The following is a 144,179-nucleotide window of genomic DNA, read 5'->3' as shown; positions in this document are numbered from 1 at the left end:
GCGCAGTCTGGAACTCCCTGAAGGCTCAGGGATCGTGGACTCAGGAGGAGAAACTCCTCCCAATAAATATTCTGGAGTTAAGAGCAATATTCAATGCTCTTCTAGCTTGGCCTCAGTTAGCAACACTGAGGTTCATCAGATTTCAGTCGGACAACATCACAACTGTGGCTTACATCAACCATCAAGGGGGAACCAGGAGTTCCCTAGCGATGTTAGAAGTCTCAAAGATAATTCGCTGGGCAGAGTCTCACTCTTGCCACCTGTCAGCGATCCACATCCCAGGCGTAGAGACCTTGGAGGCTGATTTTCTAAGTCATCAGACTTTTCATCCGGGGGAGTGGCAACTCCATCGGGAGGTGTTTGCTCAACTGGTCCATCGTTGGGGCGAACCAGGACTGGATCTCATGGCGTCTCGCCAGAACGCCAAGCTTCCTTGTTACGGATCCAGGTCCAGGGACCCGGGAGCAACGCTGATAGATGCTCTAGCAGCTCCTTGGTTCTTCAACCTGGCCTATGTGTTTCCACAGTTTCCTCTGCTCCCTTGACTGATTGCCAAAATCAAACAGGAGAGAGCATCGGTGATTCTGATAGCGCCTGCGTGGCCACGCAGGACCTGGTATGCAGACCTAGTGGACATGTCATCTCTTCCACCATGGACTCTGAAGCAGGACCTTCTAATACAAGGTCCTTTCAATCATCCAAATCTAATTTCTCTGAGACTTACTGCATGGAGATTGAACGCTTGATTCTATCAAGGCGTGGCTTCTCCGAGTCAGTCATTGATACCTTAATACAGGCTCGGAAGCCTGTCACCAGGAAAATCTACCATAAGATATGGCGTAAATATCTTTATTGGTGTGAATCCAAGAGTTACTCATGGAGTAAGGTTAGGATTCCTAGGATATTGTCCTTTCTCCAAGAGGGTTTGGACAAAGGCTTATCAGCTAGTTCTTTAAAAGGACAGATCTCTGCTCTGTCTATTCTTTTGCACAAACGTCTGGCAGAAGTTCCAGACGTCCAGGCATTTTGTCAGGCTTTGGTTAGGATTAAGCCTGTGTTTAAAACTGTTGCTCCCCCGTGGAGCTTAAACTTGGTTCTTAAAGTTCTTCAGGGAATTCCGTTTGAACCCCTTCATTCCATTGATATTGAACTTTTATCTTGGAAAGTTCTGTTTCTGATGGCTATTTCCTCGGCTCGAAGAGGCTATTTCCTCGGCTCAAAGAGTTCCTCGGCACGTAGTCCGTGCCTTGAAGTTTTACTTACAGGCTACTAAAGATTTTCGTCAAACATCTGCCCTGTTTGTCGTTTACTCTGGACAGAGGAGAGGTCAAAAAGCTTCGACAACCTCTCTCTCCTTTTTGGCTTCGGAGCATAATACGCTTAGCCTATGAGACTGCTGGACAGCAGCCCCCTGAAAGGATTACAGCTCATTCTACTAGAGCTGTGGCTTCCACCTGGGCCTTTAAAAATGAGGCCTCTGTTGAACAGATTTGCAAGGCTGCGACTTGGTCTTCGCTTCACACCTTTTCAAAATTTTACAAATTTGACACTTTTGCTTCTTCGGAGGCTGTTTTTGGGAGAAAGGTTCTACAGGCAGTGGTTCCTTCTGTTTAAGTTCCTGCCTTGTCCCTCCCATCATCCGTGTACTTTAGCTTTGGTATTGGTATCCCACAAGTAATGGATGATCCGTGGACTGGATACACTTAACAAGAGAAAACATAATTTATGCTTACCTGATAAATTTATTTCTCTTGTAGTGTATCCAGTCCACGGCCCGCCCTGTCCTTTTAAGGCAGGTCTAAATTTTAATTAAACTACAGTCACCACTGCACCCTATGGTTTCTCCTTTCTCGTCTTGTTTCGGTCGAATGACTGGATATGGCAGTGAGGGGAGGAGCTATATAGCAGCTCTGCTGTGGGTGATCCTCTTGCAACTTCCTGTTGGGAAGGAGAATATCCCACAAGTAATGGATGATCCGTGGACTGGATACACTACAAGAGAAATACATTTATCAGGTAAGCATAAATTATGTTTTTTCAAGAAAGTTTTTTTTTTTTTTAAATTGTTTGTTTTTGTCAGCTGTAGGACCGCTCCTTTTAGGGAGGTTCTGATTTTTATTTATTTTTTGGCGCTTTTTTTTCACTTCTTGTAAAAGTGAGGTGCCCATATTTCAGAGGGCTCTGCTGTTTAGAAGGCTTCTTGCTGTTTTTGCTTCTCTGGAAATCCGGTTTGTGAACGGGATCGTTTTTTCCTCACTGCGGGTTCCAGGACCAGGTAGGGCACTTCAGTAATTCTGCCAAGGTGTAGATTGTTGCCTGGGGTATGTTTTCTTGATGATGTCCTTTTGTTAAAAGATAAAAAAAGTTTTTAGTTTTTTTTTAAATTTGCTTCTTTTTGTATTATGGATCAGGAGGCTGTGCAGTATGTTAACTGTAGCTTATGTTTTGATGCCCAGGTGGAACCCCCAGTACCTTTTAGTTCATGTATTGAAAGAACTTTAGCTTATAGAAAAATACTTTTCTTTTACAAGATATGACGAGTCCACGGATTTCATCCTTACTTATGGGATATCGCCTCCTGGTCAGCAGGAGGAGGCAAAGAGCACCACAGCAGAGCTGTATATATAGCTCCTCCCTTCCCTCCCACCCCAGTCATTCTCTTTGCCTGTGTTAGTGATAGGAAGAGGTAAAGTGAGGTGTTAGTTTAGATTGTTCAATCAAGAGTTTTTTATTTTTAAATGGTGCCAAAGTGTACTATTTTACTACAGAGCAGCCTCTGGATTTCTGACCATGGGAACTGGGGGGGGGAGGTTAACCCCTCTGTGCCTCTCATATTCATGCTGCTATTCTGTGTTTGTCTTAGAAAAGCTTTAACTAAGGCCTTTCTATCTTCACAGGACCTCAGGAGGAAGAGTGGACCTCTGTGAAATTTCTCATGCTGTTCCTCAGCATGAAGGTAAGTGCAGTCTTTTTTTTTTTCTGGGGCTTGACACCAAAAAAGAATACAGAAAAAGGTGTGACATAGCTCAGAATGACTGTGCTTTTACTTGCTGTCAGGGGATATTAAGGCTTCCTGTCACTATATGCCGGTCCTTATTAGTATAAGAAAAGAATGGGAACCGTCATAGATCTTATTTTACCCAGACACTCTAGAATGCCTGTTGTAACCTAGAAGTGCTGGGATGTTATACTATTAGGTGTATACTCGGGCTATTCCTTTTTATTATGCAGATGGAAAGAGTTCTCTAAGGGAAAGGCTGACGCTGGGAGAGTTCCGGAGATGACATTACTAGACTCCAGGGTTTTGGCCTGTATGGGCGTATTGATGGGTTTTTTTCCCGGGCTCTGACGCTCACGATGGGCGGGGCTTGGTATTGGCACGATTCGCCGCAATTGTGTTGAAACATCCGGAGCGATCGTGTTCCGGCTGCCATTCGGCTCCTAAGTACGCTTGTTCTGCTGTTACACAAGCGGTCTTAGGCTCGTTGGTTAAGGGAAGTCAATCTCAGTCGGTGGAGGAAGGTAGGCACCGCAGCAGAGCTGCGGCGAGGTGTCTAAAAGCTTACTGTTTGTTTTTTCTGAGGTGAATGTGACAGGAGAACATCACTCGCTAAGGACTTTGCTTGCTTATATTTTATGTTTGTGCAATACAAGTACACAGCTATATTAAAGAAATTGTGCACATATTTTTCTTGTAAGATGTATCAAGTCCACGGATTCATCCTTACTTGTGGGATATTCTCCTCCCCTACAGGAAGTGGCAGAAAGAGCACCCACAGCAGAGCTGTCTATATAGCTCCCCCCTTAGCTCCACCCCCAGTCATTCTCTCTGCCTGCTTAACTGCTAGGAAGGGCAAGAGGAGTGTGGTGACAAAAATGTTAGTTTTTTATTTTCTCAAGCAAAAGTTTATTTTAAATGGTACCGGTGTGTACTATTTACTCTCTGGCAGAAAAGGGATGAAGATTTATGCAAAGAGGATGATGATCTTAGCACTTTGTAACTAAGATCCACTGCTGTTCTCACAAGGGCTGAAGAGTACAGGAAAACTTCAGTTGGGGGAACGGTTTGCATGCTAAGCTGCATATGAGGTATGTTCAGTTTATATTTTTCTAGACAGACTGTGTTGATTCTAGAAAAGGCTGGCATTATTCCCATGAGGGAAGGGTAAGCTTGCTTGAAGGACTCATTAGTTACTGGTGACACTGTTTAAACAAAAACGTTTTTTTTTTTTTTGTTTTTTTTAGTGAATGATGCAATTAGCTCCACCCCCAGTCATTCTCTCTGCCTGCTTAACTGCTAGGAAGGGCAAGAGGAGTGTGGTGACAAAAATGTTAGTTTTTTATTTTCTCAAGCAAAAGTTTATTTTAAATGGTACCGGTGTGTACTATTTACTCTCTGGCAGAAAAGGGATGAAGATTTATGCAAAGAGGATGATGATCTTAGCACTTTGTAACTAAGATCCACTGCTGTTCTCACAAGGGCTGAAGAGTACAGGAAAACTTCAGTTGGGGGAACGGTTTGCATGCTAAGCTGCATATGAGGTATGTTCAGTTTATATTTTTCTAGACAGACTGTGTTGATTCTAGAAAAGGCTGGCATTATTCCCATGAGGGAAGGGTAAGCTTGCTTGAAGGACTCATTAGTTACTGGTGACACTGTTTAAACAAAAACGTTTTTTTTTTTTTTGTTTTTTTTAGTGAATGATGCAATTATAACGTTTTTTGAAGGGACTAAAGGGGTCATTGTGGCTTGTTTTTTAACCCACATGGTTAATTAAGAGACACTCTGGTGTTTGTTTGATAGGCCTCAAAACATTGAGTGAGGTGGGAGGAGCCTATTTTCGCGCCTCAGTTGCGCAGTTTCTTTTCCTCAGAGACATCTAACTGCTTCTCCTGAGGTTCCTGCTGTGTTTGAGGGCTATAAAAGAAGTTTTTTTTCCCCCCACAAATCGTTCTGAAGGGCAGGTAGGAGCCACACCTGTGGCAGGGTGCTGAAAGTTTTGTTTTTTTACCGGTTTTGACGTTTTTTCAATCCCGTTTTGCCATTAAAGGGCCATTATGCACTCAAAAAAATATGGGCTAATTAAATAAAGCATTAAAAGAAAATAAAGTTTTAAATTAACATGTATTATCAATTTTGCTGCTTAAGGTCCTAAAAATTATGTTAAAGTTTAAAGCCCTCTGACTTCATGAGAATACGTTCGTAGTACCCAGTAGCTACAGAACAAGGCTTTTTTCCACACTCCCTAACTTGTGTTTAGAAAGCCCTCCTGCTGGAGTGGTCTCTGTAATGTTCTTTGTAGTGCAGTAATATGTTGAAAGGCAGAAACGATGTAGATATACACAGAAGCTGAAGAATTCCACTTCCCTTTCCCTCTCCGGTTACCACAGATCTCCTCCAGTCTCTGCACACTCTAATTAAATGCCGTGGTAACCGGGAGGGGGGAGGGAAGTGGATTTCCTGCAGCGTTAGAACGGACTGTGTGAAATCAGCAGATGCAGATATACACAGAAGCTACTAAACTCAGCAGCATATTTTCCCTTCTGTCCGTTCTAACGCTGCAGGAATTCCACTTCCCTCCCCCCTCTCGGTTACCACGGCATTTATAAGGGTGTGCAGAGACTAGAGGAGATCTGTGGTAACCGGAGGGGGAAAGGGAAGTGGAATTCTTCAGCTTCTTTGTATATCTACATAGTTTCTGCCTTTCAACATATTACTGCACTACAAAGAACATTACAGAGACCACTCCAGCAGGAGGGCTTTCTAAACACAAGTTAGGGAGTGTGGAAAAAAGCCTTGTTCTGCAGCTACTGGGTACTACAAACGTATTCTCATGAAGTCAGAGGACTTTAAACTTTAACATCATTTTTAGGACCTTAAGCAGTAAAATTGATAATACATGTTAATTTAAAACTTTATTTTCTTTTAATGCTTTATTTAATTAGCCAATATTTTTTTGAGTGCATAATGGTCCTTTAAGGGGTTAATTGTTTATTTGCATAGCTGTGCAAAGTCACTAAGTCTTTATGATGCTACTGTAAACATTTTGTTAAGTTTACTGCTTTTTTTACACTGTTTTGCAGAATTTATGCAACTTTTTTTCTCTTAAAGGCACAGTACCGTTTTAATTTTAAGTGTTATTTACTTTGATTACAGTGTTTTCCAAGCTTGTTTGTTACATTACTATCCTGTTTAACATGTCGGACACCAAGTAAAATCCTTGTTCAATATGTTTGGAAGCCATTGTGGAACCCCCTCTTAGTATGTGTCCCAATTGTACTGATATGTCTATAAATTATAAAGAACATATATTAGCACTTAAAAATAGAGCAATAGATGATTCTCAGTCAGAAGTAAATGAGGGTTCGCCATCTAGCTCTCCCCAAGTGTCACAACCAGTAACGCCCGCTCAAGTGACGCCAAGTACCTCTAGTGCGTCAAATTCTTTTACTTTACAGGATATGGCCACAGTTATGAATACAACTCTCACAGAGGTTTTATCTAAACTGCCTGGTTTACAAGGAAAGCGGGACAGCTCTGGGTTTAGGAAAAATGCTGAGCCGTCTGATGCTTTAGTAGCCGTATCTGATATGCCCTCACAATGCTCTGAAGTAGGGGTGAGGGATTTGTTATCTGAGGGAGAAATTTCTGATTCAGGAAAGACGCTTCCTCAGACAGATTCTGATATGACGGCCTTTAATTTTAAGCTTGAACACCTCAGGGAGGTATTAGCGGCTCTAGATGATTGTGACCCTATAGTGGTCCCAGAGAAATTGTGTAAAATGGATAAATACTTAGTGGTTCCTGTTTACACTGATGTTTTTCCAGTCCCTAAGAGGATTGTGAATATTATTACTAAGGAGTGGGATAGACCAGGTATTCCGTTCTCTCCCCCTCTGGTTTTTAAGAAAATGTTTCCCATATCTGACACCATGCGGGACTCATGGCAGACAGTTCCTAAGGTGGAGGGAGCTATTTCTACTCTAAGCGTACAACTATACCTACTGAAGATGGTTGTGCTTTCAAAGATCCTATTGATAAAAGATTAGAGTGTCTCCTGAAGAAAATTTTTGTTGTTCAGGGTTTTTCTCTCCAACCTATTGCGTGCATTGTTCCTGTAACTACTGCAGCTGCTTTCTGGTTTGAGGCTCTAGAAGAGGCTCTTCAGATGGAGACTCCATTAGAGGAGATTATGGACAGAATTAAGGCCCTTAAGTTGGCTAATTCTTTTATTACTGATGCCGCATTTCAACTGGCTAAATTGGCGGCAAAGAATTCAGGTTTTGCCATTTTAGCACGCAGGGCGTTATGGCTTAAGTCCTAGTTTGCTGATGTGTCATCTAAATCTAGACTTTTGAACATCCCTTTCAAAGGAAAGACCCTATTCGGGCCTGAACTGAAAGAGATTATTTCAGACATCACTGGAGGGAAAGGTCATACCCTTCCTCAGGATAGATCAAATAAGATGAGGACCAAACAAAATAATTTTCTTTCCTTTTGGAACTTTAAGAGTGGTCTTGCTTCAGCTTCCTCTGCTTCAAAGCAAGAGGGTAATTTTGCCCAATCCAAGTCAGTCTGGAGACCTAACCAGGCTTGGAACAAGGGTAAACAGGCCAAGAAGCCTGCAGCTGCCTCTAAGACAGCATGAAGGGGTGGCCCCCGATCCGGGACCGGATCTAGTAGGGGGCAGACTCTCTCTTCGCTCAGGCTTGGGCAAGAGATGTTCACGATCCCTGGGCTTTAGAAATTGTGTCCTAGGGATATCTTCTGGAATTCAAAGACTCCCTTCCAAGGGGGAGATTTCACATTTCTCGACTGTCTGTAAACCAGACAGAGAGAGAGACGTTCTTACGCCGTGTAGAAGACTTACATACCATGGGGGCCCAGTCCCAAAAGAGGAACAGGGGCTAGGGTTCTACTCAAACCTGTTTGTGGTTCCCAAAAAAGATGGAACTTTCAGATCAATCTTGGATCTCAAAATTCTAAACAAGTTCCTCAAAAATCCATCATTCAAGATGGAGACTATTCAGACTATTCTACCTCTGATCCAGGAGGGTCAATATATGACTACCGTGGACTTAAAGGATGCGTATCTACACATCCCTATTCACAGAAATCATCATCAATTTCTCAGATTCGCCTTTCTAATCAGGCATTACCAGTTTGTGGCCCTTCCCTTCGGGTTGGCCACGGCTCCAATAATTTTCACAAGGGTGCTAGGGTCCCTTCAGGTGGTTCTACGACCACGGGGCATAGCAGTGGCGCCTTATCTAGACGACATCTTAATTCAGGCGTTGTTTTTCCAGCTAGCCAAGTCTCACATGGACATCGTGTTGGCTTTTCTGAGGTCTCACGGGTGGAAGGTGAACATGAAAAAGAGTTCTCTCTTCCCTCTTACAAGAGTTTCCTTTCTAGGAACTCTGATAGATTCGGTAGAAATGAAAATATTTCTGACGGAGGTCAGAAAATCAAAACTTTTAACCTCTTGCCGAGCTCTTCATTCCATTCCTCGGCCATCAGTGGCTCAGTGTATGGGGGTAATCTGACTCATGGTAGCGGCAATGGACATAGTTCCTTTTGCCCGCCTACACCTCAGACCACTGCAACTATGCATGCTCAAACAATGGAATGGGGATTATGCAGATTTATCTCCTCAACTGCATCTGGACCAGGAGACCAGAGATTCTTTTCTCTGGTGGTTGTCTCAGGACCACCTGTCTCAGGGAATGTACTTCCGCAGGCCAGAGTGGCTCATTGTAACGACAGATGCCAGCCTGCTAGGCTGGGGTGCAGTCTGGAACTCCCTGAAAGCACAGGGCTTATGGTCTCGGGAGGAATCTCTTCTTCCGATAAACATTCTAGAACTGAGAGCGATATTCAATGCGCTTCAGGCATGGCCTCAGCTTGCTGCGGCCAAATTCATCAGGTTTCAGTCGGACAACATCACGACTGTAGCTTATATCAATCATCAAGGAGGAACAAGGAGTTATCTAGCGATGATGGAGGTAACCAAAATAATCCGATGGGCAGAGGATCACTCTTGCCATCTCTCAGCAATCTACATCCCAGGAGTAGAGAACTGGGAGGCGGATTTCCTAAGTCAGACTTTTCATCCGGGGGAGTGGGAACTCCATCCAGAGGTTTTTGCTCAGCTGATTCAGCTATGGGGCACACCAGAATTGGATCTGTTGGCGTCCCGTCAGAATGCCAAACTTCCTTGTTACGGGTCCAGGTCCCGGGATCCCAAGGTGGTGCTGATAGATGCTATAGCAGTGCCTTGGTCCTTCAATCTGGCCTATGTATTTCCACAGTTTCCTCTCCTCCCACGTCTGGTTGCCAGAATCAAGCAGGAGAGAGCTTTGGTGATTCTGATAGCACCTGCATGGCCACGCAGGACTTAGTATGCAGACCTAGTGGACATGTCTTCGGTTCCACCGTGGACTCTGCCAATGAGGCGGGACCTTCTAATCCAAGGTCCTTTCACGCATCCAAATCTAGTTTCTCTGCGTCTTGACTGCTTGGAGATTGAACGCCTGATTCTATCAAAGCGTGGTTTCTCTGAGTCGGTTATTGATACCCTGATTCAGGCTAGAAAGCCTGTCACCAGGAAGATCTATCATAAGATTTGGCGCAAATATCTTTATTGGTGTAAATCCAAAGGTTACTCGTGGAGTAAGATTAGGATTCCTAGAATATTGTCTTTTCTCCAAGAAGGTTTGGAGAAGGGATTATCAGCTAGTTCCCTAAAAGGGCAAATATCTGCTTTGTCTATTCTACTACACAAACGTCTGGCAGATGTCCCAGACGTTCAAGCATTTAGTCAGGCTTTGGTCAGAATTAAGCCTGTGTTTAAACCTGTTGCTCCGCCATGGAGTTTGAATGTAGTTCTTAAAGTTCTTCAAGGGGTTCCGTTTGAACCTATGCATTCCATAGATATTAAGCTTCTATCTTGGAAAGTTTTGTTTTTAGTAGCTATCTCTTCGTCTCGAAGAGTTTCTGAGCTATCTGCTTTACAGTGTGATTCCCCTTATCTTATTTTCCATGCAGATAAGGTGGTTTTGCGTACCAAACCTGGTTTTCTTCCTAAGGTTGATTCTAATAAGAATATCAATCAAGAGATTGTTGTTCCTTCATTGTGTCCTAATCCTTCTTCAAAGAAGAAACGTCTATTGCACAATCTTGATGTGGTTCGTGCTTTAAAGTTTTACTTACAAGCAACTAAAGATTTCCGTCAAACATCTTCATTGTTGGTTGTTTATTCTGGTAAGCGGAGAGGTCAAAGGGCTACGGCTACCTCTCTTTCCTTTTGGCTGATAAGCATCATCCGTTTGGCCTATGAGACTGCTGGACAGCAGCCTCCTGAAAGAATTACTGCTCATTCTTCTAGAGCTGTGGCTTCCACATGGGCTTTTAAAAATTAGGCTTCTGTTGAACAGATTTGTAATGCGGCGACTTGGTCTTCGCTTCTTACTTTTTCCAAATTTTACAAATTCGATACTTTTGCTTCTTCGGAGGCTATTTTTGGGAGAGAGGTTCTACAAGCAGTGGTGCCTTCCGTTTAAGGTCCCTGTCTTGTCCCTCCCTTCATCCGTGTCCTAAAGCTTTGGTATTGGTATCCCACAAGTAAGGATGAATCCGTGGACTCGATACATCTTACAAGAGAAAACATAATTTATGCTTACCTGATAAATTTATTTCTCTTGTGATGTATCGAGTCCACGGCCCGCCCTGTTTATTAAGACAGGCATATATATTTTTATTTTTAAACTTTCAGTCACCACTGCACCCTATAGTTTCTCCTTTTTCTTCCTAGCCTTCGGTCGAATGACTGGGGGGTGGAGCTAAGGGGGGAGCTATATAGACAGCTCTGCTGTGGGTGCTCTCTCTGCCACTTCCTGTAGGGGAGGAGAATATCCCACAAGTAAAGATGAATCCGTGGACTCAATACATCACAAGAGAAATAAATTTATCAGGTAAGCATAAATTTATGTTTTTTTTTTCTTTAAACATATCGATATATATTGTGTGACTCTTGACCAATCTAGCAGTTTTCTCTTGTGCTTCTGTTATCATGGAGGATCTAGAACAAGGTACTTGCCTTATGTGTTTAGATGCCATTGTGGAACCTCCTGTTACGCTTTGTCCCTCATGTACAGAGAGGGCCTTACAGTGTGAAGAGAATTTTTTTTTTTTTTACTAAAAATATGGCTAAGGAGGGCGTTCAACCTGATGAGCTTCAGGGTAGGTAGCAACTTTCTCCCCAAGCGTCACAGCATTTAACGCCTGCTCAGGCGACACCATGTTCTTCGACGGCGTCTACCTCATTTACTCTGCAGGATATGGCTGCAGTTATGTCAGCAACTCTTACAGAGGTTTTATCTAAGTTGCCAGTACTGCAGGGCAAACGTAGAAGAAGAGAGGACCAGGTGGTCCAGGCGATTTCTGACTCTTTGATGGCGATCTCAGACGTAAACTCCCAGGACTCGGAGGTGGGAGGTAGGGAAACTCTATCTGAAGGGAATTGTCTGATTCAGGAAGTGTATTGCACCAATCGGATTCGGACGTAATGTCCTTCAGATTTAAGCTTGAACATCTCCGTCTGTTGTTGCGGGAGGTTTTGCTGACTCTGGATGACTGTGACTATTGTGGTTCCACCAGAGAAATTGTGTAAGATGGACAAATACTTAGAGGTTCCTTCTTATTCTGATGTTTTTCCGGTTCCTAAGAGAATTTCGGAAATTATTTCAAGGGAATGGGAAAGACCGGGTATCCCGTTTTCACCTTCCCCTACTTTTAAGAAAATGTACCCTATAGCTGACACCGTTCGGGATGCTTGGCAAACGGTCCCTAAGGTGGAGGGAGCTATATCTACCTTGGCTAAGTGTACGACTATACCTATTAAGGACAGTTGTGCTTTCAAAGACCCTATGGATAAAAAGTTGGAGGGCCTTCTAAAAAAGCTATTTGTTCATCAAGGGTTTCTCTTACAACCGACGGCCTGCATTGTACCAGTCACAACTGTGGCTGCCTTTTGGTTTGACGCCTTAGAAGAGTCTCTGAAGACTGAAACTTCTTTAGACAAAATAATGGATAGAATTAAGGCCCTTAAGCTGGCTAATTCTTTTGTTACAGATGCCGCCTTTCAGATCGCCAATTTTGGCAGCTAAGAATGCATGGTTAAAATCTTGGTCTGCGGATGTGTCCTCTAAATCTAAGATTTTGGCTATTCCTTTCAAGGGAAAGACTCTATTCGGGCCTGACTTGAAGGAGATCATTTCTGACATTACGGGAGGTACGGGTTATCTCCTACCTCAGGATAAATCATCTAAGCAGAGGGGTAGACAGAGTAATTTTCGTTCCTTTTGAAATGTCAAGGGAGTCCCCTCTTCCGCTAAACAAGAAGGGAATTTTTCACAAGCCAAGTCCGTCTGGAGACCCAACCAGGCTTGGAACAAGAATAAACAACCCAAAAAGCCAGGGGCTGCTCCCAAGACACCATGAAGGGGCGGCCCCCGATCTGGGACCGGATCTAGTAGGGGGCAGACTTTCTCTCTTTGTCCAGGCATGGATAAGAGACGTCCAGGAACCCTGGACACTAGAAATCGTGTCCCATGGATATCAGCTGGAGTTCAAAAATTCCCTCCTAAGGGGAAGGTTTCTTCTCTCACGATTGTCTGTAGACCAGATAAAAAGAGAGGCGTTCTTACGTTGTGTAAAAGACCTCTCCACTATGGGAGTAATTTGTCCAGTTCCAATACAGGAACAGGGGCAGGGATTTTACTCAAATCTTTTCGTGGTTCCCAAAAAAGAGGGAACATTCCGACCCACTTTGGATCTCAAGAGTCTAAACAAGTTTCTCAGTCCCATCCTTCAAAATGGAGACTATTCGGACAATTCTTCCATTGATCCAGGAGGGTCAATATATGACTACCGTGGACTTAAAGGATGCATATCTGCACATTCCTATCCACAAAGATCATCACCAGTTCCTAAGGTTTGCCTTTCTGGACAAACATTTTCAGTTTGTGGCTCTACCCTTCGGGCTGGCCACGGCACCCAGGATTTTCACAAAGGTTCTAGGGTCTCTGCTGGCGGTTCTCAGACCGACATGGTTCTGTCCTTTCTAAGGACTCATGGGTGGAAGGTGAATCTGGAAAAAAGTTCACTAATTCCACAGACAAGGGTTCTATATCCATGAAAATCTTCTTGACGGAAGTCAGAAAGTTAAAGATTCTGAATACATGCCGAGCCCTTCAGTCCAATCCTCGGCCATCAGTGGCTCAGTGCATGGAGGTAATTGGATTGATGGTGGCAGCAATGGACATCATTCCGTTTGCTCGTTTTCATCTTAGACCTCTAAAACTGTGCATGTTCGTTTTTTTTTTTTTTTTTTTTTAATATAATCTTTATTTAAGCTTTGCCATTCAGAACATAAAGAAAATTACCAAATTCACAACATGGTCACTGTCACACAGGACAGTCAAGATAACAAAACATAAAACTGTCTCAAATGAAATGAAGATAATATAATCAAAACACTGAATGAAACTAAATTTTTCAGACTGTAATTTGTCCGTATCCAATGATCCACATCAGCTAACATCATAATGGCTAATATTTTATAAGAATATAAACAATACATAAGACACCATAAAACCAAAATAACCATATAACAACACAAACATGACAAAACAAAACAAAAAAGAGGAGAAAAAAAAAAAAAAGGGAGCAGAGCCCCCCCCCCTCACTGAGTCAAATATACTAGAATATGATGGTTACCTTATGAAGTTTCTATTATCCCCTCTTAATCTATATCACAAGCATTTCTAAGCCAAGTCTCGGGAAATACCTGCAGTATGACCAGCTCAGCAAAACTCACCGAGGTTAGAAAAGGCAATAGGATCTGCTTCTGAAGGCTAGAGGTATAGGATTTAATCACCGGAGCCCAGCCTATCAAAAATTCTCTAATTCTTTTTTCAGATACCTGTTGTATATGAAAGGATTCGAAGATGATATGAGCTTGAATATCCCTTAACACTAAGGAGAGAGAGGGGAGTCTTTGATACCCATTTTTTAAAGATATTATATCTCACCGTCAATATAATAGTATTTAAGACCCGCCTAGTAACGCTGGTTCCCTCATCAAAAAAAGTAACACTACATCTTTAAAAGAAAGGGAAATAGTACTTTCAAATACTCTGTTATACCAATATTGGACCTTCTGCCATAATTGAAAAATTTTAGGACAGGTCCATAACATATGGCAGATATCCGCCCGGACATAGGAACAGTGTTCACATATAAATAGTTTACCAGGGTAATATTTAGCTAATGTAGCCGGAGCATAATAAAAATTGTTTAATAATTTTAAATGAGATTCTTTCCAGCTCTCTGCAACCGGGTACCTAGCCACTGCCGCCAGACTTTTAGATATTAACTCAAAATCTAAAGCTGGGATATAGCATAACCAGGGTTGAATCAATTTATCCTTCTCCCCTATGCCTTGTTTGGAAAGCATAATATCATATAATAGAGAGATTGATGCGTCACCTCCAATAAATTTTCTGATACAGATCTTGATCTCGGGCCACTCCCATCTTCTGGTCGCATACCAATTTTGAGCGCAAAGAAAGTGGCGGATTTGAAAATAAGCAAATCGGTTTGTACTTTGTAAAGAGAACTTCTCCCTAATGGTCTCCCACGGGAGTATCTGAAGCTCATTATCAAGTAGTTTATACAGATGTTCGAGCCCTCCAGCCAGCCAAACCTGAAAGCATTTTTGATCTATTCCCGGTCGAAAAAGAGGGTTCCCTCTAATAGGTAAATAGTCGGAAAAAGAAGGATCTATTTTAGCCATTTTACAAAACTTATGCCATATCACCACTATATTCCTAACTGAGCTAAGGGAGGATACCCTCGTCGGTAAAAGCTTTGGCGGGCAATGTAAAAGCGCAATTAAGGACCAAGGTTTAATCATGTACGATTCCAACTCATATGTGGACACCAAGTTAGACTGTGCAATCCAATCCAACGCTATTTTAATCAAGGCTGTCCAATTGTATAATTTAATACTGGGCAGAGCTAGGCCTGCCTCCGTGTATTTCTGAGATAGCCTATTGATCGATATTCTGGGTTTCTTAGATTTCCACAAAAACTTTGAAAACCAAGAGGATAAATTCTTCAAGTCCCTATTAAGTATCATAAGCGGTAGATTCTGAAGATAATAAAGAATTTTAGGAAAAATTATAGTTTTAATTAAATTAACCGAAGCTGTGAGTGATAAAGGAAAAGCCGCCCAAAGCTTAAGATCCTCCTGAATTTTCTGAAAAAGTGTCCCAAAATTGGCCTGATACCACTGTTTCGGATTTCTGTTAATTTCTAACCCTAGATATTTAATTGCATTGACATTGTGAAATAATGTAATGGGGCGATCTCTATGCTGACGCCCGAGCCACATCAACTCACTTTTTCCCATATTGATCTTATAGCCCGCAAATGTACTAAATAGCTTTATCATGTCAACAACTCTCGGAATGCTAACTGATGTTTCATTCAAAAATAATAAAACATCATCAGCATAGAGGAGAATTTTCAATTTCTGCCCACCCAGCGGAATCCCAGGCAGGACCTCACGCAATCTAATCGCCAGTGGTTCTAAGACAATATTAAACAAGAGAGGCGAGAGAGGACATCCCTGCCTTGTACCTCTTTGCAAGGAGATACCGGGAGAAGTCCTACCATTCACTAGCAAGTAAGACACCGGGTTCTGATATATTTTGGAAACAAAATTAAAAAAATTACCCCCAAAACCAAATTTAGTTAAAGTTGCAAAAAGGTGCCTCCACGAGATGCAGTCAAACGCTTTGACCGCATCTAATGTAAGGACCGCTGTGTCCTTAAAATTCGACTTCTCTTCCAGTTGCTCTATATTCCAGGTATAATCCACTAAAGTTGTTAATTTTCTTATATTTTTAGAGGAACTACGGGCTGCCATAAAACCCACCTGATCCATATGGATCAACCTATCCAAACATAACACTAGTCTCTGGGCTATAATGGAGACTAAGATTTTATAGTCCGCATTGAGGACTGAAATAGGCCTATAAGAGGATGGATCCTCCGGATTTTTCCCTTTTTTTAGAATCAGGGAGATATTGGCTGCGGCGAATAGAGGGGAAATTGTGTTATCTGACATATAATAATTATTAAACAGTCTCTCCAAGATGGGTATAACCTGATCAGATAAACTTTTGTAAAATTCAGATGGAAATCCATCTGGACCTGCCGCTTTGTTGAGTTTAGCGCGTGAAATAGCTTTACTTATTTCTTCTACCGTGACCGGCGCATTTAGCATATCTAATTCTTCTATTTGAATTTTGGGGACAGAAATAGAAGACCAAAATTCCAACTGATTATCTTGATTAAATTCCCCTTCCGAATATAAATGCTGATAAAATCGGAAAAAGGTTCCGGAGATTTCATCAACATCAGAGGTACGTCCATCTTCTGCCTGTATTACTGAGATAAAATTCTTCTTGTTCCTAACTTTAACCTATCTAGCCAGGTGTTTAGCAGAGCTACCATGGATACCCCTAAACCGCAAATTAATTTTTGTCTCCTCTCGCTGATGTTTTTGAAGCAGAAAGGCATCTCTTTCCCTTCTGCTATCTATATACGCGTTCCAATTATCCTTGGAACAGTCCCTGCAGTATTTCTTAAAGCCGTTTCTAACTTGATTGGACAGTTGAATGTCCCTACACCGAGACTTCCTATTCCTTGTGACCATATACCGCTTAATATCTCCCCTTAAAACTGCCTTGGCCGTCTCCCAAAAAACCTCGATTTTGTGCAGGTGCTCAGAATTGAACCCACAGTACTCCTTCCACTTAACTAATAACCAAGACAGAAATCTTGGATCATTATAGAGATACCTCGGGAAGACAAATCTAGGAGATAAAATATCCCTCCTATCCTGGAAAAAAATATCTAATGAAATGATAGCGTGGTCCGAGACCAAGATCTCACCAATCTCTGCTTCCATTTTAACCGCTGGTAAAGATTCTGCAACCTAAAATAGATCTATACGTGAAAACGTTCTATGGGCTTTGGATTCACATGTGAAGTTCTGGGTGTCCGGGTTCAACCTGCGCCATATATCATGAACCTGTAACTTCTGGCAGAAACGCAAAAAGAATTTTGCGATTCTCCTATTCTCTGAAAAATTTCTACCTGTAAGACGATCCAATTCCGGGTGTAAGGTCATATTAAAATCACCTCCAATAACCAAATTTTCTTTCACCAATGGAAACAATTTACACTTCATCTTCTCCCAGAATTTCCTATCAAATTTATTAGGGCCATAAATATTACAGAGAACAAATTTTGTGTTATTTATAGAAATGTGCAAAATAATAAATCTGGCTTCTGGGTCCACTTCTGTGTGAGTAATCCTATAGTCTAAATTCTTATTTATAAGAATCGCTACCCCACATTTCCTACCTCCAGTATTAGAAGTTACCACCTCACCAACCCATTTAAACTTAAGTTTTTTTGCCTCCCGTTCATCTAGGTGGGTTTCCTGCAGGAAAGAAATATCGAGTTTATGTCTAGCTAAGAGTTTTAAAATTAACTTGCGTTTAGGGGGGGAAGAAATCCCGCCCACATTCCAAGATGTTAACTTAAATTCCATATACTACAATATAATAAAAACACTGGAAGACCCGTGGGGGGATGGAAAAAAAAAAAAAAAAGGGAAAGGGGAGGGGAGAGGAGGAATGCATATATAATAGAACCTGAAACAAAAGAAATACCTATTTTAGAATACCAATCCTGACTTATATATCCTGGGGTGAGGGAGAATGAATTAAGTCTCATTTATCTTTGAGAAAATCTTTCACCTTCCCCGCCTCCGTAAGGACCAGGCGAGCACCTTTGTACTCAACTATTATTTTGGCCAGATAAACCATCCGCGCATTAATTCCTTTATCAATAATTTGGGTACAAAGGGGGGCCATTATCCTTCTCTTCGTCGAAGTTTCAACAGAAAAATCTTGAAACAGTAAGACTTTACTATTCCCGAACATTAAAGGTTCATGCAGTTTCTTAAACAGTTTCATGATTTCAATTTTATCCTGAAAATTCAGCACCTTACATATGCACATCCTACTCCTACTATGTCCTGTACCTGTATTTTTTTTAGCCCCAATTCTATGAGCTCTCTCAATTACGATCGGTAACATTGATTGTGGGACACCCAGTTTCTGCGGAAGCGTGACTGAAGTAAACTTCAGAAGATCTTCAAATTCTGCTTCTTCCGGGAGACCCACAATTTGAATGTTGTTCCGTCTCGCCCTATCCTCAAGGTCGTCGAGGCGGCCCTGAAGATTGGTAATTTTAATATCCTGTTGGGATATTATATTTCCCTGAGTGCTGACTTGATCTTCCAGGTCAGAGATCCTGTTTTCAGCCTCTTGCATTCTATGTGCGAACTGTCGTACCTCAGCAGATAGAGTAGTAATCTCAGTTGAGATAGATCCTAACTCCTTTCTAACTAGGTCAAATTGCGGTGAAAATAACTCAGACAACTGTGAGAATAATGTGTGGGAGTCCACCAAGTTGGTCACAGGTTCTATTGAAGTATCTAGGCAGAGCTCAGAGGCTTTAGTTTTTTTATCCTTAGCTTTGACCGGCATTTTAGGAGAGGACTTCCCTTGCAGGAACTTATCCATATAAGTTTATGTGATAAAAGTGTTGTATCAAAAAAAAAAAAAATAATAATAATAATTAAAAAATACACGTGAGTGAAAGCGAGAAGCGACAACAAAAAAAAAAAAAAAAAGGGAAAAAAAAGGAAAAAAGGGAAAGGGGAGGGGAGAGGAGGAATGCATATATAATAGAACCTGAAACAAAAGAAATACCTATTTTAGAATACCAATCCTGACTTATATATCCTGGGGTGAGGGAGAATGAACCAAGTCTCATTTATCTTTGAGAAAATCTTTCACCTCCCCCGCCTCCGTAAGGACCAGGCGAGCACCTTTGTACTCAACTATTATTTTGGCCGGATAAACCATCCGCGCATTAATTCCTTTATCAATAATTTGGGTACAAAGGGGGGCCATTATCCTTCTCTTCGTCGAAGTTTCAACAGAAAAATCTTGAAACAGTAAGACTTTACTATTCCCGAACATTAAAGGTTCATGCAGTTTCTTAAACAGTTTCATGATTTCAATTTTATCCTGAAAATTCAGCACCTTACATATGCACATCCTACTCCTACTATGTCCTGTACCTGTATTTTTGTTAGCCCCAATTCTATGAGCTCTCTCAATTACGATCGGTAACATTGATTGTGGGACACCCAGTTTCTGCGGAAGCGTGACTGAAGTAAACTTCAGAAGATCTTCAAATTCTGCTTCTTCCGGGAGACCCACAATTCGAATGTTGTTCCGTCTCGCCCTATCCTCAAGGTCGTCGAGGCGGCCCTGAAGATTGGTAATTTTAATATCCTGTTGGGATATTATATTTCCCTGAGTGCTGACTTGATCTTCCAGGTCAGAGATCCTGTTTTCAGCCTCTTGCATTCTATGTGCGAACTGTCGTACCTCAGCAGATAGGATCTATCTCAACTGAGATTACTACTCTAACTCCTTTCTAACTAGGTCGAATTGCGGTGAAAATAACTCAGACAACTGTGAGAATAATGTGTGGGAGTCCACCAAGTTGGTCACAGGTTCTATTGAAGTATCTAGGCAGAGCTCAGAGGCTTTAGTTTTTTTATCCTTAGCTTTGACCGGCATTTTAGGAGAGGACTTCCCTTGCAGGAACTTATCCATATAAGTTTATGTGATAAAAGTGTTGTATCAAAAAAAATAAAAATAATAATAATAATTAAAAAAATACACGTGAGTGAAAGCGAGAAGCGACAACAAAAAAAAAAAAAAAAAGGGAAAAAAAAGGAAAACAGTGAAAGTGAAAAGTAAAGACGTGAATATAGGGGGAAGGAAAAAAACCCCAACCCTCCTGTGTTGGATACCAGCACTTAATAATTGATAAAAAAAAAAAAAAAAAAAAAAACACAAGGTGCAAAAACTGAGGGGGAGCCCGTGCCCCTCCTATTTAGGTGAAAATAGGGCCCATGCTTTTTAGGAGTATGCGTCAATGTATACACAGTGTATAGAAAGGGGACCACAACAAAGACCCCATAAGAGAAAAACGTTATATGAATGAGTTAATACAACTGCCGCAAAAATTTAACTCTGACCTGCTCGGCAGAGCCCTCAAAAAATTTTAAGTTAAAAAACAACCTTTAATACTTAACAAGAAACCACAACTGTGATAAGGGGATGACCTTACTCCTATCCCTTACACAAATAAAGCCTGGCTCAATCTGATAGAATTTTATGCCCTAAAATAGTTATCCATGTGTCTCATATCATAATTAAACAAAACGCATCCTTTGCCAAGAGAAAAGCAGTGATTGTTAAAGATTACCCTCCTATAAGAAGAATGTACCTGTGAATAAGGAACTAATCATTCTTCACTCTCCAAACAAGGGTTAGAGATAGAAAACACTTTTTTTAAGAAAGTAACAGTACCACAGACATTCATTACCCAAGTGTCAAACTGTCACCTGATCAAAAAATAACCTTCTAAGATATAAAATATAATCGACTGTTTTACAATGAAATTTACTAATAGAAATAACTTAGAGGAAGAACAAGAACTAAACACAAATACTGATAAATGCAAGAGTGACAGTAATGTTATGAGTCCATATATAGCCAGATCAGTTTTTCTCTAGTTATCCGGGCAATATAGATTAAATAAGGCGGTCTCCCACACAGAAAGTTATAGCTCTTTTGCCAAAATGTTTCCTTCCAGAGTTTCCTGCAATTTTATCAGGCAGCGGACCATGTATATTCATAAATTACCCAAGCACACTAGTCCAGCACCATATATCCGAAAAAAATGCAACTTATTTTTGCACGGTACTAGAACCCTGGCTAGGATAGAATGCCAGTGCTGCCAGCCAAGCTCACAGACTACCACTGCCTTTCAGAGCTAGATAGAAAGTATAAGCACAAAGGGACTTTTAAAGAGAGTCAAATGCCTGAGCAAAACCAACCAGGGCAGAAAGAACACAAAAAAAAAATAACCTGTTTTCCAGCGGTAATTTTCTTGACAGTCTGAGATCCAGCTGACCCACCTTCTTGAAGGGACTCGACCGCTGCAGATCTCTGTGTTACGGCCACGGCAATATCATAGACACAGCAGGCACGCCGGGGATTGAAAGAAACTGAACGGAGACTGTACTGCTCCACTACTCCTTCCCACGATGCTATGCTCCCCACCAGGGGGGGTGTCTGGTACACCGGAACCAAGCCGGACAGTGAAGCCGCTCACCGTGTAATCAGCCGCTTAAGCTGCGTTTGTATGTACTTCCACTACTCCTTCCCACGATGTTGTGCTCCCCACCAGGGGGGGTGTCTGGTACACCGGAACCAAGCCGGACAGTGAAGCCGCTCACCGTGTAATCAGCCGCTTAAGCTGCGCTTGTATGTACTTCCACACACTGCTCTTTTAAGGGACATAAAACTCCCAGCTTAGCTCTTTTTAAGGGACCAGCCACGGACGTGACCAACTTTCAGCCAAATGCTATGCCCGGGCTCTCCTTCTGGGCACCCCAGCCCAGTGTACAGTTGCACAGAGGAGTTTGCTTCAGGCCCCTATGAGGACAGATTGCCTGGCCGCAGGACCCACTTGATCACCATCATAATCCTCCTACACCCCTTTCCAGGTGCAGCTTACAAAGAAAAACAGGAAAAATAACCAACTGGAGAACAGTTGGAGCCGCAACCGGCTGCTGTAGACTTCCCTCTCTCGCGCAGGTCAGACCCCTGCCGAGCGCCACACTCCAGACCTGAGCAAGCTTCCAGGTAAGTGGCGGAGAGCTGGGAGCTGATGGTGACGGCGTCCTCTCACCACACCAGCATGCAGGTAATCTGCACAACTCCTCCCACCGGAAGATGTTCAGACAGTGGAATGGAGATTATGCAAATTTGTCTCCCCAGATAGATCTGGATCAAGAGACTCTCTTCTTTGGTGGTTGTTGCAGGATCACCTGTCCCAAGGGACGTGCTTCCGCAGACCCTCATGGGTGATAGTGACAACGGACGCCAGTCTACTAGGTTGGGGGGGGCAGTCTGGAATTCCCTGAAGGCTCAGGGTGTGTGGACTCGGTCGGAGTCTCTACTTCCAATCAATATTCTGGAGTTGAGAGCAATATTCAATGCGCTTCAGGCTTGGCCTCAGTTGGCTTCGGCCAAATTCATCCGGTTTCAGTAGTACAACATCACGACTGTGACTTACATCAATCATCAGGGAGGAACAAAGAGTTCCTTAACGATGACAGAAGTATCCAAGATAATTTGGTGGGCAGAGGCTCACTCTTGTTATCTGTCAGCAATCTACATCCCGGGAGTGGACAACTGGGAAGCGGATTTGTTGAGCAGACTGACGTTTCATCTGGGGGAATGGGAACTCCATCCGGAGGTCTTTGCCACCCTGATTCTCAGATGGGGCAGACCGGAGCTGGATCTTATGGCATCTCATCAGAATGCTAAGCTCCCGAGATACGGATCCAGGTCCAGGGATCCTCAGGCCGAGCTGATAGATGCCTTGGGTGTTCAACCTAGCTTATGTGTTTCCACCATTTGCGCTCCTCCCCCGAGTGATTGCTCGGATCAAACAAGAGAGGGCTTCAGTGATTCTCATCGCTCCTGCATGGCCTCGCAGGACTTGGTATGCCGATCTGGTGGACATGTCATCTCTGCCACCGTGGAAGCTTCCATTGAGGCAGGACCTTCTCATTCAGGGACCCTTCCAGCATCCAAATCTAATTTCTCTACAGCTGTCTGCTTGGAGATTGAACGCTTGATTTTATCTAAGCGAGGGTTCTCTGATTCGGTCATTGATACCTTGATTCAGGCACGAAAGCCTGTTACTAGAAAGATTTACCATAAGATATGGTATAAATATCTTTATTGGGGCGAATCCAAGGGCTACTCATGGAGTAAGATTAGGATTCCGAAGATTTTGTCCTTTCTCCAAGAGGGATTGGAGAAGGGGTTATCAGCAAGTTCCTTAAAGGGACACATTTCTGCTTTATCTATTTTGTTACACAAACGTCTGGCAGATATTCCGGATGTTCAATCATCTTTTGCTCCTCCTTGGAGTTTGAATTTAGTTCTTAAGGTTCTTCAAGGGGTTCCATTTGAACCTATGCATTCCATAGATATTAAGTTGTTATCTTGGAAAGTTTTATTTTTAGTTGCTATTTCTTCTGCTCGCAGAGTTTCTGAGCTTTCGGCTCTACATTGTGATTCTCCTTACCTTATTTTTCATTCCGATAAGGTAGTGTTACGTACCAAACCTGGTTTTCTTCCTAAGGTTGTTTCCAACAGAAATATTAATCAGGAAATCATTGTGTCCCAATCCTCCTTTTAAGAAGGAGCGTCTGTTACATAACTTGGACGTGGTCCGTGCCTTAAAGTTTATTTGTAGGCGACTAAAGAATTTAGTCAATCATCTTCATTATTTGTTGCTTTTTCCGGTAAACGTAGGGGCCAGAAAGCTACGGCTACTTCTCTTTCTTTTTGGCTGAAGGATATCATCCGTTTTGCATATGAGACTGCTGGACAGCAGCCTCCTGAAAGAATTAAGGCTCATTCTACTAGGGCTGTGACTTCCTCATGGGCATTTTAAAATTATGCTTCTGTTGAACAGATTTGCAAGGCTGCAACTTGGTCGTCTCTTCACACTTTTTCCACATTTTACAAATTTGATACTTTTGCTTCATCTGAGGCTGGTTTTGGGAGAAAGGTTCTTCAAGCAGTAGTGCCTTCCATTTAGGTTCCTGTCTTGTCCCTCCCTTTCATCCGTGTCCTATAGCTTTGGTATTGTATCCCATAAGTAAGGATGAAATCCGTAGACTCGTCATATCTTGTAAAAGAAAAGGAAATTTATGCTTACCTGATAAATTTATTTCTTTTACGATATGACGAGTCCACGGCCCACCCTGTCAATTTTTAAGACAGGTCTTTATTTTTGTTAAACTTCAGTCACCTCTGCACCTTGGCTTTTCCTTTCTCTTCCTAACTTTGGTCGAATGACTTGAGTGGGAGGGAAGGGAGGAGCTATATATATATACAGCTCTGCTGTGGTGCTCTTTGCCTCCTCCTGCTGACCAGGAGGTGATATCCCATAAGTAAGGATGAAATCCGTGGACTCGTCATATCGTAAAAAAATAAATTTATCAGGTAAGTATAAATTTCATTTTTGACCCTGAGCCATCATTAGCTAAGGCGGATGCTGTTCAGGGGCCTCCTGTTTCAGATGTGCCGCAGTTTTCTCCTCAAGCTTCCCAATCCTATTCATCTGCATATGCAGTGCCCTGCGTTTCCTATCATGCTCTGTCTGGAGTTATTTTGCAAGATATTGCTGCCCAGGTATCTTCTGCAGTATCTGAGGCGATATCTGCTTTTCCCATGCTGCAGGGAAAACGCAAAAGGAAATTTAAAGAAACAGTAAGTAAGGTTTCTTATCCTGAAGTGGCTAATCAAAGTATTTCTTCTCTGAAGTCTGAGGATGAAGATTCTTTGGGTGCGTCTGAAGGTGAAATTTCAGATTCAGGCAGTATAATGCCTACTGATGTTGAAGTTGTGTGGAAGGCTTGCTCAACTAAGAATTGGTTTAAGCATTTATTTTTTCTGTACCTCTGATTTTGCAAATGCTACTAAATGTACAGATTGGTTTGAACTTCATGTCTCCAAGGATGTTGCTTTTAAGGCACTGCCACAGCTTTCTCCTTTTATGTCCCAAACCTATATGGCGTCACATTTAGTGCCCTGTGGTTCCTCTTAATCTCCTGGAAGAGTGTATTTGCTTACAGAAGTTGCAAGCTCAGGTATCTTCTGCTGTATCTGTGGCTTGGTCTGTTTTCCTTCACTTCAGGGAAAAGGTAAGCGGACATTTTAAGTCTCAGATAAGAAGGTTTCTGCTCCACATGCTGCTACGCAGGTTTATCTTCTTCCAAGTTAGTGAGGAGGATTCGCCGGTAGTTTGAGGCTGAAATCTCACATCTGGACAGTATAATTCCTTCATCTGTTACTGAAGTGGTATCCTTCAGTTGTTTGCTTCAAAGCCTCTTATATTGTCAGGAGCTCTTGGCTGACTGGATGACACCGATCCCTATCGTTGTCTTTCCTTTTGGAGTTTTGTGATCTTTATCAGTTCTATATTTTTCTTTCCTCTCTGGAAGGGTTCTAGACGTGCTGTGAGATGTTCACAGGATTGTTAGAGAATCTGGGGATATTTCTCCCTGTCTCATTCTCTCTTGAAATGTACGGTGTCTTTAGTAGAAGGGAACTTTCTACTTTTAATCAGAGAACTTAGATCTCTGCTGATATAATCCAGTATTCTTTCTGACATAGTTAAGAAGATGGAGGTTTAATTGTTCATTAAGAGCAATGTCTTGTCTTATTAGACTTGCTGTACTAGCCACCTGGCATTGTGGCTGAAATCTATGGTCAGCTGAAAAGCCTACCTGTGGTTTAGTAGTACAGCCTAGGCTTTATAGTTCTGCAGTTGCAGATTCAATTCTTTCTGTTTCCTCTAAATACACGCTTCTAGTGTCTCCTTTTTAAAGGGTGAGACTTGTTTGGGTCATGCCTTTTCAAGTCCAATCTAAGTCTTCCTCCCAGTGGCAGATTCCTCTTTCTTGAGTATCTGCAATCCAAGTAGGATGAGGCATTCCTTGAACTGGATTCAGGGTCTTCATCTCTGGGAGTGACAGTTCCAGTCCCAGTTTGGGAACGGTATATATGTATTTACCTCATATATTTTAGATTCTGTCCTTCATAGTAGTATCCTTTCTCCTTTTGGTTTTAGTAGGCCTGTTCATAATGAACTTAGACGTGAGAGATTTATTGTCTCCTTAATCTGAAAGGTCTTGGTAAATTGTAAGTGTGTTTTTCTGGGCAATATATATAGTTCAGGTATCATCCTGACTTCGAGCTAACTCTATTTTAAGAGATCTTATCCAATCTTCTTTTCCGGGATGGGAAATGAATCTGGAGAAGAGTTCCCTTTGTCGTGAGCTTGTATCAGGTGCAGTAATAAAAAGGTCCAGACCAGATATTTATCAAACAAGGGCTCACCTCAGGAGAGGTAATCTTTATTACACTGTTGCAACAGTGTCCCAGCACAAAACACAGCAACGCAAGACTACCACATTTTTATGTACATGCATTTTTATACTATTACAGTTCCCTACAAAGCAGATAGCTAATTGGCTGATAATGATTGGCCAATAAATGTCACGTGATTAGTGGTTGCTAAAAAAAAAACTGGTTCTCTATGTTAAAATTAGTAAGATATGCTTTCTTGGAATTTGGCCAGATACTAATTGGGTTGGAAAAATAATGCTAGACAAAGAGGCCTTGATTTTAAGACATTTAGAAAATGATCTATGAGAAAAAGCCAAAACAAAGTTATATGTATGTGTAACTTATTAGGTTAGAAGCAAGTTGTTAGAAAAATGCAGATACGTAGCTTATTAGGTTATAAGTGAATTGCTGGAAAATACAGAAGTAATATATCTGCAGTTTCAGAGAAGAGTTCAGTAAAAGTAAAGGAAAAGTTTGGTTAGACGTATAAAATAATTAAAATAGAATAAGCAGCTCATAACATTCCCCAAACGTCAAAGTGCTGTGATCACAGAAACTCAATGTGACTCATGGCGGTTTGACAATCACAATACTATTAGTATATGGGTGCTCCCGTCCAAGATGGTTCACAGGACTACAAGAGCATAAGTAAAAACAAGGTAGGAGTGAAGTTGTTAGATAGTAGACTATTCCCGGCCGCTAAGCGCGGTCGGGTGGAGTAGACAACTACCTAAACATTCCTATATATATATACATATATATATGCACGCGCGCGCAGTATGACATAGTGCAGAAACATCCCCTCCCAGATTCATTAACAACAATTAACAATCCCCATCATTCTTGCAGAGTTGATGGTGAATTGTGGGTTGTCAGGCAGTATCATGGCATGTTTGGGAGGTGAAGGAATTCTGCACCTGTGAAGGAAATATAGATAGTGTAAGTATAAGGTAATGCAATATGAAAGCAAAATAAAACAATACAGAAAGACAATGAAGAAATAGAAACCACCAGGGAGGGAAAAAGGAGTGGGGTATGGGTATACAGGCTACGACCGGGGTGGCCATCAAGGTAGATGATGGTCCATGGTCTGTCCGTGGCCAATTTCCCAATGTAGGAAAGTTCTAGACGATCCTAGAGATGTAGTGCATCCTGCATAGGGATAAGATAAGGAAATTTAGGGCACAGCTGGTGGTTAGGCAATAATATTGTAAGATCAAGAGGTCAGACGAGATATAGAGCAGGAGAGAAGTAGGTGAACTCAGAAGAAATCAGGGTCAAGAGAGATCTCAACATGGTGGGGAGATTCAAAATGGATAGAGGGAACAAGTATTTGGGAGAAGAATGAGACACAGAGAAAACACTCTTGCATGTAGAAATTAAACCAGGTATACATTGTAAACAGCAACACATCAGGATAAGGCATACTATAATAACAATGCCATACAGAAAAAGGGAGCTTAACCATCCCAAATTAGGTAGCCAATCAAAGAGATGGTCAAAAATACCTCCAAGGCCAAATTTGTCATCAATCACATCTTGGACATCCTGGGAAAGGGACCTTATAACTGTGAGATGGTGACTCAAATTAAGTGATTGATCAGTAACATAGGTACAAAATTCTTTGCTCACAAGACTACACCCCCCCTCCCCTCCTTGGGAAGCCAGGAAGTAATCAAGGGCCATCCTATTCTGCAATGCTAGTTGTCTAAGCTGCTTCAACTCTTGGGCCACACTCTGAACAGCTCCTGCACTCTCATTCATGAAGGTCTGTAGTATCACAGATAACATGATGATATCCTGATGATTCAGGTAGACACCAACAGCCGGGAGGATAGCTCGACCAGTTGAATCTCCAGCATACTGTTGGACAAGGGGGAGCAGAGAGCTTCCAGATTCACGTTTATTGCGAATTGGGCCCAAGGGCAGCAGCATGGGAACAACACGGACGGCTGGGGTTACCACACCCAGGAAGCAGATGGCTGTATAGTTACCAGGGAGGACCGACACCGCTGTCTGTCCACATATCCAATACAACCAAGTGGGTGGTCTGTTAAGGAAAGATTGTACAAGGGATGGGGAAACAAAAGTACAATTGGGGCCCTGGAGGAAACAAAAAAAAAATGCAGTGAGATTATGATTCACAGTCAGGATCATTCCAGAGGAATTTTACCAATCGGAAATGAGTGCCATTACTGGAAATTACATACTCACATAGGGAGGCACCCAACCACACCGTACCTTGGCCAATTTCCCTGAAGATAGTACCATATGAGGTGCCTCCCAAGGAGATAAAATTGCCTGATAGGTTGAACAATGGTGTACCTGGAGGAATAAAAGTAGACAAATCAAAGGTAAACAAATCAAAATTAATACTCATGAGTAGGAATGTGAGCACAAATATAGCAGTTGCCCTCAGTGTGATGGGCTATAGTTTGGAGTAGGGTAACATGTCAGTTTAGTCCCCTTTCACCTAAGGGACCATTCTCTGAGGACAATTGGGCATTAGGTAAATGATCATTATGGGGAATAGAATAATGGGGGTAAGAAGGGGTTGTGGCAAAGGTAGTTATATGGGAACACCAAGCAAGGAGGGGTAACTTTCGTTTCTCAGCTACCCACTCCATAATTTTCAAACCACATTCAGTAGTGGGGGCTATGCCAATAGACTGGATAACAAAACACTTAGGACTTTTATTGCAAACTTTGAGTATAATTACTTGTTGGGCAGCTAGTAGTGGGAGGGAAAACTGCCACAGATACAAGGTTACCAGAACAGGAGTATTTAGTAAAAGGGTTAGAAGAAACACACTGACCAGGAGACACATATTGGGAAATAGACAAATTGAGGAATGTTACTCAAGATATCAACAGAGGAGTGAGACAATGAAAATAAGAGTAAGGAAGACAAATCTTTCAGTTTCACTCATTCAGATAGTGGGATTTTACTATTTCTGGTTAGTCTGAGTTTCAAACCAGGAAGGGTCTGAATTAATCACTCGTCGTCAGGGGTCTTGGTTACCCCTTCTTCAGAGGCCTTGGTTGCCCCAGCTTCTTCTTTCTTTGCTTCGTTGCAGGCTGCTTCTTTTTCTGGGCTGTATCTTTTACACCTGGAGTAGTGGATCCAAGAGTCGACCTTGGCAACTTTAATAGTTTGTTGGAGTAGTCAGCAAAACCAGTAAGGACCTTTCCAGAGAGGCTGCAGTGGCTTTTTTTTTTTTTATAGGTCTGGACTAAAATGAAGTCACCTGACTGGAAGGGATGTGCAGTCACGTCCAATGGCAAAGACTGAGAGAGAGAGGCATGTCTGTGGAGAGAATGTATTTGCTTTTGCAGTTACAAAAGATAAGCAGTTAGTTATACATCACCTACTGCAAGGTCAGTCAGGTGTAAGGTGTTGGCACTATACAAAGGAGGTGGCCTACCAAACAACAGTTCATATGGTGAGAGCTTGAGGGTCCTCCTATGGTTTGTGCGAGTCCCATACAGTGCTAGGGCCAAAGCATCTACCCATTTAATGCTTGCTTGAAAACAAATTTTAGCAATAGTCTGTTTTAGGGTCTGGTTCTTTCTTTCCACTTGGCCTGAGCTTTCTGGATGCCAAGGGGTATGGAGATGCCAAGTAAAGCCTAAGGCTAATGTCAGTTGGTGAATAATATTACTTGTGAAATGTGTTCCTCTGTTAGATTTAATTACTCTGGGGAGGCCAAACCTGGGTATGAGTTCTTTTAGCATTCACTTGGCAACTTCTTAGACTTTCACAGTTCTAGTAGGAAAGGCCTCGACCCATCCAGTAAGTTGGTCCACTATCACAAGTAAATGTTTGAAACCCCTACAGGGAGGTATGTCAGAAAAGTCAATTTGTAAACGTTCAAAAGGTTGAAATGCCCATGGGCGCCCGCCTGGTGGGTCTTTAGGTTCCCCCCTTGGATTGAATTGAGCACGTCTCACAATTCAATACAACTCATTTCTTTCATGTAATTAGCAAGAGTCCATGAGCTAGTGACGTATGGGATATACATTCCTACCAGGAGGGGCAAAGTTTCCCAAACCTTAAAATGCCTATAAATACACCCCTCACCACACCCACAATTCAGTTTTACAAACTTTGCCTCCGATGGAGGTGGTGAAGTAAGTTTGTGCTAGATTCTACGTTGATATGCGCTCCGCAGCAAGTTGGAGCCCGGTTTTCCTCTCAGCGTGCAGTGAATGTCAGAGGGATGTGAGGAGAGTATTGCCTATTTGAATGCAGTGATCTCCTTCTAAGGGGTCTATTTCATAGGTTCTCTGTTATCGGTCGTAGAGATTCATCTCTTACCTCCCTTTTCAGATCGACGATATACTCTTATATATACCATTACCTCTGCTGATTCTCGTTTCAGTACTGGTTTGGCTATCTGCTATATGTAGATGAGTGTCCTGGGGTAAGTAAGTCTTATTTTCTGTGACACTCCTAGCTATGGTTGGGCACTTTGTTTATAAAGTTCTAAATATATGTATTCAAACATTTATTTGCCTTGACTCAGAATGTTCAACTTTCCTTATTTTCAGACAGTCAGTTTCATATTTGGGATAATGCATTTTAATTTAACATATTTTACCTTAAAATTTGACTTTTTCCCTGTGGGCTGTTAGGCTCGCGGGGGCTGAAAATGCTTCATTTTATTGCGTCATTTTTGGCGCGGACTTTTTTGGCGCAAAAATTCTATTTCCGTTTCCGGCGTCATACGTGTCGCCGGAAGTTGCGTCATTCTTTGACGTTATTTTGCGCCAAAAGTGTCGGCGTTCCGGATGTGGCGTCATTTTTGGCGCCAAAAGCATTTAGGCGCCAAATAATGTGGGCGTCTTTTTTGGCGATAAAAAATATGGGCGTCATTTTTGTCTCCACATTATTTAAGTCTCATTATTTATTGCTTCTGGTTGCTAGAAGCTTGTTCACTGGCATTTTTTTCCCATTCCTGAAACTGTCATTTAAGGAATTTGATCAATTTTGCTTTATATGTTGTTTTTTTCTTTTACATATTGCAAGATGTTCCACGTTGCAACTGAGTCAGAAGTTACTACAGGAAAATCACTGCACAGTGCTGGAGCTACCAAGCTAAGTCTGCTATTCACTTTTGGTATCTGTTTCTCCAGCTGTTATTTGTATTGCATGTCATGTCAAACTTATTAATGCAGATAAAATTTCCTTTAGTACTGTTACATTACCTGTTGCTGTTCCGTCAACATCTAATTTTCAGAGTGTTCCTGATAACATAAGAGATTTTATTTATTTTAAATCCATTAAGAAGGCTATGTCTGTTATTTCTCCTTCTAGTATACATAAAAGTCTTTTAAAACTTCTCTTTTTTTCAGATGAATTTTTAAATGAACATCATCATTTTGATGCTGATAAATCTTTGTATTTGTTCAAGATGGAATTTATTCGTTCTTTACTTAAAGAAGTGTTATTTGCATTAGAAATAGAGGATTCTGGTCCTCTTGATACTAAATGTAAACGTTTAAATAAGGTAGTTATTCCAGAAGTGTTTTATCTCCCTGATGCTATTTCTGAAGTAATTTCCAGGGAATGGAATAATTTGGGTAATTTATTTACTCCTTCTAGACGTTTAAGCAAATTATATCCTGTGCCATCTGACAGATTAGAGTTTTTTGGGACAAAAATCCCTAAGGTTATGGGGCTGTCTCTACTCCTGCTAATGTACTACTATTCCTATGGCAGATAGTACTTCATTTAAGGATCCTTTAGATAGGAAAATTGAATCCTTTCTAAGAAAAGCTTACTTTTGTTCAGGTAATCTTCTTAGACCTGCTATATTTTTAGCGGATGTTGCTGCAGCTTCAACTTTTTGGTTAGAAGCTTTAGCGCAACAAGTAACAGATCATAATTTTATAGCATTATTATTATTCTATAACATGCTAATAATTTTATTGGTGATACCATCTTTTGATATCATTAGAGTTGATGTCAGGTATATGTCTCTAGCTATTTTAGCTAGAAAAGCTTTATGGATTAAACTTGGAATGCTGACATGTCTTCTAAGTCAACTTTGCTTTCCCTTTCTTTCCAGGGTAAATAATCATTTCGTTCCTTTCCTCACAACAAGGAACAAAAGCCTGATCCTTCATCCTCAGGAGCGGTATCAGTTTGGAAACTATTTCCAGTTTGGAATATATCCGAGCTTTATAGAAACCTATAGCCAGCTCCTAGGTACCTATGAAGGTGCGGCCCTTATTCCAGCTCAGCTGGTATGGGGCAGATTACGTTTTCCTCAAAGAAATTTGGATCAATTCCGTTCTTAATCTCTGGTTTCAGAAACATTGTTTCAGAAAGGTACAGAATTGGCTTCAAGTTAAGGCCTCCTGCTAAGAGATTCTTTTCTTTCCCGTATCCCAGTTAACACAGCAAGGCTCAGCATTTCTGAAACGTGTTTCAGATCTAGAGTTGGCTGGAGTATTTATGCCAGTTCCAGTTCTGGAACAGGGGCTGGGGTTTTATTTTATCTCTTCATTGTACCAAAGAAGGTCAATTCCTTCAGACCAGTTCTGGATCTATCATTATTGAATCGTTATGTTAGGATACCAACATTCAAGATGGTTTCTGTAGGACTATCCTGCCTTTTGTTTAGCAAGGGCATTATATGTCTACAATAGATTTACAGGATGTGTATCTGCATATTCCGATTCATCCAGATTACTTTTAGTGTCTGAGATTCTCTTTTTAGACAAGCATTACCAGTTTTGTGGCTCTACCGTTTGGCCTAGCCTCAGTTCCAAGAATTTTTTTCAAAGGTTCTCGGTGCCCTTCTTTCTGTAATCAGAGAATAGGGTTTTGGTATTTCCTTATTTGGACGATATCTTAGTACTTGCTCAGTCTTCTCATTTTCGTAGAATCTCATACGAATCGACTTGTGTTGTTTCTTCAAGTTCATGGTTGGAGGATCAATTTACCAATCAGTTCATTGATTCCTCAGACAAGGGTAACCTTTTTAGGTTTCTAGATAAATTCAGTGTCTATGACTCTGTCATTGTCAGACAAGAGAAGTTTAACATTGATATCAGCTTGTCAAAACCTTCAGTCACAATCATTCCCTTTGGTAGCCTTATGCATGGAAATGTTGGGTCTTAGGACTGCCGCATCAGATGCGATCTCCTTTGCTCGTTTTCACATGCGACCTCTTCAGCTCTGTATGCTGAACCAATGGTGCAGGGATTACTCAAAGATATCTCAATTAATATCTTTAAACCGATTTTACGACACTCTCTGACATGGTGGACAGATCACCATCGTTTAGTTCAGGGGGCTTCTTTGTTCTTCCGACCTGGACTATAATCTCAACAGATGCTAGTTTTACAGGTTGGGGAGCTGTGTGGGGGTATCTGACGGCACAAGGGGTTTGGGAATCTCAGGAGGTGAGATTTCCGATCAATATTTTGGAACTCCGTGCAATTTTCAGAGCTCTTCAGTCTTGGCCTCTTCCGAAGAGAGAGTTGTTCATTTGTTTTCAGATAAGACAATGTCACAACTGTGGCATACATCAATCATCAAGGAGGGACTCACAGTCCTCTGGCTATGAAAGAAGTATCTCGAATTTTGGTTTGGGCGGAATCCAGCTCCTGTCTAATCTCTGCGGTTTATATCCCAGGTATGGACAATTGGAAAGCGGATTATCTCAGTCGCCAAACGTTGCATCCGGGTGAATGGTCTCTTCACCCAGAGGTATTTCTTCAGATTGTTCAAATGTGGGAACTTCCAGAAATAGATCTGATGGCTTCTCATCTAAACAAGTAACTTCCCAGGTATCTGTCCAGATCCCGGGATCCTCAGGCGGAGGCAGTGGATGCATTTTCACTTCCTGGATGTATCATCCTGCCTATATCTTTCCGCCTCTAGTTCTTCTTCCAAGAGTAATCTCCAAGATTCTGAAGGAATGCTCGTTTGTTCTGCTGGTAGCTCCGGCATGGCCTCACAGGTTTTGGTATGAGGATCTTGTCCGGATGGCCTCTTGCCAACCGTGGACTCTTCCGTTAAGACCAGACCTTTTGTCTCAAGGTCCTTTTTTCCATCAGGATCTGAAATCCTTAAATTTAAAGGTATGGAGATTGAACGCTTGATTCTTGGTCAAAGAGGTTTCTCTGACTCTGTGATTAATACTATGTTACAGGCTCGTAAATCTGTATCCAGAGAGATATATTATAGAGTCTGGAAGACTTATATTTCTTGGTGTCTTTCTCATCATTTTTCTTGGCATTCTTTTAGAATACCGAGAATATTACAATTTCTTCAGGATGGTTTAGATAAGGGTTTGTCCGCAAGTTCCTTGAAAGGTCAAATCTCTGCTCTTTCTGTTCTTTTTCACAGACAGATTGCTATTCTTCCTGATATTCATTGTTTTGTACAAGCTTTGGTTCGTATAAAGCCTGTCATTAAGTCAATTTCTCCTCCTTGGAGTTTGAATTTGGTTCTGGGGGCTCTTCAAGCTCCTCCATTTGAACCTATGCATTCATTGGATATTAAATTACTTTCTTGGAAAGTTTTGTTCCTTTTGGCCATCTCTTCTGCCAGAAGAGTTTCTGAATTATCTGCTCTTTCTTGTGAGTCTCCTTTTCTGATTTTTCATCAGGATAAGGCGGTGTTGCGAACTTCTTTTGAATTTTTACCTAAGTTGTGAATTCCAACAACATTAGTAGAGACATTGTGGTTCCTTCATTATGTCCTAATCCTAAGAATTCTAAGGAGAAATCGTTGCATTCTTTGGATGTTATTAGAGCTTTGAAATATTATGTTGAAGCTATTAAGTCTTTCCGAAAGACTTCTGGTTTATTTGTTATCTTTTCCGGTTTTAGAAAGGCCAGAAAACTTCTGCCATTTCTTTGGCATCTTGGTTGAAATCTTTATTTCATCTTGCCTATTTTGAGTCGGGTAAGACTCCGCCTCATAGGATTACAGCTCATTCTACTAGGTCAGTTTCTACTTCCTGGGCGTTTAGGAATGAAGCTTCGGTTGATCAGATTTGCAAAGTGGCAACTTGGTTCTCTTTGCATATTTTTACCAAATTCTACCATTTTTGTTGTATTTTCTTCTTCTGAAGCAGTTTTTGGTAGAAAAGTACTTCAGGCAGCGGTTTCAGTTTGAATCTTCTGCTTATGTTTTTCATTAAACTTTATTTGGGTGTGGATTATTTTCAGCAGGAATTGGCTGTCTTTATTTTATCCCTCCCTCTCTAGTGACTCTTGTGTGGAAAGATCCACATCTTGGGTAGTCATTATCCCATACGTCACTAGCTCATGGACTCTTGCTAATTACATGAAAGAAAACATAATTTATGTAAGAACTTACCTGATAAATTCATTTCTTTCATATTAGCAAGAGTCCATGAGGCCCGCCCTTTTTTGTGGTGGTTATGATTTTTTTGTATAAAGCACAATTATTCCAATTCCTTATTTTATATGCTTTCGCACTTTTTTCTTATCACCCCACTTCTTGGCTATTCGTTAAACTGAATTGTGGGTGTGGTGAGGGGTGTATTTATAGGCATTTTAAGGTTTGGGAAACTTTGCCCCTCCTGGTAGGAATGTATATCCCATACGTCACTAGCTCATGGACTCTTGCTAATATGAAAGAAATGAATTTATCAGGTAAGTTCTTACATAAATTATGTTTTTTCAGCTTGATGAGGGGGCAAACCACTGTCTGTTAAGGGTTTCAGCAAGTTGTGTGGTACCTCAGTTTGTTTGGTTATGCAGAAAGGATAGCATATGAGAGAGGTGTGGTTGAGGTAGAGCTGGGCATCCATCTGGAGTGGACCAGATACCAAAAGAGTCACAGGTAAGACCAAGAATAGTCCAGAGGTGAACAATTTGTTCAGGAAGAGAAGTGTAAAGAGAAGACAATGTAGTGTCAAGAGGGTGAGGTTTGTGAGTGGGGTGAGAGAAGGATAAATGGCAGAGAAGCTGCATGCTAAGCAATTTGATCAGCATAACTATTACAACGTGAAATTGGTTCCTGTGAGTGGGTGTGTGCTTTGCAATGCATGACAGAGATGGAAGTGGGTAAATGGATTGAGTCAAGGAGTGCAGAAACTTGTGGTGCATTGGCAATTTGGGTACCAGCAGAAGTTAGAAAACCCCTTAATTTCCATAATTGACCAGTGGCGTGTACAATCCCTAAAGCATATACTTTAACAAGGGGATAGTCTTTGTCTACTTTAGACAGCCGGGATCCCATTATTATATCCCTGTTTCTTAAAGTGAATGTAAATTTTGATGACAAAGTGCCCAGTCTACAAAAATTCAACCAAAAACAGGGGCACTTTAACTCCTCAAAAGCCACACCTCACTTTAATTCCTAATCAAGTCCCTGCAGTTTTCAGACTGACACTTCCTTAACGTCGCTGCTTAGCAGGAGAGATTAGCACTATAGTCTCAAGTCACGATATGTCTTGGATCACTATTTCTGTCTGTAAAATCCCTATCACCTGAAACTTTATTTTATAGTGGGCTGGCACCCTAATGGTGTTTAACTGCCAGACAGATGTCACTTCTAAATAAACTGATAATTCATCCTGGAGAGTGAGCATTTCCATCCGGAAGTGTTCTCTAGGTAGACCCACACATGGGGGGGTTTCAGGAGTTGGCTTTTGTGGGTGTTTCGACAGAACGCCAAGTTTCGAAGGTACGGTTTATGGTCATGTGATCCGCAGACCGTCCTGATAGATGTTCTGACTATTTTCTTGGATTTCAGTCTTGCATACCTTTTTCCACTTTGTTCTCTTTCCACGAGTCACTACTCGTATTTTCAGATGAAAGCAGCAGTGATTTTATTAGCCCCTGTGTGGCCTCGCAGGATCTGGTATGCAGACCTAGCGGAAATGTCGTCTCTCCACCTTGGAGACTACCTCTGAGGAAGGACTTCTGATTGTTGGTCTTTTCCTTCATCTAAATCTCTGAAGCTGACTGCTTGAAGATTGGACGCTTAGTTTTGTCTAAGGGGTGGGGGGTTCTGAAATGTTCATCCTTTCTCCAGGGTGGTCTGGAGAAGGGTTTGTCAGTCAGTACCCTGAAGGGTCAGTTTCTTTCATGTAATTAAAGAGTCCATGAGCTAGTGACGTATGGGATATACATTCCTACCAGGAGGGGCAAAGTTTCCCAAACCTCAAAATGCCTATAAATACAACCCCCACCACACCCACAATTCAATTTTACAAACTTTGCCTCCTATGAAGGTGGTGAAGTAAGTTTGTGCTAGATTTCTACGTTGATATGCGCTTCTCAGCATGCTGAAGCCCGGTTCCTCTCAGAGTGCAGTTAATGACAGAGGGATGTGAAGGGAGTATTACCTATTGAATGCAATGGTCATCCTAACGGGGATCTATTTCATAGGTTCTCTGTTATCGGTCGTAGAGATTCACCTCCTACCTCCCTTTTCAGATCAACGATATACTCTTATATACCATTACCTCTGCTGATTCTCATTTCAGTACTGGTTTGGCTATCTACTTTATGTAGATGAGTGTCTTTTGGTAAGTATGTTTTCCTTTATTAAGACACTCTCAGCTATGGTTTGGCACTTTATATGTAAAGTTCTAAATATAATGTTTGTACTTATATTTGCCATGATTCAGGTTTATCAGTATATTTCCTTTCTGCAGACTGTCAGTTTCATTTTGGGAAATGCATATGGGGAAAAAAAAGAAAAAAAAAATTCTTACCTGAAATTTTCAAATTGACTTTCTTTTCTAAATTATGGGCTGTTAGGCTTGCGGGTGCGTAAAATGCTATAATTTATTGCATCATTCTTGGCGCGAGACTTTTTTGGCGCGAGAATTACGTTTATTGACGTAATTTCATCATTTCCGGCATCTTAGTTGGCGCTGAGAATTTTCACGTAGTTGCGTCATCTATGACGCTCGTGTTTGTTGCAGACGTTTTGTCAGTTGTGGGCGTCATACTTGGCGTCAGACTTTTGACATTATTTAAGTCTTCATTTATTTTTGCTTCTGGTTTCCAGAGGCTTATTTTGTTTGCATTTTTTCCCATTCCTGAAACTGTCATAAAAGGAAATTGATAATTTTGCTTTATATGTTATTTCTTCTCTTACATATTGCAAGATGTCTAAATCTGATCCTGTTTCAGAATCCACTATTGGAATCCTGCTGCCTGATGTCGTTTCTACCAAAGATAAGTGCATTTGTTGTAAACTTGTGGTAACTGTACCTCCGGCTGTAATTTGTGATAGTTGTCATGACAAACTTTTACATGCAGACAATATTTCCATTAGTAGTAATCCATTACCTGTTGTTATTCCTTCAACATCTAATGCTTAGGATATTCCTGTTAATGTGAGAGAATTTGTTTCTATTTCTATTCAGAAGGCTTTGTCTGTCATACCACCTTCTAATAAACGTAAAAGGTCTTTTAAAACCTCATAAAATTGATGAATTTTTAAATGACCGACAACATTCTGATGTATCTATCTCTGATGAGGATCTATCTGGTTCAGAAGATTCTGCCTCAGATATTGACACTGACAAATCTTCATACTTATTTAAAATGGAGTATATTCGTTCCTTATTGAAAGAGGTGTTGATTGAATTAGATATGGAGGAGACTAGTCCTCTTGATATTAAAACTAGTAAACGATTAAATTCAGTTTTTAAACCTCATGTAGTTATTCCTGAGGTTTTCCAGTTCCTGATGCTATTTCAGATGTAATTTCTATGGAATGGAATAGACTGGGTACCTCTTTTACTCCTTCTTCAAGGTTTAAGAAGCTGTACCCTTTGCCGTCTGATAGATTGGAGTTTTGGTAAAAGATCCCCAAAGTTGATGGGGCCATCTCTACTCTTGCTAAACATACTACTATTCCTACGGCAGATAGTACTTCTTTTAAAGATCCTTTAATTCAACATGCTAATAATTTCATTTGTGATGCCATTTTTGATATCATTAGAATTTATGTCAGATATATGTCTTTAGCTATATTAGCTAGAAGAGCTTTATGGCTTAAATCTTGGAATGCTGATATGACTTCTAAACCAAAGTTGCTATCTCTCTCTTTCCAAGGTAATAAATTATTTGATTCTCAGTTGGATTCAATTATTTCAACTGTCACTGGGGGGAAGGGAGCTTTTTTTCCTCAGGATAAAAAATCTAAGGGTAAATTTAAGGCTGCTAACTGTTTTCGTTCCTTTCGACAAAATAAGGAACAGAAACAGAATCAGAGAGCGGGGTATTGTGGTGTTTCCTTATTTGGACGATATCTTGGTACTTGCTCAGTCTTCACATTCTGCAGAATCTCACACGAATCAACTAGTGTTGTTTCTTCAAAAACATGGTTGGAGGATCAATTTACCAAAGAGTTCTTTGACTCCTCAGACAAGGGTAACCTTTTTAGGTTTCCAAATAGATTCAGTATCCATGACTTTGTCTCTAACAGACAAGAGACGTCTGAAATTGGTTGCAGCTTGTCGGAATCTTCAGTTTCAATCATTCCCTTCAGTAGCTATGTGCATGGAGGTTTTAGGTCACATGACTGCAGCATCGGACGTGATCCCCTTTGCTCGTTTTTACATGAGACCTCTTCAGCTTTGTATGCTAAATCAATGGTGCAGGGATTATACAAGGATATCACAATTTATATCCTTAAATACCAATGTTCGACTATATCTGACTTGGTGGTTAGATCACCATCGTTTAGTTCAAGGGGCCTCTTTTATTCATCTAACCTGGACTGTGATCACAACAGATGCGAGTCTTTCAGGTTGGGGAGCTGTCTGGGGATCTCTGACAGCGCAGGGGGTTTGGAAATCTCAAGAGGCGAGATTACCAATCAATATTTTAGAACTCCGTGCGATTCTCAGAGCTCTTCAGTTTTGGCCTCTTCTGAAGAGAGAACCGTTTATTTGTTTTCAGACAGACAATGTCACAACCGTGGCGTATGTCAGTCCTCAAGCTATGAAAGAAGTATCTCGGATACTTGCTTGGGCGGAATCCAGCTCCTGTCTAATTTCTGCGGTCCATATCCCACGTATAGACAATTGGGAAGCGGATTATCTCAGTCGCCAGACTTTACATCCAGGAGAGTGGTCTCTTCACCCAGATGTGTTTTTTTCAGATTGTTCAGATATGGGGGCTTCCAGAAATAGATCTGATGGCTTCTCATCTAAACAGGAAACTTCCCAGGTATCTGTCCAGGTCCAGGGATCCTCAGGCGGAAGCAGTGGATGCGTTGACACTTCCTTGGAGTTATCAACCTGCTTATATCTTTCCGCCTCTAGTTCTTCTTCCAAGAGTGATTTCCAAAATCATAATGGAGTGTTCGTTTGTACTGCTGGTGGCTCCAGCATGGCCACACAGGTTTTGGTATGCGGATCTTGTTCGTATGTCCAGTTGCCAACCTTGGCCACTTCTGTTAAGGCCAGACCTTCTATCTCAAGGCCCATTTTTCCATCAGGATCTCAAATCATTAAATTTGAAGGTATGGAGATTGAACGCTTAGTGCTTAGTCAAAGAGGTTTTTTCTGACTCAGTGATTAATACTATGTTGCAGGCTCGTAAATCTGTGTCTAGAAAGATTTATTACCGAGTTTGGAAGACTTACATTTCATGGTGTTCTTCTCATAAATTCTCTTGGCATTCTTTTAGAATTCCTAGAATTTTACAGTTTCTTCAGGATGGTTTAGATAAGGGTTTGTCTGCAAGTTCCTTGAAAGGAAAAATCTCTGCTCTTTCTGTTCTGTTTCACAGAAAAATTGCTAATCTTCCTGATATTCATTGTTTTGTACAGGCTTTGGTTCATATCAAGCCTGTCATTAAATCAATCTCTCCTCCTTGGAGTCTTAATTTGGTTTTGAAAGCTTTACAGGCTCCTCCGTTTAAGCCTATGCATTCTCTGGACATTAAATTACTTTCTTGGAAAGTATTGTTCCTTTTGGCCATCTCTTTTGCTAGAAGAGTTTCTGAATTATCTGCTCTTTCTTGTGAGTCTCCTTTTCTGATTTTTCATCAGGATAAGGCGGCCTTGCGGACTTCATTTAAATTTTAACCTAGGGTTGTGAATTCCAACAACATTAGTAGAGAAATTGTTGTCCCTTCATTGTGTCCTAATCCTAAGAATTCTCTGGAGAGATCTTTACATTCTTTGGATGTGGTAAGAGCTTTGAAATATTATGTTGAAGCTACTAAAGATTTCAGAAAGACTTCTAGTCTATTTGTTATTTTTTCTGGTTCTAGGAAAGGTCAGAAGGCTTCTGCCATTTCTTTGGCATCTTGGTTAAAGCTTTTGATTTATCATGCTTATTTGGAGTCGGGTGAAACCCCGCCTCAGAGGATTACGGCTCATTCTACTAGGTCAGTTTCCACTTTCTGGCCTTTTAAGAATGAAGCTTCTGTTGATCAGATTTGCAAAGCGGCAACTTGGTCTTCTTTGCATACTTTTACTAAATTCTACCATTTTTATGTTTTTTCTTCTTCAGAAGCAGTTTTTGTTAGAAAAGTACTTCAGGCAGCTGTTTAAGTCTGATTCTTCTGCTTATAATTTCAGTTTTTTCATTATAAGATTAAAACTTTTGATTTGGGTTGTGGATTAATTTTTCAGTGGAATTGGCTGTCTTTATTTTTATCCCTCTCTCTCTAGTGACTCTTGCAGTGGAGTGCCACATCTTGGGTATTTGCTATCCCATACGTCACTAGCTCATGGACTCTTGCCAATTACATGAAAGAAAACATAATTTATGTAAGAATTTACCTGATAAATTCATTTCTTTCATATTGGCAAGAGTCCATGAGACCCACCCTTTTTATGGTGGTTATGATTTTTTTTGTATAAAGCACAATTATTCCAATTCCTTGTTGATGCTTTCACTCCTTTCTTATCACCCCACTTCTTGGCTATTCATTAAACTGAATTGTGGGTGTGGTGGGGGGTGTATTTATAGGCATTTTGAGGTTTGGGAAACTTTGCCCCTCCTGGTAGGAATGTATATCCCATACATCACTAGCTTATGGACTCTTGCCAATATGAAAGAAATGAATTTATTAGGTAAATTCTTACATAAATTATGTTTTTCTGCATTGTCTTTTTTGCTACATAAGCATCTGGTGGACGTGCCAGATGTGCAATCTTTTTTTGTCAGACACTGGTCTACATCAGGCCTGTGTTTAAGTCGGTTGCTCCCCCTTAGGGTTTTGCCCTTGTTCTTAAAGTTTTGCAGTAGGCTCTGTTTGAGCCTTTACTTTCCATAGATATTAAGTTGTTATTTTGGAAGGTTTTGTTTCTCATTGCTATCTTTTCTGCTTGGAGAGTCTCGGAGCTCTCAGTTTTGCAGTGTGATTCGCCTTATCTTATCTTTCAAGCAGTTAAGGCGGTTATTCGTACTAGTTACTAGTTTCGAATAGATATATTAATCAGAAAATTGTTGTTACTTCTCTGTGTCCTTATCTATCTTCTCATAAGGAACATTTGTTGCACAACTTTACGTGCTTTTATTTTTCTATCTACAGGCGACTAAGGATTGTCGCCAGTTTGCTGTTTGTTTCTCTGGGAAACATAAAGGTCAGAGAGCTTCAGCTACTTCTTTTTCTCTTTGGTTGAGTAGTATAATGCATTTGGTTTATGAGACTGCTGGACAGCAGCCTCCTGAGAGAATTTCAGCTCATTTCACTAGGGCTGTCCCTTCTTCTTGGGCTTTCAAGAAGGAAGTTTCTGTAGAACAGATTTGCAAGGCTGCAACTTGGTCCTCTGCATACTTTTTCCACATTTGATATTTTTGTCTCAGCTGAGGCTTCTTTTCTTATCTTATTTTTCCATTTCCCTTCGGCTGAATGACTGGAGGTTATGGGTAAGGGAAGTGACATGTATAGCAGCTTTGCTGTGGTGCGCTTTGCCGCCTCCTGCTGGCCAGGAGTGATATTCCCATTAGTTATTGATTATTCTGTGGACTCAACATATCTTGGGATAGAAAACATAATTTATGCTTACCTGATAAATTTCTTTCCGTATATGGTGAGTCCACAGCCCACCCTTTATTTTAAGACAGTTATTTTTAACTTAAACCTCAGGCACCTCTACACCTTTGTGTTATCTTCTTTTTCCATTTTCCCTTCGGCTGAATGACTGGAGGTTATGGGTAAGGGAAGTGACATGTATAGCAGCTTTGCTGTGGTGCGCTTTGCCGCCTCCTGCTGGCCAGGAGTGGTATTCCTACTAGTAATTGATGATTCCGTGGACTCAACATATTCGGAAAGAAATACATTTATCAGGTAAGCATAAATTATGTTTTTACTCCTTATTTTATCACCCCACTACTTGGATATTCGTTAAACTGAATTATGGGTGTGGTGAGGGGTGTATTTATAGGCATTTTGAGGTTTGGGAAACTTTGCCCCTCCTGGTAGGATTGTATATCCCATCTGTCACTAGCTCATGGACTCATGCCAATATGAAAGAAATGAATATATTAGGTAAGTTCTTACATAAATTATGTTTTCTCTCCTGCTACAGATGGCCTGTCATCTACATGAGGAGACTTAATCCCTAGTAGCTTTAGAGACACTGGAGAGTTCCAGGTCTTATATAGGGGGGTGTTTTGAGGCACAGAACCCTATATTCTCTCCAAGGGGGAAATTAAGGGGTTATTAATGAGATGCAGATCTATGGAATATGTGGAGCGTTTTAGTTCGCGGTAGCGGTTTCCTGAGACAAACGGTAGATAGCGTCACAACGCTTTGCTCTTTATACTTAATTTCTTTCCTAAGATATGGTGAGTCCACGGCTTGAGTAATTACTGTTGGGTATATCACTCCTGGCCAGCAGAAGGAGGCAAAGAGCACCACAGTTAAACTGCTAAGTATCACTCCCTTACCCACAACCCCCAGTCATTCTCTTTGCCTTCAGTGCATGGAGGAGGTGAAGTTTAGGTGTCTGAAGAAAATGTTTTATTTAATCTACAAGCAAGTTTTGGGGTATAGCCGTATTCCATGTCATTCCTTGCAGTCGGGTAGTGGTGGCTTTAAAGCAGTTAGGAACTTGTAAAGAGGTACTTACTGAGTTTTCCTAACAATTGTTGCCCTAGTTTAGAAAGCCATAGTTGGCTACTATGTTCTTTCTTTTTCAAAGGTCTCTGTGAAGAACTGTGTCTTCTCATACCTTGTAACTGTCTACATCCCGGACAGCAGAGCAGGCAAGTGCTTTTTCTTCCAGTTGTGGAGACCATGCACTTAACAAATTTAAAATACACTTTTTTTTTATTGGGACATAGATAATCCTGTTGTATGGGTTACACTGGGGCATGAAGCAGGCACTGTAGTATGTGTGAGACTAACATTTAAACTCTTAAAAAGAAAGGGTAGGGGCGTGTCCGTGCTGCGTCTGTGACAGGTCGCATTTTCTGCAGGCTCTGGATGATTGTATGATAATCCGCCGATTACTACATTTTTACAGCAAGATCATACATATTTTATACAAAGAACCCATGACTGAATGTGTCGTGGACCTACATTTCACTTCTTGCTTGTGAATATGAATCTGGGGACTCAGATCGGAAAATTGAGGCCTAGAGCGGCGGCTCACTCCTAGGCATACACCTCCCCCCCGAGAAGAAACGGGGCCACAGTGCTGCTGGTTTGAACCGGCTTACTGTAATTTCTTCACCCACCCTAGTAAGCGGAGAACAGGCCACGAAAATTCACAAAATCTACCTAATATAGAACTATCTTGGGGTTACCTAGCCATTTGATCATGGCGAGTGAAAACTGCACACTGCAATGCGACGAACATTTTATAAAACTGGAACAGCTCATACAGAGGCTAATGGAAAAAGCTCCATATGACTTTCTGATTAAACATGTATCGGCAAATGCAACCGACACATCCATTACCCAGAACACCGCTGCCATGGCGCAACATAACTTGCAGGGTGCCAAACCGCCTCAGGATGCTCCGCCGACAGCACACAGAATCCTCTTGGATAGCAATAGAGAGGAATATGACTATAAGACCTGCTACCCTGGACCACCGCTGCCCCAACCCGCTGGAGGCGCAGACCTACGTGGGGGTTGTGTGACTTGGTCCGAATGGCCTCTGCAACTCCAAGCATCAAGACGTCAGCTGCAGGAGGGGCGCATAACTACTCACAGAGAAGGAGACATGATCCGACATGGCATCACAACCTTATCCCTGGGGACCATAGCAGCGCTAACTTTATTGCAGTCTCCTAGTAAGTCTACTCCTCGGAAAATACTAGAGAAGCTGGGGAGCATAACCGGGCGGAATGTTGATCAAGCACTGACCACACCGGGTGATAGCGATAAACTGAGACAGTTTTTTGACCCAGGTGGAATCTCACGCTGCCTGCATAGTGTAAATCGTCTGCCGAGATCAGGTAAGGGGTAGTGTTTGGAGGACCCTTTTCAGACAATATATAGCAGGTGCCGTCCGCTGGCAGAGACTGCTTGTTAATGATTATCTGGGGACTTTTTCATAGTTTCATAGGGACTGCAGCTGCCTAATCGTTTATATCCCCTTCACGGACCTGGGAGTCAATAACCGCAATAAGAACTTGAACATACAAATAGGACGTTTAGTCCAGCTATATGAGGACATCTGCCTGATGAAACACATTATATGCGGACAGGCTATATCAGTTCAGAGCTGAGTAAATAGTTGGAGTTACTGTTCCAGTTGTTATATTTATCTTTCCTCCATAGGAGCAGTAATAGGCTAATGAGCACTTCATTCATAGGGCAATACTTCATTCCATGTACTAACAGGTTAATTGTGTTCTCCTTTCTGTGTATTAAGAATTGAACTTTGTATCTTGAGTAAAGATTTGGTATAAGCACTTAGGGCAGCATACATATATAACCACACAAGCTTAGCTTATACCCCTCCCATAATTTGCACCCCCCATATAACAAATTTCAGGTCCCACATATATCTGATTCAGCTCTAGCAGTTCTAAGCCCAATTCTGAGAAATAACATGATTACCCTACATGTACCACTACATTGCATAAATTGTGAATTAATGGCCTGTCTCCCTTACTCCCAGTTTTCCCTCCCCCCATCATTTTAAACATACCCATTGATGTCTGTATTTATCTGTTATGGATCCAAGAGTGATCCATATAGTTTGCAAATGGGGATCAATTAAGACATATGGCACATTGAAAAGGTGTATACAAGCTTCTAAGTGAATGTACAGAACTAGCTTCACGCCTTTATTACAGCATTTTTTATTTATGGATATATGTGATATAACATTGTATTGTATCAACCTTGATGTATGAGGTTCACATTTCCCAGTTTACCCCCCCCCCCACCACCATTTTAAGCATACCCATTAATGTTTGTATTTATCTGTTATGGACCCACATGTGGTCCGCATAGTTTGAAAATGGGGTTCAATCAAGACATATAGCACGTTGAAAGGGTGCTTTCAAGCTTCTAAATGAATGTATAGGCCTAGCCTTACGTCTTTTCTATAGCATCTTTTTCTTTATGTATGGACATATGTGACATAGCATTGTATTGTATCAATCTTGATGTATGAGGTTCACATTTCCTCTACACTTTGTATGTCTCTTTAATCACAATAAAGTTCTTTTAAAACAAAAAAAGAAAAAAAAAAGAAAAGGTAAAATGTTTTTATTAGGCTTTATTTTCTGACACATTTACTTGATAAAACAATACAAGTTTAAACTGAAAGTAAGGCTGAATTTTCTATTTCAGTAGCTCATTCATTTCCCCTTTGCTTTAAAATAAAACAATGCAACATTTTAAACTGTCAGGTTTGAAAAAACGTTTATTTCTGGTACTCCGTGTACCAGGAAGCTATTTTTAGTGTCTCTCTGTGTCGCAGCAGTAATCTGAGCTCGGCAGTTGCGGTCACATGACCGGCTTTTCTTCATAACGTTTCTGAGGAAAAAAAGTTGTTTTTCTTAATTTCTGGGTGATCCGGTCTTAATTAAGTAATTAAGGTGTGGGGTTGTCTGAGGGGTATTTTAGAAGATTATTTGATGTTTATTAAATGTTTTTTCTTAACTTTTCTCACATAATTTTAACTGGGGAATCGATCCCAGTGGGGATCGATCCTAATTTGGGATAAAATGTAAAGTGAATTTTTTCCTTGGCTTATTTTAATTGAATATACTACTAATAATACTTTGAAACTTATCTGTACAAGTTTGTTTCACAACATATCTGATATGGAGCAAGAGCCTGCTCTCATTAATTCATGCTTATTATGTTTAGATGCACAAATTGCAGCTCCTACACAATTTTGTTCTTCATGTGTACCTTGCAAAATAAAGGTAACATTTTTGAGCCTAATGTCTCTCAGGATGATGCTGTTAAAATAATACCTTCTACGTCCCAAGCCTCAATGGCATCACATGCGCTGCGGTTCCTCTATAACTCCTAGTGGAGTTTATTTAAAAGCAGAAATTGCTGCCTAGGTATCTTCAGCAGTATCTGCGGCATTAGCTGCCATTCCCAGATTACAGGGAAAACGCAAGAGGAAATCTAGAAATTCAGAAAGTAAGGTGCCTGTTCTCAGTTCTGCTTCCCAAGTTGCCCTTTCTCATAAGTCTGATGAAGAAGATACATCAAGACTTTCTGAGGTTGAATACTCAGATTCAGACAGTATAATTCCTTCTTCTGAAATTGAGGTGGTATCCTTCAGATTTAAGCTTGAACACCTTTGTATATTGTTAAAGGAGGTGTTGGCTACTTTAGATGACTTTGATACCCCTGTTGTTGTCACTCCTAAGAAATCTAGTAAACTTAATAGTTTCTTTGAACCTTCCACTTTGGAGGTTTTTCCTGTGCCGGACCGTGCTAGTGAGATTATCTCACAGGAATGGGAGAAACCAGGGGTGTCTTTTCTTTCATGTAATTAGCAAGAGTCCATGAGCTAGTGACGTATGGGATATACATTCCTACCAGGAGGGGCAAAGTTTCCCAAACCTCAAAATGCCTATAAATACACCCCTCACCACACCCACAATTCAGTTTTACAAACTTTGCCTCCGATGGAGGTGGTGAAGCAAGTTTGTGCTAGATTCTACGTTGATATGCGCTCCGCAGCAAGTTGGAGCCCGGTTTTCCTCTCAGCGTGCAGTGAATGCCAGAGGGATGTGAGGAGAGTATTGCCTATTTGAATGCAGTGATCTGCTTCTAAGGGGTCTATTTCATAGGTTCTCTGTTATCGGTCGTAGAGATTCATCTCTTACCTCCCTTTTCAGATCGACGATATACTCTTATATATACCATTACCTCTGCTGATTCTCGTTTCAGTACTGGTTTGGCTATCTGCTATATGTAGATGAGTGTCCTGGGGTAAGTAAGTCTTATTTTCTGTGACACTCCTAGCTATGGTTGGGCACTTTGTTTATAAAGTTCTAAATATATGTATTCAAACATTTATTTGCCTTGACTCAGAATGTTCAACTTTCCTTATTTTCAGACAGTCAGTTTCATATTTGGGATAATGCATTTTAATTTAACATTTTTCTTACCTTAAAAATTTGACTTTTTCCCTGTGGGCTGTTAGGCTCGCGGGGGCTGAAAATGCTTCATTTTATTGCGTCATTCTTGGCGCGGACTTTTTTGGCGCAAAAATTCTATTTCCGTTTCCGGCGTCATACGTGTCGCCGGAAGTTGCGTCATTTTTTGACGTTATTTTGCGCCAAAAATGTTGGCGTTCCGGATGTGGCGTCATTTTTGGCGCCAAAAAGCATTTAGGCGCCAAATAATGTGGGCGTCTTATTTGGCGCGAAAAAATATGGGCGTCACTTTTGTCTCCACATTATTTAAGTCTCATTTTTTATTGCTTCTGGTTGCTAGAAGCTTGTTCTTTGGCATTTTTTCCCATTCCTGAAACTGTCATTTAAGGAATTTGATCAATTTTGCTTTATATATATGTTGTTTTTTCTCTTACATATTGCAAGATGTCTCACGTTGCATCTGAGTCAGAAGATACTACAGGAAAATCACTGTCAAGTGCTGAATCTACCAAAGCTAAGTGTATCTGCTGTAAACTTTTGGTAGCTATTCCTCCAGCTGTTGTTTGTATTGATTGTCATGACAAACTTGTTAAAGCAGATAATATTTCCTTTAGTAAAGTACCATTGCCTGTTGCAGTTCCTTCAACATCTAAGGTGCAGAATGTTCCTGATAATATAAGAGATTTTGTTTCAGAATCCATAAAGAAGGCTATGTCTGTTATTTCTCCTTCTAGTAAATGTAAAAAATCTTTTAAAACTTCTCTCCCTACAGATGAATTTTTAACTGAACATCATCATTCTGATTCTGATGATTCCTCTGGTTCAGAGGATTCTGTCTCAGAGGTTGATGCTGATAAATCTTCATATTTATTTAAAATGGAATTTATTCGTTCTTTACTTAAAGAAGTACTAATTGCTTTAGAAATAGAGGATTCTGGTCCTCTTGATACTAATTCTAAACGTTTAGATAAGGTATTTAAAGCTCCTGTGGTTATTCCAGAAGTTTTTCCTGTTCCTAATGCTATTTCTGCAGTAATTTCCAAAGAATGGGATAATTTGGGTAATTCATTTACTCCTTCTAAACGTTTTAAGCAATTATATCCTGTGCCGTCTGACAGATTAGAATTTTGGGACAAGATCCCTAAAGTTGATGGGGCTATTTCTACCCTTGCTAAACGTACTACTATTCCTACGTCAGATGGTACTTCGTTTAAGGATCCTCTAGATAGGAAAATTGAGTCCTTTCTAAGAAAAGCTTATCTGTGTTCAGGTAATCTTCTTAGACCTGCTATATCTTTGGCTGATGTTGCTGCAGCTTCAACTTTTTGGTTGGAAACTTTAGCGCAACAAGTAACACATCGTGATTCTCATGATATTATTATTCTTCTTCAGCATGCTAATAATTTTATCTGTGATGCCATTTTTGATATTATCAGAGTTGATGTCAGGTTTATGTCTCTAGCTATTTTAGCTAGAAGAGCTTTATGGCTTAAAACTTGGAATGCTGATATGGCTTCTAAATCAACTTTACTTTCCATTTCTTTCCAGGGTAACAAATTATTTGGTTCTCAGTTGGATTCCATTATTTCAACTGTTACTGGTGGGAAAGGAACTTTTTTACCACAGGATAAAAAATCTAAAGGTAAAAACAGGGCTAATAATCGTTTTCGTTCCTTTCGTTTCAACAAAGAACAAAAGCCTGATCCTTCATCCTCAGGAGCAGTTTCAGTTTGGAGACCATCTCCAGTCTGGAATAAATCCAAGCCAGCTAGAAAGGCAAAGCCTGCTTCTAAGTCCACATGAAGGTGCGGCCCTCATTCCAGCTCAGCTGGTAGGGGGCAGGTTACGTTTTTTCAAGGAAATTTGGATCAATTCTGTTCACAATCTTTGGATTCAGAGCATTGTTTCAGAAGGGTACAGAATTGGTTTCAAGTTGAGACCTCCTGCAAAGAGATTTTTTCTTTCCTGTGTCCCAGTAAATCCAGTAAAAGCTCAAGCATTTCTGAAATGTGTTTCAGATCTAGAGTTGACTGGAGTAATTATGCCAGTTCCAGTTCCGGAACAGGGGATGGGGTTTTATTCAAATCTCTTCATTGTACCAAAGAAGGAGAATTCTTTCAGACCAGTTCTGGATCTAAAAATATTGAATCATTATGTAAGGATACCAACGTTCAAGATGGTAACTGTAAGGACTATCTTACCTTTTGTTCAGCAAGGGAATTATATGTCCACAATAGATTTACAGGATGCATATCTGCATATTCCGATTCATCCAGATCATTATCAGTTCCTGAGATTCTCGTTTCTGGACAAGCATTACCAGTTTGTGGCTCTGCCGTTTGGCCTAGCTACAGCTCCAAGAATTTTTACAAAGGTTCTCGGTGCCCTGCTGTCTGTAATCAGAGAACAGGGTATTGTGGTATTTCCTTATTTGGACGATATCTTGGTACTTGCTCAGTCTTTACATTTAGCAGAATCTCATACGAATCGACTTGTGTTGTTTCTTCAAGATCATGGTTGGAGGATCAATTTACCAAAAAGTTCTTTGATTCCTCAGACAAGGGTAACCTTTCTGGGTTTCCAGATGGATTCAGTGTCCATGACTCTGTCTTTAACAGACAAGAGACGTCTAAAGTTGATTACAGCTTGTCGAAACCTTCAGTCACAATCATTCCCTTCGGTAGCCTTATGCATGGAAATTCTAGGTCTTATGACTGCTGCATCGGACGCGATCCCCTTTGCTCGTTTTCACATGCGACCTCTTCAGCTCTGTATGTTGAAGCAATGGTGCAAGGATTACACGAAGATATCTCAATTAATATCTTTAAAACCGATTGTTCGACACTCTCTAACATGGTGGACAGATCACCATTGTTTAATTCAGGGGGCTTCTTTTGTGCTTCCGACCTGGACTGTAATTTCAACAGATGCAAGTCTCACAGGTTGGGGAGCTGTGTGGGGATCTCTGACGGCACAAGGAGTTTGGGAATCTCAGGAGGTGAGATTACCGATCAATATTTTGGAACTCCGTGCAATTTTCAGAGCTCTTCAGTTTTGGCCTCTTCTGAAGAGAGAATCGTTCATTTGTTTTCAGACAGACAATGTCACAACTGTGGCATACATCAATCATCAAGGAGGAACTCACAGTCCTCTGGCTATGAAAGAAGTATCTCGAATTTTGGTTTGGGCGGAATCCAGCTCCTGTCTAATCTCTGCGGTTCATATCCCAGGTGTAGACAATTGGGAAGCGGATTATCTCAGTCGCCAAACGTTGCATCCGGGCGAATGGTCTCTTCACCCAGAGGTATTTCTTCAGATTGTTCAAATGTGGGAACTTCCAGAAATAGATCTGATGGCGTCCCATCTAAACAAGAAACTTCCCAGGTATCTGTCCAGATCCCGGGATCCTCAGGCGGAGGCAGTGGATGCATTATCACTTCCTTGGAAGTATCATCCTGCCTATATCTTTCCGCCTCTAGTTCTTCTTCCAAGAGTAATCTCCAAGATTCTGAAGGAATGCTCGTTTGTTCTGCTGGTAGCTCCGGCATGGCCTCACAGGTTTTGGTATGCGGATCTTGTCCGGATGGCCTCTTGCCAACCGTGGACTCTTCCGTTAAGACCAGACCTTCTGTCACAAGGTCCTTTTTTCCATCAGGATCTGAAATCCTTAAATTTAAAGGTATGGAGATTGAACGCTTGATTCTTGGTCAAAGAGGTTTCTCTGACTCTGTGATTAATACTATGTTACAGGCTCGTAAATCTGTATCTCGAGAGATATATTATAGAGTCTGGAAGACTTATATTTCTTGGTGTCTTTCTCATCATTTTTCCTGGCATTCTTTTAGAATACCGAGAATTTTACAGTTCCTTCAGGATGGTTTAGATAAGGGTTTGTCCGCAAGTTCTTTGAAAGGACAAATCTCTGCTCTTTCTGTTCTTTTTCACAGAAAGATTGCTATTCTTCCTGATATTCATTGTTTTGTACAAGCTTTGGTTCGTATAAAACCTGTCATTAAGTCAATTTCTCCTCCTTGGAGTTTGAATTTGGTTCTGGGAGCTCTTCAAGCTCCTCCGTTTGAACCTATGCATTCATTGGACATTAAATTACTTTCTTGGAAAGTTTTGTTCCTTTTGGCCATCTCTTCTGCCAGAAGAGTTTCTGAATTATCTGCTCTTTCTTGTGAGTCTCCTTTTCTGATTTTTCATCAGGATAAGGCGGTGTTGCGAACTTCTTTTGAATTTTTACCTAAAGTTGTGAATTCCAACAACATTAGTAGAGAAATTGTGGTTCCTTCATTATGTCCTAATCCTAAGAATTCTAAGGAGAAATCGTTGCATTCTTTGGATGTTGTTAGAGCTTTGAAATATTATGTTGAAGCTACGAAATCTTTTCGTAAGACTTCTAGTCTATTTGTTATCTTTTCCGGTTCTAGAAAAGGCCAGAAAGCTTCTGCCATTTCTTTGGCATCTTGGTTGAAATCTTTAATTCATCTTGCCTATGTTGAGTCGGGTAAAACTCCGCCTCAGAGAATTACAGCTCATTCTACTAGGTCAGTTTCTACTTCCTGGGCGTTTAGGAATGAAGCTTCGGTTGACCAGATCTGCAAAGCAGCAACTTGGTCCTCTTTGCATACTTTTACTAAATTCTACCATTTTGATGTATTTTCTTCTTCTGAAGCAGTTTTTGGTAGAAAAGTACTTCAGGCAGCGGTTTCAGTTTGAATCTTCTGCTTATGTTTTTCGTTAAACTTTATTTTGGGTGTGGATTATTTTCAGCAGGAATTGGCTGTCTTTATTTTATCCCTCCCTCTCTAGTGACTCTTGTGTGGAAAGATCCACATCTTGGGTAGTCATTATCCCATACGTCACTAGCTCATGGACTCTTGCTAATTACATGAAAGAAAACATAATTTATGTAAGAACTTACCTGATAAATTCATTTCTTTCATATTAGCAAGAGTCCATGAGGCCCGCCCTTTTTTGTGGTGGTTATGATTTTGTATAAAGCACAATTATTCCAATTCCTTATTTTATATGCTTTCGCACTTTTTTATCACCCCACTTCTTGGCTATTCGTTAAACTGAATTGTGGGTGTGGTGAGGGGTGTATTTATAGGCATTTTGAGGTTTGGGAAACTTTGCCCCTCCTGGTAGGAATGTATATCCCATACGTCACTAGCTCATGGACTCTTGCTAATATGAAAGAAATTAATTTATCAGGTAAGTTCTTACATAAATTATGTTTTTCCCTGTCTCCCATTTTAAGAAAATGTTTCCTGTCGAGGACTCCATTAAAGACCCTTGGTATACTGTATCCAAACTTGAAGGGGCCATTTCCACTCTGGCTAAGAGAACCACTATTCCTATTGAGGATAGCTGCTCTTTTAAGGATCCAATGGACAAGAAGCTGGAGGCTTATTTGGAAAAGATTTATGTTCATCAAGGTCTCCAATGGCAACCTGCAGTGTGTATTGCCACTGTGACTAGTGCGGCATCTTATTGGTTCAACGCCTTTTCTGATTCTCTTCAAGTAGAGACTTCCATGGATGAAATTCAAGATATGATTAAAGCTCTTAAGTTGGCCAATTCCTTTTTTGCAGATGCCATTTTACAGGTTGTTAGACTAGGAGCTAAAACTTCTAGCTCCGCTGTCCTAGCCCGCAGGGCGTTATGGTTGAAATCCTGGTCTGGGGACGTTTCCTCTAAAGTCAAACTTCTGGAGATTCCTTACCAGGGCAAAACCTTGTTTGGACCTGGTTTGGCAGAAATTATCTCTGATATTATGGGTGGAAAAGGGTCTTTTCTACCTCAAGATAACAATTGGCCTAAAGGATGTCAGAGTAATTTTCGTTCCTTTCATAACTTCAGAGGAAAGCCTTCCCCTTCTTCTTCCAAGTAGGAACAATCTAAGTCTTCTTGGAAACCCAATCAGTCTTGGAACAAGGGGAAACGATCAAAGAAACCTGCAGCTGATTCCAAATCAGCATGAAGGGTTTGCCCCCAATACGGAATCAGATCAGGTGGGGGGAAGACTTTCTCAGTTCTCTCAAGCTTGGAAATGAGATGTCCCAGATCCCTGGACTGTGGACATAGTATCCCAGGGTTACAAATTGGAATTCAAGACTTTTCTTCCCAGAGGCAGATTCCTTCTCTCAAGATTATCTGCAGACCAGATAAAGAGAGAGGCGTTCTTGAAATGTATACAACATCTTTCCTCCCTGGGAGTGATAGTTCCAGTTCCAGTGCAGGAACAGGGTCTCGGGTTCTACTCCAACCTATTTGTGGTTCCCAAAAAAAAGGGAACTTTCCGTCCCATTCTAGACTTGAAGTGTCTAAACAAGTTTCTCTAAGTTCCATCCTTCAAGATGGAGACTATATGCTCCATTCTTCATTTAGTACAAGAGGATCAATTCATGACAACCATAGGCCTATGGCGTATCTTCATGTTCCTATTCACATGGATCATCACAGATTCCTGAGATTTGCCTTTCTGGACAAACATTTCCAGTTCGTGGCCCTTCCATTTGGTCTAGCCATGTCTCCTAGAATTTTTTCAAAGGTTCTGTGGGCTCTTTTGGCAGAGTATTGCTGTGGCACCCTAACTGGATGACATATTGGTTCAGGCGCCATCTTTTCAACTAGCAAAATCTCACACAGTGATATTGTTGTCTCTTTTCTGGAAAACGGCTCTGTATCCCCTGCTACAAGAGTAGTGTTCTTAGGGACCATAATAGATTCTCTACTGATGAAGATTTTTCTGACAGAGGTCAGGAAAAACAAAATCATTTCCTCTTGCCTCTCTTCAGGCTACTGCTTAAATCGGTCTGATGGCTTCCATGGACATCATTCCTTTTGCTCGATTCCATTTGAGAGCTCTCCAGATGTGCATGCACAGACAATGGAATGGCGACCATGTGGATCTATCTCAGAGAATAGAGTTAGATCAGTCATCAAGGTATTCTTTCCCATGGTGGATTTCTCAGGAACATCTGTCTCAGGGCACATGCTTTCGGAGACTTTCCTGGGTGATCATGACCACGGACGCTGGGCTGGGGAGCAGTCTGGAACTAGTTAAAAGCTCAGGACCTTTGGACTCGGGAGGAGTCTGCTCTTCCCATCAACATCTTGGAGTTGAGGGCAATTTAATTGGCTTGGCCTCAGCCCAATTTATCAGGTTCCAGTCAGACAACATGACCTCTGTGGCTTACATCAATCACCAGGGAGGAACTCAGAGTTCCTTAGCTATGAAGGAGGTTACTCTGATTCTTCAGTGGTCAGAGACCCACAATTGCTGTCTATCTGCCATCCACATTCCAGGACTAGACAACTGGGAAGCAGATTTTTTGAGCAGACAGACTTTTCATCCCGGGGAGTGGGAACTCCATCCAGAGGTGTTTTCCAGCTTAGTCCTCAAATGGGGGGTGCCAGAGTTAGATCTGATGGCGTCCCATCAGAACGCCAAGCTTCCAAGGTATGGTTCAAGGTCGAGATCTGCAGGCCGTTCTGATAGATGCTCTGGTGGTTCCTTGGGTTTTCAGTTTGGCATACCTGTTTCCTCTGTTTGCTCTCCTTCCATGAGTCATTGCTCATATCAAACAAGAGAGGGCATTGGTGATTCTAATAGCCCCTGCATGGCCTCGCAGGATCTGATTTGCAGACCTAGTGGAGATGTCATCTCTCCCACCTTGGAGACCTCTGAGGAAGGACCACCTGATTCAGGGTCCCTTCCTTCATCCAAATCTCGTTTCTCCAAAGCTGACTGCTTGGAGATTGAACGCTTAATTCTGTCTAAGCGTGGTTTTTCTGAGTCGGTCATTGGGACCATGATTCAGGCTCGCAAGCCTGTTACTAGAAAGATTTGCCATAAGATATGGCGTAAATATCTTTATTGTTGTGAATCCAAGGACTACTCTTGGAGTAGAATTAGAATTCCTAGAATTGTATCTTTTCTTCAGGAAGGCCTGGTGAAGGGATTGTCAGTCAGTATCCTAAAGGGTCAGATTTCTGCTTTATCAGTTTTTCTACATAAATGTTTGGCAGATGTGCAATCTTTTTGTCAGTCCTTGGTCAAGATCAGGCCTGTCTTTAAATCTGTTGCTCCTCCTTGGAGCCTTAACTTTGTTCTTAAACTTTTACAGCTGGCTCCGTTTGAGCCGTTGCATTCCATAGACATTAAGTTGTTATCTCGGAAGGGTTTGTTTCTTGTTTCTATCTTTTCTGCACGAAGAGTCTCGGAACTCTCAGCTCTGCAGTGTGATTCCCCTTATCTTATTTTACATCCCTATAAGGCGGTTCTTACTAAGTTAGGTTTCCTTCCTAAGGTTGTTTCTAATAGAAATATTAATCAGGAAATTGTTGTTCCCTTTCTTTGTACTAATCCTTTTTCTTCCAAAGAATGTTTGTTACACAATTTGGATGTTGTACTTGCTCTTAAATTCTACTTACAGGTGACTAAGGATTTTCGCCAGTCCTCTGCCCTCTTTGTCCGTTTCTACTACTGCTACTACTTTCTTTTTGGTTACAAAGTATAATTCGTTTGTCTTATGAGACTGCTGGACAACAGCTTCCTTAGAGAATTATGGCTATTTCCTCTTCTTGGGCTTTCAAAAATGAAGCTTCAGTGGAACAAATTTGCAAGGCTGCAATTTGGTCTTCTCTACATACTTTTTCCAAATTTGATACTTTTGCCTCGGCTGAGGCTTCTTTTGGGAGAAAGGTTCTTCAAGCGGTGGTGCCTTCTGTTTAGGACTGCCTGTCTTGTCCCTCCCTATTTATCCGTGTCCTCTTGCTTGGGTATTGGTTCCCAACAGTAATTACTCAAGCCGTGGACCATATCTTAGGAAAGAAAAACAAAATTTATGCTTACCTGATATATTTCTTTCCAGATTTGGTGAGTCCACAGCCCCACCCTTTATTTTAAGACAGTTGTTCTTTTGACTATAACCTCTACACCTTGTGTTACTCCTTTTTCTCCATTTCCCTTTGGTCAAATGACTGGGGGTTGTGGGTAAGGGAGTGATACTTAGCAGTTATACTGTGGTGCTCTTTGCCGCCTCCTGCTGGCCAGAAGTAATATTCCCAACAGTAATTACTCAAGCTGTGTACTCACCATATCTGGAAATAAATACATTTATCAGGTAAGCATAAAATTTGTTTTAGGTGATTTTTCCTTTTGGATCACCGGTATCCCTAGGGGAACTAAGCATTTATTTGAGATTCTTCTCTCTATGTGGCTATATAGTCTTGTACGTGAGCACCTTTGTTACTACAACGCCTACATTGTGCCGCCATTTAAAAAGCAGGGATTCAGGGCTACCTCAACCTTTGTTGTATCTAAATATGAGGGGACTGGATCCGTGTTTTTTGTGTAGATTTGGCCGTGGCTTGGGGTGTGGCCTATTCTCTGAGAGCTGGCCATGCTGATTCTGCTACTCGCTCTTTTTACTCTCCATGCCAATTATTTGGTTGAGAAGATCGTAATGTGTCAGGGTGTACCGCTCACTTTTTGACCTCCCAGGACAGACTCTTAATACCAGCGCTATGGAAGTCCCATAGAAAAAAGGGTTTACGAAGTTTACATAAGTCGTTTTGCAGTAAGGCCAAAGAAGTGTGCGATACACCTATACCTGCAAGACTCGTAATAGCAGCGGTAGTGAAAAAGCAGCGTTAGGACCTGTTAACGTTGCTTTTTCAGCCTAACGCACAACTTGTAATCTAGCCGTATGGCATTATTTTTATTTAGCAAGCTCTGGAGACTGTGCGAGAGTGAAGAGTAAATAATGAAAACTTCTGTGTTGATGGTGCGGCTACGAACTTCAAAGATAGTCCAGCTGTCAAAATTGCCTAATGCGCCTGTGCGAGAGTTCAAAATGGCAAAAATGCTTGTGCACGCTCAAAGGACAAAACAGCCGAAAGGTGCAGCCATTATGGGTAACCTAGGTTACACTGCAGGTGTCTGAAGGAGAGTTACTGCAGTCTGCACATGTGCAAACACATCAGCCCTGGAATACAGTGAAACCTATAGATAAATTCACCAAATATATTACATAATACATTCCGTTCATAAATCGTGCGCATATTCCACAATCCTTATCCTATATCCTGCGCTATATCCATGCTCATTAAAAAAATAGCTTCTGCTAAAGAAAAAAAGTGTATACAGGTGGCCCTCGTTTTACAACGGTTCAATTTACACCGTTTCAGAATAACAACCTTTTTTTTCCAGTCATGTGACTGCTATTGAAAAGCATTGAGAAGCAGTGCATTTATTAAAATAGCCAGTAGGTGGAGCTATCTGCTTGTGTTGCAGCAAAGCCAAGCAAGCTGAAATTAATCAGTTTACCCAGACCTGAGCTATCGAGCAGATTTCAAAGGAACAAGATCTTCCTGTCTATAAATCAGTCCAGATTAGAATGCATAGAAAGAACTGTTTGCAGAAAAATGCAAGTGAAGTCTGTGTTGTGTGATTATTTTATTAGGTTTATAATGCTGTTTAGCAAATGTTTTTGTTCATTTAACTTAGTTTAATTATATATTCTGTTGTGTGATTATTTTATTAGGTTTATAATGCTGTTTAGCAAATGTTTTTGTTCATTTAACTTAGTTTAATTATATATTCTGTGTTGTGTGATTATTTTATTAGGTTTATAATGCTGTTTAGCATTTAAAGTCTTCATTTCAAAGCTTTAAAAATAATGTATTAGGTGTTACTTATGACAATTTTGAGAGGGGCCTGGAACCTATCTCCCTCACTTCCCATTGACTTACATTATAAACTGGGTTTCAATTTACAACGGTTTCGATTTACAACCATTCCTTCTGGAACCTAACCCCGGGCTACCTGTATATGAATTGAGTGTACAGGTTGTCCCCAAATAGATGCACAGCAAATTGATGAAAATGTAATCCCATCTAACGTAAAATACAATCTACAACCCTGGTAAATCAGGTTAAAATTCACAGCAATGCATTACTGGTCTAAGAAAGACTCGAATAAACCTTATTATTACGCCAAGGTCAATTCAGTGAGTATAACACGGCACACGCTCTATGTTGTTGTAAGAGCTATATATTGTTAGCGCAGGATAAGATATAGGATAAGGAAGGATTGTGGAATAAGCGCACGATTTATGACACTGAGGCATCCTGGGGCTTGTAGTCAGACCCTTGCCGCCTAGGTGACCGCCCGTTCCAGTATCACCAATAACCATGAGCGCTGTTACTCCGGGATCAATCATAGCTGAGGGGCGTGGTTTTAGTTCAGTTGGTTCTTTCTGTAAAGTGTGATACGTTCAGCTGACAGGGAGGCAGTGTCTGATTGGGTTAGTAATTTGCGGCTCAAGGCCTGGGATTGTTCTGGTGCCTTCCTGCAAAGAGTGAGGTGGTTTGGGATTTCGGTGAGGAGAGACCGTGGTTGGATTGGGCCTGCAAGAAGAAGCGCTACACTATCACAGACTAACCAATACGCCAGTTAAAAATAACCACAGAACAGAGGTAGATAATAGTATAATTAATATAAAATACAACTGATTTGCAACTGGCAAACACATACTTTTTGAATGCATTAACCTATACGTAAATCTTGCGTACAGTTATATGCCGTTGACACCCACCAGCTCACTGTGGTGCACTGAAAGTCATGTCAAACTATAAATGATAACTTACGTCCTTCGTAAGATGTTTACTACTATCTGGTCCGAGACCTGTTTTTCATAACTCTGTTTCCCCCCCAGGTTTTGTGGTTTAGAAGATTATGAAAGATCAGGATTCTGGGAGTTGTACATCTGCAATGTCTTCTCCACCATCTCCAAACTCTGATAAGACTCCTTCCACTCAAATCACAGAGAGCGCAGTATTATGCCACCCTGCCCTGTCTTGTAATGAAGGTGAGATTGGCTTAACTGAAGCACCTGTATACCACTAATCAATCAAATATCCAGTTGTGCCTATACTCTTGATGGGTGGTGTACCCTATAGAGTTTATATATGTGTAAATGTATTTAGAAAGTCTATTTGAACTAATGTAAGGTACAAGAAGGATCTATGTTTGCATTTTAAAAACAATTTTTTTAGATTAATAAGAGCAAATACAGAAATACTGAAGAACACCAACAGCATTTTAATAAACCTGGCATGTATAATTTAGTAAAACCTCTCATGAAAGTAAGATATACCTTACTGCCACAGTATAATGTAACATTAGCAGGGAATGAAAGGGATATACTTGACCTCAGATAATTATAAAACAAAATCTCTGCTAAACAACAATTATAGAGAGACATGTAATACGGAATTGCCAGATCAAATCCCCAAAAAGCATTAAAACACATTAAATAAAGTACTAAATAGTAGAGAAAAAGTCTCATAAAAAAAAAAAAAATCTGGGACATCTCCCTACTCAAACTTAACTGAGTAAAAAAAAAATGAACCTAACTTATTGTGGGTTATTTTTTTTTTTTTTGTCCATGCAAAAAAAAGTATGGTACCTTACTAAAAAGTGCAGTTTTCCTAAAGCAGTCATTGTTGGAAAGAATCTCCTACTCTGTGTCTTGTTTGCGGTCACACTGCACTAAATATTCCCACCTGGAAATGACAGCCTCACGGCAGTGTTCTATTATTAGATTGCTCCAAGCTAATCATCCGTACCAGAGGTATATTCAAGTCTTACCTGTACTCACTATCCAGGTTTGGAAGGAACGCCATCAGGGTGGCCCTCCTACTCCTGACATCACTGAGGAGGTTGTTCTTATTTTCACAGCGCAACACTCTATAATCCCCGGATGAAGATGTTTAAAGGACCACTCAACGCTGTAGAACTGCATAATTAACAAGTGCATAAGTAGTAATATGTAAAGACAAACGCCCAAAGCTGAGCAAAGATACAGCTATGTCCAGGATCAACAAGGGTGTATCTCAACATCCTGTTTCTCAACCTCCTACCCTTCTAGATTGTGAGTTCCCGCGGGAATAGGGCCCTCAATTCCTACTGCATGTTTTTGTAAATCCTGTCCTGTCTCTTAGAAGTTTTATATTGTTTTATTTAAATGAACTGTATCCATGGACAGCGTTGCAGAATATGATGGCGCTTCATAAATAGAGTATAATAATATTCAGCCCACTCCACTGGCGAAAAATACTTTCACTGTCCCTAAGAATGTCTTCATAATGGCTATCTTTTTATTTATACTTTCCCATACTTGCCGATTTAACCAAGTCCTGAGACTGACCAATCCAACTCGCCATAGCTCTTGACTGCCAGGAATGGGGTTACATACGTCAACAACTATTACCACTCACTGAGGCAACCACAGGTCCGTTCAACTGCAATCTTTAAGCTCTGGCAGCTGTAGGATAAATGATGGAGCTTGGGCCTCCTAGTTACTTCGGGTGTACTGTTAAGGATATAGTGGCATCCGTATGGGCACCTCAGACACTGCCCTTCTCTCTGTGATTATATACTTGCTGCACTGCTCCTAAGGAGAGACAAAGGTAAGTCAGAGACCCTCTCACATATACTCTGACTGCTTTACCTTTCATCTCTTTAGGGGTGTAGGATTACAGGCAGCCCCTCAATATCCTTCTCACTCATCGCCACTATTCTTAGATCTGGTTGGGGTATAACAGAAGGTGAGGAAGATCATCTCTCATAGAAACTCTGCATAATGCTATCCTCCATATATAGCTGGTCAGTGGATAACTGTCATTTGATCCAGAGGAGCTATAATATCTGGTGCTTCAACTTCCAAAGCATACGTGGGCATAATGAGAGAGAAGACTATCAATCCTGTTCAGCATCTTACTCTCAAAGCCTTTCATGAGGTCTTGTATGACTGTGTAGAGTTCCTCTCCTTGCGCAGCCATACTAAGACCAGGCTGAGGAGTCATTAATACAGCAAATCCAGTTTCGGTGTCTTCAGTATGATATCAGGCATCTGTAAATAATATCAGGTATAGATGCTATCCTGTCTAACTGATAATCAGCGGATTAGTTCGAATTCTTCCCCAGCCTCCGATTAATGCGACCAATCATGGCCGCTGCCCAGACACGCCCCCTCCCCAATGTTTGCATTTTATGTCAGTTGGATATAAGCATAAACGTACATCATACTCTCTCTTTAATGCATTTATTATCATCCACACACAAAGTTGTATTGTCCATACAAAATTTTTGTGGGTGGACTGGGCATATTTAAAAGGACATTATACTCATATGCTCAATAATAGCTGAGCACTCAAGAGTCGAAATATTTGAACTTTAGAAGCCTTGCGATGCGGCGTGAAGCAGCTGCTTCGCATCGCTTGCAGTGTGTCACAGCCTTAAAGGGGCACTAAGTTCAAAATTAAAATTTCATGATTCAGATAGAGCATTCAATTTTAAGCAACTTTTTATTTTACTCCTATTATAATTTTTTCTTTGTTTGCTTGGTATCTTTTATTTGAAAAGCAGGAATGTAAGCTTAAGAGCCGGCCCATTTTTTGTTTCAGAACCTGGGTTGCACTTGCTTATTGATGACTAAATGTAGCTATCCAATCGCAAGCGCTAGCCAGGGTTCTGAACCAAAAATGGCCCTGCTTCTTACCTTACATTCCTACTTTTTCAAATAAAGATACCAAGAGAACGAAGAAAATGATAATAGTAAATTAGAAAGTTTCTTAAAATGGCATGCTCTATCTGAATCATGAAAGAAAAAAAATGAGTTTACTATCCCTTTTAAGTGTTCTGTAAAAAGTTATTGTTTAGTTACTGCCTAGCTGCAGGTAAAAAAAAAAGGGAAGAAATAAATAGCAGCCAATCAGCATCATTAGCGCTGAGGCCATGAACTGTTTTACTGTGATCTCATGAGATTTCATAGTAAACTTCCTTAACTGAAAAGGAAAATAACATGAGTGTGCATGAAGCTCACTCCCTTGCCTGTCCCGGGACAGGCATATTGATTTGCTGCTTTAAAGGGACAGTCTACAATAGAATTGTTTATTGTTTTAAAAGATAGATAATCTCTTTATTACCCATCCCCCATTTTTGCATAACAAACACTGCTATATTAATATACTTTTTACCTCTGTGATTACCTTGTATCTAAGAACCTTCTTCCAGCCCCCTGATCACATGACTGTGACTGTTTATTATCTATTGACTTGCAGTTAGCATTGTGATGGGCTAAATCTTAAATAACTGTTATCTATATGGCCCATGTGTACTTTCAGTCTCTTTGTGTTGAAAAGGAATTTAAAAAGCCTGTGATGGAGGGGCGGAGCAAGCCGGGCGTCTGAGCGGTCGCACACTGAAAGAGCTCTGCTCTTATCCTACCTATAATTCATATCTAGACCGCTCAGTACTGCCCAAATTGTTGCTGTATGGTAATCAGAGTTCTGGAGACCAGTGACATAGAGTCTAATGGAGTAGAAAGGACCTAAAATTGCTACCCGGAGCAGTCTTTTTCCACCCACCGTTCACCACGTGGAACTCAGCTACAAGGGTGAGAAACATCTAATTCACAAATAGAATACTTACTTCTTCCCCGGGATGGAGACTTCCATAGAAGCCTTACTACATCTACTAGCTACCAAGATGGAGAGTCATTTTAATACTCTCATGAAAACCCTCAGAGATGAGCGGAATCCTACCTCCGCGAGAGAATCTGAAAGCCGGCATACACAAACCTCATACGGAGAGCGAGAGGTTTCTAGGGGAGCAGAGTATCCAGCAGGAGACCTGGAGGAATATGTGCTCTCTGATGAGCAGCGTATTTGTGACGATCCTCAGAACTGGACTGAGAGATGCCTATGGGGTATACCAGTACCTGGAACCGGTCGGGGCTGTTCGATGAACTTTGAGGTGCTGATTCCTGATCCTCCGGCGATGCGGTCGGACACTGAGGGACACCAGATCCAAATTAGCGGTGCGCTACATCCTAATGCTGAGCCGCGATCTGACGTAACTCCCACGATGTCCAGCTGATGCTCCAGACAGTAAGATCGATAGAGAAGCCAGCCCCACACTGTACACTAACAGTACGGGACACAGCTTAAGAAAAGCCATAAACCTGACATTAGACGCAAATGGCTGCACACTGCTTGCCTGGGGGTCTCCTATCCTGAAACGTAATTTGAAAAAAGCTAACGGTGAGTTCTCTGAACTAGATCTCAGCTCATGGTCTCTTGACTTTACTACAGGAAACATTATATGGACTGCTGAAACAGAATTTGTTTTAACCCTGCTGCCCTGTGGCATTGGCTAGTAAGACTTGTCTCCTAGACCCAGAAGAGAGAGGTACCCCTGTACCTTTGGCTGGAGCTGCTTCAAAAGACATATTACATAGAGACTTGATGTGTTATATACTTTCAGCTATCATGCTCAGTTTACATATTTTTTTTCCCTTTATTCTCAGGTTCTAAACGTTACGCTACTGCTAATGATATGTGTTATAATAGGTTTAGTCTTACCCCTCACTAACATTGCGATTACTAACTAGTTAAATTCAAGCAGGAATAGTGCAGCCCCCCATTGCATATTTCTGCTTTAGGTATATGTAAGAAATCGCTCTCTACATTTATGCTATATCTAATATTCCTTGTATCTATATACTACAGCACAGGGAAGAATTTCTTAACTGCAGCACTATTTTAAACTTTAAACAGTGTTCACTCATGGCACAGGTTACTAGGAGTTTATAGATTTCTGCTGATACCAACCTCTTCTTAGATATTATAACCACCGTGTATGGTATACCAACTAGGGGTTTAGGGTCACTCATATAGGGATTAGATACCGCTTCTGCTTTAAAAGTCCTGCACACCTATTTCACTATACAATACATATGATAGTGATGTCACTAGAACTTACCATACTAGCTCTAGAGTATACAGCGTCATACTATCTATAAATAATTATATGGTTTGCCCTCCCATACGTTTATACAAGTAAGTTGGAGGGTCTTGTTCTATCCATATTTTATGCTCCTTTCTCTTCCATTCCTGCCCCCCTCAGGGTTAAGTCACTTAGGTTTATCACACACAATAATAAAAACAGCAGAGTGAATCCTAATGAAGTTAAATTATCCGGCCAGCAAAACAACATCAGTTCATTCCTCATATCAGATGACCACTACTAGATGAACTCTGCAGATTATTACTACCTCTCACACGTAGCACCACTCTTAATAGCTGTTTCCTAGATATATTTCTTTACTAATATGAGTTTAGGATAACTTTAAGATAACTCTTCATCTTAGAGACGCGCTTTCAATCTACAGTAGTGTTTTATACAAATATTTTAATGGGTGTGGTTGGGCTGTGTCAACTGGGAAGGCACGGTCCGACATATACACTCACCACAGACACGTGGGTTTTAAGCGTGAGGCGTTGGACATATATCCAGTCATAACTCAAGAGATAATTTAACTATAATGTTACCGAGAGCATGTGTAGTAACTGATGGTATGTGTGGTGATATTCCATTGCTTATATACTCGGTAGGGACCTCTTTTTCTAGCTACATAGCCTGTTATAGTGTTTATTTCTCATCAGAGCACTACTGCGTTTGAACCTCCTATTTCAAGACCTTAGGATCCCACACTTATTAATATTGCATATCTGCTAGTTTTATAGGTATCAGCACTAAACCATACTGCAGCCATATTTGAATGAGCTCCGCCCTCCCATGCTTTCTCCTCCCCTTTCCCTTCCCCCTCCCAATATTCGAGTGGCTCTGGTCCACTGTAATTCCTCTTCCTTCCACTGTTCTATGACCTACTCGTGGTCATAATAAAAGCTAACTCCCCACATTATCACAGAAACACTCATTTTTATACACCCTAGAGATGTGGAGAGCAGAATACTATCAAAACATAAAATGAAGTTCCCTTCCAGATTGCCCAACCATATATCTGACACCTCTTTTGACACAACATTGGTTTCTACTTGTTTGAGCTAGTCTTGTTATATTATTATGGCTATATTTATTTCTCTGAGCCCTTAAACTGTATGACTTAACTTAATATATAGGCTAGCTATTTCTTCACTAGCCTAACAGATATACTAAGTGTCACAACCTTGGTGCTGTATTCTTGTATTACTATTATGATTGGGCAGATGTTGTATTTGTACTCTTTGTACCTTTTTGAAACTTCAATAAAAAATATTATTTTAAAAAAAATAAAATAAAAATAAAAAAAAGCCTGTGATAAGAGGCAGCCCTCAAGGGCTTAGACATTAGCACATGAGTATGCCTATGTTTAGTTTCAACTAATACCAAGAGAAAAAAAGCAAATTTGATAATAAAAGTAAATTGGAAAGTTGATTAAAATTAAATGTCTTATCTGAATAATGAAAGTTTAATTTTGATTAGACTGTCCCTTTAAGTCCTTTACAATGGGGTGTAAATACTTGGGACATTTTGAGGTAAAATAACTTTCTTTTTTACATAGAGATGTTCAGGTGATATATTCTAGCCAGCTTTCTACAACTATGCTGCAGCACTTTCACTTTCAAGTGTTTCAACATTTGGGTATCATGTCCCTTATTTGGCACTGAAAAGGCACTAAAACTACACAATAATATGTTATTGAATTTAGCATTTTGGTCAATCATCTATATTTTATACAGTTAAACTCAACCTTTCCCTTTTTAAAATTTGTTAAATAGATATCTGCAACATTTTGATAGATAATAAATATATATATATATATATATATATACATACATACATACATACATACATACATACATACATACATACACACCAACAGGGGGTGGCAATAATAAATATATACCCTCCACTGGGGGTTCAAAAGTATACCCTTTCCTGGCACAAACTATATAAAGTCATGCTAAGAAAAATTTGTGAAAACACCATTGAAGATTGCATTGTAACACATCATTTAATTTTTATGCAAATTCATTATTGCTAATCAAAAAAGAACATAGTGTTTGCAAAAGCAAACCTTTCACAAAAATAAGCCTCATCAGCGGTATCAAAAACTTAGATCACAGCAGATAATAAAGGGCACCCTTTAAAAGAAAAAATCGGGGAGCTCCCTGTTGGTTATTAGCACCCATTCACCGGTTACAGGTTATGAACACCCACAGTTATGTCCCAATGTTAGTATACTTCACATCCACAGATGTTTGAGGGAAATCCTTAATGTAGCTTAGAACCCCATTAGTAAGCAAGCAAGGTAACAGTTGAAGCGGTCTCCCCCAGATTAATGCACCGTCTGCTGTTAGTTGAAAGCTTAGATATAGGCAGGGTAGGTTGTCAACACATTTTGCTCTCACCAGATATCATGAACTGATGAACAGTATGTCCGTAACTGGGGCTCAGTCTGTGACTCACCTTACCCTCCTGTTGTCATTCAGTATGGCTCCAGTATAAAGTTGGCGATGGGGGGCCGGTTGCTATTAGCAAACCTTGTGCTTACCAGTTAAGTTCCATGTAAATATCAAATGCTTCGTATGTGGTTCCTTTACGATATCACCTGGATACGATGTTTGCAGGTTGTCTGGTGTTTGTCGGCTGCGATAAAGTGTAGCTGTCTTGCTTCGCACGTTTCACCCCTAAAGGCACTGGGCTTCTTCCGGCTTAGTCTTATGGCGTCACTGTGAATCAACCCCCTTTTTGATCCTTATGACTCCGCTTTCTTTTCCTGGGTGAATTTGAAACATCCAAAAATAGATACATTTTGTATGCATGTTAAATACATTATACCGCTTGTGGCTTTGTGTGGCTTATTTTGATTTTAACCAATTACAATCATTTACATATGACAGCACAATGAGTTAACAAATTAATAAACACCATATTCATCCGAATCTTATCAATTATATGGAATATTCGTAATTTTTAGATTTTAAACAGCAGCAACAATTTGGGGGATATTTTGGCACACTCAATTTGATCATTGGGAGTGGGGTATATAGTTAACACCCTAGGAACGGAGCAAAGTTCAATTCCTCATTCATACCATTCGGCTTTAGAGAACCTAAATTAAATATACACTTACATTCCCTTTGTAGTAATAATTACTACAAAAGAAATGTAAGTGGATTAATAAATATAATCTATCTCTAATCTATTTTTTTTTTTTTTTAAAGTGCCTGTAAAATGCAGGGTAGAATTATCATAATCAACAAATGCATGATAAAGACAATATTATTGCTCATGCTCTGTATGAGTTGGTAACTCAAATGATAAATATAAAAAAGATTTGTCTGCATTTTGTTAATGGAAGTAAATTACAACGTTGTTTAAAATGACATGCTCTATCTGAATCTTAAAAGTTTTTAATTTTGACCTGTTTGTCCTTTTTTTTAAAGAAGAAACTTTAGATTTGTATAGTACATATGAATGGGCACTATTTAAACATGTTTAAGGGACAACGTATTCAGGAAAGCAACTAAAAGTTAATTGTATTTAAAGACATTGTTGGAACATTTCCAAATGGGGCTGGGTTCTCAAGTGTACATATAAAAATTAAGTGTTTTTTTTTTTTTTTTTTTTTTTTTTTTTTAACTTTATGCTCTATCTAAATCATGAAACTTTAATTTTGACTTTAGTTTTTAAATATGAACTGATGTTTGATTTTTACAGAAAAAGGAGCAGTGTGTGTTCCCCCTGCTGTGTGTGATGTGTCAGAAGAGCTCAGCAGGAAGCTGGAGGATATTTTGAACACTTACTGTGTGGATGCTGCGCAAGAGGGTACAGCAGACCCAGAGGAAACGGATAGAGGTCCACCAGAATCCCAGAGGAACGGAGAATCAGAACCAGTGTTACCAGAAGTTAATGGGGTGAAAGAGGAGCTACCAGTACCAGGGGATTGCAAATCTATTAGTGAAGCAGAGCAAAATCAGAAACGCGTTCAGGATAAAAAGAAAACAAAAGGACTTGGTAAGTCAAACTTAGTGTTTAGTGGACTCTAGAGTGCAGAACTAACATTGGATATTACTAGCAGTTTCTTTTTTAGTAACTTGTTTAATCCTTCTGTAGATTTATGCACAGTATGTGAGTAGTCTACGTCTTTCAAACACCAGGTCTCAATGGGGTTTATTATTAGGGGTTAAATGTATTAAATTTATGTTAACATTTTTTTTATTTTTTTTTATTTTATTCTTTTTTTTTTTTTTACATTTTTTGTCCTACATTTATCTAGTTGTATAATGGTGTCATCCGTGTTTTTTTTTTTTTTTTTTTTCTCTCTCTCTATTCCTACAAAGTATCCAGCATTGCAAACCACACACAGCTATTCTAATTAACTCCTTGCATCACTTAAAAGGACGTGGAAGTCAAAATTAAAGGAACTATCTGATGATTGGTGGCTACCAGGGCCGGCTTATCAATGGGACCAACAGGGTCCCACGGACCCAGGCGGCACTTCACGGGGAGCGGCAGTTCAGTCAGTGACTATTATTATTATAGTCTCTGCCGACTGCCGCTCTCGCCTGCCTTCCCCCTCTGTCAGTAGGATAAGTGTGAAAAGCTGTCTCTGGATATTCCCCTCTGACTGTCAGACTCAGCGGGCGGCAGCCGCATAAGTGTTAAACTGTCTGTCTGTGTTGTTACTTCACACATCAAGAATAGATGATTCCTAGTTGGCAAGAGCGGGCCAGACAGACTCCAGACCAGAGGCGCCGAGAGAGGGTAGCGGATATATGACGTATGTCATTGTCATATATCCCCGCCCCCTCTGGTTCTGCCGCCGCGGCTCTATAAGTCTGTTGAGCATGAGCAGTGCCTGCCTAACATATGCGCAGTGATGGATTTAGGTGGGGAGCGCCTGGCCTGGAGTCTGTACAGTTAGAACTACTGGAACACTGAGGCGAGGAGGAGAGAGGACTCGCAGGAGAGTGACTGAGGCTGTGTATCAATTCGCAATCGCTGGCTGCTGGTAAGTTCTTCAGGACTGGAGGCTCGGGCTCCTGTCCTGTGGCTGTGGGCTTGCATGCCATTGGCTCATCTATCTACCTCTTCCTACAACCAGTGCCGGCGTTTGCATAAGGCTAACAAGGCAGCCGCCTTTGATCTCCTCAGCCGGGGGGCGCAAACTTAGAGCAGGAGCACATTTTTTATTTTTTTTACTGGTAATGTAAATGCACAACTATTTTAATGTGAGCATGTCTTTGGCTAAAAAATTGTATTTGTCTTTTATATGTATTAAATGTACAGACAGTGTTTAATTGGCAGTGGCGGAATTTTTTTTAAATGTATTTAAAACTTCCGGTGCACAGGAGATCTTTCTGTTGCATGATGCATCCGGGAGCAGTCTTGCTGTCAGTGTGACAGTGATTGAGTACAGGAGCCAGGGGAGTTGCAGCCGTCCCACAAGTATATGGGGATGTTATAGAGAAGGTGAGAAGCAGGAGAGACTTGGCTGTTTTTATCTGCTTGGAGGATGGGTGAGTTATGTGGGGTCATAGTTAGCTGTCTGTAACACTTTATGTGCCAGAGAATTTTCAAACGGCACAGCTGCTGCTTAATCTAGGCTAGCTAGCTGCGTGTAAGGGGCAATAAATTTGAACTAAACTGACAGTAACAGTGTCCCTATCGAGGCTTCTGATCTGCACTGCTTCACAATATCTCTCTCTGTATATTCAATTGAAGCAATGTGTTTAGCAGGAGATCTTGTTACTTAAAATCTAACACTAGCTGAAATGGGGGGGGGGGGGGGTAGTCTGGGCTTGGCTGTATCCCCCACATCCCCTCTAAAAACTTTTACCCCCCAAAACTATTTTAAAGTATGAGGTTGCCTTTATTTGTGTTTTTTGTGCCAAAACTCAGTGAATAATAAACATCATGTGTATTTTGTGTGGGGGTGGTATTGTGTGTGTGGGTGGTAATGTGTGGTATTGTGGGTGGTAATGTGTGGTATTGTGTGTGTGGTAATGTGTGGTATTGTGTGTGTGGTAATGTGTGGTATTGTGTGTGTGGGTGGTAATGGGTGGTATTGTGTGTGTGTGGTGATAATGGGTGGTATTGTGTGTATTAGGTGGTATTGTGCATGAGGTGGTATTGTGCATGGGGTAATATTGTGTGTGGGGGTTGGTAATGGGTGGTATTGTGTGTGGGGGTTGGTAAATGGGTGGTATTGTGTGTGTGTGTGGGGGGTGGTAATGGGTGGTATAGTGTGTGTGTGGAGGTAATGGGTGGTATTGTGTGGGGGGTGCTAATGGGTGGCATTGTGTGTGGGGTGGTAGTGTGTGGGGGGGTTGGTGATAATGCACAGCTGTATACTCACAATGTGGAAAGCACGCAAACGTGCTATTCAAGCATACTGTGTATATTGCAGTGGCCCAGTGCACATACTGGTAGCGATAATCCGGTGCCTCGTAAGGCAAAGAGATAAAAACAGAAGACTCCAAAAATATAAATGTACTTTATAAAAAATATATAATTAAAACAATGACAACTTGTTGAATACAAATGTTATCAGTAAAAACACTCTACGCGTTTCTCAGCGATACCTCGCTGTTTCCTCAGGCAGGTTATGTTGAGCAAACAGCGAGGTATCGCTGAGAAACGCGTAGCGTGTTTTTACTGATAACATTTGTATTCAACAAGTTGTCATTGTTTTAATTATATATTTTTTATAAAGTACATTTATATTTTTATATTTTTGGAGTCTCCTGTTTTTCTCTTTGTCTTATGAGGCACCGGATCATCGCTACCAGTATGTGCACTGGGCCACTGCAATATACCCAGTATGCTTGAATAGCACGTTTGCGTGCTTTCCACATTGTGAGTATACAGCTGTGGGGAACGGTGCTTGGGGATCTGTTTTCATATTGTTCTGCACTAGGAGTCGCCCTCTTCTTCCTTCTATAATATTAATATTCATTTGCTTTCAAGAACTGTTTTATTTCAATCTCGGGGATTTCTTGGCATTTGCCATCTGGTGTCAGTTCATGGTAGTTTATTTTCTGCAGATATTTTTCTTTTCTTTAGCTTGAAAAGAATTCCTTCCAGTTAATCCCTTGTTTTCTGTGTCCTGTGGATATAAGATACCATGGGCTATTATCTTTGCAGTCAATAGGTTAACACAGCTACTACAGTCTCTGCACAGACTGCTTTCTCTTAGCTACATAGTAGTGCAGGTTTTCTACTTTTAGTCTAATTTGCTTCTACATTGGGTGTATAAGGGATCCCATATACTGGGTTCTATCCCTATCCTTACTCAGGCATGTGTATATTTAGGGATTATTTTTTGCATGTTTTATCCCTATACTTCTACAGTAGTAGTAGTATATGCTTCATATCCTTCTTGTTGGTATGTATATTTTTACTGTGCCTTTTTACTTTCTTTGTAAGAGTATTTTTATGTACAGAATTATATCCCTTATCGATATATATGTTATGTGCAGTTAAACCCTGAGTGTCTGTCTATCATTATATTTATTTGCTTTAGATATTTTTGTTTTTATCTCTTAGTGAGAAGATTTCTAACGCTGACTGTTTTACTCTTTATTTTATTTGGAGTAGTATGGCACGCACCTTTTTTGGAGTAGTATGGCACAAACCTTTTTGCTCGTTTTATATTTTCATCTGTGATATTTTCCAATATCTTTCATATATCCTTTGGAAGGAGGTGAAGTAACTCTTTAGACCTCAGGTGTCTTATCAATTTTCTTAGGATTTCGTCCTAAGATGGAGAATTTGATTAGAAATGGATTTTGATCACAGATAAGTTTGTGCACAGGAAGTGAAAGCCCCTTATGCTCAATGCTGCCATTATGCTGCCATTATGCTGCTTGGCTTATACTAATCTACACACTGACTAACTTGCTGCCTTGGATATACAGTCGTTGGGGAAACACTTTATATCCTAAAGAACAAACAAATTGGGCTTATTCACTTCTAGAAATGTGCATACCGCTCTTCAAATTACAGATCCCCCCCCTTTTTAGTTCAGGAGGGTCAGTTCATGCCTAACATTGACCTAAAGGGGGTGTTTTCTTTATGCTCCTATTCTCTAGGAACATTCATTTTCAGTTCAGGCGTTATCAATGCAGTGATCAAGTGTGGAGAACCAAGCGAAACATGTCTGCGGTCTTTCTTGCTGTGACCCTGACCTCTTGCTAATGGAGTTTCGGCTCTTTACTTGTTTTTACAGAGTACCCCAAATAAAGGCTATACTTTTTTATATTCTGCGGCTGGTGATCCTTTTTTCCTTCTTTTGGATATCCTTTGTTTTGCTGCTTTGTGCTATCCTACTCCTGTGACACCCAGAAGTACGTTTGGATTCTACAGTTTGCAGAGTGCGCCGGAAACGGAGGAGCATCTAACTGGGCTACAGGAGAAACACCCGGATTGAGGAGTCAAGTGCCTACGCTGAAAAGAACGCTACCTGAGAAGCACGGACCTCCATAATTGGTAAGCGCCACCTTTCTGTTAGCTTGACAATCATAGCTTCCCTGTCCATGGAGATTTTTCTGACGGACACCTGGAAATCCAAACTTCTGGCTTTTTGTCTGTCTCTCCAGTCTACTATTCTTGCTCAATGCATGGAGGTGATTGGTCTTATGGTTGCTTCTATGGACATCATTCCTTTTGCTCAGTTCCATCTGCAAACTCTGCATGCTCAGTTAATGGAGTGGAGACCATTCAGATCTATTGCAGAGAATAAATCTGGATCCTCTATCAAGAAACTCTCGTGGTGGATTTCTCAGGAAACCCTGGTTCGGAGCATTTGTGTCATGTGACTTGCTCAAGGCCCGTGGACTAAGGAGGAGTCTTCTCTCCCCATAAACATTTTGGAATTGAGAGCAATCTTCAATATCTTGGTAGCTTGGCCTTAGTCCAGTTTATCAGATTTCAGTAGTACAACATCTCCTCAGTGGATTATAGCAACCACCAGGGAGGAACTAGGAGTTCCTTGGCTATGAAGGAGGTGGCTCACATTCTGCAATGGGCGGATGCTCACATTTATCTTCTATCTGCCATCCACATTCTAGAAGTGGACAACTGGGAGGCGGATTTCTGAGCAGATGGACTTTTCATCCCAGAGAGTGGGCTCTTCATCCGGAAGTTTTCTCTCGGATAGCCCTCAGGTGGGGGTTCCAGAGCTGGATCTGATGGCATCTCATCAAAACCCCAAGCTTCAAAAGTACGGTTCAAGGTCAATGAGATTTTCAAACTGCTTTGATAGATGCGCTAGCGGTTCCTTGGATCTTCTCTGTGGCTTACCTGTCTGAAGAGATATCTAGATGGGTAGCGTGCACATGTCTGGAGCACATGACATGAAATAGTGCGGGCATCTAGTGCTCTTGCTAATGTATAATATTGTTGTAAAACTACACTTATATAGTACTGCAGACGTGTACGCCCCTGCTTTTCAACAAAGGATAACAAGAAACCAAAGAATTTGATAATAGACGTAAATTGTAAAGTTGTTTAAAATTGTATGTTCTGTCTGAATCATGAGAGAGAAAAATTGGGTTTATGTCCCTTTTTTAATATTCTGCCATCATTTTTTCATGTTACCACTGTTCTGTTTTCTGTTTTCACTAAAGATTGTGAAGATACAATGTCTACATTAAGGGATGCTATGCAAAATAGAAACAAGCTTAACAGTAATCTTTTTACAGAGGATGAGGTTTTGTTAGCATTATCAAAAATAAATGTTACAAAGGCAGTGGGTCCTGATAATATTCATCCAAGGGTTTTAAAAGAACTTCGTTCAGTGCTAACTGTCCCATTAACTGATCTGTTTAATCAGTCACTATTAACAGGAGCTGTCCCAGATGATTGGAGAATAGCAAATGTAATACCTCTTCATAAAAAGGGCAGTAGAGAAGAATCTGGCAACTACAGGCCAGTTAGTTTAACTTCAGTAGTAGGGAAATTAATGGAAAGCCTCTTAAAGGAAAGAATTATGACTTACATAAAGACAAACAATTTAGAGGACCAAAATCAGCATGGTTTTACTTCAGGGAGATCATGTCAGACTAATCTAATTGACTTCTTTGATTATGTAACAAAAGTATTAGACAAGGGAGGAGCAGTTGATGTAGCATATCTAGATTTCAGCAAAGCATTTGACACCGTCCCACACAATAAACTTATTCACAAACTATATCTCCTTGGTCTAGATTCAAAAATTGTGAACTGGGTGGAATGCTGGCTTAAGGACAGAAAACAAAGTGTCTTAGTAAATGGAGTTCATTCAGCAGAGGGGGCTGTTACTAGTGGTGTTCCTCAGGGGTCAGTTCTGGGGCCTGTTTTGTTTAACATATTTATCTGCGATATCAGCAAAGGGCTACAGGGGAAAGTATGTCTCTTTGCAGATGATACAAAAATTTGCAACAGAGTGGATGTTCCAGGGGGGGTAGACAAAATGAGAAGTGATATACAACAATTGGAGGATTGGACAAACGACTGGGATCTAAAGTTTAACACAGCAAAGTGTAAAATAATGCATTTAGGCAAGAAAAATCCAAATGTTAATTACAGACTCAATGACACTTTACTGACTGTTACAGACGAGGAACAGGACTTGGGAATTATTATTTCAGATGATTTAAAACTTAGTAAACAATGTAGTAAGGCTAGCAGAATGCTTGGATGTATTGGTAGAGGTATTTGCAGCAGAAATAGTAAGGTTCTTATGCCACTTTATAGATCATTAGTTAGGCCTCATCTTGAGTATTGTGTGCAGTTCTGGAGGCCATATCTTCAGAAGGATATTAACAAACTTGAATCTGTGCAAAGGAGGGCTACCAAAATGGTACATGGTCTAAAAAATAAAACTTACCAGGATAGGCTCAATGACCTAAATATGTATAGCTTAGAGGAGAGAAGGGAAAGAGGTGATATGATAGCAACTTTCAAGTACATTAAAGGGTTTAGTAAAACTGAGGCTGTGGGTATTTTACATAAAATGGAAAATTCAAGAACAAGGGGTCATGAGCTCAAGCTAAAGGGTAGTAGATTCAGGAGTAATTTGAGGAAGCACTTCTTTACAGAAAGAGTGATTGATTTATGGAATAAACTTCCTCAAGAGGTAGTAGCAACAAACACTGTGGGGGACTTTAAAAATGCATGGGACAAGCATAGGGCTATCCTACGAACTAGATAAGTTTATACTGTTAGGTAAGGTGGGGCAGACTTGCTGGGCCTATGGCTCTTATCTGCCGTCAATATCTATGTTTCTATGTTTCAACCTCTGGCGTTCTCACAAAATGCCTCTAACTCTTTCTTTGTAACACTTTTTCTGTCTCCTTCTGGCAATCTTCTTCCTTAGTCTGTCCTATTCTAAAGCATCAGCTCTCTTTGCTGGATCACAGTTTAACATTACCCTACACTGAGCCATCTTCTCTTTATTGGTAAAAGCCAAACCTTAAAATAAAAGGAAACTAGTTTGAGTAATACATCACTTCCTCTTTCGTGTCGGATGTAGAATAACATTTCTATGTCCAACCCCCCCCCCCCCCAAATGATTTATTAACCAATAGGGCTTCCGGTGGGAGGAGCACGCTGAAGCAACACGCGCTCTGTCAGCTCTGTGAGAAGGAGCTGATTTTTCTTTCAACACCCCGCTAACGCAAACTCCTATTGCCGGGGGTGAGAGCCCTGCTTGGGGAGGACGTACCATCCACAGACGGAAGCCGCCATAGCTTACACAGGCCGGGTGGTACTGGCCGCGAGACACACGCAGTAGATCATACACCGAAGAACAATCGGAAGAGCGTCGGAAGCCCCGATTCAGACCGGTGGTCACTGCTATAAGCAGTTGCGATGCAAGCTGGATTTAGCAACAGAGGCAAAGAAGTCTAGCCGCCCCCCCTTCACCCGGAGACAGACGGGAGGTGTCTCGCTTGGATCCGAGGTCGGGAAGGAGCAGCGGCCGAGATGGCCACATGTTGGTGAACGCAAGTATTAAAAAGACGCTAAGAATATAAAGTAGCAGCATGTGTGTATAGATCACTGTGTGTGTCGGTGGGAGGACAGTGAATTTTTGTCTATATCTGAATGACTTTAAAAACTTTTTATCTCAATACCGGCTAAGTTGAAAAAGGGACACTTACACATCAAAACAAAGTAAAAATCTGTGCCAAGCCCTAAACTCTAATCTGCCACCCCGAAGGGAGGGGAGCAGGGAAGGAGGAAAGGGGAAAGACGTTTTTATTTAAACCCCACTGATAGACGGAACCAAAGGTTTAAATAAATAGAAGCCTATAAGCAGGCCATACTTGCACTATGTAATGGTATAAGTTGCTGTATCTAACATACACATAAGGGCAAAAGGCAATAAAGAAAGTGATCTTTCAATCTCCCCTCATCTTCCGTGAAATACTGACTATACACGTTTGCTCCGCATAAAGAAGGAGACACAGGGGAGAGGGACATACAATAAAAGCATAGCAGAGGAGTAGGGGGATTCGGCCCCCTTGTTCTTGTTTGTCCTGTGTGTCTTTCCTCTCCTGTTATCTGCACTAGTTGAATTTAATTCATCAAATCAACAAAAGTGGTGACATTCTATAAGCAGCGGGACAATCTCAGAACAGGACAAATATATTAGCAAGGATGATTTTGTGCAGTATACGCTGAATTTCAAGCCAGTTGATACTATCAAAAGAAGGAAGAAAGACTCCACTTATAATCTTTTTTCCACAGATCCTGGGAAATTACCTGCTGTTATAAGCAGAAAAGCATGAACTCTTGTCAAGTCTAATAAATTGTCAGACTTTTATATGCAGGGAATCTACCGTATACCCCAGCATGCTATAGAGGTTACAAACGCTAGATTAGCAGTAATTTGCAGGAAGCAAGCGCTATATACAGGAAAGAATATTGTTGTGATCAATTCTGTGCTAAGTAGTGGTGACTTATACTGGTTATGTGTTTATACTGTTTTTAAAGAGAACGGGGAGGAGGAGAGGGGAAAGAAAGGGAAAGAAAAAAGGAAAGCTAGAACAGGGGGCTTAATACCTCGTTAAGATTGGTCAGTTAAGGGAAAGGAGGTAAAGAAAGAAAAAGGAAAACGCTAACTAGCTAATTGGTATCATAGGGGTATATAATTTAAGAACCTCCCTCCTTTTCTGAAATTATTGCTAAAATTGTTGAACAAACAAGTATGCAAATGTGAGATTGCTATCTTTTTCTTTGCGCAGAAAAACGTTTAATATATATATAGAAGGTGAACTTAAGTTATTGTGTCAAGAAGGGTATTCATTAGTTAAAAACTTAAGGGTAAACTACCATAAACTATTAAGGATTGTAGTGAAAGATTACGAGGTGGGAATTTAAACTAGAGACCTGGTAAAGGGTAATAATAATATTTCCGGAAGGATGTTTGAATTCAAAACCCTCCTCCATATCTAAAGTCACTGAAAGGACTGCTTGGCATCAGACATAGGTTGCTTTCTTTGTATTTTGAAGGTATTAAATTAAGAGTAAGATAAACACAGGAAAAACGTGCAAGCTAAGAAAGTTTATATTACTTAAAACTCAAGAGGGAGGGTGAAAAGAGGAAAAGGGGAAAACTCCTATATATATAGATTGCTGGGGACTACAGTTAAGTCATAAGAGAAAGTATTTAACCCAGATAAGCATCAGGCAAAAGGTTGTGCCATCGTGTTTCCACCGATAGTTGGTCTAATGATTGTATAACAGAGTAAACAAGACAGTATAAGGCAAGGTTTAATTTAAGTTGTAAGGCAATATTATAGGGTCACTAGGACTATAAAACGGGCCTGGGGGCCCTGATCTGAGGATCAATTCTATTATTTTCTACGTATAGGGGTATATACCGAGCTGAGTTAGAGGTTACACAGTAAGGGGCCACGTCACATTATTCGGCATACATAGCCAGAGACACAAATATTTAACTCACTTTCATCTATTGTCTACACGATTTCTTTTTTTTTAATTTTTTGCTTGTGGACATTGTCCAACACAAATTGGAAAACACTTTTTAGGGAAACCCTTATCTTTAATGAACAATTCTATTTAGAACAACACTAGTGGTGACACATTGACACATACTGCATACGAGCAGCCTGATTTTTCACTCCCTTTTTTTTTTTTTTTTTTTTTTTTTTTTTTTTTCTTTCTCTCCCCTCTTTCTTCTTCTCTCTCTTCCTGTTAATCACGAACACATTCAGTCACATATATGGACAAGTATATACCCAATCTCAAGACGAGGTCCCCAGCCATGCCAACTAAGAAAGATAAGAAAGCTAAGGCTATGCTGGAGACAGGATTAGAAGGTACAATGGAGATTTCCATTAACAATGCAGAAAAACAATTATCGAATAACCAGCTGGCTGATTTAATATTGCCCCAATTTGACTCCATTAAGAAGGAGATCGCGGTTTTGTCCGCAGAAATTAGGTCCTTTTCTAATAGATTATCTGAGGCAGAGGAAAGGGTTTCTGATCTCGAGGATAGACTTAACACTCAGGACGTAAACTGGTTGAATTATGAAGAGAAGATTAGGTTAATGCAACTTAAAATGGAGGATCTGGAGGATAGATCCCGTAGAAGCAATATTCGTATAGTTGGTCTACCTGAAAGTAAAGAGTTTGAGGATCTAATGTTATTTGGATCAGTCACCTTGCCATCTTTATTAGGGGTAAATATGACCTCAGAAAAAATGAGAGTTGAGAGGGCACACAGAGTGGGGAGCATTAAGAAGTATGCAGATGGGTCCATACGCCCAAGAGTGGTCCTGATAAAATATCTTGATTTTCAAGATAAAGTAACGATATTAAGACAGTATAGGAAAGACAAGACATTTAAGATAGATACCAAACAAGTGCTCATCTTTCAAGATTTCTCTGTGGAAACGTCTTCCAAAAGGAAGCTAATGGCACCTTTCTGTACAAATCTGATAAAAGCAGGAATTAAGGCAACAATGAGATATCCGGCTAAAATTATAATCATAAACACGGAAGGCGACAATATCTCTCTAAATTCGGCTGAAGAAGCCGGAAGATATTGCACAGAGAAAGGTATAGAGGTGCCTAAGGACACACGTTAGTGAGTGAGACTCCGTAACTAGTACAGATTTTTTATTAGGGATGTAAAATGGTCAGATATGGGTGTGTTCTTTTATTTCCTTTTTTTTTTTTTTTTTTTTTTTTTTTTTTTTCCTCTCTTTCTTTTTTTCTCTTTCTTCCCCCTCCCTCCCTCTGTCTCTTTTCCCTCTTTTTCTATTTCCAGGGCGATCATAGGCTCGTTCCTCAGAGGAAGATAGTATGAGAGGACAAGGAAAAGAAGCTTTTAGTAAAAAATTATTTCCAAATAATAAATGTTAAATCTCGTTTCATGGAATGTTGGTGGGATAACCTCACCCATCAAAAGAAAAAATGTTTTTAAATTACTTAGAAAGCACCATCCGGATATTATCTTCTTACAAGAGCTGCACTTAAAAGATTCAGAGTTAGTAAAATTAAAGTTTAATTGGATCTCGGAAATTCGGGCAACTCCCTGCAATAGTAGGAAATGCGGTGTGGCTATATTAATCAATAAGAAACTAGAATACAAAATCCATAAACAGGAATTAGATCCGGTAGGCAGGTTTATTATTTTACAAATTGAAATTGAACATAAGATATGGACATTTTGCAATATTTATGGCCCAAACGGATTAGATAAAGAGTTCTGGGGAAAACTGACGAATAAATTAATACCCTATCTAGGGCAAAATATAATTCTAGCTGGAGATTTGAATGCAACGATGCAGCCTTATCTAGATAGATTTCGTTTTAAAGGCAATAAACAACATATGAGGGTTGCAAGAGTACTTAGAGAATTTGCAAAAAAACTTAAACTAAAAGACATATGGCGCCTACAACATCCAGACGAATGTAGTTTCTCATGTGAATCAAAAGGACACAAAAAATTTTCGCGCATAGACATGTTTTTGGTGGAGGAAAATATTCTCTCAAGTGATTTAGAGTCGAAAGTAGCTGAAATATTAATCTCCGATCACGCAATAATTACTTTAAAAGTGGATGGGAAGATAAATAAGAGAGTTAATAATATAAACACATTTTTTTTCCCCAAATATATGATATTTGACGAGGAATTTCATAAATGGCTGGCACGAAAATGGAAAGATTATTATGAATTAAATCATGCGCATATGTCCAAAATAGAAACATTTTGGGAAGCAGGGAAGGCAGTTTTAAGGGGGGAAATTAAATCATATATGATAATAAGAAAACGCAAATGGAAGGCCAGAGATATACAATTAGCAAATTGTCTTAGAAATTGTTATGGTAAATATATTAGCAACCCTAATCCAGATACATGGAAAAAGTACTTGCAAGCAAAAAATGAGAGAGAGCTATATATGAGAGAGTCTTGGGCACGAGAAGACATGAAGACGAGGGCATATTGCCAGGGGTATCAGGGGATCTCCGCTCAGCATTTAGCCAAAATTGTTAAATTCAGGAAAAAAAGGAACATGATTCCCATGATTAAGGAAGGCACTGAAACTTTCACACAATCCTCTGAAATAAGGGAGGCCTTCTTAAGGTTCTATCAAAAATTATACTCCAAAGAGGGAATTATCGAGGAGGAGAAAGTTAAATTCTGGCAAAAGATTAATATCCCGAGAATATCAGGAGAAGCCCTTCAATTAATCAATAAAGAAATCACGGAAGAGGAAATTAAGTATACGATAGAAAGAACTAAGGCCAATAAGGCGCCTGGGCCTGATGGCCTCCCGGCGGAATTCTATAAAATAAGTGAGGAATTGACGGGAACATTGGCCAGACTATACAACAGTTATTATATGCAAGGCAAACTGGAATCCCCATATTTTACAGATTCAATAATTTCTCTAATCCATAAAAAAGGCAGGAAGGTGGAGGATATGGGGTCGTATCGCCCCATATCTCTCCTGAACCAGGATTATAAAATTTTTTCATCAATTTTAGCCGACAGATTAAAAAAAGCAGTAGGGGATCTGATACATACAGATCAGACAGGTTTCATCCCTGGAAGGAATCCAGTACGTAACATGCGACGAGTCTTAGTCCTGTTAGACTATTATCATAATAAAAATCAAGATGCTAGTAAAGAAGGTACAAAGGACCTAGCCCTTTTTAACAATAGACGCCGAGAAGGCATTCGACACAGTCGCGTGGGATCACTTATTCACGGCTTTAGATAAATTTGGTATAGAGGGGAATCTAGCTAATGTAATTAAGAAGATATATAGTAATCCTAGATCTCAACTCGTAGTAAATGGGGAACTATCAAATCACATCACATTACAAAGGGGGACGAGACAAGGCTGCCCGCTTTCACCATTGCTATTCGATATCGCGCTTGAACCTTTGGCAGTACTATTAAGACAGGAGATGCTGGGGATTCCGCTGGGAGGCCAGAGGGTAACCATCTCTCTCTATGCAGACGACATTATTCTGTTTTTACAGGATACCAACGTAAGCATTCCCAAATGTTTAGAACTTATTAAAAGCTTCAGCCAATTCTCGGGATATAAAATCAATTCCGAGAAATCGGAGTTATTATGGATTGTTAAAACAAAGAGCAGCTACACTCAACATAGATTCAGAGAAGTGACCCATATTAATTATCTAGGCATTAAACTGAGTAAAAATCCCACGGATTGGTACCATTTAAATTATAGTGAATACTTTAATAATCTCCAGGAGAAACTGGAAAGTTGGAATATACATTACCTATCTCTCTCTGCAAAAGTCATGTTGATAAAAGTAATAGTCTTCCCCCAATTATTGTTCTTGATGCAGAACTTACCATTACTCATCTCCAAACGGGATGTGGGCAAATATAAAAAGGCATGCACCAGGTTTATATGGGGAAAGAAGAAACCTAGATTAGCCTTAGAGAAACTTACACAGAGTATAAAATATGGTGGCCTTTCGTTACCAATATTACACATTACAACATTGTAACACTTATTAAATTTGGTATAGATTGGATTTTAGAGACAAATCATGTTACATATTATACAATAGAGTCTGCATTAACAGCCCCATTTGATCTTAAGGCGATTTTGCACTACCCTTATTGCAGACTACCAAGTAATATAAGCAACTTGCCTACATTCGCCAACATTGTACTGGCATGGCAAAAATATTGTGCCCTTAGAGGCCAAGACTTCCAACTATCAAAATATTTGCCAATTATAGGAACCCTAGATTTTACAGCAGGGATATATAATGCAGTATTCAGATCTTGGCGGCAAAAAGGGATAATATATTTTTCGCAGATAATGCAACGGGATGGAGAGATAATACAAACATACGAGGAATTAGCAAGGAACTTCCAGTTACCGTCAAATAATTTTTTTGCATATCTGCAAGCCAGAAGTTTTCTCTCAGAAAGGTTACAGAAGCATAGAATGGTCTGGGATCCAGGTATTGAGTCAGGACTCAAACTATACAAGGCAGGGAAACGTGCATTATCTTACTGGTATCAGGCGTTACAGGCCGTATCGGGAGAAAAACATTTGAATAAAATGAAGGAGACTCTCTCTAGACATTTTGGAATAATTCAAAAGGAGGAAATTACAAAGAGTTTCGAGCGGGCCAGGGAAGCAACCATGTTGGTGACATGGAGAGAAGCGCAGTTTAAACTGATGAATAACTACTATCTCACACCTTATAGGATAGGGAAATGGGGGCAGGGAGGGCAAAACGCGACATGTTTAAAATGCAGGCAAGTGATGGCAGATCTGAAACACTGCATCTGGGAGTGCCCGAAAATTAGACAATTTTGGGGGAAAGTACAATACTGGTTAAGCAGATTTTTGCAGGAGAAGATTGAGATTTCTCAGTATAAGGTATTTTTCCTAGGAAAAAAATTTAGACAAAGAGGTGATAGACAGCTTGTGAATATGGCCATTTTGGCCGCACGTAATTTAATATGTCAGAAGTGGAGATCCCCTGATTCCCCTAGGCTAACATAATTTATTAATAACTTGAAATTACAGATGACAGTAGAAAGACAAGGTTTAACGCGAATGCCTGAAAAACAGTTTAGAATGTTCTTTGACAAATGGAAGAATATAATCTTGTCATGGTCCTCTGAAATTCAAATCCAGTTCATTGCCCCTTTAAGGAGCTCACCCTATCTAACTGTAATGGTTGTGGAGGGGACACTCCCGCAACATTGGTTGTGAAAAATAAACCTCTGGGGAACGAGGCAGCAGTTCGCCATGACTGGTCTCTTCTTTCCCACCCCTTTTTTTTTTTTTTTTTTTTTTTTTTTCTCTTCCCCTTTTTCTTTTTCTTTTCTTTTTTTTGCTATTGGGCTATTAGCAGGGTTACCACGCATCGGTGAATATACGGTGCTTTTTTTTTGAGAAGGTCTGATACAAAAGATAAAGACTTTATTAAGAATAATTAATATATTGGATAAAATAAGCTGGAATAATAGGTTACTTGTTCTCCTTTTTATGTACAGTTAAAATAAGACACCAATTAGTTACGAAGGTATTTGCTATAAGTATTTGCGAAAAATTTACCTGGAAATTGTATAGGCTATGATTGTCTGTTTCTTTTGTTTTTGTACTTCGCAACATTATTGTTTACAATATGGCAAAGCATTTGTATGCCGGATTTTCAATAAAATGATTATAAAAAAAAAAAAAAAAAAAAAAAAAAACCAATAGGAAAATTTTGTTCATATGGGAACTTGTACACAAATTAAAATGTACTTTGCATTTATTCTACACAGATGGTATCTAACACCTAAGAAAATACATGGGTTATTTCAGCACCGATCTGAACATTGTTGGAGATGTGGACATAGGGGTAGTGGTCTAGCTCACATGTTATGGTGGTGTAATTCTATCCAAACTCTCTGGAGAGAAATCATAGCAGAAATAGAATCAATCCTAGAAATTCAATTTCCTTTAGACCCCTTGATTTGGTTGTTAAGTAAAACCCCCAACATAAGACATAAACCTCACAAACATTTATTCAATATACTGTCAAATAGTGTTAAGTTCTTAATTGTAAAGAACTGGAAAAGTAAAATGGCCCCAACTCTCGACGTGGTCACGCAAAGTTTCAGGATTTCTGGAACTGGAAGAATATTTTTATATTAAATATAATAAAATGGATGTGTATGCGGAAATGAAGGCCACTTGGGAATCTTATATTAAGCAAGACAACCCATAACCTAGCTAATCCATCACTATAGTATTTAGATATAGCTTTGATCCCGACGGCTGGATGAACTGAATTAGGTATTGGAGCAAGCCCTTATACTCTCTTTCCTCCTCTACTCTCCTCTCGCAAACTCTCTTCCTTCTCTTTTTCTTCTTACCCTCATAGATACTTCATATTATGTTTTTGGAAAAATTGTACTGGCTTTGTTTCATAAAGGAGCTGTGTCTCCCAACTATATTGTAAATCATTTTTTGCTTTTTCAAATAAAGTCGGTATTTTAAAAAAAAAAAAAAAAAAAATGTACTTTGCATTTACATTTTCATGAGACTTTGCATTTACATTTTTCAATTAGACCTTTGGTGTCTGATGTAGATTTGAAATGTTTACGGTCTTACCATCATAACATCATTAGTTACCAAAAGATTTAGGCTTTTCGCTGCATGAATACTTATCTTAGATCATAATCAGTCCAATAAGCTAAGGCTTTTCTGATTTTAAAACATAAATATTAAACCTTGTGCAAGATGAGGTAAGATACAATAAAGAATAGCTTCAAAAGTAGGGATTGTGTGTTTTGGTTTTTTTCTTAAAGACTCGGGGGGGGGGGGGGGGGCAAAAGTCAAATGTCAAATCCAAAGAGACCTGGACTATTGATAAAGCAAGAAACTAGTAATCATTGTTAATTCAGTATTTGTTGTTTAATTCTCAAAATGTGTAATCTCCAAGTATCTTAAGTAAATATATACTATTTACTACACTTTACATTTTATCTGTGACATAAGCACTGATGATATATTTGTGATCTATGTCCCCTTTTCATATTTTTTTTTAGGGAAGGAGATAACACTATTAATGCAGACCCTGAATACCCTCAGCACGCCAGATGAGAAGCTGACTGCATTGTGCAAGAAATATGCTGAGCTGGTGAGTAGAGGGAGGAATGCTCTGCAAGGGCAAGTATTGGGATTTATTCTAGTATTACATTGGGCCATGTGTCTAATTTTACTCATCTGTTTACAACCACGCTTCAGCTGGAGGAGCACAGAACATCTCAAAAACAGATGAGAAACTTGCAGAAGAAGCAGACTCAGCTAATCCAGGAGAAGGACCAACTTCGCAATGAGCACAGCAAAGCCATACTGGCCCGCAGCAAGCTAGAAAGTCTTTGTAGGGAGCTGCAGCGACACAATCGTACTCTGAAGGCAAGTATAATCGGTAATCATACATGTATAGTTTACTAATCAGGGGAAAACATTGTTATTCCTGAGGAAAACAAATTACAGGTAGCCCTCCGTTTACACTGGGGTTAGGTTCCAGAAGGAATGGTTGTAAATAGAAACCGTTGTAAATTGAAACCCAGTTTATAATGTAAGTCAATGGGAAGTGAGGGAGTTAGATTCCAGGCCCCTCTCAAAATTGTCATAAGTAACACCTAATACATTATTTTTAAAGTTTTGAAATTAAGACTTTAAAAGCTAAACAGCATTATAGGCAGTATCAAATAATCACACAACACAGAATATATAATTAAACTAAGTTAAATGAACAAAAACATTTGCTAAACTGCTTTATAAACCTTATGAAATAATCACACAACACAGACTTTACTTGCATTTTTCTGCAAACAGTTCTTTCTATGCATTCCAATTTGAACTGATTTATAGACAGGAAGATCTTGTTCCTATGAAAGCTGCTCGATAGCTCATGTCTAGCTAGACTAATTCCAGCCTGTTTGTGTGCTTGGCTTTGCATAACTTTGCTGCAACACAAGCGGACAGCTCCACCTACTGGCTATTTTAATCAGTGCAATGCTTCTTAAAGGGACAGTAAACACCAGAGTTTTTGTTGTTTAAAAAGGTAGACCTTTATTACCCATTTCCCCAATTTTGCATAACCAACAGTTATAATAATATACTTTTTACCTCTGTGATTACCTTGTATCTATAGCTCTGCAAACTGCCCCCTTATTTCAAGACAGACTTGCATTTTTAGCCAATCAGTGCTTGCTCCTAGCAGCTTCACGTGCCTGAGCTCAGTGTTATCTATATGAAACACATGAACTAACGCCCTCTAGTGGTGAAAAACTGTCAAAATGCTTTCAGATTAGAGGTGGCCTTCAAGGTCTAAGAAATTAGCTTATGAACCTCCTAGATTTAGCTTTCAACTAAGAATATCAAGAGAACAAAGCATAATTGGTAATAAAAGTAAATTGGAAAGTTGTTTAAAAGGACATGCCCTATTTAAATCATGAACTTTTTTTTTTACTTGACCGTCTCTCTTTAATGCTTTTCAATAGCAGTCACATGACTGGGGAAAAAAAAAAAAGGTGGTTCTGAAACGGCGCAAATTGAACTGGAGTAAATTGAGGGCCACCTGTACTAGTCCACTCAATTTTAAAAGACAGGCAAAGGATACATTTCTTAATAGTTTAGGACTAGTGGAAACGTCCAGCCCTGCCTAGGATGCTTAGTATCTTTTAGACAGTGCTATACAGGGAAGGTCTTTATGATGTGATCTGCATGGTTAGAGGAAGGAGACTTGATGGTGCATTTGAACCATATAAAGGACTGGACTTAATGATGGGTATTTTTTGTTTGAGAATAAGATTGTGGAATATGTGAATATTCTTAGATTGTATATTTTAAGAAATGCAGGAAATGGTGTAGAAGTTGCTGTAAGATAATATGGCAATGTACAGTATATAACTTAATGAGAGAGAGCAATTTTGATAGATATAACATTTTTTTTTTCAGTTGTGCTAAGTACACCTGTATGCAGCTGCTAAATTAATGTCAGAACATAGTAGGCTTGTATGGGTACTTTATTTTGCGTAATTGGGTGTATAATATCATAGCTGCTATAATTTATTTGTACATTAATTTCTTACCTCAGGAGGAGGGTGTTCAGCGAGCCCGTGAGGAAGAAGAGAAGCGGAAGGAGGTTACATCACATTTCCAAGTGACACTCAATGACATCCAGTCACAGATGGAGCAGCACAATGAGCGCAATGCTAAACTACGTCAAGAAAACGTGGAGCTTGCTGACAGGCTAAAGAAATTGATTGAGCAGTATGAACTGAGGGAAGAGGTGAGAGTATAGGAAATGTGTAGGGTTAAAAACATCTGGATGTGGCAGAAAGGATGGGTGGCTCTATAATGAAGTCTAGAAAGTTAGGCAAAGGGAAATATAAATGGCATATAAGGTAGATGGCTAATTGATGTGAACAGGCAAAAGATGGAGCATTTAGAATGGCTTCAGGTGCACAATGTAAGTAGTAAGAGCAAGACTAAGGGGACACATAACTGTGGTGGAGGAGAAGGAAGGTGTTTGACCATAAAAAAATATAGGATTTAGAAATTAAGTGGTTATGAAGAAAAACTAATGAGCAGGACCCACAAGCAAGGATAATGGTGCTGTGTGTATAAAACAGGTTATCACAGTGATCTTGGCAATTCTCAAACTTCTCCATGTATTATGCTGATAAGTGAACATTTATGTGTTTTTTTTTTCTTTCTAATGACACAGTGAGACCACGGATCATCATTTATTACTCCTGGCCAGCAGGAGGAGGCAAAGAGCACCACAAAATATCACTCTCCTACCCACAATCCCACAGTCATTCTCCTTTGCCTGTAGTGCAAGGAGGAGGTGAAGTTTAGGTGTCTGATGAAAAGTTTTCTTCAATCAAGATTTTTATAGCAGAGTAAGCTTACTCTGTTCCTTTCTGGGGTCTAGCCTAGTCCACATCAGTCTCTTCCGTAGGGCAGTGGTGGCTTTTGAGCACTTGAGAACTTGTGAGGCACAATCCTCACTGCGTTTTCTCAAGAATCTGCTGCCCTAACTAGAAAACCTTAGTAGGTTTACTCTGTTTTTCTCTCTTCACAGGTCCATGTGAGGTGCTGCACCCTCTCAAACCAGGTGAGCTGTCCTGCTGCCGGACAACACTTTCAGGCAAGTGTCATTTTAATTTTCTTTTGCAAGGAGATTGCTGGCACTTGTTACAGATAAAAGCTGTCTTCTTTAATATGGGACTTTATTAAAACTTCATGTTTGGGGTTTCTTTTAGGAAGTTTGGGCATTGAGATTGTCAGGTGATTTTTGGTGGCTCAGTGTTTTATAGTAGTTTTTATACTTTAACTTTTGGTCATGGAGATTACTGTTGTAAGCCGTTTTTTTCAGCAGTTAGGGCTCAGTAACCGTTCTGTATTTGAAAAGGGGATTGTTTCTTCTGTGAGGGAAGTCACTCTGTGAGCTGCAGGACAGGTGGGCACCCAGTAAAGCTACTGAGGTGTATAGGGTAGCCTGAGGTCTATTTGGTTTGTTGCGCTGACACAGTACACATATATTTTTTTATTTTCAAATAAATAATTTTTACTCTTTATCCTTATTTATTACATAAGATGGATCAAGAGGCTTTTCAAACCATTATCCCAGGCAAAGTTGCTGCTTGTCAGTTAAGTTGAGAGAACTTGAAGTTATAGAGATAAAATATTTTCTCTACAAGACATTGCTTCCCAGGTATCCCTTGCGGTATCTGAGGCCTTGTCAGCTTTCCCCATGTTGCAGGGAAGGCATAAAAGGAAATTTAAGCAAACAGTAAGGTTTCTGAGTAAGTTCTGGCTATCCAGAGTGTCCCTTCCCATAAGACTGAGGAAGAAGACATATCGGTAGCATCTGAGGGGGAAATCTCAGACTCAGTGTAATTCCTTCTTCTGATGCTGAAGTGGTATCCTTCAGATTTAAGCTAGAACACCTTCGCTTATTACTTAAGGAGGTTTTGGCTACTTTGGATGACTCAGACACAACTGTTGTAGTCAATCCTAAAAAGTCTAGTAAATTGAACAAATACTTTGATGTTACCTCCGCGGTGGAGGTTTTTAGTGTTCCTGACCGTGCTGCGTAGATTGCTTGAGAATGGGAAAGACCTGGTATTCCATTTTCTCCATCTCCTATTTTTAAGATGTTTCCTATAGCGGATTCTATTAAGGAGTCGTGGCAGATGGTTCCTAAGGTAGAAGGAGCAATCTCCACTTTAGCCAAAAGGACTACTATTCCCATAGAGGATAGTTGTTCTTTTAAAGATCCAATAGATAAAAAAATTGGAGGCTTTACTAAAAAAGATGTATGTCCACCAGGGTCTACAATGGCAACCTGCGGTGTGTATCGCCACTGTTACCAGCGCTGCATGTTACTGGTTTGATGCGTTGTCTGAATCTCTTAAGAAGGATACCCCTCTTGATGAGTTCCAGGACAGGATTAAGGCTCTCAAGTTAGCCAATTCCTTCATTACAAATGCTTCCTTACAGGTTATTAAACTGGGAGCCAAAATTTCTGGTTTTGCGGTCCTAGCCCGCAGGGCCTTGTGGTTGAAGTCCTGATCTGCGGATGTTTCATCTAAATCTAAGCTCATGGCTATTCCTTACAAGGGTAAGACCTTGTTTGGACCTGGTTTGGCGGAAATTATCTCAGATATTACTGGAGGGAATGGTTCTTTTCTTCCTCAAGATAAAAAGAATAAGCAGAAGGGACGTCTGAGTAATTTTCGTGCCTTTTGTAACTTTAAAGGCAAATCTTCCTCCCCTTCCTCCAAGCAAGATCAAGCCAAGCCTTCCTGGAAGCCCAAGCCCAACCAGTCCTGATATAAGGGAAAGCAATCTAAAAAGCCTTCAGCTGATTCCAAGTCAGCATGAAGGGTTGGCCCCCAATCTAGGAGCGGATCTTGTAGGGGGCAGACTTTTTTTTTTTTCCCCAGGCTTAATAAGAGATGTACCGGATCCCTGGGCGGTGGACATTGTCTCCCAGGGATACAAAATAGACTTCAAATCTTTTCCTCCCAGAGGCAGGTTTCTCCTCTCCAGATTATCTGTAGACCAGATAAAGAGAGGCGTTCTTACATTGTGTCAAGGACCTTGCTGCACTGGGGGTAATAGTTCCAATTCCCTTTCAGGAAAGGCATCTGGGATTGTACTCAAATCTGTTCGTAGTAAATATTTAAACCAGTTTCTCAGAGTGCCATCCTTCAAGATGGAGACTATATACGCTCCATTCTTCCCTTGGTACAAGAGGATCAGTTCATGACAACCATAGACCTAAAGGATGCATACCTTCATGTTCCCATTCACAGGGACCATCACAAGTTTCTGATATTCGCCTTTTTGGACAATCCTTTCCAGTTCATGGCCCTTCCATTCGGCCTTGCCACAGCTCCCAGATTTTTTTTCAAAGGTTCTGGGGGCTCTTTTAGCTGTGCTTCGATCTCGGGGCATTTCAGTGGCACCTTATCTGGACGACATTCTGGTTCAGGCACCATCTTTTCAACAAGCAGAATCTAATACGGAGATCTTGTCTTTTCTTCGATCCCACAGATGGAAGGTGAATTGGGAAAAAAGTTATCTGGTTCCAGCTACAAGGGTCATATTTTTGGGGACCATAATAGACTTCCTGTTAATGAAGATTTTTCTGACGGAGGTCAGAAAAGATTTTCGACTCTTGTTTTGCCCTTCAGTCCTCTCCACAGCCGTCAGTGGCTCAATGTGTGGAGGTAATCGGTCTGATGGTGGCTTCCATGAACATCTTTCCGTTTGCTCAGTTCCATCTCAGGCCTCTGCAGTTATGCATGCTCAGTCAATGGAACGGGGACTATATGGACCTGTCTCCGCGTGTAGATCTAGATCAGGCATCAATAGACTCTCTTCCGTGGTGGCTTTCTCAGGATCATCTCTCCCAGGGTACTTGCTTCCGCAGACCCTCCTGGGTGATTGTGACCAAGGATGCCAGCCTTCTAGGTTGGGGATCAGTATGGGACTCGTTGAAGGCTCAGGGCTTATGGACCCAGGAGGAGTCAGTCCTGTGCATAAACATCTTGGAGCGGAGAGCAATCTTCAATGCTCTTCTGGCCTTCCCTCAGTTAGCCTTAGCCCGGTTTATCAGATTCCAGTCGGACAACATAACCTCGGTGGCCTACATCAACCACCAGGGGGGAACTCGGAGTTTCTTGGCCATGACGGAGGTGGCCCGAATTATTCAGTGAGCGGAGACCCACAACTGCTTTCTTTCTGCGATCCACATCTCATGGCTTCTCGTCAGAATGACAAACTTCTGAGATACGGCTCGAGGTCAAGAGATCCGCAGGCATTTCTGATCGGTGCTCTGGCAGTTCCTTGGAACTTCAGTCTAGCATACCGGTTTTCTCCGTTCACTTTCCTTCCAAGAGTCATTGCTCGAATCAAGCTGGAGAGGGCATCTGTAATTCTCATAGCCCTGGCATGGCCTTGCTGGATTTGGTATGCAGACCTAGCGGAAATGTCATCTTTTCCACCTTGGAGACTGCCTCTAAGGAAGGACCTTCTACTTCAGGGTCCCTTCCTTCATCCAAATCTAGTTTTTCTGAAGCTGACTGTTTAGAGATTGAACGCTTAGTTTTATCTAAGTGTGGATCAGAGTCGGTCATTGAGACCTTGATTCAGGCTCGTAAGCCTGTGACTCGCAGAATTTACCATAAGATCTGGCGTAAATATTTGTATTGCTGTGAATCTTGGAGTAGAGTAAGGATTCCTAGGATTTTGTCCTTTCTCCAGGATGGTCTGGGGAAGGGTTTGTCGGCAAGTACTTCTAAAGGGTTAGATTTTGGCATTGTCTATTTTACATAAGCGCTTGGTGGATGTGCCAGACGTGCAATCGTTTTGTCAGGCCTTGCTTAGAATTTGGTCTGTGTTTAAACCTGTTACTCCTCCATGCTCCGTTTGAGCCTATGCATTCTTTAGATATTAAGATGTAATCTCGGAAAGTTTTGTTTCTTGTTGCCATTTCCTCTGCTCAGAGAGTTTCTGAACTCTCTGCTTTACAGTGTGATTCCCCTCATCTTATATTTCACTCTGATAAGGTTGTTCTGTGTACTAAATTTGGTTTCCTGCCCAAGGTTGTTTTGGTCAACAATATTTATCAGGAAATCGGTGTACCTTCTTTGTGTCCTAATCATTCTTCTCACAAAGAACGCTTGTTGCCTAATCTGGATGTTGTGCGAGCGCTAAAATTTTATTTGCAGGCAACTAAGGACTTTCGTCAGTCTTCTGAATTGTTTGCTTGCTTTTCTGGGAAACGCAAGGGTCAGAAAGCTACGGCTACTTCACTTTCCCTTTGGCTGAAGAGCGTTATTCTCTTGGCATATGAGGCTGCTGGATAGCAACCTCCTGAGAAAATCACAGCTCATTCCACAAGGGCTGTTTCTTCTTCCTGGACCTTCAAAAATTAAGCTTCTGTGGCTGCAACTTGGTCATCACACTTTTTCCAAATTCTATAAATTCGATACTTTTGCCTCGGCTGAGGCTTCTTTTGGGATAAAGGTTCTTCAAGCAGTGGTGCCTTCTGTTTAGGTTCCTGTCTTGTCCCTTCCTTATCTGTGTCCTCTGGCTTGGGTATTGGTTCCCAACAGTAATTGATGATGATCCGTGGACTCACCGTGTCATTAGAAAGAAAACTAAATTTATGCTTACCTGATAAATTTATCTCTTGACACGGTGAGTCCACGGCCCGCCCTGTATTCATACAGTTTCTTTTTATATAAACATCAGGCACCTCTGCACCTTGTGTTACTTCCTTTCTCTCCTTTCCCTTTGGTTGAATGACTGGGGGATTGTGGGTAAGGGAGTGATATTTTAAAAGCTTTGCTGTGGTGCTCTTTGCCACCTCCTGCTGGCAAGGAGTGATATTCCCAACAGTAATTGATGATGAGTGGACTCACCGTGTCAAGAAAGAGAAACATTTATCAGTTAAGCATAAATTTTGTTTTTAATGTTTAACTGTAGCGATTCTTGTTGCAGTCTGTAAACCCTTCGACCATGGCTGCTGCTCTCACACTAAGTATCTGTCTCTTACTAGCATATCGATAAAGTTTTTAAACACAAGGACTTGCAGCAACAGCTTGTGGACGCCAAGCTCCAGCAAGCTCAGGAAATGTTAAAAGAGGTGGAGGAACGACACCAACGCGAGAAGGATTTTGTAAGTCTCACACATCAAATGGAAATGCATACATTTTAAATATAGATTTGTGTAACCAAGGTATATTCAGATGTAAAAACTCATTTATTTATTATTATATTTTTTTTTAACTAATACACCCAACTCCTAGTATCATTTTTAAAAATATAGTGCAACAGAATAAGCAGCAGTATTTGTAAGCCAAAGTACTTCAACTTTTTTGTATGCTTCTATATGCAAATATGCCACACTTTTTTTTTTTTTTCTTTTTTCCATTTATTTTAGCTCTAAAAATTTAGCAATTTCTAATTACCAGAACTTGCACTGCACCATCCTGACTTAAGGCTAACCTTGTTACACATCGGTCACTTTAATACCAATGTTTTTCAAACTTGTCCTCAGACCTCCCTAACTGGAGGGATTTTCAGGATTACCTTGGGTGAGAGCAGGTAAAATAACCAGGTTTACTAATCGGCTGATTATTTCACCTGTGCTCCAATTCAGATATCCCCAAATTCTGGCCTGTTAGGGAGGTTTGAAAACCAATGCTCTATACTAACATTATGACCTTGACTAGCCTTGTTGTCTGTGGACTAAAGCCCACATAGGCTCCTCCCAAATAAGGCAAATGTTGGGTGGAGTTTGGCTATTGAAAAATAATTGCAGAAAAAGGATGTTTTGTTAAACCCCTTAAGGACAGCATGGGACGCTCTTACTGATCTGGTGTACTGTAGCCTCCTGCACTTTCAGAATGGGAACTCGTCCCCCATGATCCGATTATTTTTTTTTTTTTTTAAATGTGTTTACATTGGAACTTTTGTTATCCGATTTTAAACACTACATCATACACTGTGATGTAGTCAACAGTTTGGCGCACCAGGGCGCCGAAGATTAACATAGCTAGCCCGGCTCCCCTCGGCATTACTCTCAGGAGGCATCAACCACACTAAAGTGACTTAATTTAGAAAAAAAGGACTCTTACAACAATAAAGCCAGACACAGCTACGGCACTATCTTCGGACAGCTAATGGGTTAAAAAACATTAAAGGGATAGTACTCTCAAAATGTTAGTTTTTTTTTTAACTCCTTAGTGACCAGACCATTTTTCAATCTTCTTACCGTTAAGGACCAGGGCTATTTTTACATTTCTGCAATGTTTGTGTTTAGCTGTAATTTTCCTCTTACTCATTTACTGTACCCACACATTATATACAGTTGTTCTAGCCATTAAATGGACTTTCTAAAAATACTAATATTTTCATCATATCTTATAATTTACAATTAAAAAAAATTATAAAATATGATGGGAAAAAAAACACCTTTTCTAACTTTGACCCCCAAAATGTGTTTTAGATCCACAACCACCAAAAAACACCCAAATTTTTAGAAATACCCATGTTCTTTGCTTTTTTTGCAAGTTAAAGGGCAATAGGTACAAGTAGCACTTTGCTATTTACATTGTAACATTGATATCTGTCAGGAATCCCTGAATAACCCTTCACATGTATTTATTGTTTTTTAGTAGACAGCCCAAAGTATTGATCTACTCCCATTTTGGTATATTTCATGACACCATTTCACTGCCAAATGCAATGAAATAAAAAAAAAAGTTGTTCACTTTTTCACAAACTTTAGGTTTCTCACTGAAATTATTTATAAACAGCTTGTGCAATCATGGCACAAATGGTTGTAAATTCTTCTCTGGGATCACCTTTGTTCAGAAATAGCAGACATATATGGCTTTGGCTTTGCTTTTTGGTAATTAGAAGGCCGCTAAAATGTCGCTGCGCACCATACTTGTATTATGCATAGCAGTTAAGGGGTTAATTAGGTAGCTTGTAGGGTTAATGTTGGCTTTAGTGTAGGGATCAGCCTCCCACCTGACCCCCCTCAGACAGCTCTTTAACCTCCCCCACCTCACAAATGTCACCGCCATCTTAAGTACTGGCAGAAAGACTGCCAGTACTAAAGTACTTTTCTCCAACATTGGTGTGTCCGGTCCACGGCGTCATCCTTACTTGTGGGAATATCTCTTCCCCAACAGGAAATGGCAAAGAGTCCCAGCAAAGCTGGCCATATAGTCCCTCCTAGGCTCTGCCCACCCCAGTCATTCTCTTTGCCGTTGCACAGGCAACATCTCCACGGAGATGGTTAAGAGTATGTAGTGTTTAGTTGTAGTTTTTTTTATTCTACTATCAAGAGTTTGTTATTTTAAAATAGTGCTGGTATGTACTATTTACTCTGAAACAGAAAAAGATGAAGAATTCTGTTTGTGAGAGGAAGATGATTTTAGCAGACAGTAAATAAAATCGTTTGCTGTTTCCACATAGGACTGTTGAGATGAAGTAACTTCAGTTGGGGGAAACAGTTAGCAGACTTTTCTGCTTAAGGTATGACTAGCCATATTTCTAACAAGACTGTGTAATGCTGGAAGGCTGTCATTTCCCCTCATGGGGACCGGTAAGCCATTTTCTTAGTCTCAAACAGAATAAAGGGCTTAATATGGGCTATAAAACTGGTAGACACTTTTATGGGCAAAATCGATTGCTTTATTTGGGCATTTTATACATGTTTATGCTGGTAATTCACACTTATAAACTTGGGGAACGTTTTTTAACGTCAGGCACTGTGTTAGACACCCTTTCCAGTCAGGAAGGGCCTTCCCAGTTGTAGGCTGAGCCTCATTTTCGCACCATTACTGCGCAGTTACTTTTGAGAGCAAGACATGCAGATGCATGTGTGAGGATCTGAAAGTAGTTGGAAAAGTTCCTAGAAGGCTTCATTTGGTATCGTATTCCCCCCTGGGTTTGGTAAAGTCACAGCAAAGGCTGTAGCTGGGACTGTAGAGGGGTTAAAACTGTAACCGGCTCCGGTTTCGTTATTTTAAGGGTTAAAGCTCTGAAAATTGGTGTGCAATACTTTGAATGCTTTAAGACACTGTGGTGAACAATTCCTTCATACTTTTTCACATATTCAGTAATAAAGTGTGCTCTGTTTAAAATTTAAAGAGACAGTAACGGTTTTGTTTTAAAACGGTTTTTGTGCTTTATTGACAAGTTTAAGCCTGTTTAACATGTCTGTACCTTCAGATAAGCTATGTTCTATATGTATGAAAGTCAATGTGTCTCCCCCTTCAAAATTGTGTGATAATTGTGCCATAGCGTCCAAACAAAGTAAGGACAGTACTGCCACAGATAATGAAGTTGCCCAAGATGATTCATCCGATGAAGGGAGTAGGTAGACATGGTTCTACATCATCTCCTTCTGTGTCTATACCAGTTTTGCCCACGCAGGAGGCCCCTAGTACTTCTAGCGCGCCAATGCTTATTACTATGCAACAATTGACGGCAGTAATGGATAACTCCATAGCAAATATTTTATCCAAAATGCCTGCATATCAGAGAAAGCGCGATTGCTCTGTTTTAAACACTGAAGAGCAGGAGGGCGCTGATGATAATTGCTCTGTCATACCCTCACACCAATCTGAAGGGGCCATGAGGGATGTTTTGTCAGATGGGGAAATTTCAGATTCAGGAAAAATTTCTCAACAGGCTGAACCTGATGTTGTGACATTTAAATTTAAATTAGAGCATCTCCGCGCACTGCTTAAGGAGGTGTTATCTACTCTGGATGATTGTGACAACCTGGTCATTCCAGAAAAATTATGCAAGATGGACAAGTGCCTAGAGGTTCCGGTACACCCAGACGCTTTTCCTATACCCAAGCAGGTGGCGGACATAGTGAATAAGGAGTGGGAGAAGCCCGGCATACCTTTTTGTCCCCCCTCCTATATTTAAGAAATTATTTCCTATGGTCGACCCCAGAAAGGACTTATGGCAGACAGTCCCTAAGGTCGAGGGGGCAGTTTCTACACTAGCTAAGCGCACTACTATTCCTATCGAGGATAATTGTGCTTTCAAAGATCCTATGGATAAAAAATTGGAGGGTTTGCTTAAAAAGATTTTTGTACAGCAAGGTTACCTTCTGCAACCCATTTCGTGCATTGTTCCTGTCACTACAGCAGCGTGGTTCTGGTTCGAGGAACTAGAAAAGTCGCTCAGTAGAGAGACTCCATATGAAGAGGTTATGGACAGAGTTCACGCACTTAAGTTGGCTAATTCTTTTATTTTAGATGCCGCTTTGCAATTAGCTAGATTAGCGGCGAAAAATTCAGGGTTTGCAATTGTGGCGCGCAGAGCGCTTTGGCTAAAGTCTTGGTCAGCGGATGTATCATCCAAGACAAAATTGCTTAATATCCCCTTCAAGGGTAAAACTCTCTTTGGGCCAGAATTGAAAGAGATTATCTCAGACATCATTGGGGGAAAGGGCCACACCCTCCCACAAGATAGGCCTTTCAAAGCCAAGAACAAGTCTAATTTTCGTTCCTTTCGTAATTTTAGGAACGGACCGGCCTCTAATTCTGCATCCTCTAAGCAAGAGGGTAATGCTTCACAGACCAAACCAGCCTGGAAACCGATGCAGGGCTGGAACAAGGGTAAGCAGGCCAAGAAGCCTGCTGCTGCTAACAAGACAGCATGAAGGAGTACCCCCCGATCCGGGACCGGATCTAGTGGGGGGCAGACTCTCTCTCTTTGCTCAGGCTTGGGCAAGAGATGTTCTGGATCCCTGGACGCTAGAAATAGTTTCTCAGGGTTATCTTCTGGAATTCAAGGAACTACCCCCAAGGGGAAGGTTTCACATGTCTCACTTATCCTCAAACCAAATAAAGAGACAGGCATTCTTACATTGTGTAGAAGACCTGTTAAAGATGGGAGTGATACACCCAGTTCCATTGGCGGAACAAGGAATGGGATTTTACTCAAATCTGTTCGTAGTTCCCAAAAAAGAGGGAACCTACAGACCAATTCTGGATTTAAAAATCCTAAACAAATTTCTCAGAGTACCATCGTTCAAAATGGAAACCATTCGAACGATTCTACCTACAATCCAGGAAGGTCAATTTATGACTACCGTGGATCTAAAGGATGCGTACCTACATATTCCTATCCACAAAGAACATCATCAGTTCCTAAGGTTCGCCTTTCTGGACAAACATTACCAGTTTGTGGCCCTCCCATTCTGGTTAGCCACTGCTCCAAGGATTTTCACAAAGGTACTCGGGTCCCTTCTAGCGGTTCTAAGACTGAGGGGCATTGCAGTAGTACCATACTTGGACGAGATTCTAATACAAGCGTCGTCCCTTTCAAAGGCAAAGGCTCATACAGACATAGTTCTGGCCTTTCTCAGATCTCACGGATGGAAGGTGAACATAGAAAAAAGTTCTCTGTCTCCGTCGACAAGAGTTCCCTTCTTGGGAACAATAATAGATTCTTTAGAAATGAGGATTTTTCTGACAGAGGTCAGAAAGTCAAAACTTCTAAGCGTTTGTCAAGTTCTTCATTCTATTCCACGTCCTTCCGTAGCTCAGTGCATGGAAGTGGTAGGATTGATGGTTGCAGCAATGGACATAGTTCCTTTTGCGCGAATTCATCTAAGACCATTACAACTGTGCATGCTGAAACAGTGGAATGGGGACTATACAGACTTGTCTCCAGTGATTCAAGTAGATCAGAAGACCAGAGATTCACTCCGTTGGTGGCTAACCCTGGACCACCTATCCCAGGGAATGAGCTTCCGCAGACCAGAGTGGGTCATCGTCACGACCGACGCCAGTCTAGTGGGCTGGAGCGCGGTCTGGGAATCCCTGAAAGCTCAGGGACTATGGTCTCGGGAAGAGTCTCTTCTCCCGATAAACATTCTGGAACTAAGAGCGATATTCAATGCTCTCAGGGCTTGGCCTCAGCTAGCAAAGGCCAGATTCATAAGATTCCAATCAGACAACATGACGACTGTTGCTTATATCAATCATCAGGGGGGAACAAGGAGTTCCCTGGCGATGAAAGAAGTGACGAAAATAATACAATGGGCGGAGGATCACTCCTGCCACCTATCTGCGATCCACATCCCAGGTGTGGAAAACTGGGAAGCGGATTATCTGAGTCGTCAGACATTCCATCCGGGGGAGTGGGAACTCTACCCGGAGATCTTTGCCCAGTTGATGCAATTATGGGGCATTCCAGATATGGATCTGATGGCGTCTCGTCAGAACTTCAAGGTTCCTTGCTACGGGTCCAGATCCAGGAATCCCAAGGCGACTCTAGTAGATGCACTAGTAGCGCCTTGGACCTTCAACCTAGCTTATGTGTTTCCACCGTTTCCTCTCATTCCCAGGCTGGTAGCCAGGATCAAGCAGGAGAGGGCCTCGGTGATCTTGATAGCTCCTGCGTGGCCACGCAGGACTTGGTATGCAGACCTGGTGAATATGTCATCAGCTCCACCATGGAAGCTACCTTTGAGACAGGAGCTTCTTGTACAGGGTCCATTCGAACATCCAAATCTGGTCTCCTTCCAGCTGACGGCTTGGAGAATGAACGCTTGATTCTATCAAAGCGTGGGTTTTCAGATTCTGTCATAGATACTCTGGTTCAAACCAGAAAACCGGTAACTAGAAAAATTTACCATAAAATATGGAAAAGATATATCTGCTGGTGTGAATCCAAGGGATTCCCATGGAATAAGATAAAAATTCCTAAGATCCTTTCCTTTCTACAAGAAGGTTTGGATAAAGGATTATCTGCGAGTTCTCTAAAGGGACAGATTTCTGCTTTATCTGTCTTACTACACAAACGACTGGCAGCTGTGCCAGATGTTCAAGCATTTGTTCAGGCTCTGGTTAGGATCAAGCCTGTTTACAGACCTTTGACTCCTCCCTGGAGTTTAAATCTAGTTCTTTCAGTTCTTCAAGGGGTTCCGTTTGAACCTTTGCATTCCATAGATATTAAGTTACTATCTTGGAAAGTTTTGTTTTTGGTTGCTATTTCTTCTGCTAGAAGAGTTTGAGTTATCTGCTCTGCAGTGTACTCCGCCCTATCTGGTGTTCCATTCAGATAAGGTTGTTTTGCGTACTAAGCCTGGTTTTCTTCCAAAGGTTGTTTCCAACAAAAATATTAACCAGGAGATAGTTGTACCTTCTTTGTGTCCGAATCCAGTTTCAAAGACGGAACGTTTGCTACACAATTTAGATGTAGTCCGTGCTCTAAAATTCTACTTAGAAGCTACAAAAGAGTTCAGACAAACATCTTCTCTGTCGTCTATTCTGGTAAAAGGAGAGGTCAAAAAGCAACTTCTACCTCTCTTTCCTTTTGGCTTAAAAGCATCATCCGATTGGCTTATGAGACTGCCGGACGGCAGCCTCCTGAAAGAATCACAGCTCACTCCACTAGGGCTGTGGCTTCCACATGGGCCTTCAAGAACGAGGCTTCTGTTGATCAGATATGTAAGGCAGCGACTTGGTCTTCACTGCACACTTTTGCCAAATTTTACAAATTTGATACTTTTGCTTCTTCGGAGGCTATTTTTGGGAGAAAGGTTTTGCAAGCTGTGGTGCCTTCCGTTTAGGTAACCTGATTTGCTCCTTCCCTTCATCCGTGTCCTAAAGCTTTGGTATTGGTTCCCACAAGTAAGGATGACGCCGTGGACCGGACACACCAATGTTGGAGAAAACAGAATTTATGCTTACCTGATAAATTACTTTCTCCAACGGTGTGTCCGGTCCACGGCCCGCCCTGGTTTTTTAATCAGGTTTGATGAATTATTTTCTCTAACTACAGTCACCACGGCACCCTATGGTTTCTCCTATTTTTTCCTCCTGTCCGTCGGTCGAATGACTGGGGTGGGCGGAGCCTAGGAGGGACTATATGGCCAGCTTTGCTGGGACTCTTTGCCATTTCCTGTTGGGGAAGAGATATTCCCACAAGTAAGGATGACACCGTGGACCGGACACACCATTGGAGAAAGTAATTTATCAGGTAAGCATAAATTCTGTTTTTTTTTTTTTTTTTGTACCTAATTAAAAGTTTTCTAATCAAAAATCCTTATTTTGCCAAACCCATTTTTTTTTCCTCATTATGTAGGCGGGCTAACTATGTTTTACCTAGGTAGAATCATGGTGGCCCGCATGCGTATTTGCCATCTTTTCTGAGTAATGCATGCACATCTTGGTCTCTCTGTCTATTCTGTAGCGCGTCACCAAAGGCAGGGCTAACATCTACATTGTGATGTAGTCAACAGTTTGGCGCACCAGAGCGCTGAAGATTAATATAGCTAGCCCGTCTCTCCTCGGCATTACTCTCAGGAGGCATCAACCACACTAGTGACTTAATTTAGAAAAAAAGGACTCTTACAACAATAAAGCCAGACACAGCTACGGTACTATCTTTGGACAGCTAAATAGAAGTGTAGCATCTGAATATGCGTCAATCACACTAAGTAGTACAAAACCTTTATGCAAATACATTGTGTGATTGATGCTTATTCATATGCTACACTTATATTTAGCGGTTGGAAGATAGCGCCACAGCTGTATCTGGCTTTGTTATAAGAGTCCCCCTTTCTTTCATGTAATTGGCAAGAGTCCATGAGCTAGTGACGTATGGGATATACAATCCTATCAGGAGGGGCAAAGTTTCCCAAACCTCAAAATGCCTATAAAAAAACGCCCCTCACCACACCCACAATTCAGTTTTACAAACTATGCCTCTTATGGAGATGGCAGGTACTTGTTCAGTTCCAGGAATCCTCAGGCAGAGTTGATACATGCGTTAGCAGTTCTTTGGTTTTACCAACCTGCTTATATTTTCCTGCCTCTAGTTCTTCCAAGAGTGATCTCCAAGATCATCATGAAACAATAGTTTGTGTTTCTGGTAGTACCAGCATTGCCTCACAGGTTTTGGTATGCAGATCTTGTTCGGATGTCCAGTTTCCAACCTTGGCCACTTCTTTTAAGACGAGACCTTTTTGTCTCAAGGTTAGTTTTTCCATCAGGATCTCAAATCGTTACATTTGAAGGCATGGGAATTGAACGCTTAGTCATAGAGGTTTCTCTGACTCTGATTAATACTATGCTACAGGCTCGTAAGTCTGTTTCTAGGAAGATTTATTATCGATTTTGGAAGACTTATATTTCATGGTGTTCTTCTCATAAATTCTCCTGGCATTCTTTTAGAATTCCTAGAATTTTACAGTTTCTTCAGGATGGTTTGGATAAAGGTTTGTCTGCAAGTTCCTTGATGGGACAAATCTCTGCTCTTTCTGTTTTATTTCCCAGAAAGATTGCTAAGTTTCCTGATATTCACCGTTTTATACAGGCTTTGGTCCGTATCAAGCCTGTCATTAAATCAATCTCTCCTCCTTGGAGTCTTAATTTGGTTTTGAAGGCTTTACAGGCTCCTCCTCTTTGAGCCTATGCATTGTTTGGATATTAAAGTACTTTCGTGGACAGCCTGATGAAACGGCCCTGCGTGGCCGAGAAACGCATTGCTGATTTTAAGGACATTTTAAATAAATTGTTTTTATAGTACCTTGTTGGAGTGGGTCTCCTTTTTTACACTCCTATCCTAACCAATCAATTTCCAGAGATTGCAGTGTATGGGACACCTGGTTTGTCTACACTGTTGCTGCTTAGCTCATTCGGAAGCTCGGAAGAAAGGTGTGTGAGCCTAAGGGATTGTGATTGGCCACACGATTCACGTGACTGCGGGAGGCTTGGTGCACGCCATTGGTTGGTCTTCCGGGTGACGGTTGAGGTCCCGGTCTGTTTTGCTAGGCACATCGTGGTGCCACTGTGTTTGTAAGTATCCCTTCTATCTGTTACCCGAGTGTGCTTCCAGATAGTGACAATATCACCCTATGTTTGGCGCCTTCTTATCTCTACTATAGATCTCCTCATCGTACCTGAAACTTTCGGAAGAGCTGCCGTTACTTTGGACATTTTTCATTCTGATATCTGCATCCGTGAGCGCACCTCCACAGGGAGTTCAAAACCCTGACACTTTTTTAACCGTTTCTTGGAAAGTGTTGTTCCTTTAGGCTATCTCTTCTAGAAGAGTTTCCAAATTATCTGCTCTTTCATGTGAGTGTCCTTTTCTGATTTCCCATAAGGATAAGGCGGTTTTGCGGACTTGAATTTCTTACTAAGGTTGTGAATTCTAATAACATTAATAAGGAAATTGTTGTTCCCTCTTTGTGTCCTAATCCTAAGAATTCTTTGGAGAGATCCTTACATTCTTTTGAATTTGTTAGAGCTTTGAAATATTATGTTGAAGCTACTAAAGATTTCAGGAAGACTTCAAGTCTATTTGTTTTTTTCTGATTCTAGGAAAGATCAGAAAGCTTCTGCCATTTCCTTGGCATCTTGGTTAAAGCTTTTGATTCATCAGGCTTATTTGGTGTCGGGTCAGGCCCCACCTCAGAGAATCACAGCTCATTCTACTAGATCAGTCTCAACTTTGTGATCTTTTAAGAATGAAGCTTCAGTTGATCAGATTTGCAAAGCAGCAACTTGGTCTTCTTTGCATACATTTACTAAATTCTACCATTTTGATGTGTTTGCTTCTTCGGAAGCAGCTTTTGGTAGAAAAGTTTTTCAAGCAGCGGTTTGTTTGATTCCTCTGCTTATGTTAAGTTTTTTTGTTTTGTTTTTTCAATTATGAGAACTTTATTTTTTGGATGTGGATTTAATTTTTTCAGCGGAAAATGGCTGTTTTTATTTTATCCCTCCCACTCTAGTGACTCTTCTGTGGAGTTCCACATCTTGGGTATTAATATCCCATACATCACTAGCTCATGGACTCTTGCCAATTACATGAAAGACAACATAATTTATTTAAGAACTTACCTGATAAATTCATTTCTTTCATATTGGCGAGAGTCCATGAGATGCACCCTTTTTATGGTGGTTATGTTTTTTTGTATAAAACACAATTATATTTCCAGTTCCTTTTGTTGTTGCTTTTTACTCCTTTTTCTATCACCCCACTACTTGGCTATTCGTTAAACTGAATTGTGGGTGTGGTGAAGGTGTATTTATAGGCATTTTGAGGTTTGGCAAACTTTGCCCCTTCTGGTAGGATTGTATATCCCATACGTCACTAGCTCATGGACTCTTGCCAATATGAAAGAAAATAATTTATCAGGTAAGTTCTTACATTATTTTTTTTCTTTTTCTAAATGGAGTCCGGGTCACACTTGTGTGGTTGACGCCTCCTGAGAGTAATGCTGAGGGGAGCCGGGCTAGCTATGTTAATCTTCAGCGCTCTGAAGTTTGTTTGTTTGGTGGCTGAGGGTGATGCTGGGGAAATCTGGGCTAGCATGATCATTTGTTGTGTTCTAATAATTGGACTCAACCTTATGTTGATACATCAATCGGCTTCAGCCGATGAATGAATATTATTGAATATTAAAATGAAATGGGTGGAACTGCTTCCCTATTGGATGGAGCACAGGAACTAATTTTACATAAACCCTGCCTATTTTTATGGGAGGTCATTGAAGCTCATATTTATATCAATTTCAAAGTTAAATTTAGATATTTAGAAGCTTTGTTTCAGCAAAAAAGTAGGTTGATTTTATAACCTATAATTATGTCTTCTCGTATTTTGCAAATATTTCTAAACCTTTAAAACTTGTCTGTGTTATTCTATAGTAACATAACAGAAATGTCTTGTAATTACGGTCACATTTAATAGTGTATTATGTCATAGAATTTGTCTCCTATCTTTTCTGCTGAAGCCATACAATTTGAGATTTTGTTAACACAATGACAGTGACAAGCCCTGTCCCCTCCAGACTCAAGTCCTGATTGACTCGTCCAAATCAGGAGTGTGGAGTTTGACCATTTTAAAAAATTAATCTGTTTTAATATAGTTCACCTGTTGGAAGACTGCAGATGAATTCTGTAATTACAAGGTGGTTACTACCCCTTTAAGAAGTCAAAGCAAAGTTCAAGTCTCACACCTGTTAGGTTAGTGGTATAGAGTCGCTAACCAATATAGGCTTATTCAAAGACAAACATCACTTCCTATTTTTATTTTGTTGAGCAATTTTATTTAAATATCATTTTTATCCACATGTTAAAGGGACGGTCTGCTTGAAATTTTTTATTGTTTAAAAAGATAATCCCTTTATTACCCATTCCCCAGTTTTGCATAGCCAACACTGTTATATAAATACACATTTTACCTCTGATTGCCTTGTATCTAAGCCTCTGCAGACTGCCCCCTTAACTCAGTACTTTTGACAGACTTGCATTTTAGTCAATCAGTAAATAAATTAGGGCTGCAACAATTAATCGGTAAGATTGAACATAAAAATAGTTGTCAAAGAATCTCATTATCAATTAGGTGGTCAGTGATTAGTTGGTTAATTGCACAGCACCAGCTGCTTCAATCCGATGAACTCCTGCACATGGTATTGTGCAAACATTTTTATTATATATTTTTTTCTATCCGATTAATCGGATGATTATTGTCAGATTAATCGGATAGAAAAAAGATTTAAAAAATTCTTTTTTTGCACAATCTTAGTTGCAGTAGATCAGATTAAAGCAGCTGGTGCTGTGCAACTGACCAACTAATCGCTGACCACCTAATTGATAAGATTTGTTGACCACTATTTTTATGATCAAACTTACCGATTAGATGTTGCAGCCCTAAAATAAATAGATAAATAACTCCACAGGAGTGAGCACAATGTCATCTTTATGGCATACATGAACTATCAGTGACTATCTGTGAAAAACTGTCAAAATGTACTGAGAAGAGGTGGTTCAACGGCTTAGAAATTAGTATATAAGCCTACCTAGGTTTAGCTTTCAACAAAGAATACTAAGAGAATAAAGCAAATTTGATGATAAAAGTAATTTGAAAGTTGTTTAAAATCGCATGCCCTATCTGAATCATGAAAGTTTTATTTTGTCTAGACTGTCCCTTTTTAATGACCTGGGAAAAAGTATCCATGTAAAAAAAAGGTTGTTAAAGTTTTTTTCTTTTTTTTTTTTTTCTTCACGCAAGAAGGTTGTTCATGCTAGAGTCTGGGTCAGCATATAACCAACTTAAAGTGAGTCAATCCTAACATTTTACAAACGCTAGGGTTGGCTATTGAAACAAATAAAGGGCACTTTCATTCATGAAGTATAAGATACTTCATGTTGAAATCTCCTTTATTTGTTTCAATCGATCGCCGTTCTTAGCTGCTACAGCAGCCCACGTCTAAAAGATTTTTTTTGCTGAGGCGACGTTTTCACCTCTTGGCTAATAGCCGTGCGGTAAATCCGGCTTGGCGCCCATGGGAGCCTGATTTACCGCACGGCTATTAGCCAAGAGGGGAAAACGTCGCCTCAGCAAAAAAAATATTTTAGCCGTGGGCTGCTTTAGCAGCTAAGAACAGCGATGGATTGAAACAAATAAAGGAGATTTCTACATGGAGTTATACTTCATGAATGAAAGTCCCCTTTGTTTCAATAGTCAATACTAGTGTTTGTAAAATGCTTGGATTGACTTTCACTTTAATGGACAGTAAAGTCAAAATTAAGATTCAGATAGAACATACAATTTTAAACAACTTTTCCAATTTACTGTACTGCTGGAAGCTAGCAGACCTATCGGGTGAGCCAATGACGAGGCATATATGTGCAACAACCAATCACCAGCTAGCTCTCAAATGTTCCCATATTATTTAATTTATATTGTCTTAATTTGTAGCTTTTGAAAGAAGCTGTTGAATCTCAACGCATGTGTGAACTAATGAAGCAACAAGAGACTCACCTCAAGCAGCAGGTAATTTATGTAGTACACAGATTTCATCCAAACTCCTCTGCTCAATTCAGTATTCTGCGTAACATCAGGAATATAAATGTTTAAAAAAATCAATTTATTTTTGGGATTGTTTAAAACTTGTCCCTGTCCACAAATAAAGCTGTAGAAGTGGTCCCCATCAGCCAATGAGCAATCGCTAATTCAGTGTTCATTTGTGCATTCATGCTTATCCTGATACTTGTGTTTGTTTTTATATTGATTTCTCTTGTTAAGTGTATCCAGTCCACGGATCATCCATTACTTATGGGATATTAACTCCTCCCCAACAGGAAGTGCAAGAGGATTCACCCAGCAGAGCTGCTATATAGCTCCTCCCCTAACTGCCATTACCAGTCATTCTCTTGCACCCAACGAATAGATAGGATGTGTGAGAGGACTGTGGTGATTATACTTAGTTTCATACCTTCAATCAAAAGTTTGTTATTTTATAATAGCACCGGAGTGTGTTATTCCTTCTCTGGTAGAATTTGAAGAAGAATCTACCTGAGTTTTTCTATGATTTTAGCCGGAGTAGTTAAGATCATATTGCTGTTTCTCGGCCATCTGAGGAGAGGTAAACTTCAGATCAGGGGACAGCGGGCAGATCTGCAAAGAGGTATGTAGCAGCTTATTATTTTCTGACAATGGAATTGATGAGAAAATTCTGCCATACCGATATAATGTAAACTCAGCCTTAAATGCAGTAGCAGCAACTGGTATCAGGCTGTCATGTATGTATATTTTACACTTCAGTATTCTGGGGAATGGCACTTCACTGGAATTATACTGTATGCATAAAACTTTAGCCTAATTTGCAGGGACTAGCAACAGGCTTTTTAATAACACTCAATTTATTAATGTTAAACGTTTTTTGCTGGCATGTAAAATTGTTTAATTTTCTGAGGTACTGGGTGAAAAAATGTTTTGGGCACTATTTTTTTCCACTTGGCAGTCGTTTTATTTAATTTATGACAGTTTACTGATCTCTCTCACTGTTATGTGTGAGGGGGAGGGACCTTTTTTGGTGCTTTTGCTACACATCAAAAAATTCAGTCAGAAGTTTATTGTCTTCCCTGCATGATCCGGTTCATCTCTACAGAACTCAGGGGTCTTCAAAACTTGTTTTGAGGGAGGTAATCACTCACAGCAGAGCTGTGAGATTGTAGTTGACTGTGATAAAAAAACGTTTATTTCTGTATTTTTTTTCTGCTATCAGGGTTAGTTATCCTTTGCTAATGGGAGCAATCCTTTGCTAAAATTGTGTTTTTTACAAAGATTTGATGCTATAACTTTTCAGTTTTTTAATTTTCAACTGTCATAACTTTTTCTGTGCTTCTTATAGGCACAGTACGTTTTCATATTATAGTAAATTACTTGAAAAGTATTTCCAAGTTGCTAGTTTATTTGATAGTGTGTTAAACATGTCTGATTCAGAGGAAGATATCTGTGCTATATGTGCTAAAGCCAAAGTGGAGCCCAATAGAAATTTATGTACTAACTGTATTGATGCTACTTTAAATAAAAGTCAATCTGTACAAATTGAACATATTTCACCAAACAACGAGGGGAGAGTTATGCCGACTAACTCGCCTCACGTGTCAGTACCTGCATCTCCCGCTCGGGAGGTGCGTGATATTGTAGCGCCGAGTACATCTGGGCGGCCATTACAAATCACATTACAGGATATGGCTACTGTTATGACTGAAGTTTTGGCTAAATTACCAGAACTAAGAGGTAAGCGTGATCACTCTGGGGTGAGAACAGAGTGCGCTGATAATATTAGGGCCATGTCAGACACTGCGTCACAATTTGCAGAACATGAGGACGGAGAGCTTCATTCTGCGGGTGACGGTTCTGATCCAAACAAACTGGATTCAGATATTTCAAATTTTAAATTTAAGCTGGAAAACCTCCGTGTATTACTAGGGGAGGTGTTAGCGGCTCTGAATGATTGTAACACAGTTGCAATACCAGAGAAAATGTGTAGGTTGGATAAATATTTTGCGGTACCGGCGAGTACTGACGTTTTTCCTATACCTAAGAGACTTACTGAAATTGTTACTAAGGAGTGGGATAGACCCGGTGTGCCGTTCTCACCCCCTCCGATATTTAGAAAGATGTTTCCAATAGACGCCACCACACGGGACTTATGGCAAACGGTCCCTAAGGTGGAGGGAGCAGTTTCTACTTTAGCTAAGCGTACCACTATCCCGGTGGAGGATAGCTGTGCCTTTTCAGATCCAATGGATAAAAAGTTAGAGGGTTACCTTAAGAATATGTTTGTTCAACAAGGTTTTATATTGCAACCTCTTGCATGCATTGCGCCTGTCACGGCTGCAGCAGCATTTTGGTTTGAGTCTCTGGAAGAGACACTTGAATCAGCTCCATTAGATGAGATTACACAAAGCTTAAAGCCCTTAAGTTAGCTAACTCATTTATTTCAGATGCCGTAGTACATTTAACTAAACTTACGGCTAAGAATTCCGGATTCGCCATTCAGGCACGCAGAGCACTGTGGCTAAAATCCTGGTCAGCTGACGTTACTTCTAAATCTAAATTGCTTAATATACCTTTCAAAGGGCAGACCTTATTCGGGCCCGGGTTGAAAGAAATTATCGCTGACATTACAGGAGGTAAAGGCCATGCCCTGCCTCAAGACAGAGCCAAACCTAAGGCTAGACAGTCTAATTTTCGTTCCTTTCGTAATTTCAAAGCAGGAGCAGCATCAACTTCCTCTGCACCAAAACAGGAAGGAGCTGTTGCTCGCTACAGACAAGGCTGGAGACCTAACCAGTCCTGGAACAAGGGCAAGCAGGCCAGGAAACCTGCTGCTGCCCCTAAGACAGCATGAATCGAGGGCCCCCGATCCGGGAACGGATCTAGTGGGGGGCAGACTTTCTCTCTTCGCCCAGGCTTGGGCAAGAGATGTCCAGGATCCCTGGGCGTTAGAGATCATATCTCAGGGATACCTTCTAGACTTCAAATTCTCTCCCCCAAGAGGGAGATTTCATCTGTCAAGGTTGTCAACAAACCAAATAAAGAAAGAGGCGTTTCTACGCTGCGTACAAGATCTTTTATTAATGGGAGTGATCCATCCGGTTCCGCGGTCGGAACAAGGACAAGGGTTTTACTCAAATCTGTTTGTGGTTCCCAAAAAAGAGGGAACTTTCAGGCCAATCTTGGATTTAAAGATCCTAAACAAATTCCTAAGAGTTCCATCGTTCAAAATGGAAACTATTCGGACAATTTTACCCATGATCCAAAAGGGTCAGTACATGACCACAGTGGATTTAAAGGATGCTTACCTTCACATACCGATTCACAAAGATCATTACCGGTATCTAAGGTTTGCCTTTCTAGACAGGCATTACCAGTTTGTAGCTCTTCCATTCGGATTGGCTACGGCTCCGAGAATCTTCACAAAGGTTCTGGGTGCTCTTCTGGCGGTACTAAGACCGCGAGGAATTGCGGTAGCTCCGTACCTAGACGACATTCTGATACAAGCTTCAAGCTTTCAAACTGCCAAGTCTCATACAGAGTTAGTACTGGCATTTCTAAGGTCGCATGGATGGAAGGTGAACGAAAAGAAGAGTTCTCTCTTTCCACTCACAAGAGTTCCCTTCTTGGGGACTCTTATAGATTCTGTAGAAATGAAGATTTACCTGACAGAAGACAGGTTAACAAAGCTTCAAAATGCATGCCGTGTCCTTCATTCCATTCAACACCCGTCAGTAGCTCAATGCATGGAGGTGATCGGCTTAATGGTAGCAGCAATGGACATAGTACCCTTTGCACGTCTACATCTCAGACCGCTGCAATTGTGCATGCTAAGTCAGTGGAATGGGGATTACTCAGACTTGTCCCCTACTCTGAATCTGGATCAAGAGACCAGAAATTCTCTTCTATGGTGGCTTTCTCGGCCACATCTGTCCAGGGGGATGCCATTCAGCAGGCCGGACTGGACAATTGTAACAACAGACGCCAGCCTACTAGGTTGGGGCGCTGTCTGGAATTCTCTGAAGGCTCAGGGACAATGGAATCAGGAGGAGAGTCTCCTACCAATAAACATTCTGGAATTGAGAGCAGTTCTCAATGCCCTTCTGGCTTGGCCCCAGTTAACAACTCGGGGGTTCATCAGGTTTCAGTCGGACAATATCACGACTGTAGCTTACATCAACCATCAGGGAGGGACAAGAAGCTCCCTAGCAATGATGGAAGTATCAAAGATAATTCGCTGGGCAGAGTCTCACTCTTGCCACCTGTCAGCAATCCACATCCCGGGAGTGGAGAACTGGGAGGCGGATTTCTTAAGTCGTCAGACTTTTCATCCAGGGGAGTGGGAACTTCATCCGGAGGTCTTTGCCCAAATACTTCGACGTTGGGGCAAACCAGAGATAGATCTCATGGCGTCTCGACAGAACGCCAAGCTTCCTCGTTACGGGTCCAGATCCAGGGATCCGTGAGCGGTTCTGATAGATGCTTTGCAGCACCTTGGACCTTCGGGATGGCTTATGTGTTTCCACCCTTCCCGATGCTTCCTCGATTGATTGCCAGAATCAAACAGGAGAGAGCATCAGTGATTCTAATAACGCCTGCATGGCCATGCAGGACTTGGTATGCAGATCTAGTGGACATGTCATCCTGTCCACCTTGGTCGCTACCTCTGAAACAGGACCTTCTGATCCAGGGTCCCTCCAAACATCAAAATCTAATTTCTCTGAAGCTGACTGCTTGGAAATTGAACGCTTGATTTTATCAAAACGTGGTTTTTCTGAGTCAGTTATTGATACCTTAATACAGGCTAGGAAGACTGTTACCAGAAAGATTTACCATAAGATATGGCGCAAATACTTATATTGGTGCGAATCCAAGAGTTACTCATGGAGTAAGGTTAGGATTCCAAGGATATTGTCTTTTCTACAAGAAGGTTTAGAAAAGGGTTTATCCGCTAGTTCCTTAAAGGGACAGATTTCAGCTCTGTCCATTCTTTTACACAAACGTCTGTCAGAAGTTCCGGACGTTCAAGCTTTTTGTCAGGCTTTAGCTAGGATCAAGCCTGTGTTTAAAACTGTTGCTCCACCATGGAGTTTGAACTTAGTTCTTAATGTTTTACAGGGGGTTCCGTTTGAACCCCTTCATTCCATTGATATCAAGTTGTTATCTTGGAAAGTTCTGTTTTTAATGGCGATTTCCTCGGCTCGAAGAGTCTCTGAGTTATCTGCCTTACATTGTGATTCTCCTTATCTGATTTTTCATTCAGACAAGGTAGTTCTGCGTACTAAACCTGGGTTCCTACCTAAGGTGGTCACTAACAGGAATATCAATCAAGAGATTGTGGTTCCATCTTTGTGTCCTAATCCTTCTTCGAAAAAGGAACGTCTGCTACACAATCTAGATGTAGTCCGTGCCCTGAAATTTTATCTACAGGCAACTAAGGATTTTCGACAAACGTCTTCCCTGTTTGTCGTTTATTCTGGTCAGAGGAGAGGTCAAAAAGCTTCGGCTACCTCTCTCTCCTTTTGGCTTCGTAGCATAATACGGTTAGCCTATGAGACTGCTGGACAGCAGCCTCCTGAAAGAATTACAGCACATTCTACTAGAGCTGTGGCTTCCACTTGGGCCTTTAAGAATGAGGCTTCTGTTGAACAGATTTGCAAGGCTGCAACTTGGTCTTCTCTTCATACTTTTTCCAAATTTGACACTTTTGCTTCTTCGGAGGCTGTTTTTGGGAGAAAGGTTCTTCAGGCAGTGGTTCCTTCCGTATAAAGAGCCTGCCTGTCCCTCCCGTCATCCGTGTACTTTAGCTTTGGTATTGGTATCCCATAAGTAATGGATGATCCGTGGACTGGATACACTTAACAAGAGAAAACATAATTTATGCTTACCTGATAAATGTATTTCTCTTGTAGTGTATCCAGTCCACGGCCCGCCCTGTCACTTTAAGGCAGGTAATTTTTCCATTAAACTACAGTCACCACTGTACCCTATGGTTTTCCTTTCTCTGCATGTTTTCGGTCGAATGACTGGTAATGGCAGTTAGGGGAGGAGCTATATAGCAGCTCTGCTGGGTGAATCCTCTTGCACTTCCTGTTGGGGAGGAGTTAATATCCCATAAGTAATGGATGATCCGTGGACTGGATACACTACAAGAGAAATAAATTTATCAGGTAAGCATAAATTATGTTTTTTATAAAAGTTAGCAAATAAGTTCAAGTGCGCAATAATATTAAAGTAAAAGATGAGATTCAGTGTACAGAACAAATCGTCCCATTGAGCATATTACCCTGATAGTTTTACATATTTGTTTTTGTCACTCTATGCATGATAGTAAGCAAAATATTTTGCCCGTTAATGAGATATTTGTAGTTGGCATCAGATGCAGAGCTGTGCTGTACAGAGAATAATAAAATATCTGCAATGATTCATCTTAGTTATTTTGTTATTGTTGACTGTAAACTTGTCTTTTGCAGCTTGCCTTGTACACTGAGAAGTTTGAGGAGTTTCAGAACACCCTGTCAAAGAGCAATGAGGTTTTCACAACCTTCAAGCAAGAAATGGAAAAGGTATGTAGGTCAGACAAACTTATATACTGATGGTTTTCTACATCATTATTATAGGGACATATACTGTGGGTTGTGGCATCTCTCCTTAAGGGGACAGTCTACACTAAAATTGTTATTGTTTAAAAAGATAAATATTGCCTTTACTACCCATTCCCCAGCTTTGCACAACCAATGTTGTTATATTAATATACTTTTGAAACAGACTATAATTTTGAGGTTTAATTGTAATAAAGGCTCTATTGACAACCTCTTAATCACCTGCTTTTGTATTTGCTTTTCACAACTGGAGACTGCTAGTTCACGTGGACCATATAGATAACATTGTCTTTATGCCCAAGGATTTATTTAAGAGTTAGCATAACACAGTACTAAATAAGACAATAAATAAAGTCATGTGGGGGGCTGTCGGAAGATGCTTAGATACAATTTAAAAAGTATATTAATATAACTGTTAGTTATGCAAAACTGGGGGATGGGTAATAAAGGGATTATCTTTCTTTTAAAACAATAAAAATTCTATTCTAGACCCTGCCTTTAAGGGGACAGTGTACTAATATGAAATCCAACTTTTTTTTCTTTCATTATTCAAATAGAGCGTGCGATTTTAAACAGCTTTCCAATTTACTTGTATCTCTTTCCTAAGATATGGAGAGTCCACAACGTCATTCAATTACTAGTGGGAATATCACTCCTGGCCAGCAGGAGGAGGCAAAGAGCACCACAGCAAAGCTGTTAAGGGTCACTCCCCTACCCACAATCCCCAGTCATTCTCTTTGCCTCTGTCAATGGAGGAGGTGAAGTTTGGTATCTGAAGAAATGAATTCCTTTTTCGGGTACTTTTCCCTGCAAGCAAGGATTTTGGTTTAGCTGAGTCCACGTCAATCTCTTCAGTAGATAGCAGTTAGGAAGTTGTGAGGTAGTCCTTGCTTTGTTTCCTAGCACATTGCTGCCCATGGTACAGAAAGGCAGAGTTTGTTACTCTGTTTCTTTTTCTACAGGTCTCTGTAAGGAGTATGTGTCCTTTCATGCCTTGTGAGCTGTCTTCCTGCCGGACAGCTAGACTGAAGGTAATTGCTTTTGTCTTCTAGGTCTTGGAGACTTGCACTTCAGAAGAATGTCATATGCAGTAGATGGGGACAACTTAAAATTTGGCAGTTGATTTTCTTTGCTTGCTTAGCTAAAACAGGCTAACTGGCAAACCTTGAGTTTGAAACCAGCTGCAGCTACTTGCATCTTATGTTGTAGGCAGAGGAAAATGTGCGCCTTTTACTTGCTGCGTAGTTTCCTCTTTTTGCTATCGGTTATTCGCGGAGCGGCATCATTGAACTTCAGTCTCTTCAGTGTCGATCTACTATACAATCGTTTTAGAGACTTCTACTGTTCAGGCAATGCCACAGCTTTCTCCTCAAACGTCCCAAGCCTCTATGGCGTCACATACAATGCCCTGCAGTTCCTCTTAGCCTCTTGGAGGAGTTTATTTGCCTGCATATTTTGCTGCACAGGTATCTTCTGTGGTATCTGCGGCATTATCTGCTGTTCCTATGCTGGGAAAACGCAAGAGGAAAACTAGACATTCAGATAGTAAGGTTTCTGTTCCTTCTACGCAGGTTGCCCTCCCTCATAAGTCTGAGGAGGAAGATACGCCGGTAGCCTCTGAGGGTGTAATCTCAGATTCGGACAGTATTATTCTTACATCTGATACTGAAGATGTAAACTTCAGATTTAAGCTTAAACACCTTTTGTGTACTGTTAAAGTAGGTATTGGCTACTTTGGACGACTCCAATACTTCTGTCGTTGTCAACCCTAAGAAGTTTAGTAAACTTAATAAATACTATGATGTTCTTTCCTCTGTGGAAGTTTTTCCTGTCCCAGACCGTGTGACGGAGATTATTTCACAGTAATGGGAGAAGCCAGGGATTATTTTCTCCCCGTCTCCAGTATTTAAAAAGATGTTTCCTGTTGCTGACTCCATTAAAGATTCTTGGCGCACGGTGCCTAAAGTAGAAGGGGCTATTTCTACTCTGGCTAAGAGAACTACGATCCCTGTAGAGGATCGCTGCTCCTTTAAGGATCCCATGGACAAAAAGCTGGAAGCTTATTTGAATATGTTCATCAAGGTCTTCAATGGCAACCTGCAGTTTGTATTGCCACAGTAGCAAGTGCGGCATCATATTGGTGCAACGCCTTGTCTGAATCAATTTTAGTAGAGACTCTGTTGGAGGAGATACAAAATAGGATTAAGACTCTCAAACTAGCCAATTCCTTTTATTTCTGATGCTAACATGCAATTTATTAGACTGGACGCCAAGATGTCTGGCTTCACTGTCCTAGTCCGCAGGTCAGCTGTTACCTCTAAGTCCTAGCTTCTTGCACATCCTAACAAGGGGAAGACCTTGTTCGGACCTGGTCTGGCTGAAATAATTTCTGATATTACGGGTGGAAAAGGGTCTTTCTACCGCAAGACAAGAACAGACTCAAAGGACGTCAAAGTAATTTTCGTTTCTTTCATAACTTCAAAAGTCTTCCTCTCCCTCTTCCAAGCAGGAGCAGTCCAAGTCCCAACCCTTCATGCAGATTTAGACTCTGCTGACGGTTTCTTTGATTGCTTCACCTTATTCCAAGACTGATTGGATTTCCAAGAAGACTTGGACTGCTCCTGCTTGGAAGAGGGAGAGGAAGACTTTTGAAGTTATGAAAGAAACAAAAATTACTTTGACGTCCTTTGAGTCTGTTCTTGTTTTGCGGTAGAAAAGGGTTCAGATCAAGTGGGGGGCAGACTTTCCCTGTTTTGTCAAGTGTAGAGACGAGATGTCCCAGATCCTTGGGCTGTGGACATAGTATCTCAGGGTTACAAAATAGAATTCAAAACTTTCCCTCCCAGGGGTAGATTCCACCTCTCAAGATTATCTACAGACCAGGTAAAGAGAGGCATTCTTGAACTGCTGTGAGAACTTTTCCTCCCTGGGAGTGATTGTTCCAGTAAGGGAACAGGGTCTAGGATTCTATTCAAATCTGTTTGTGGTTCCCAAAAAAGAGGGGACTTTTCGACCCATTTTAGAACTAAAGTGCCTCTACAAGTTTCTCAGGGTACTGTCCTTCAAAATGGAAACCATTTGTTCCATTCTTCCTTTGGTCCAAGAGGGTCAGTTCATGATGACCATAGACCTCAAGGACGCGTATCTTCATGTTCCCATCCACAGGGATCATTACAAATTCCTGAGATTCGTCTTTCTAGATAAATACTTTCAGTTTGTGGCTCTACAATTTGTCATTTCCACAGCTCCCAGAATTTTCTCCAAAGTTCTGGGAGCTCTCTTGGCAGTGATCAAATCTTGGGGAATTGCAGTGGGTGCCATACCTGGACAACATATTGGTTCAGGAGACATCTTTTCAACAAGCAAACTCTCATACAGAGATCTTGTTTTTTTTTTCTACATTCCCACAGTTGGAAAGTGAATCTGGAAAAGAGTTCCCTTGTTCCAGCTACAAGGGTGGTTTTCTTAAAGGGACAGTCTAGGCCAAAATAAACTTTCATGATTCAGATAGGGCATGTAATTTTAAACAATTTACTTTTATCACCAATTTTGCTTTGTTCTCTTGGTATTCTTAGTTGAAAGCTTAACCTAGGAGGTTCATATGCTAATTTCTTAGACCTTGAAGCCCACCTCTTTCTGATTGCATTTTAACAGTTTTTCACTACTAGAGGGTGTTAGTTCACATATTTCATATAGATAACACTGTGCTCGTGCACGTGAAGTTATCTGGGAGCAGGCACTGATTGCCTAGACTGCAAGTCTGTCAAAAGAACTGGAAAAAAGGGGCAGTTTGCAGAGGCTTAGATACAAGATAATCAGAGAGGTTGTCAGTCTGGCTTATCGGGTTTCAGTCGGACAACATCACCTCAGTGGCTTACATCAACCACCAGGGAGGAACTCTGAGTTCCTTAGCCATGAAGGAGGTGGCACGGATTATTCAGTGGGCGGAAGCTCACAATTGTTGTCTATTTGCCATCCACATTCCTGGAGTGGACAACTGGGAAGCGGATTTCCTGAGCAGACAGACATTTCATCCCAGGGAGTGGGCTCTCCATCTGGAGGTGTTCTCCAGGTTAACCCTCAAATGGGGGGGTGCCGGAGTTGGATCTGATGGCGTCTCGGCAGAACGCCAAGCTTCCAAGGTTACGGTTCAAGGTCAAGAGATCCTCAGGCTGCTCTGATAGATGCTCTGGCGGTTCCTTGGGATTTCGGTCTAGGATACCCGTTTCCTCCGTTTTCGCTCTTTCCATGAGTTATTGCTCGTATCAAACAAGAGACTGCATCGGTAACAAGAGAGAGCATCGGTAATTCTAATAGCTCCTGCAAGGTCTTGCAGGATCTGGTATGCAGACCTAGTGAAGATGTTTTTTTGGCCACCTTGGAGGTTGCCTCTGAGGAAGGACCTAACTCAGGGTGCATTCCGCCATCCAAATCTTGTTTCTCTGAAGCTCTGACTGCTTGGAGATTGAATGCTTAGTTCAAGCCTGTTACTCGAAAATTTTTACAAAAGGTATAGCGTAAATACCTTTATTGGTATGAATCTAAGGGCTACTCTTGGAGTAGGGTCAGGATTCCTAGAATTTTGTCTTTTGTCCAGGAAGGTCTGGAGAAAGGGTTGCCTGTCAGTTCTCTGAAAGGTCAGATTTCTGCATTATCTATTTTGTTACACAAGCGTCTGGCGGATGTGCCAGATGTTCAATCTTTTTGCCAGGCCCTGGTCAGAATCAGGCCTGTGTTTAAACCTGTGGCTCCTCCTTTGAGCCTTAAAGGACCAGTCAACACAGTAGATTTGCATAATCAACAAATGCAAGATAACAAGACAATGCAATAGCACTTAGTCTAAACCTCAAATGAGTAGTAGATTTTTTTTCTGACCATTTTAAAAGTTATGTCTTTTTCCACTCCCCCTATACCATGTGACAGCCATTAGCCAATAACAAATGCATACACGTACCATGTGACAGCCATCAGCCATTCACAAATGCATACACACTTATTCTTGCACATGCTCAGTAGGAGCTGGTGACTCAAAAAGTGTAAATATAAAAAGACTCTGCACATTTAGTTAATTGAACTAAATTGGAAAGTTGTTTAAAATGGCATGCTCTATCTGAATAATGAAAGGTTAATTTTGATTGAGTGTCCCTTTAATCTTGTTCTTAAAGTTTTGCAGCAGGCTCCGTTTGAGCCAATGCATTCCATAGATATTAAGCTGCTATCTTGGAAGGTTTTGTTTCTTATTGCCATCTCTTCTGCTCTGAGAGTTTCGGAACTCAAAGCTTTGCAGTGTGATTCGCCTAACCTTATCTTTCATGCGGATAAGGCGGTTCTTCGTACTAAATTGGGGTTTCTTCCTAAAGTGGTTTTGGAAAGAAATATTAATCAGGAAATTGTTGTTCCTTCTCTCTGTCCCAATCCTTCTCATAAAGAATGTCTGTTGCACAACTTGGATGTTGTGCATGCTCTAAAATTCTACCTACAGGCAACTAAGGATTTTCGCTAGTTTTCTGCCTTTTTTTTTTTTTTTTTCTCAGGAAAGCGTAAGGGTCAAAAGGCTACTTCTCTTTCCCTCTGGTTGAGAAGTATAATCCGTTTTGCTTATGAGAGCAGCCTCCTGAGAGAAATACAGCTTATTCCGCTAGGCCTGTCTCCTCTTCTTGGTCTTTCAAAAATTAAGCTTCTGTGGAACAGATTTGCAAGGCTGCAACTTGGTCCTTTCTGCATACTTTTTACAAATGTGATACTTTTTCCTCGGCTGAAGTCTCTTTTGGGGAAAGGTTCTTCAAGCGGTGTTGCCTTCTGTTTTGGTCTGCCTGTCTTGTTCTCCCTCCCTGTTCATTCTGTGTCCTCTAGCTTGGGTATTGGTTCCCACTAGTAATTGAATGACGTCGTGGACTCTCCATATCTTAGGGAAGAAAACAAAATTTATGCATACCTGATAAATTTCTTTCTTTCCGGATATGGAGTGTACACGACCCCACCCTTTTATTAAGATGTTTTTTTGGGGGGGAGTTTACTAAATCTCAGGCACCTCTACACCTTTGTGTTATTCCTTTTCCATTTCCCTTCGGTCAAATGACAGGGGAGTGTCACTTAACAGCTTTGCTGTCGTGCTCTTTGCCTCCTCCTCCTGGCCAGGAGTGATATTCCTTCTAGTAATTGAATGATGTCGTGGACTCTCCATATCCGGAAATAAATTTATCAGTTAAGCATACATTTTATTTATTTTTCCGTTCTCTTGGTAATCTGGTCCATTTCTGGAGCACTATATGGCAGCAGTTTTGCTAGAGCACTAGATAGCAGCACTATTTCAGGTAGTGCTCCAAATGCCTACCCTAGGTATTTCTCTAAAAAAGAATAACATGGGAATGAAGTAAATTTGATGATGGAAGTAAATTTGAAACTTTTAAAAATGGTATGCTCTGTCTGTATCACAAATAGTTTTTGGGTTTAAAGGGACAGTAAAGTCAAAATTAAACTTTCATAGCTTTACATGGAACATACAATTTTAAACAACTTTCCAATTTACTTCTATTATCTAATTTGCTTTGTACTCTTGATATCCTTTATTGAAAAGTAATTCCAGGTAAACTCATAGGAGTTTAGGAGTGTTCACTATGGCAGCAGTGATTGCAACCATTTATAATACTGCTACATACAGTGTTGCTAAATACTGCTGCCATAGAGTACTAAAGACACGTGCACGCTCCTGAGCTCCTATGAGTCTACCTCATATATCATTATTTACCACAGAGTATTATATATTGGGGCCCAATAGCCATTATTTCTTCACCTGGCTCATTCTTTTCCGAATTCGCTATCCCACCTTTTTAGTTCATCTTGTAAATATCTTGATTTTCTGTTGTCATACTCAGATGACAAAAAAGATTAAGAAGTTGGAGAAGGAGACAACCATGTACCGATCCCGATGGGAAAGCAGCAATAAAGCATTGCTAGTGATGGCAGAGGAGGTGAGACAAAGTATATCTGTCAACATGATTGTTAATGTAGAGCTTGAAAGTTTGCATAGCATTTTAAGTTTTAAAAGTGCTTTTCTACTTTTGCTAATTCCATTGTTTCTAACCGCTTTTTCTGGCAATCCCCCCCACCTCAGAAAACCCTTAGAGACAAGGAACAGGAAGCACTACAGACCAAGATCCAGAGATTGGAGAAGCTCTGCCGTGCTCTGCAGACAGAACGTAATGACTTAAACAAGAAAGTCCAGGGTTTGAGTGTACCTTCAGCCTCCTCTTCAGAGGGTGCACAAGATTTGCAGGCTATGCAAGAAGAATGCTCCAGTGTCACGGCACATCCATCAGGAGAGAGTGCAGGACTGTGTAGCAATGGAGCAGCGTGTGGGCACAATGCTCTACTAGACACCGCACCATCTCCTGCTGCTGCTGAATGATGCAGGAAACGAGCCAGGCATGGAATTGGATGGTTTCTTATCCTCCCTTTTCCTTCTGTGCCCAGTTGTCTTTTATACAATGGCTTCTACTTTTATAATCCCCATACATATTTAGACCTTCATCTGTTAATTTTGAGGGTGTTATGTCCTGTTTCAATTTGCTGGATTAACCAGAGGATAGGGGAGAAGATGGAAATATAGCATGTCTGATTACCATTTCAATTAAATGGAATATACATAAGCCTTTAACTGCTAGAGAAGCCTACAGCTCATTGTTTAGCAATACCTTTTTTTTAATAGATGGAGCGATGTGTTACAGGTAGCTTTCAATTGGGCTATGGCATGTTTATTTACTCATGAAGAGAGTTGGTTAATTACACAGATGCGCTCATTTTTTTAAGAACACAAATTGGTGAGCTCAGGATTTTTTTTCCCCCACTGTTAAGTTCTGCCAGTTTGGTATACAGCTTCAATGCCTCCATACAGTATGACACTTGCCAGACACATTCTCACATTTTTTTTATTATAGTTGTATAGCTTCTAGAATCTTCCAGCTTTGGTTGTATGTAAGCACTCCTGTGCAGGATTTTCACCCAACCAGTTTGTTCCCATGCTCCTTTTCTGCCCTCATCTTTAAATGCTACTCTAGTATCTCAGTTTCCTCTAGGTGCCTGCTACACCCATATGCACTTTAGAGCAATATGAAGGTTATAGTGGGCCCTATTAACTACCAACAGCAAGACGGAACATGGCTCTGAACTTTGTATATTGATAAATGTTTAATTTCATAACTTTTTTTTTTTTTTTTGCCCTGGGGTATATTCTCTCTAGCCCGGTTACACAGAATCTATAGCCATTTCATGTAATTGTTACATCCATATCTGGACAATTAAATCTAAAAAGAACAGAGGAAAATTAGGTGTAATGCACTGTATACGTACAATATTTCAAAGCACCATGCTACCAATCAGCTTCATTTTGAAAATCCTTCAATATAATTTCTATTTTGTCCTTTTTTCTTTCCTGGACTCTCCTTTTCAGACTCTTGTTTCTGAGCATGCACAGTTATGCAGAGATATTAAAACGGTCTACTTGTAAGCAGTATCAGTAACTCAAAAAATGAGCTGATTGGAATACATCTATGTAGGGTCATATTCACTGCTGCTATATCTTACATTGTAGTTGTTTACTAAATGTGCCTGTTATTGATTTCTGCAACCTCTTAGCAGCACATTGCTCTGCATGGTTTATGGAGTACATATCATATTAAAATATAACATAACAAATGTTTTCATCCTTAAAACATTGCAGTGGTTTCAGTTTTGGGTTTGTTAGGTGATAATTCTAAAATATAACAAGAATCTTACAATTTTAACCACTAGTTTTCCGTTCAACATTCCCATTTCATCAACATAAGTGTTTTTCCAGGCTCTGAAAAGACCATGCAGGATTCATAATTTACAGCATTTCATAAGCAGTATGACTGGATTGTAATATACCTTCCACTGTTGTATTTTTAAAATTAGTGTCATGTGACAAAACTGGAATGTGAATCCAGTAGAGGTATGTCTAACCTCAACCTTCAATGTACAACAATCTACTGTATTTATTGGGGGTCTACTGTTCTGTGCCCAAAAGCTTAAATAGGTACCAAAGAGATCTTCCTGCCCTGTGAATGAGACAGAAAGGCTGGTTATTTATCTGATATATCAATAAGAACAAATAAATATTTCTGGCTCTTTTTTCATATGTTTCATAGTCTATTTTTGGTTGCCTGGAGTGTCAGTACTATGCAAGTAATTTTAAACATTGCCTCCTTTCTTTTACGTAAGAGAACTTGATATAAAGTCAGTGTGTATCCCTAATGCTGTGTAATGTTCTACCTGTTAGGGTGCAATTATACCTTTTTTTTTTTTTTTTTTTGTTCCTACCCAAAATACCATAGCATACCAGTGTTCTGCTTTCCCCTATGGTTGCCAAGTATCATGGGTGTTTTTGGCCGTTTTTCTTATACATCATAAATGCTTTTAGTGTGGTTTAAACAAGAGTAGCAGAAGCAAAAGAATAATTTTCATCAATAGCCTAGATGTGTCATCTGTTGAATTTTGAACTTTACTTGGCCCAAGGACTATTGGTTTTACTTCCTTTAAAAAGCTGTGCTTTCCACCTTGGATGATTAAAGGGACAGTCTAGGCCAAAATAAACTTTCATGATTCAGATAGAGCATGTAATTTAAAACAATTTTCCAATTTACTTTTATCACCAATTTTGCTTTGTTCTCTTGGTATTCTTAGTTGAAAGCTTAACCTAGGAGGTTCATATGCTAATTTCTTAGACCTTGAAGCCCACCTCTTTCAGATTGCATTTTAACAGTTTTTCACCACTAGAGGGTGTTAGTTCACGTATTTCATATAGAAAACACTGTGCTCGTGCACGAGAAGTTATCTGGGAGCAGGCACTGATTGGCTAGACTGAAAAAGGGGCAGTTTGCAGAGGCTTAGATACAAGATAATCACAGAGGTTAAAAGTATATTATTATAAATGTGTTAGTTATGCAAAACTGGGAAATGGGTAATAAAGGGATTATCTATCTTTTAAAACAATAAAAATTCTGGTGTAGACTGTCCCTTTAAGGTAACATTCTTTGAGATGAAACATGTTGCAACTTTACGAAAGATTATACATTTTAAATAAAATATTTAGGCAAGATTACTAGTGGAGCACTAAAAGTTACTCGTGAGCGATAAGGGGTATATCATGGCTATTTGCATACATCAGGTTTTCCGCTCTATTACTAGCTGAAAGTAAACTCGCAATCACAATTTATACTAGAATGATAACCGCATCCTCGGAGCTCTGGTTAACTGTTTTGCGAAAACAAAAAAGTTGCACAAAACTCAACAAAAGTTCATTACAAAGTACAGTAACATTTATAATAACACCATGTACTAAAAAATATTTTGAAAACAGAATTTATGCTTACCTGATAAATTTCTTTCTCCAACGGTGTGTCCGGTCCACGGCGTCATCCATAACTTGTGGGAATATCTCTTCACCAACAGGAAATGGCAAAGAGTACAGCAAAAGCTGTCCATATAGTCCCTCCTAGGCTCCGCCCACCCCAGTCATTCGACCGACGGACAGGAGAAAAACAGGAGAAACCATAGGGTGCCGTGGTGACTGTAGTTAAAGAAATAAATTCATCAAACCTGATTAAAAAACCAGGGCGGGCCGTGGACCGGACACACCGTTGGAGAAAGTAATTTATTAGGTAAGCATAAATTCTGTTTTCTCCAACATTGGTGTGTCCGGTCCACGGCGTCATCCATAACTTGTGGGAACCAATACCAAAGCTTTAGGACACGGATGAAGGGAAGGAGCCAATCAGGTTACCTAAACAGAAGGCACCACGGCTTGCAAAACCTTTCTCCCAAAAATAGCCTCCGAAGAAGCAAAAGTATCAAATTTGTAGAATTTGACAAAAGTGTGCAGGGAAGACCAAGTCGCTGCCTTACATATCTGATCAACAGAAGCCTCGTTCTTGAAGGCCCATGTGGAAGCCACAGCCCTAGTAGAGTGAGCTGTGATTCTCCAGGAGGCTGCCGTCCGGCAGTCTCGTAAGCCAATCGGATGATGCTTTTCAGCCAAAAGGAAAGAGAGGTAGCAGTAGCTTTTTGACCTCTCCTTTTACCAGAATAGACGACAAACAGAGAAGATGTTTGTCTGAAATCCTTTGTTGCTTCTAGATAGAACTTTAAAGCACGGACTACATCTAAATTGTGTAACAAACGTTCCTTCTTTGAAACTGGATTCGGACACAAAGAAGGCACAACTATTTCCTGGTTAATATTCTTGTTGGAAACAACCTTTGGAAGAAAACCAGGTTTAGTATGCAAAACAACCTTATCTGAATGGAACACCAGATAGGGCGGAGTACACTGCAGAGCAGATAACTCAAACTCTTCTAGCAGAAGAAATAGCAACTAAAAACAAAACTTTCCAAGATAACAACTTAATATCTATGGAATGCAAAGGTTCAAACGGAACCCCTTGGAGAACTGAAAGAACTAAATTCAGACTCCAGGGAGGAGTCAAAGGTCTGTAAACAGGCTTGATCCTGACCAAAGCCTGAACAAAAGCTTGAACATCTGGCACAGCTGCCAGTCGTTTGTGTAACAAGACAGATAAAGCAGAAATCTGTCCCTTTAGAGAACTCGCTGATAATCCCTTATCCAAACCTTCTTGTAGGAAGGAAAGGATCCTAGGAATTTCGATCTTACTCCATGAGAATCCCTTGGATTCACACCAACAGATATATCTTTTCCATATTTTATGGTAAATTTTTCTAGTTACAGGCTTTCTGGCTTGTACCAGAGTATCTATCACAGAATCCGAAAACCCCCGCTTAGATAAAATAAAGTGTTACATTTCCAAGCCGTCAGCTGGAGAGAGACTAGATTTGGATGTTCGAATGGACCCTGTACTAGAAGATCCTGTCTCAAAGGTAGCTTCCATGGTGGAGCCGATGACATATCCACCAGGTCTGCATACCAAGTCCTGCGTGGCCACGCAGGAGCTATCAAAATCACCGAGGCCCTCTCCTGTTTGATCCTGGCTACCAGCCTGGGAATGAGAGGAAACGGTGGAAACACATAAGCTAGGTTGAAGGTCCAAGGCGCAACTAATGCATCCACTAGAGTCGCCTTGGGCTCCCTGGATCTGGACCCGTAGCAAGGAACCTTGAAGTCCTGACGAGACGCCATCAGATCCATGTCTGGAATGCCCCAGAATTGCGTCAACTGGGCAAATATCTCCGGGTGGAGTTCCCACTCCCCCGGATGGAATGTCTGACGACTCAGATAATCCGCCTCCCAGTTTTCCACTCCTGGGATGTGGATCGCAGATAGGTGGCAGGAGTGATCCTCCGCCCATTTTATGATTTTGGTCACTTCTACCAAACTCCTTGTTCCCCCCTGATGGTTGATGTAAGCAACAGTCGTCATGTTGTCTGATTGGAATCTTATGAATCTAATATTGTAATGGTCTTAGATGAATTTGCGGAAAAGGAACTATGTCCATTGCTGCAACCATCAACCCTACTACTTCCATGCACTGAGCTATGGAAGGTCGTGGAACAGAGTGAAGAACTTGACAAGCGTTTAGAAGTTTTGATTTTCTGACATCTGTCAGGAAAATCTTCATTTCTAAAGAATCTATTATTGTCCCCAAGAAAGGAACTCTTGTCGACGGAGACAGGGAACTTTTTTTCTATGTTCACCTTCCACCCGTGAGATCTGAGAAAGGCCAGAACGATGTCTGTGTGAGCCTTTGCCTTTGAAAGAGACGACGCTTGTATCAGAATGTCGTCCAAGTAAGGTGCCACTGCAATGCCCCTTGGTCTTAGAACTGCTAGAAGGGACCCGAGTACCTTTGTGAAAATCCTTGGAGCAGTGGCTAGCCCGAATGGGAGAGCCACAAACTGGTAATGTTTGTCTAGAAAGGCGAACCTTAGGAACTGATGATGATCTTTGTGGATAGGAATATGTAGATACGCATCCTTTAGATCCACGGTAGTCATAAATTGACCCTCCTGGATTGTAGGTAAAATCGTTCGGATAGTTTCCATTTTGAACGATGGCACTCTGAGAAATTTGTTTAGAATCTTTAAATCCAGAATTGGTCTGAAGGTTCCCTCTTTTTTTTGGGAACTACAAACAGATTTGAGTAAAAACACAGTGATGTCTGAGATAATCTCTTTCAACTCTGGTCCAGAAAGGGTTTTACCCTTGAAAGGGATAATAAGCAATTTTGTCTTGGAAGATACATCCGCTGACCAAGACTTTAGCCAGAGCGCTCTGCGCGCCACAATTGCAAACCCTGAATTTTTCGCCGCTAATCTAGCTAACTGCAGAGCGGCATCTACAATAAAGGAATTAGCCAACTTAAGTGCGTGTATTCTGTCCATAACCTCCTCATACGGAGTCTCTCTATTGAGCGACTTTTCTAGTTCCTCGAACCAGAACCACGCTGCTGTAGTGACAGGAACAATACACGAAATAGGTTGCAGGAGGTAACCTTGCTGTACAAAAATCTTTTTAAGCAAACCCTCCAATTTTTTATCCATAGGATCTTTGAAAGCACAATTATCCTCGATAGGAATAGTAGTGCGCTTGTTTAGTGTAGAAACTGCCCCCTCGACCTTAGGGACTGTCTGCCATAAGTCCTTTCTGGGGTCGACCATAGGAAATAATTTCTTAAATATAGGAGGGGGAACAAAAGGTATGCCGGGCTTCTCCCACTCCTTGTTCACTATGTCCGGCACCCGCTTGGGTGAAAAGCGTCGGGGTGCACTGGAACCTCTAGGAACTTGTCCATCTTACACAATTTTTCTGGAATGACCAGGTTGTCACAATCATCCAGGGTAGATAACACCTCCTTAAGCAGTGCCCGGAGATGCTCTAATTTAAATTTAAATGTCACAACATCAGGTTCTGCCTGTTGAGAAATTCTACCTGAATCTGAAATTTCCCCATCTGACAAAACCTCCCTCATGGCCCCTTCAGATTGGTGTGAGGGTATGACAGAGCAATTATCATCAGCGCCCTCCTGCTCTACAGTGTTTAAAACAGAGCAATCGCGCTTTCTCTGAAATGCAGGCATTTTGGATAAAATATTAGCTATGGAGTTATCCATTACTGCCGTCAATTGTTGCATAGTAACAAGCATTGGCGCGCTAGAAGTACTAGGGGTCTCCTGCGTAGGCAAAACTGGTGTAGACACAGAGTGAGATGAAGTAGAACTATGTCTACTCCCTTCATCTGATGAATCATCTTGGGCAACTTTACTATCTGTGGCAGTACTGTCCTTACTTTGTTTGGACGCTATGGCACAATTATCACACAATTTGGAAGGGGGAGACACATTGGCTTCCATACATACAGAACATAGCTTATCTGAAAGTACAGACATGTTAAACAGGCTTAAACTTGTCAATAAAGTACAAAAAATGTTTTAAAACAAAACCGTTACAGTCTCTTTAAATTTTAAACAGGGCACACTTTATTACTGAATATGTGAAAAACTATGAAGGAATTGTTCAAATTTTACCAAATTTTCACCACCGTGTCTTAAAGCATTGCACCCCAAATTTCAGCCCTTTAACCCTTAAAATGAGGAAACTGGAGCCGGTTACAGTTTTAACCCCTCTACAGTCCCAGCTACAGCCTTTGCTGCGACTTTACCAAACCCAGGGGGGAATACGATACCAAATGAAGCCTTCTAGGAACCTTTTCAACTACTTTCAGATCCACACACATGCAGCTGCATGTCCTGCTCTCAAAAGTAACTGCGCAGTAATGGCGCGAAAATGAGGCTCAGCCTACAACAGGGAAGGCCCTTCCTGACTGGAAAGGTGTCTAAACCAGTGCCTGACGTTAAAAAACGTTCCCCAAAGTTTATAAGTGTGAATTTCAACATTAAGCTGTATAAAATGCCCAAATAAAGCAATCGATCTTGCCCATAAAAGTGTCTACCAGTTTTATAGCCCATATTAAGCCCTTTATTCTGTTTGAGACTAAGAAAATGGATTACCGGTCCCCATGAGGGGAAATGACAGCCTTCCAGCATTACACAGTCTTGTTAGAAATATGGCTAGTCATACCTTAAGCAGAAAAGTCTGCTAACTGTTTCCCCCAACTGAAGTTATTTCATCTCAACAGTCCTATGTGGAAACAGCAAACGATTTTAGTTACTGCTGCTAAAATCATATTCCTCTCACAAACAGAACTCTTCATCTTTTTCTGTTTCAGAGTAAATAGTACATACCAGCACTATTTTAAAATAACAAACTCTTGATAGTAGATAAAAAACAACTAATCACCACATACTCTTCACCATCTCCGTGGAGATGTTGCCTGTGCAACGGCAAAGAGAATGACTGGGGTGGGCGGAGCCTAGGAGGGACTATATGGACAGCTTTTGCTGTACTCTTTGCCATTTCCTGTTGGGGAAGAGATATTCCCACAAGTTATGGATGACGCCGTGGACCGGACACACCAATGTTGGAGAAATAATATTGCACAAAAAAAAGTTATAAAGGCTCAAATATGAGGTATTAGGTGTTAGTGAAGCAAAGGCAGACAAATGGCTTTATCCTAGACATACACTGTGTGGCCACTTTATTAGTTACAGCCCTGCTGTGCACACAAATGATATGTTGCACGTCACATGGCCACAGTTTTGGTATAAATACAGCAGAACAACCTTTCTACTATCAGTTGAGTGTACAAAACGCAGCAAGAATGGGGAAGAGCAGTGGTATATTGGACTTTGAATGTGTCCTTATAGTAGGTGCAAGATGTGCAGGACGAAGAGTATCTGAAACGGCAGTACTCCTGAACTTTTAACGTTCTATAGTTTCAAGGGTGTATAGAGAATGGTGCCAAGAAAAACATCCAGTCAGCGGCAGTCCTGTGGAAAAGAAAAACTTGTTGATGAGAGAGGTCAGAGGAGGATGGCTAGACTTGTGCAAGCAAACAGACAGGCCACAATTTCACAAATCGCATTAGAATTCCACCTTGGTGTGGAGAAAAACATATTGCAATGCACCACTAGGGCACCTTGTTACGGATGGGCTACAACAGCTGGTGTCCACGTCGGGTGCCATTGTCAGAGAAGAATAAGTGAGCATGCCTTCTGTAGGCACAACACCAGCACTAGACCATAAAAGGCTGCTTGGTCTATCGAGTTGAAGTTCCTAGTGCATGCTCATGTCAGGCTCTGATTTTGTTGAAAATCACATTAATCCATGGATTTGTCAGATGAAAACTGTGCAAGGTGGTGGAGGCGGTGTTATGGTGTGGGGAATGTTTTCCTGGCACATGTTGGATCCATTGATATCTCAGATTCACGTCTGAATGCTACAGTGTACGTAAACATTGTTGCTGACCAAGTGCATTCATTCATGTTGAGTTTATCCTCAGGCAGATGGTTACTTCCAGCAGGATAATGTGCCGGTGCACAAAGCCCGCATCACTATGGGATGGTTCCTGGAACATAACAATGACTTTTCTTTGCTGCAGTGGTCCGCTCCAGTCCCCGGATCTCAATCCTATTGAACATCTTTGGGATGAGCTGGAAAGAACTATTCACTTGTGGCCTACACCTCTGTCAAATCTCCAGGAGTTGCGTGAGACACACTCATGTCTGCATGGTACATAATACCTCCACAACATTTTCATCAGCATCTTGTTGAATCAATGCCTAGACAAATTCAGGCTGTTTTGAAGGCTAAAGGAGGCACAACACACTAAAGTGGCCACACAGTGTACATACATATACATCTCTAAAGATGTTTGTGTGTATGTATATATATATACAGGTAGCCCTCAGTTTACACCAGGGTTAGGTTCCAGGAGGAATGGTTGTAAATCGAAACCGTTGTAAATTGAAACCCAGTTGATAATGTAAGTCAATGGGAAGTGAGGGAGTTAGGTTCCAGGCCCCTCTCAAAATTGTCATAAGTAACACCTAATACATTATTTTTAAAGCTTTGAAATGAAGACTTTAAATGCTAAACAGCATTATAAACCTAATAATATAGATTGGATCATCATCAAACTAAGTTTAATGAACAAAAACATTTGCTAACAGCACCTAATTAAATAATCACACAACAGACTGCATCATCATCAAACTAAGGTTAATGAACTTAGTTTGATTTTTCTGCAATCAGTTCTCTGCATTGTTAGCATGTTAGATAATATTGGGTCTGCACCTATTCTATGCATTTCAATCTGCAGTGATTAATAGGCAGTTAGGCACCCTCACCTCATGCAGCTGGACAGGAAAATAATAGGGAAGTGGCTGCTAAATCTTGTTGCTCGATAGCTCATGTCTGCTCTGTGTACACAGATCAATTTCAGTCTGTTAATTTGCACAACTTTGCTGCAAAACAAGCGGACAGCTCCACCTACTGGCTATTTTAATTAGTGTGCTGCTTTTCAATAGCAGTCACATGACTGGAAAAAAAAGGTTGTTATAATGAAACGGCGCAAATTGAACCGGCGTAAACCGAGGGCCATCTGTGTGTGTGTGTATGTATGTATGTATGTATGTGTATATGTGTATGTATGTATGTGTGTGTATGTGTATATATATATATATATATACACATATATATATATATAAATATATATATATATATATATATATATATATATATATATATATATATATATATATATAAAGCAAAGTCCTGTGTAGGAATGCACACCATATATTTAGTAGCAGCTGCCAGGGTGCAATGTCAAAACAGTATGTACTATGCAAAAAAGGCAGCACTCACTGGTCATTTGTAAGTAAAATTTAGCTTTTAATAATAGAAAAAGTTAAAATGTTGGGAAAAACAAACATTGTTTCTTTCATGTAATTAGCAAGAGTCCATGAGCTAGTGACGTATGGGATATACATTCCTACCAGGAGGGGCAAAGTTTCCCAAACCTTAAAATGCCTATAAATACACCCCTCACCACACCCACAATTCAGTTTTACAAACTTTGCCTCCGATGGAGGTGGTGAAGTAAGTTTGTGCTAGATTCTACGTTGATATGCGCTCCGCAGCAAGTTGGAGCCCGGTTTTCCTCTCAGCGTGCAGTGAATGTCAGAGGGATGTGAGGAGAGTATTGCCTATTTGAATGCAGTGATCTCCTTCTACGGGGTCTATTTCATAGGTTCTCTGTTATCGGTCGTAAAGATTCATCTCTTACCTACCTTTTCAGATCGACGATATACTCTTATATATACCATTACCTCTGCTGATTCTCGTTTCAGTACTGGTTTGGCTTTCTACAAACATGTAGATGAGTGTCCTGGGGTAAGTAAATCTTATTTTTTGTGACACTCTAAGCTATGGTTGGGCACTTTGTTTATAAAGTTCTAAATATATGTATTCAAACATTTATTTGCCTTGACTCAGAATGTTCAACTTTCCTTATTTTTCAGACAGTCAGTTTCATATTTGGGATAATGCATTTGAATTATTCATTTTTTCTTACCTTCAAAAATTTGACTCTTTTTTTCCTGTGGGCTGTTAGGCTCGCGGGGGCTGAAAATGCTTCATTTTATTGCGTCATTCTTGGCGCGGACTTTTTTGGCGCAAAAATTATTTTCAGTTTCCGGCGTCATACGTGTCGCCGGAAGTTGCGTCATTTTTTGACGTTATTTTGCGCCAAAAATGTCGGCGTTCCGGATGTGGCGTCATTTTTGGCGCCAAAAGCATTTAGGCGCCAAATAATGTGGGCGTCTTATTTGGCGCTAAAAAATAAGGGCGTTGCTTTTGTCTCCACATTATTTAAGTCTTATTTTTTCATTGCTTCTGGTTGCTAGAAGCTTGTTCTTTGGCATTTTTTTCCCATTCCTGATACTGTCATTTTAAGGAATTTGATCAATTTTGCTTTATATGTTGTTTTTTCTCTTACATATTGCAAGATGTCTCACGTTGCATCTGAGTCAGAAGATACTACAGGAAAATCGCTGTCTAGTGCTGGAGCTACCAAGCTAAGTGTATCTGCTATAATTTTTGGTATCTGTTTCTCCAGCTGTTGTTTGTATTGCATGTCATGACAAACTTATTAATGCAGATAAAATTTCCTTTAGTACTGTTACATTACCTGTTGCTGTTCCGTCAACATCTAATTTTCAGAGTGTTCCTGATAAACATAAGAGATTTTATTTTTTAAATCCATTAAGAAGGCTATGTCTGTTATTTCTCCTTCTAGTTTACATAAAAGTCTTTTAAAACTTCTCTTTTTTCAGATGAATTTTTAAATGAACATCATCATTCTGATACTGATCATGGTTCTTCTGGTTCAGAGGTTTCTGTCTCAGAGGTTGATGCTGATAAATCTTTGTATTTGTTCAAGATGGAATTTATTCGTTCTTTATTTAAAGAAGTATTAATTGCATTAGAAATAGAGGATTCTGGTCCTCTTGATACTAAATCTAAACGTTTAAATAAGGTTTTTAAATCTCCTGTAGTTATTCCAGAAGTGTTTAATCTCCCTGATGCTATTTCTGAAGTAATTTCCAGGGAATGGAATAATTTGGGTAATTCTTTTACTCCTTCTAAACGTTTAAGCAATTATATCCTGTGCCATCTGACAGATTAGAGTTTTTTTGGGACAAAATCCCTAAGGTTATGGGGCTGTCTCTACTCCTGCTAAATGTGCTACTATTCCTACGGCAAATAGTAATTCATTTAAGGATCCTTTAGATAGGAAAATTGAATCCTTTCTAAGAAAAGCTTACTTATGTTCAGGTAATCTTCTTAGACCTGCTATATTTTTAGCGGATGTTGCTGCAGCTTCAACTTTTTGGTTAGAAGCTTTAGCGCAACAAGTAACAGATCATAATTTTATAGCATTATTATTATTCTATAACATGCTAATAATTTTATTGGTGATACCATCTTTTGATATCATTAGAGTTGATGTCAGGTATATGTCTCTAGCTATTTTAGCTAGAAAAGCTTTATGGATTAAACTTGGAATGCTGATATGTCTTCTAAGTCAACTTTGCTTTCCTTTTCTTTCCAGGGTAATAAATTATTATTTCAACTGTTTCTGGAAGGAAGGGAACTTTTTTACCAAAGGATAAAAAATCTAAGGTAAATTTAGGGCTAATAATCATTTTCGTTCCTTTCCTCACAATAAGGAACAAAAGCCTGATCCTTCATCCTCAGGAGCGTTATCAGTTTGGAAACTATTTCCAGTTTGGAATATATCCAAGCCTTATAGAAAACCTATTGCCAGCTCCTAAGTACCCATGAAGGTGCGGACCTTATTCCAGCTCAGCTGGTATGGGGCAGATTACGTTTTCTTCAAAGAAATTTTGATCAATTCCGTTCTCAATTTCTGGTTTCAGAACATTGTTTCAGAAAGGTACAGCATTGGCTTCAGTTAAGGCCTCCTGCTAAGAGATTTTTTTCTTTCCCGTGTCCCAGTTAACACAGCAAAGGCTCAGCATTTCTGAAATGTGTTTCAGATCTAGAGTTGGCTGGAGTATTTATGCCAGTTCCAGTTCTGGAACAGGGGCTGGGGTTTTATTTTATCTCTTCATTGTACCAAAGAAGGTTAATTCCTTCAGACCAGTTCCGGATCTATCAATATTGAATCGTTATGTAAGGATACCAACATTCAGTTTCTGTAGGACTGTCCTGCCTTTTGTTTAGCAAGGGCATTATATGTCTACAATAGATTTACAGGATGTGTATCTGCATATTCCGATTCATCCAGATCACTTTTAGTGTCTGAGATTCTCTTTTTAGACAAGCATTACCAGTTTTGTGGCTCTACCGTTTGGCCTAGCCTCAGTTCCAAGAATTTTTTTCAAAGGTTCTCGGTGCCCTTCTTTCTGTAATCAGAGAACAGGGTTTTGGTATTTCCTTATTGGACGATATCTGGGTACTTGCTCAGTCTTCTCATTTTCGAAGAATCTCATACGAATCGACTTGTGTTGTTTCTTCAAGTTCATGGTTGGAGGATCAATTTACCAATCAGTTCATTGATTCCTCAGACAAGGGTAACCTTTTTAGGTTTCTAGAATAGATTCAGTGTCTATGACTCTGTCCTTGTCAGACAAGAGAAGTTTAACATTGATTTCAGCTTGTCAAAACCTTCAGTCACAATCATTCCCTTTGGTAGCCTTATGCATGGAAATTTTAGGTCTTAGGACTGCCGCATCAGATGCGATCTCCTTTGCTCGTTTTCACATGCGACCTCTTCAGCTCTGTATGCTGAACCAATGGTGCAGGGATTACTCAAAGATATCTCACTTAATATCTTTAAACCGATTATACGACACTCTCTGACATGGTGGACAGATCACCATCGTTTAGTTCAGGGGGCTTCTTTGTTCTTCCGACCTGGACTATAATCTCAACAGATGCAAGTCTTACAGGTTGGGGAGCTGTGTGGGGGTATCTGACGGCACAAGGGGTTTGGGAATCTCAGGAGGTGAGATTTCCGATCAATATTTTGGAACTCCGTGCAATTTCAGAGCTCTTCAGTCTTGGCCTCTTCTGAAGAGAGAGTTGTTCATTTGTTTTCAGATGGACAATGTCACAACTGTGGCATACATCAATCATCAAGGAGGGACTCACAGTCCTCTGGCTATGAAAGAAGTATCTCGAATTTTGGTTTGGGCGGAATCCAGCTCCTGTCTAATCTCTGCGGTTCATATCCCAGGTATGGACAATTGGAAAGCGGATTATCTCAGTCGCCAAACGTTGCACCTGGGCGAATGGTCTTCACCCAGAGGTATTTCCTCAGATTGTTCAAATGTGGGAACTCCCAGAAATAGATCTGATGGCTTCTCATCTAAACAAGAAACTTCCCTGGTATCTGTCCGGATCCAGGGATCCTCGGGCGGAGGCAGTGGATGCATTATCTCTTCCTTACAAGTGTCATCCTGCCTATATCTTTCCGCCTCTAGTTCTTCTTCCAAGGGTATTCTCCAATATTCTAAAGGAATGCTCGTTTGTCCTGCTGGTAGCTCCAGCATGGCCTCACAGGTTTTGGTATGCGGATCTTGTCCGGATGGCCTCTTGCCAGCTGTGGACTCTTCCGTTAAGACCAGTCTTTCTGTCTCAAGGTTCTTTTTTCCATCAGGATCTCAAAACCTTAATTTTAAGGTGTGGAGTTTGAACGCTTGATTCTTGGTCAAAGAGGTTTCTCTGACTCTGTGATTGATACTATGTGGCAGGCTCGTAAATCTGTATCTAGAGAGATATATTATAGAGTCTGGAAGACTTATATTTCTTCAGGATGGTTTAGATAAAGGTTTGTCCGCAAGTTTCTTGAAAGACAAATCTCTGCTCTTTCTGTTCTTTTTCACAGAAGGATTGCTAATCTTCCTGATATTCATTGTTTTGTACAAGCTTTGGTTCGTATAAAACCTGTCATTAAGTCAATTTCTCCTCCTTGGAGTTTGAATTTGGTTCTGGGGGCTCTTCAAGCTCCTCCTTTTGAACCCATGCATTCTTTGGTCATTATATTACTTTCTTGGAAAGTTTTGTTTCTTTTGGCCATCTCTTCTGCCAGAAGAGTCTCTGAATTATCTACTCTTTTTTGTGAGTCTCCTTTTCTGATTTTGCATCAGGATAAGGCGGTGCTGCGAACTTCTTTTGAATTTTTTACCTAAGGTTGTGAATTCTTACAACATTAGTAGAGAAATTGTGGTTCCTTCATTATGTCCTAATCCTATGAATTCTAAGGAGAAATCATTGCATTCTTTGGATGCTGTTAGAGCTTTGTAATATTATGTTGAAGCTATTAAGTCTTTCCGAAAGACTTCTAGTCTATTTGTCATCTTTTCCGGTTCTAGAAAAGACCAGAAAGCTTCTGCCATTTCTTTGGCATCTTGGTTGAAATCTTTATTTCATCATGCCTATGTTGAGTCGGGTAACACTCCGCCTCAAAGGATTACAGCTCATTCTACTAGGTTAGTTTCTACTTCCTGGGCGTTTAAGAATGAAGCTTCGGTTGATCAGATTTGCAAAACAGCAACTTGGTCCTCTTTGCATACTTTTACTAAATTCTACCATTTTGATGTGTTTTCTTCTTCTGAAGCAGTTTTTGGTAGAAACCTACTTCAGGCAGTGGTTTCAGTTTGAATCTTCTGCTTATGTTTTTTCATTAAAAATTTTATTCTGGGTGTGGATTATTTTCAGCAGGAATTGGCTGTCTTTATTTGATCCCTCCCTCTCTAGTGACTCTTGTGTGGAAAGATCCACATCTTGGGTAATCATTATCCCATACGTCACTAGCTCATGGACTCTTGCTAATTACATGAAAGAAAACATAATTTATGTAAGAACTTACCTGATAAATTCATTTCTTTCATATTAGCAAGAGTCCATGAGGCCCGCCCTTTTTTGTGGTGGTTTTGATTTTTTTGTATAAAGCACAATTATTCCAATTCCTTATTTTATATGCTTTCGCACTTTTTTCTTATCACCCCACTTCTTGGCTATTCGTTAAACTGAATTGTGGGTGTGGTGAGGGGTGTATTTATAGGCATTTTAAGGTTTGGGAAACTTTGTCCCTCCTGGTAGGAATGTATATCCCATACGTCACTAGCTCATGGACTCTTGCTAATATGAAAGAAATGAATTTATCAGGTAAGTTCTTACATAAATTATGTTTTTTCCCAAGATTTTAACTTTTTGTATTATTAAAAGCTAAATTTTACTTACAAATGACCAGTGAGTGCTGCCTTTTTTGCATAGTGTGTGTGTATGTATGTATGTATATGTATATATGTATGTATGTATATATATATATATATATATATATATATATAAATATGTATGTATGTGTATATATATATATATATATATATATATATATATATATATATATAAATATATGTGTATGTATATATATATATATATAAATGTGTATGTGTATATATATATATATATATATATATGTTCCAATGGATTGTCCCCACTTGTAGCGCAAAAAATCTCTCTCCAAAGAAAAGTAAAACTTCCTTTATTGTAGTATCAAAAGTAAAAACATGACAGCCTACACACGACTGTAATAAAGCACTTAATGTAAAAACACAGTGTCAGTGATCTGAACCACATGCAGACATGTTTCGTGCAGTTGTGCACTTGATCACTTGCGCTACAAGTGGGGACAATCCATTGGAACATATTCTATTTACTCAGATGCTGACTACAGACCGGCTCAGTCTCCACAGCTGCAGATCTCCATACACTCTGAGCCAATTGCTCCCCAGCGTGTTACCAGACAGTGAGTGGTATACAGGTACCTTTTGAAATTATATTGCTAAAGTCTATGTGTGCGCTACTTACTTACAAAGTGTTCTTTTTATATATATATATATATATATATATATATATATATATATATATATGTGTATGTATGTATATATATATATTTCTTCTGTTAAGTGTGATCAGTCCACGGGTCATCATTACTTCTGGGATATTACTCCTCCCCAACAGGAAGTGCAAGAGGATTCACCCAGCAGAGCTGCATATAGCTCCTCCCCTCTACGTCACTCCCAGTCATTCTCTTGCACCCAACGACTAGATAGGATGTGTGAGAGGACTATGGTGATTATACTTAGTTTTATATCTTCAATCAAAAGTTTGTTATTTTAAAATAGCACCGGAGTGTGTTATTACCTCTCTGGCAGAGTTTGAAGAAGAATCTACCAGAGTTTTGCTATGATTTTAGCCGGAGTAGTTAAGATCATATTGCTGTTCTCGGCCATCTGAGGAGTGAGGTAAACTTCAGATCAGGGGACAGCGGGCAGATGAATCTGCATAGAGGTATGTAGCAGTTTTTATTTTCTGACAATGGAATTGATGAGAAAATCCTGCCATACCGATATAATGTCATGTATGTATACTTTACACTTCAGTATTCTGGGGAATGGTACTTCACTAGAATTACACTGTAAGAAATACATAAAGCTGTTTAATAACTAGAGATTATGTTTAACGTTTTTGCTGGAATGTAAAATCGTTTTCATTTGCTGAGGTACTGTGTGAATAAATGTTTGGGCACTATTTTTCCACTTGGCAGTTGCTTAATCTGTTTTTCTGACAGTTTCTGTTCTCCCTCACTGCTGTGTGTGAGGGGGAGGGGCCGTTTTTTGGCGCTTTTACTATGCATCAAATATTTCAGTCAGCAACTCATTGTATTCCCTGCATGATCCGGTTCATCTCTACAGAGCTCAGGGGTCTTCAAAACTTATTTTGAGGGAGGTAATTTCTCTCAGCAGAGCTGTGAGAATTATAGTTTGACTGAGATAAAAAACGTTTATTCTGTAATTTGTTTCCTGCTTTCAGAATTTGTTATCTTTGCTAATGGGATTAAACCTTTGCTAAAGTTGTGTTGTTTACAAGGATTGAGGCTATAACTGTTTCAATTTATTAATTTTCAACTGTCATAGATCTTCTGTGCTTCTTAAAGGCACAGTACGTTTTAATATTATTCTAATTGAATTGTATTTCCAAGTTGCAAGTTTATTTGCTAGTGTGTTAAACATGTCTGATTCAGAGGATGATACCTGTGTCATTTGTTGCAATGCCAAAGTGGAGCCCAATAGAAATTTATGTACTAACTGTATTGATGCTACTTTAAATAAAAGTCAATCTGTACAAATTGAACAAATTTCACCAAACAACGAGGGGAGAGTTATGCCGACTAACTCGCCTCACGTGTCAGTACCTACATCTCCCGCTCAGAGGGAGGTGCGTGATATTGTAGCGCCAAGTACATCTGGGCGGCCATTACAAATCACATTACAGGATATGGCTACTGTTATGACTGAGGTTTTGGCTAAATTACCAGAACTAAGAGGTAAGCGTGATCACTCTGGGGTGAGAACAGAGTGCGCTGATAATATTAGGGCCATGTCAGACACTGCGTCACAGGTGGCAGAACATGAGGACGGAGAACTTCATTCTGTGGGTGACGGTTCTGATCCAAACAGACTGGATTCAGATATTTCAAATTTTTAATTTAAACTGGAAAACCTCCGTGTATTACTAGGGGAGGTGTTAGCGGCTCTGAATGATTGTAACACAGTTGCAATACCAGAGAAAATGTGTAGGTTGGATAAATATTTTGCGGTACCGACGAGTACTGAGGTTTTTCCTATACCTAAGAGACTTACTGAAATTGTTACTAAGGAGTGGGATAGACCCGGTGCCGTTCTCACCCCCTCCGATATTTAGAAAAATGTTTCCAATAGACGCCACCACAAGGGACTTATGGCAAACGGTCCCTAAGGTGGAGGGAGCAGTTTCTACCTTAGCTAAGCGTACCACTATCCCGGTGGAGGATAGCTGTGCTTTTTCAGATCCAATGGATAAAAAGTTAGAGGGTTACCTTAAGAAAATGTTTGTTCAACAAGGTTTTATATTGCAACCCCTTGCATGCATTGCGCCGATCACGGCTGCAGCGGCATTCTGGATTGAGTCTCTGGAAGAGAACATTGGTTCAGCTACTCTGGACGACATTACGGACAGGCTTAGAGTCCTTAAACTATCTAATTCATTCATTTCGGAGGCCGTAGTACATCTTACTAAACTTACGGCGAAGAATTCAGGATTCGCCATTCAGGCACGCAGGGCGCTGTGGCTAAAATCCTGGTCAGCTGATGTTACTTCTAAGTCTAAATTGCTTAATATACCTTTCAAAGGGCAGACCTTATTCGGGCCCGGGTTGAAAGAGATTATCGCTGACATTACAGGAGGTAAAGGCCATGCCCTGCCTCAGGACAAAGCCAAAGCCAAGACTAGACAGTCTAATTTTCGTTCCTTTCGTAATTTCAAAGCAGGAGCAGCATCAACTGCCTCTGCACCAAAACAGGAAGGAGCTGTTGCTCGCTACAGACAAGGCTGGAAACCTAACCAGTCCTGGAACAAGGGCAAGCAGACTAGGAAACCTGCTGCTGCCCCTAAAACAGCATGAATTGAGGGCCCCCGATCCGGGATCGGATCTAGTGGGGGGCAGACTTTCTCTCTTCGCCCAGGCTTGGGCAAGAGATGTTCAGGATCCCTGGGCGCTAGAGATAATATCTCAGGGATACCTTCTGGACTTCAAATACTCTCCTCCAAGAGAGAGATTTCATCTGTCAAGATTGTCAACAATCCAGACAAAGAAAGAGGCGTTTCTACGCTGCGTACAAGAGCTCTTGTTAATGGGAGTAATCCATCCAGTTCCACGATCAGTACAGGGACAGGGGTTTTACTCAAATCTGTTTGTGGTTCCCAAAAAAGAGGGAACTTTCAGACCAATCCTGGACTTAAAGATCCTAAACAAATTCCTAAGAGTTCCATCGTTCAAGATGGAGACTATTCGGACAATTTTACCTATGATCCAAGAGGGTCAATACATGACCACTGTAGATTTAAAAGATGCTTACCTTCACATACCGATTCACAAAGATCATTATCGGTACCTAAGGTTTGCCTTCCTAGACAGGCATTACCAGTTTGTGGCTCTTCCATTCGGATTGGCTACAGCTCCAAGAATCTTCACAAAGGTTCTGGGTGCTCTTCTGGCGGTACTAAGACCGCGGGGAATCTCGGTAGCTCCATACCTAGACGACATTCTGATACAAGCTTCAAGCTTTCAAACTGCCAAGTCTCATACAGAGTTAGTGCTGGCATTTCTAAGGTCACATGGATGGAAGGTGAACGAAAAGAAAAGTTCACTCGTTCCACTCACAAGAGTTCCCTTCCTGGGGACTCTTATAGATTCTGTAGAAATGAAGATTTACCTGACAGAGGACAGGCTAACAAGACTTCAAAGTGCTTGCCGCACCCTTCATTCCATTCAACACCCGTCAGTGGCTCAATGCATGGAGGTAATCGGCTTAATGGTAGCGGCAATGGACATAGTACCCTTTGCACGCTTACACCTCAGACCACTGCAACTGTGCATGCTAAGTCAGTGGAATGGGGATTACTCAGACTTATCCCCTTCTCTGAATCTGGATCAAGAGACCAGAAATTCTCTTCTATGGTGGCTTTCTCGGCCACATCTGTCCAGGGGGATGCCATTCAGCAGACCAGACTGGACAATTGTAACAACAGACGCCAGCCTTCTAGGTTGGGGTGCCGTCTGGAATTCTCTGAAGGCTCAGGGACAATGGAGTCAGGAGGAGAGTCTCCTGCCAATAAACATTCTGGAATTGAGAGCAGTTCTCAATGCCCTCCTGGCTTGGCCCCAGTTGACAACTCGGGGGTTCATCAGGTTTCAGTCGGACAACATCACGACTGTAGCTTACATCAACCATCAGGGAGGGACAAGAAGCTCCCTAGCTATGATGGAAGTGTCAAAGATAATTTGCTGGGCAGAGTCTCACTCTTGCCACCTGTCAGCAATCCACATCCCGGGAGTGGAGAACTGGGAGGCGGATTTCTTAAGTCGTCAGACTTTTCATCCGGGGGAGTGGGAACTTCATCCGGAGGTCTTTGCCCAAATACTTCGACGTTGGGGCAAACCAGAGATAGATCTCATGGCGTCTCGACAGAACGCCAAGCTTCCTTGTTACGGGTCCAGATCCAGGGATCCAGGAGCAGTCCTGATAGATGCTCTGACAGCACCTTGGGACTTCAGGATGGCTTACGTGTTTCCACCCTTCCCGTTGCTTCCTCGATTGATTGCCAGAATCAAACAAGAGAGAGCATCAGTGATTCTAATAGCACCTGCGTGGCCACGCAGGACTTGGTATGCAGACCTGGTGGACATGTCATCCTGTCCACCTTGGTCTCTACCTCTGAAACAGGACCTTCTGATACAGGGTCCCTTCAAACATCAAAATCTAACTTCTCTGAAGCTGACTGCTTGGAAATTGAACGCTTGATTTTATCAAGACGTGGATTTTCTGAGTCAGTTATTGATACCTTAATACAGGCTAGGAAACCTGTTACCAGAAAGATTTACCATAAGATATGGCGTAAATACCTATATTGGTGTGAATCCAAAGGTTACTCTTGGAGTAAGGTTAGGATTCCTAGGATATTGTCTTTTCTACAAGAAGGTTTAGAAAAGGGTTTATCTGCTAGTTCATTAAAGGGACAGATCTCAGCTCTGTCCATTCTGTTACACAAACGTCTGTC

At 40.6% G+C, this 144,179-nt stretch overlaps 1 protein-coding gene across 1 annotated transcript; it reads left to right on the top strand.

Moving 5' to 3' along the window:
- The first annotated feature begins 60,022 nt into the window (after nt 1-60,022).
- Nucleotides 60,023-124,254, top strand: TXLNA (taxilin alpha). The gene is made up of 11 exons (XM_053707241.1): nt 60,023-60,227; nt 60,467-60,619; nt 69,322-69,618; nt 86,668-86,759; nt 86,867-87,037; nt 88,728-88,922; nt 94,713-94,832; nt 108,410-108,484; nt 114,973-115,065; nt 121,977-122,072; nt 122,216-124,254. Exons 2-11 carry the CDS (start codon nt 60,487-60,489, stop codon nt 122,507-122,509), a joined length of 1,566 nt encoding a protein of 521 aa, XP_053563216.1. The 5' UTR covers nt 60,023-60,227; nt 60,467-60,486; the 3' UTR covers nt 122,510-124,254.
- The last annotated feature ends 19,925 nt before the right edge of the window (nt 124,255-144,179 follow it).

This window comes from Bombina bombina, chromosome 3 (genome assembly GCF_027579735.1).
Source record: "Bombina bombina isolate aBomBom1 chromosome 3, aBomBom1.pri, whole genome shotgun sequence".
NCBI lineage: Eukaryota > Metazoa > Chordata > Amphibia > Anura > Bombinatoridae > Bombina > Bombina bombina.
This window is presented reverse-complemented; position numbering and strand designations above follow the sequence as displayed.

Coding starts and splice junctions, on each gene's coding strand:
- TXLNA (XM_053707241.1), top strand. CDS start 60,487: ATGAAAGATCAGGATTCTGGGAGTTGTACATCTGCAATGTCTTCTCCA. Junction 87,038..88,727: donor GACACAATCGTACTCTGAAG/GCAAGTATAATC, acceptor TTCTTACCTCAG/GAGGAGGGTGTTCAGCGAGC. Junction 108,485..114,972: donor AGACTCACCTCAAGCAGCAG/GTAATTTATGTA, acceptor TGTCTTTTGCAG/CTTGCCTTGTACACTGAGAA.